Below are 113,438 nucleotides of genomic sequence, written 5' to 3'. Positions count from 1 at the left end.
GAATTTCCTGATTGTCCCGCAAAGTGGGAACTCGGCCCAAAGAAATTCTTTAATTTTGGAGGAGTACAGAATCTGCTGACAATCCTCAGGTTGCCTGGTTTCAGTGGAGGTGAAAATGGTAATAATTCACTGACAGCCAGTGGACGGCACAGTGGTCAGCACTGCTGCCTCACAGCTCCAGGGACCTGGGTTAGACCATAAGACTTTGGAGCAGAATTAGTCCACTCAGCCCATCGAGTCTACTCCACCATTCAATCATGGCTGATATTTTTCTCATCCTCATTCTCCTGCCTTTCCCCCATAACCCCGATCCCCTCATTAATCAAGAACCTATCTGTCTCGGTCTTAAAGACACTCAATGACCTGGCCTGTGTTCAATTCCAGCCTTGGGTGATCGCCTGTGTGGAGAATGCACTTTCTCCCCATGTCGAAGTGGGTTTCCTCCCACAGTCTGAAAGACAAGCTGGTTAGGTGCTAAGTTCTCCCTCAGTGTACCCGAACAGTAATCAGTGGCTGCCTACACAGAGTGGGGGCAGGAGAAAGATCTCAAGCATTCAGCCATCGCTGACAGGTCTACCAAGCAGTTTACAAAGGCAGACTTTAGGAGCAGGAAGAAATGTGCTGTCAATCGAATGTCAGGATCATGTCAAAGTTTTGACGCAGGAAGCGGACAGAGCAACAACTTCCTCGGCTGAAAACTTGTCTTCGTTCACATAGAACACTGAAGCCCTTGTTGTGAAAATACAGTTTCTTTTCAATGAGTTCCTGAGGGATGGATCTGTTGTACAAAGGCTCCCTCAGCGAGACAAGTGCCATGGGTTACCCAGCGAAGCACAAAGCAGAACGTCACCATCAGTCATAACTCCAGAACCAGAAGATCACTTTAAATATTGTCAACCTGTGATAGGTTAGGAAACACGAGTTCTAATAGTAAGGAATGGAGAGGCTATGGCCTGCTGGCATTATCACTAGACTATTAATCCAGAAAGTCAATTAATGTTCTGAATTCCACAGATTCACCACTCTCTGGCTGAAGAAAGTCCTCCTCGTCTCTGTTCTAAAGGATTGCCCCTTTAGCCTGAGCCCCCTGGTTCTAGTTTTTCCAACTAGTGGGAACGTCCTCTCCACATCCATTCTATCCAAGTTTGCAGTATCCTGTAAGTTTCAATAAGATTTCGGGCAGAATGGCCCCCTTCTTGCTGCATCATTCTATGATTCTAAATCTAGGATAGTAATATCTCAATGAACACAAGATCCTGCCTCCGTTTCCAACCCACTCTCTGAGCAATATTGAAAAATGAGTCAGGTTTAACAAGTGTTTACCATTCCTGTCCTCATCATTGTTGCTTAGGGGCTAAACGTCCTCTGGTAAGTTATTCAAATTGTAACATTTAAGCAAGCTATTCAAAGTGAAGACGCATTTCAACCATTAATTACTGATTAATAACTCATGAATTAAATGCAGGTGTATCGGCAATCTTAATCACAACTTTGGCTGATTTTGCATCATAGCCACTGAGCAGGTGATTAACCGTTCTCCCTGATCACCTATCATTGAAATGTATCTTCTGTAGCAAAGAGCATCTACAAAACTGCCTGGAGGTAACCTCCAATCAAACGTGACTGGCAGGATCGGGATTGAAAACCGCAGCAATGGGCGTTGGAAACTTTGCATCAAAGTCAAGGACACTGGGAAAACTCAACAGCTCTGGCAACCACTGTGGAGAGAGGAACTGTTGACCTTTCGGACCAAGGTTAACCCTTTCTCTCTCTACATCTGCTGTCGGAAGCAAAGACCAGTTTCCCCTTGTAGACCAAACTGTCACGTGATGACATGGCTACAAGAGAGGTCACATGTCAGGAGGATTGGTGGTATCCCCAGGGGAGGCGGGGAGGAGGAATTTTCCAGATTGGCCTAGTTTTTCTCTCTCTGTTCTTTTTTGCCTCTCCCAAGCTGCAGGTTTGGAGGAGAAGGGAGAAGACGGTGGGGTAATATAGAATCATAGAATCCTTACAGTGCAGAAGGGGGCCATTCAGCCCATCGAGTCTGCACCGACCACAATCTGGGTTCAATTACAGCCTCAGGTCACTGTCCGTGTGGAGTTGCATGTTCTCCCCGTGACTGCATGGGTTTCCTCCCGGTGCTCCGGTTTCCTCTCACAGTCCAAAGATGTGCAGGTTAGGTTAATTGGCCATGATAAATTGCCCCTTAGTGTCAGGGTAATTAGGAGGGTAAATATGTGGGGTTACAGGGATGGGACCTGGGTGGGATTGTTGTCAGTGCTGGTTTGATGGGCAAAATAGCCTCCTTCTTTACTGTAATTTCTATGATTCTATTTACAATCCCAGCCAGGCCCTATTCCTGTAATGCCACATATTTACCCTGCTGATCCCCCTGACACTAAGGGGCAATTTAGCATGGCCAGTCAACCTACCCCGCACATCCTTGGAGTGTGGGAGGAAACCGGAGCACCTGGAGGAAACCCATGCAAATACGGGGAGAATGTGCAAACTCCACACAAACAATGGCCTGAGGCTGGAACAGATCCTGGGTCCCTGTACAATTATTCAGAAGGCATGTGTGCAAAGGTGACTCCTGATCTAATGTATTCAGCAAGCCAATACCTCTCTCAGTGACTGTGGCAAGTCAGAGAGATAAAGTTGTATGGCTTTCTCTAACTCGCCGCAGTCACTGAGAGAGGTATTGACTTGCCGAATACATTAGCAAAGATCAAGAGTTACCTTTGCAGATGATGACTGGCTGGAACCACCAAGTTGCTCTGCTTTGCATTGCATTGCTTTTCAGTCACTTTAAGGCATCTTCTTCATTAAATCTTACAGCAGAGATGGAGGCCATTCAGCCCATTAGGCCTGTGCAGGCTCATTCCCAATTTAACCCTCCGTTATAGACCTGCAAATGTGTCTTCTTCAGAACATTGCCTACTGAAAGCTAGTTTTATGAAATAATCTCTCCACCAAAATAGCAGAGCAATTTAAGATGGACATTGGACATGGTCAAGTTTATTATTTATTTATTATTTCACGAAAGGCCTTTGTAACTAATGCTGCAATAATATCTGAAAACTGTAACTCAAAGTAGGATCAGAGGACAAAGGGAGGCCATTCAGTCCATCGTGTCTGTTGCAGGTCCTTGAAAAAGCTATTCAATTAATCTCGCTCAGAGCCTGGCATTATATCACATTAACTTGGAATCTACATGCCCAACCAGAATGGATTTTCAACCATCCAACAATTCTGAAAATGCCCCAAAGTGCTTTTCAGCCAATGAATGGAAGTGTAGTTACTACTGTTTTGAACATAAGTAGAGTGCAGAGCAAGATCCCATGGAAACCAGTAACAGAAAAGGAAGACATATTTATATAGCGGGTTATAAGATCTCAGGACATTCCAAAGCACTTTGCAGCCTGTGAAGTAGTTCCGAAGTGGATTCATTATTACCACATAATGTTAGCAATCAGTAAGTCTACTTTGAGGGTAAATGTTGGCCAAAACTTATGAGAAACCGCCTTTGCTTTTCTTCAAATAGATCCTTCCGACTTTTTACACCTGAGCACAACCTCAGGCTAAAGGGACAATCCTTTAAGACAGAGGTGTAGAGGAATTTCTTCAACCAGAGGCAGGTAAATCTGTGGAACTCTTTGCCGCAGAAGCTGTGGAGCCATGTCATCGAGTGTCATTAAGACAGAGATAGGTTCTTGATTAATTAGGTGATCGGGGTTATGGGGAAAATACAGGAGAATGGGGATGAGAAAAATATCAGCCATGATTGAATGGTGGAGCAGATGGGCCAAGTGGTTCAATTCTGCTCCTATATCTTAAGGTCTGAAGTGTGTTATGTTATTATAGCGATGTATTATGTTATTATGTTATTATAGCGATGCAGAATCATAGAGCCATAGAATCCCTACAGTGCAGAAGGAGGCCATTTGGTCCATTGAGTCAGCACCAACTCTCCAAAAGAGCATCCAACCCAGGCCCTACTCCTGTAACCCCACTAATCCTCCTAACCTACACACCTTAGGGACACGAAGGGGCAATTTATCACGGCCAATCCACCGAACCTACACATCTTTGGACTGCAGGAGGAAACCAGAGCACCCAAAGGAAACCCGCGCAGACACGGGGAGAATGTGCAAACTCCACACAGACAGTGACCCAAGGCTGAAATCGAAGCCAGGTTCCTGAAGCTGTGAGGCAGCAGCGCTAACCACCGTGCCACTGTGCCGATATTCCCTTGGGCTTATTTATTCTACAAGATGTAAGGCACCAAAAAACAGCAATGTCTAATTTTTTGATTTTTATTTGCTAATCGGAATTACAATCACTGTCAGTGGGAATCCCAGTAGCCGCATGTGGCTGGTAGTTAACGTGCTGGGCAACATTAGCCCCAATCGTGTGTTCAATTCCAGAACCAGCTCAAAATACAGTTCAGAGGTCAGGCTGCAGACATTTAAATTAACGAGACGATTTATTAACTCGGTAAATTAATAATTCAGTTAATTAAGAATGTGGCAAATTAATAATGCAATGTATTAATAACTCTGTATATATAATAAATGTGTATATTCATTCAGTAGATGAACGATGAAATTATTAATAGCAGTAATATTGTGTTGTCAGGTTGATGTCTCCATAACTGAATGGCTATGATCATAAAATCATAGAATCCCAATAGTATAGAAGGAGGCCATTCGGCCCATCGACTGACCACAATCCCACCCAGACCCTATTAACGTAACCCCCACATATTTACCCTGCTAATCCCCTAACACTAAGGGGCAATTTAGCATGGCCAGTCCATCTAACCCATACATCTTTGGACTGTGGAAGGAAACTGGAGCAACCGGAGGAAACCCACGCAGACACGGGGAGAACGTGCAAACTCCACACAAACAGTGACCCAAGGCTGGAATCGAACCCGGGTCCCTGGCACTATGAGGCCATGATGTGGAGATGCCAGCGTTGGACTGGGGTAAACACAGTAAGAAATCTCTCAACACCAGGTTAAAATCCAACAGGTTTATTTGGCAGCACTGACTTTCGGAGTCTCAAGCTCCTTCCTCAGGTGAGTCACCTCACTTGAGGTGACCTGAGGTGATTTTTCTCACCTGAGGAAGGGGCTTGAGACTCTGAAAGTTGATGCTGCCAAATAAACCTGTTGGACTTTAACCTGATGTTGTGAGACTTCTTTCTATGAGGCAGCAGTGTTGACCACAGTGCCACCGTGGTGCCGTAGGGATAGAAATCTATGATTAGATTCTATGATTTCTATCTGTATGATGTTAAACTAAGGGCCTTAGGGATAAAACTACGATGAATGGGGAGGTGAAAGAACTTGAAGGCTGAGACATTCTAAATTCACAAAGCCCCCATTATCTACTCCCACCCATTTCCTTCCCTCATGCACACCCCCCCCACCCACCATCCTTCCTCATTCCCCACTACCCCCACTCCACCTTGCTCCCCTCAACCTACCAAAACCTGCCCCTGCCTCTCTATCTCGCTCTCCCAACCCCTCACCCTGCTCCCCTTGTCCTAATGGTTACACCCACTCATCTCGCAATTTCCACTCCCCCCACCCCCCCAACAACAGTTCCTCCTCCAGCACCTTGCTCCCTACCCCACCCTGATCCCCGCCCGGCCTGTCCTGCCTCCCCTCTCTTTGGACAGCTATTTGACCGTGGGGGCATCTGCATTAGGGCAAACCCAGGAAGTGTGGGCTGCAGCAGGAGGGGAATGAATGGAAAGGGTTGAACAGACAGCCTGATTGTTGTATTTACGCTCACTGTAGGCAGACACAACAAATTGCCAGACAGCACTGACACAGTTGTACCCCAGCTGAAATCTTTCCAAGGCTACAGCAACAGTAAGAGAATTAATGCCACTTAACTGGGCTCCACAATGTCTAGAGGAGCCATTGCACATCTGGAAATGAATCAAGTATCAGGGGAATGGGGACAATTAACACACCATCGATATCAGCTTGACAAATACCACGCTTTGATATTATAAACAGGTAGACAGGGTATGTCCAGAAAATGCTTAAAGTTAAAGCACACAGGACAACGGATCTGCATAATGTGATACAAACAGAACTGTAACAAATTCAAAGTAACAATATAATGACCTAATATAAATGTAAAGCTTTGTAACGCAAAAAACGGTATAAGAATCTGTAGAAGAAATCATAGAACCCTACAGTGCAGAAAGAGATCCTTCAAGTCTGCACCGAATACAATCCCACCCAGGCCCTGCTCCATATCCCTACATATTATACCCATTAATCCCTCTAACCTACACATCCCTGGACACTAAGGAGCAATTTCTTAGCATGACCAATCAACCTAACCCGCATATCTTTGGACTGTGGGAGGAAACCGGAGTACCCGGAGGAAACCCACGCAGACATGAGGAGAATGTGCAAACTCCACACAGTGAGCCGAGCCAGGAATCGAACCCAGGACTCTGGAGCTGTGAAGCAGCAGTGCTAACCACTGTGCCACCGTGCCACCCAAGAAGAAGCAGAATAGTTCGGAAGCAAGCTGGAATTACAGCCATGAGCTCTACCCAGTGTCCTGTCTAATATTTATCCCACAACCTGCATCACTAGAAAAATACAGGTGATCCAGTCATTACCACATTGCTGTTGGTGGGATCTTGGTGTGCAATAATGGCTGGCCTATTTCCCAGGTTGTAACAGTGATTACACTTCCAAAAGCTGTGAAGCACTTTGCGGCATCTTGCAGTTGTGAAAAGCGATATGGGAACTTGAGTGCTTCTCAGAGCCCACCTCCTCTTCCCCCTGTAGAAGGTTCCAGAGAGACATAATCCGGGTTGCCTGTGATTTCATGGCTGAGAATTCTCACATATTATGGCTTTTTTATATTCTTCCATGGGATGTGGGTGTTGCTGGCTAGGTCATTATTTTCAATGCCTGTACGTCAGTGCCCTTGAGAACAAAGAACAAAGAACAACACAGCACGGGAAACAGGCCCTTCAGCCCAACAAGCCCACGCTGCCATTTTAACATTGTGAGTGCCCTCTTCTCCCTATGACCTTTGTCTACGCCTATTGGACTCCTCAATAAAGGAACCATAACCAGATTGAGGGACGGCTAATTTAGGGACAATTTGTTAACACCAATCAGCCTAAGAGCACATTTTTGGGGTGTGGGAGAAAACCGGAGCACCCAGAGAAAACCCACGCAAGCACGGGGAGAATGTGCAAACTCCCGCAGACACCGGCCCAAATCCATGTATCTGCACAGCCATCAGTGATAGTCACTGAGCTGTCGTGTTGCCCGTCAGCTGGTCCAGTTTAAGCGTACACTAATGACGTGAAGCACTGGGCAACTCTCGAAGCAACATCCAAGAGCAGCCCTCGCACGACCCACCGCGTGTATGTCCCTTGTTGGACAATCACCTGTGGATTAAAAGAAAAGGCATCAATAAACATGCACAACTTATACAGAAATTCACGGAACCTAGAGGGTGGTGATGAGTTGCCTCCTCCGTATGATAGACATGTGGCAGGTCTGTCATATGAGGAGAGATGAGGTTGGTAAGGATTGTAATCATTGGAGGTTAGAAGAGAGAGAAGGCATCTCTGAGAAACTTATAAAATTATAACTGGGTTAACAGGGTGGCACAGTGGTTAGCACTGCTGTCTCACAGCACCAGGGACCCGGGTTCGATGCTCGGGTCACAGTCTATGTGCAATCTGCACGTTCTCCCCATGTCTGCATGGGTTTCCTCCGGCTTCCTCCCACAGTCTGAAAGACATGCCAATTAGACGCATTGATCTGAACAGGCACTGTAGTGTGGCGACTAAGGGAACTTCACAGTAACTTCATTGCGGTATTAACGTAAGCCTTACTTATGACTAATAAATAAACTTCCAACTTTAACTGCAGGGTAGATGCAGGAAGAATGTTCCCGATGGTGAGGGAGCCCAGAGCTAGGGATTATAGTTTGCGGATGAGGAGTAAACCTTTTAAGACTGAGGTGAGGAGAAATTTCTTTCCCCAGGGAGTGGTGAATGTGTGGAATTCACTCCCACAGAAAGCACTTGAGGTCAAAACATCGTCTGATTTCAAGAAGAAGTTAGATATTTTTCTTGAAGAGATTTGGGGCTTAAGGGATCAATAGATATGGGGGTACGGGGGCAGGGTGACAGGGTTGGGGGAGGAGGCAGGATCAGGATATTGAATTTGATGATCAACCATGATCATAATGAATGGTGGAGCAGGCTCGAAGGGCCCAATGGTCTACTCCTGCTCCTATTTTCTGTGTTTCTATGAAGCACTGCAGTCGACATTATTCACATTCAGAATTGCCCAGGCTGGAGCACCGATGGTAATGAGAGGGACTTGTGAAGAATCCACTTCATGAACAATAGAGACTTGAATCTTTTATTGACACCAATTTATTTTAATATTTTCCACATCATCATTGAAGTGGCTCCCTGCTGCTATGAATGTGACAGCTATATCAGACTTCCTGAGCTTGTATCAATGTACAATTCACTGACACATCACAGCTGATCCACGCTACAGAAAACAAAATCTCATCTTGTCATGAAACGATTGTACATTTAAAATTCCGTGTTAATCTGTATCCGAAATGGCAAATCTTGATACATCTCTCACAAGTAATATGCTATCACTGACTAGAAGAAGGCAGCCACCAGGCTGCATCCCCATTCGATATATTATCACCGTCCGTGTGGAGTTTGCACATTCTCCTCGTGTCTGCGTGGGTTTCCTCCGGGTGCTCCGGTTTCTTCCCACGCTCCAAGGATGTGCGGTTTAGGTGGATAGACCATGCTAAATTATCCCTTACTGCGTGGGTGAGGTGGATTAGCTATAATGGATCTGCTGGGTTCAGGGGAGTGGGATGCACTTCGGAAGGTCGGTGCAGGCTTGATGGGCTGAATGGCCTCCTGCTGAACTACAGGGATTCAATGATCTCTCAACGTCATTCCAAATAATCTTGAAAATTCTATCCTCTGATGAAGGGTTATCCTGACCTGAAACTTTGGCTCTCCCCACAGATGCTGTCAGACCTGCTGAGATTTTCCAGCACTTTCTGTTTTTGTTTCAGATTCCCTTTATTAATTTGCCTTTATTACAAATTAAAGATGGGATTCATGTTTTTATTTGGCGCCTGTGGTTTAATTGTCCAGCTCCCCTATAATTGTCAAGTGAGGAACTTGCTGTGCACAACTTGGCCTCAGTGTTGGGACTATTTTTTTTTGAAATGTAACGTCGGGCTAGAGATTGAGAGGACGCTGGGGGAGTCGGAAGTCAGGTGGCTAAGTTCAAAAGTAGCAGGGCTCCCATTAGGAATGTGGATGAGCAACTTCTCCTCTCTAACAGCCCTTAATCTGTGGAATTCCCCTCCCCAGAGAGCCCAGGAGGCGACATCTATAAATATCCTTGGAGCTGAGTTAGACGGTTTCTTGGCCAGCCTGGGAATATAGGGGATAGGCAGGAAGATGCATTTACGGACATAGTCAGATTAGGCATGACCTCATTAGCTGGTAGGGGGAGGCTCAAGGGGCTGAATGGCCTGGCGCTTTGCTTTGACACGACAGATTCAACATTAACAAAAACAGAAAATGCTGGAAAATCTCAGCAGGTCTGACGGCACCTCTGGAGAGAGAATGGAACCAACGTTTCGAGTCTGGATGACCCTTCGTCAGAGCTGAAGACAAAGAAAATCAGACAGGATTTATATTATGAGGGTCGGTGCGGGGGGGGTGGTGGTGTTGTATTGGACAAAAGGAAAAGGTGATGATTGAGGCTGAGAGAGGTGTTGAATGCTTCCGTTAAGTGATCGGGTGCTTAAGGTGCTTTTAGCACATTTCTGAGCTTTTTCCATCACCGTTTACATTTCCTTTTTCCAACTTACAGCTCACACCCCACCTCCGCCCCCATCCCCACCCAACCCTATTCTCGTGGGCGGCACGGTGACAGTGGTTAGTACTGCTCTCTCACAGCACTAGACACCTGGGTTCGATCCCTGGGTTGAGTCATTTTCTGTCTGGAGTCTGCATGTTCTCCTCATGTCTGTGTGGGTTTCCTCCAGGTGCTCTGGTTTCCCCCACAGTCCAAGGATGTGCAGGTTACATTGCTAAATTCTTTCTCAGTGTACCCAAACAGGACCGTGGTGACTAGGAGAGTTTGCACATTCTCCCCGTGTCTGTATGGGTTTCCTTCAGGTGCACCAGTTTCCTCCACAGTCCAAAGATGTGCAGGTTACGTTGATTGGCTATGCTAAATTGACCCTGGTATCAGATGGATTAGCAGGGTAAATATGTGGGGTTATGGAATAGGATCTGGATGGGATTATGGTTGTTGCTGACTTGATGGGCCAAAAGGCCTCCTTCCGCACTGTAGGGATTCTATGATTCTATGTTTGTTTTAATCTGAACTAATGCAGTGCCCTGTTATTTTAGTGATTCCCTCAGATTGCAGAGTGGAGCTTGATTGGGATAATTGATAGGTCAGATCATATGACTGGACACAGCTAGGCTTTCACAGAGAATTCCAGCTTAGTTTTTCAGATGCTGCTTTGGCAGCTGCAGAGAGAGAGAGGTATTCTTTTCTGTCTCTGAAGTCTGAAGACTGAAGCTGCCTGAGGTTTACTTTTTTTATTTTTCTGTCTGAGGAATATATCCTTCCCTGAAAACTGCTGTTTGGATTTTTGTCCCTAGGTGTTACAAAGCTGGAAATCTAGTATCACGCAAACATACTTGTTTTAATGCTACTAAATCTGAAAATGGCTGTACGGCTTTTAAATTGGAACAGCAGAGATAGCTAGCTGTTAGGAGTTATGCTGTGTTATGTTTAAGTCTTGTAATGGGTAAAACATCATGCTAATTCTTTTTGTTATACTTCAACTGAGTTCTTAAATAAACTTTTTTTTGATAAAAGCTCCCTAGTGGGTCACTTGAATCATACGTAGAGTCAAACACCTTATGCCAAAATCACATGCAAAACTTAGGATCTAGACTAACTTCACAAAAACCCTTGGGGTTTCTGGCCAGGATCTTAACACAATTATAAAGACTTGAGGATAAATTGGCCCAGGGGGTGCAATGGGCAGTCTTTCAAGAACTACATAGCTTACAGCACCTTTACTTTCCTTTAGGATGCAAAACCCAAAAAAAAGGTCAACCGTGGCTGAATTTAAGGATTGTATCAAATTAGAAGAAGAAAATCCTTATAAAGTTGCCAAGAATAGTCGGATACCTGAGGATTAGGAAGCTTTTGGAATACAACAAACAAAGGTCAAGAAACTGATAAAGGGAGAATAGAATGTGAATGTAGTCTGGCCAGTGCAGACTTGATGGGCCGAAGGGCTTCTTTCTGTGCTGTAAAGCTTCCTGATTCTATGACTCTACATGACTCCATCATATTGAATGTGGAAGATTCGGCCACACCACTCTCATTGATTCCAGAGAGAAATTTCAATGTCAGTTACAAAGTAGATATAAAAATCAATTGGAGATATAAGAATAGGGTGCAGTCTTAAACACAGACCGCTACGATTGAGTCCTGTGAAATGAGAGCAAGGGCCTTCTGTTATATATTTAAAAGGGTTGCAGGTTAATTTGAGATCACATGATTTGATGGTGATGTCATTAGGGTGTTTGCACAGGCTGCTGTTTTTCTTTCAGTTTTGTACTCAGTGAGTCTCTTTTAATAAAACCACTTATGTGTAAGTTTGAATCTACACATACAAACCACAAGGCAGAATTCTCCCAAAGAATTTCGAAGTGTCATAACGACAGGACAACAGGAGCAATCTGTACCGATCTTTCATTGCACTGCAGCACCCCTCCTACACACTCATTTTTTGGAGAGTTGAAGCTTTGCGTTGTAGGGGGTTTGGGGGGGGGTGCCAGCTTCAGAACACTCAGGCACCAGTTTGCAAGAGCACCCCTATCTCACAGTGTACTGGAACACCCCCTCCTTCCTCATCCCATCCCCCTCCCCCCACAAACATCAGGTCTTCCCCCTCATTGACAGCATGTTACCCCACCCTTGCCCAAAATGGGTCACTGGCATTCACGGCCCACCCAATGGGCCCCACTATCTGAACCCCTATATGCCCCCCTATCATGACTCCGACATGCCCCCTGACATCACCATGATCTACCCCTACATGATGCCCCCTGTCAGCCTTCCCCCCACATAGCCCTCCCGTTGGACCCCACCTCCCAGATAGCCCCCCTATATGCCACGCCCAAGAAGCCCTCCTGTCAGACCCCAACCCTGCATCGTCCCCTACCCCATTGTCAGACCAACCCCACATAGCAGCCCCCCCCCGCCACCACAGAGATAGTCACGCCATGACTCAAAAGACCCCATCCCCCTGGCACTGCCCCAGCACACTGGCAGTCCCCAGCTGGCACCACCAGGCTGTACAGTACAATGCCTGGGGCACCTGGGAGCTTCAATGGTCTCCGAGCCCCCCAGGCCGGAGAATCACCTCCCCCACATCTTTTCCTTCCGTTGAGACCCACAATCCGTAACATAGTCAGGACATCACACTTTCCGAGTGGGGTGCAACTAAACAAAAGAGTCTGAAAAATATGTGAGAATAATCCTGAGTTGGGGGCAAGGCCCTTTGCTGGGAAGGAGTGGGGCCTTCATGACCGAGTGATCAGGTCCTCACAGCTTCTCCGTAACCTGCTGAGAGTTTTCCCGATTTCTGAATGAAACTGTTGATTCAGCATAGTGTAAATGAAAGGATTCACAGCAGCAGGAACGCAGGTTAACGCAACGCCAAGCATCTGAAACTCTAGAAGCAACGGTCTCTGTGAAGGAATGGAAAGGAGAAGGAGAACATAGTTAGGTTCAAGGCATCCCTTTCAATCACTCCTGAAATTTACCACTTCTTTGCTCGCAACCCTCCTCACTTCAAATAAATACAGAGGAACAAAGAGAACGTAGCCCAATCCATCATGCAAACCAGCCTCCCATCCACTGACTCTGTCTACACTTCCCGCTGCCTTGGCAAAGCAGCCAGCATAATTAAGGACACCACGCACCCCGGACATTCTCTTTTTTCCACCTTCTTCCATTGGGAAAAAGATACAAAAGTCTGAGGTTGCGTACCAACTGACTCAAGAACAGCTTCTTCCCTGCTGCTGTCAGAGTTTTGAGTGGACCTATCATATATTAACCTGATCTTTCTCTTCACCCTATCTGTAACTAACACTATATTCGATACCCTATCCTTTCCTTTTCCCCTATGTACTCTATGAATGGTATGCTTTGTATAGTGTGCAAGAAACAATACTTTTCACTATATCCAAACACGTGACAATAATAAATCAGTCAATCAGTGAGCTTAAACATGTTTAATATTGTGACTAACATTAACCAATATTTCTTAGTTACATCAGTAGTTTTGGAATTGGGATCAGATAAGGAGTTTGTTAATACCTCCCAGAGAATCCAGGAGAACAAAGAACAAAGAATAGTGCAGCACAGGAACAGGCCCTTCAGCCCTCCAAGTCTGCACCAATCACATTGTCCTATCTAGACCAACCATTTATATCCCTTTAGTCCCCGTTTGTTCGTACGTCTATCAAGATGAGTTTTAAATGTGGCTAATGTAACTGCCTCAACCACCTCACTTAGAACATAAAAACTAAGAGCAGGAATAGCTACCTGGCCCCTTGAGCCTGCTTTGCCATTCAATAAGATCATTGCTGATCTTTTTGTGGACTCAGTTCCGCTTACCCTCCCAGCTCACCATAGCCCTGAATTCCTTTACTGTTCAAAACTGTATCTATCCTTGCCTTAAAATCATTCAATGAGGTGGCCTCAACTGCTTCACTGGGCAGGGAATTCCACAGATTCACAACCCTTTGGGTGAAGAAGTTCCTCCTCAACTCAGTCCCAAATCTGCTTCCTCTCATTTTGAGGCTAAGACCCGTAGTTCTAGTTTCACTCGCCAGTGGAAACAACTTCCCTGCTTCTATCTTATCTATTCACTTCATAGTCTTATGTGTTTCTATAAGATCTCCCCTCATTCTTCTGAATTCCAATGAGTATAGCCCCAGTCTACTCAGTCTCTCCTCATAAGCCAACCCTCTCAACTCCAGAATCAACCCAGTGAATCTCCTCTGCACCCCCTCCAATGCCAGTATATCCTTTCTCTGCATTCCAGGCCCCCACCACCCTCTGCATAAAAAACTTGCCCCGCACATCTCCACTGAACCTGTCCCCCTTTTTCTTGAACTTGTGTCCCTTTGTAATTGTCATTTCTGCCCTGTGGAAAAGCTTCCAACTGTTCACCCTATCTATACCTCTTGTAATAAACTTCTAACAGATTGTCCCTCAGCCTCCGTCTTTCCAGGAAGAACAATCCCAGTTTATTCAATCTCTCCTCATAGCTAATGCCCTCCACACCAGGCAACATCCTGGTAAACCTTTTCTGCACTCTCTCCAAAGCCTCCACATACTTCTGGTAATGTGGTAGAAGATCAGAATGTATTTGCCGTCAGTCTATTGCCGTGTCCAATGTTCATGTACTGGGGCCAATTTTAAAACAGCACACCCATTAATAAACCGAGAGAATTGAGTGGTCCCTGAAGCGAGCCCTCACTAAACTTGCCGTGAACAGGGGAACAGTTAAACACCAGGGTTCTGAAGTCACATTGATAGTTTTCAGAATACACATAGTAAGGTTTCCCAAAATCAAAAGATAATATGCCAAAGCCCATTTCCCCAAAGCCAGAATGCAATGGTGCCTTAGTGGCAGATATTTACATTTCTGACACTGAAGGTAGAAGCTCTCACTGGGTTACCAAACTCCTGAATACTACAGAGCTACAACCATAACAATTTGCATTGATAGTGTCTTTAACATAGTCAAATGGCCCACAGCCTTAACAAGTGCATTGTCAAACAGAATTTGACGCTGAGAAGCATAAGGATGCAATGAAACCATACTTTATTATTGAAAATGACTTTATTTATTGGACTGAAGCCACCAGATAACTACACTCGACGTAATATCTTTGAATAGTGGACTCTGGCTGAGGAAGAAATTCCTCCAGCTACAATCTGATCAAGCCACGTACCTGAGATCAATTTTCCATGACCATATTTGTGTAACTGATCAGTTGCTGGGAGGAGATCACGTGAAGAACCAGCCAAATCTTTTTGTGTTGAGAAACTATTGTTTTTCTGCAGGTCATTACAGAGATGTGGCTACCAGGAGATCAAAGCTGGGAACTAAATGTTCAGGGGTAACTGATTTCTTATGAGTACAGGCAGAAAGGAAAGGATGGTGGGGTAGCTTTGTTAGTACAAGATAGAATATGCACGATAACAAGAAATGCTCTTGGATTGGAAGATCGAGGCAATAAATAGCATGGGGAAGAATACACTGGTGGAAGTGGCCTATAACACCCTCCCTCCACCCACAACAGGAGCTTGGTATGGGCTCCTGCTCTGCCCAAGACCACAAGGAACTACAAAAGGTCGTGAATGTAGCCCAAACCATCATGCAGACCTGCCTCCCATCCATTGACTCGGTCTATACTTCCTGCTGCCTTGGCAAAGCAGCTAGCATAATTAAGGACCCCACGCACCCCGGACATTCTCTCTTCCACCTTCTTCCATCGGGAAAAAGATACAAAAGTCTGAGGTCACGTACCAACCAACTCAAGTACAGTTTCTTCCCTGCTGCCATTAGACTTTTGTATGATCCTACCTCGCGTTAAGTTGATCTTTCTCTGCACCCTAGCTATCCCTGTAACACTACATTCTGCAGTCTCTCATTTCCTTTTCTATGAACAGCATGCTTTGTCTGTATAGTGTGCAAGGTTTTCTCCGGGTGCTCCAGTTTCCTCCCATATTCCAAGAGACAAACTGGTTAGGTGCATTGGCCGTGCTAAATTCTCCTTTAGTGTCCCAGCATGCATGGATTAGTGGGGTAAATACGTGGGGTTACAGGGATACGGCCTGAGTGGGATTGTTGTCGGTGCAGCCTCAATGGGCCGAATGGCCTCCTCCTGCACTGTAGGGATTCTCTGATTCTAAGATAAAGCAACAAGCTGTGGGATAAATTAAAAATGTAGTTCCTCAAAGGAATATCCAGTTTCAAAGAAAAGTTAAAGTGTAAAAACAAAATGTGATGAAAGAGATTGATAATGCACCCCAAGCCCCTGCAGTGCCCGCTGGGTACGGAATACCTCAGTGATGCAGTAACTTGTGTGTGTGTGTGTGAATTCTTGAATGAACGTGTCAGCAAGAGCTGAAATGTTTTTTGTATTACTTTTGCTTATATCGGTGTTAAATAAGGTAAGATTCTTTTTCCTTCGAAAACTTACAAGGAAACCATCTGTGTGCATCTTTTACAGTCACTGCACCTGAACAGTTAATGAGATTTTCCAGCATATTCTGTTTTAGTTCCAGCCCCCTGTTGTTTTAAGTAAAAGAATACAACGCTAAACACATTTTGTTAAGTAATACCTTACTGCTATTAGTAAACAGCTGCTGCTTTACTGTGGTGCTTTCTTTACTGAAATTATAACTTATTACTATCGCGCAGTAATAAGGAGTGAGACGGTGGCACAGTGGTCAACACTGCTGCCTCACAGCACCGGGGACCTGGGTTCGATTCCCTTGGGTCACTGTCTGTGTGGAGTTTGCACATTCTCCCCGTGTCTGCATGGGTTTCCTCCGGGTGCTCCGGTTTCCCCCCACAGACTGAAAAGTGTGCTGGTTAGGGTGCATTGACCTGAGCAGGCACCAGAATGTGGTGAGTAGGGCAATTTCACAGTAACTTGATTGCAGTGTTAATGTAAGCCTTGCTTGTGACTAATAAAAAAAACTTTATAGGCAACTTTTACAACTTTGAATCAAATATATAGAAAATGCATTCGAAGTGTCCAAATGCACTGAAGCAGCAGTTCAGTGGAAGCTGATTTGGCACTAGTGTGACAATATTGAAGAATACTGAGCTTCTCTGGTGCAAGTTAGGTTATTTGAATCTGGAACGCCAAACAGTGTCACATCATCAGTTCCATAGCCTGCGCTGCTCCCCCCACCTGACACTATAGTTAAGAAAGCTCACCAACACCTCTACTTTCTCAGAAGACTAAGGAAATTTGCATGTCAGCTATGATTTTCACTGACTTTTACAGATGCACCATAGAAAGCATTCTTTCTAGTTGTATCACAGCTTGGTATGGGCTCCTGCTCTGCCCAAGACCTCACAAAACTACAAAAGGTCTTGAATGCAGCCCAACCCATCATGCAAACCAGCCTCCCATCCACTGTCTACACTACGCACTGCCCTCGGCAAAACAGCCAGCATAATTAAGGACCCCACACACCCCGGACATTCTCTCTTCCACCTTCTTCCTTCGGGAAAAAGAAACAAAAGTCTGAGGTCACGTACCAACCGACTCAAGAACAACTTCTTCCCTGCTGCCGTCAGACTTTTGAATGGACTTACCTTGCATTAAGTTGATCTTTCTCTACACCCTAGCTATGACTGTAACACTACATTCTTCAGTCTCTCCTTTCCTTCTCTATGAATGGTATGCTTCGTCTGTGTAGCGCGCAAGAAACAATACTTTTCACTGTATGTTAATACATGTGACAATAATAAATCTAATGAAATCAAAAAAAATCCACCTACTTCCAAAATGCCATCTTGCAACAGCACGTTCAGCATTAGAACAATAACCAGCGGCACCCAGAACACCAGGAAGGTCACGATGATGTAACAAAAGCGTTTGGCTAGTTTACCCTCCATCCTTTTCTTGACACACTCTCTGGATTTACTGGTGAGAAGGCACACGGCTCCCACGATGTTGGGGGCCTCGGGTAGTCCATTCTCAGGGGGAAACGATGCACAGTCATTCATTGAAGAAACTTGGTGCTGAAGTGGACAGGCTCCACTCTTCAGGTGAGCATTGGACTCAATGTGCGAATGGCGGACCTGCCCCGCACTGGGCAGCTTGGCAGGTGAGTTTGGTTGAATACTGTGCCAGGCTGAGCCAGGTAGTTGTAGCTTGTGCTCTTCTGGCGTCTTGGGCATGATCCCATCGTCAAAGATCCTGTTGCTGTGCTGTCTGACCAACGCAAAGATTCTTACATAATGGACAACTATCAAAGACAGGCTGACAATCCAAACTGGCACTAGGATGTAGGAACCGAACGGGTCAAGGTAAGTCTGGGCATCCACAAGCCGGTGCCTGCACCTGACATACACAGGAGTGTCCTTAGCCAGGCTGACAGAGAAAACTGATAAAATAAAACCCAGGGACCAAATGAATGAGATCCAAAGCTTGACCCTGATCTTTCTTCTGGTGGTTTGGAATGGGTTGGCAATGGCCTGGTAACGTTCTGCACTGATGGCAGCCAGAGTCACCAGCTGGACGCAGCTACTCAGGGAGTAGGTGAAAGGTTGCAAGAGGCACAGGGTTTCCCCCAGGTCAGTGTGGCTATTGCCCCAAGTTCTGGTCAGCAGGAAGGAGGGGATGTCCAGGACGCATTTCAGGAGGTCAGTCACCGCCAGGTTGACCAGAAGTGTGTTGTTGGGGGTCTGAAGGTACTTGTTGGTGTAAACCACCCTACAGACAAGCCCATTCCCCAAGAGCCCAATGATCAAAGTGCAACCCAACACTAAGCTACTGACTGCCAGGGAAGCTTCATGGAGCGGGATATAAACTCCAGAGCTGCTTACATTAGATCCTGAAGCAAGGGGACCCCACATCCCCCCTCTGCAATCAACACCAGAAGCGTCAGAAGTCCACACTGAGTTGGCTTCAGTATCTGAATGTCTTCAACTCCTTGGTATTCCTGTGCTAAAACAAAACTGGAGCCAAGCGAATGCAGCATTGCCACTTCCCCTTGCTCTCCTGCTCAGTGCCAGGCGGACGCTCTTTCTCATCAGCTAATATTTGCCTCTTTGTGGATTGGAGATAACCCGATTCGTTTTTCTCCTGCTGCACGTAAGCTCTGCGGTACAACCCCCTTTCCACAAGCAGCCAACGCGTTAACTCATTCGGGTGAGTCCCAGACTCCGGCAGCAGGGGGGACGAGGAGAGAGACTGGGGCATCCCGCACTTTGCAAAACCTCAAACTCAACGCAATATATTGGCAGAATGGTTTTCTGTGTCCCAGCACCAATCCCCACTCAGCTACACTGTTAAATTATCTGCAAACTCTCACTTGCTTTACTGTTCTGTTCTGGAAGCAATGGAGGTTGAGGATAGTTTGGGGTCAAATCGAGTCGATCTCCGCCTTCACGCTTTATCATTGAGCCATACAGCACTGAAAGAGGACATTCGGCCAGTTGTGCTTGTACTGCCTCTTTGAAAGCATTCTCCCTGCCACTTCTATCTATGATGTGGAGATGCTGGCGTTGGACTGGGGTGGACACAGTAATAAGTCTCACAACAGCAGGTTAAAGCCCAACAGGTTTGAAAGCTCTGTGATTCCAAATAAACCTGTTGGACTTTAACCTGGTGTTGTGAGACTTCTTGCAGAGCCTACCCGCCCCCCTCCAATGCCAGCATCTCCATATCAGAATAAACGTTGACCTAGCCAGAGACACCCACATCTTGTGAAAGAATGTAAGAGTTTCCACTGGGTTGGACTGTTTTATCAGTACAACTTGTCCATTTGGGGCGGCGCAGTGGTTAGCACTGCTGCCTCACAGCGCCAGGGACCCAGGTTCGATTCCAGCCTTGGATGAGTGCCTGTTTGGAGTCTGCACATTTTCCCCATGTCTGTGTGGGTTTCCTCCGGATGCTCCGGTTTTCTCCCACACTCCAAAGATGTGCAGGTCAGGTGGATTGGCTATGTTAAACTGACCCTTAGTGTCTGGGAGATAGCGTCAGGGCAAATACGCAGGGTTACTGGGACAGAGCCTGGGTGGGATTGTCGTCGGTGCAGGTTCGACAGTCCAAACAGCTCTTTCTACACTGTAGGAATTCTGTGAAAAATCTCTCAAACTAACACAAAAGGGACTGCAAGATTTTATCTGCAAATTTGTGTTCAGCACAACTTCTGCACTTTCCGCATCACAACAGTGACTATACTTTGAACATAGAACAGCACAACATACCAACAGACCCCTTGGCCCAGAATGTTGTACCAAACATGACACCAAACTAAACTTAATCCTTCTGCCTGCCCATGGTCCATATCCATGTGCTATCTAAAAGCCCCTTAAATGTATCTATCGTATCTGCCTGCACCACCAACCCTGGCATGGTGTTCCAGACACCTACCACTTTGTAAAAAACTTGCCTCTACATCTCCTTTTAACTTTCCCCCTCTCACTTTAACTGCATGCCCCCTATTATCAGAAAAAAAAGATTCTGACTGGCAGCCCTATCTCTGCCTCTCATAATTTATAGACTTCCATCAGGTCACCCCCTCAGCCTCCATCGCTCCAGAGAAAACCCTAGTTTGTCCAGCCTCTCCTCATAACTCATACCCTCTAATCCAGGCAGCATCCTGGTAAACCTCTTCCGCACCCTCCACCTCCTTCTAAAGTAATTCATTGGCTACGAGGCACAAAAGGTGTTATAGAAAAGCAAGTTTGCTTTCTTATTCAAAAACAATTCAAGAATTCACTGTTTCAAACCCACCAACACAAAACCAGCACTCCCCAAAACAGAATTAATAATCATTAATTGCCATAAGTGGTTTTCATTATTTGCACTTGTTTGCATGCCTTCAGACATTCAAAAAACAAAACTTCCTCTTTTGGGCACAAGAACATTAATAGGTCTGCCTTTAAAGCTTCTGAATGTAATTTTCTGTGAGAAACATATTAGAACTGACTATTGTGGTGGAGGACATGCCCCTGTCTACATCAACAGGGACAAAGTGGAAATGGTCTTCAAGTTTCAAATTTTCAGGTGTTCAGATCATCAACAACATGTCCTGGTCCACCCCTCCCCCACCCCCACCGATGCCATATAGTTAAGAAAGCCCACCAACATCTATACTTTTTCAGGAGGCTAAGAAAATTCAGCTTGTTATTTTTAAAGTTGACTTATTAGTGGTCTTACATTAAAGTTTATGTATTAACCACAAGTAAGGTTCACATTAACACCACAATGCAGTTACTCTGAAATTCCCCTAATCGCCACACTCCAGCATCTGTTGGGCTCAATGCACCTAACCAGCATGTTTTCAGGATGTGGGAGGAAACCAGAGCACCCACACAGATGCAGGGAGAACGTACATTAACACTGCAATGAAGTTACTATGAAAATCTCCTGGTCGCCACATTCAGGTGCTGTTCAGATACACTGAGGGAGAATTTAGTAAGGCCAGTGTGTCTGATCAGCATGTCTTTCAGAATTGGGAGGAAATTGGAGTACCCTGAAGAAACCCATGCAGACACAGGGAGAACGTACATTAACACTGCAGTGAAGTTACTCTGAAAATCCCCTAGCCGCCACACTCTCGTGCCTGTTCAGGTACATTGAGGGAGAATTTAGCCTGGCTGCTGTATCTAATTAGCATGTCTTTCAGAATGTGGGAGGAAATCGGAGCACCCGGAGGAAACCCACACAGACATGAGGAGTGCAGATTCCGCACAGTGACCCAAGCCAGGAATCAAACCTGGTCCCTGGCACTGAGGCAGACATGAGGAGAATGTGCAGACTCCATACAGACAGTGATCCAAGCCGGGAGGCAGTAGTGTTAACCACTGTGCCATCCAAGTATCAACATTAAAATTACAGTATCAGTCTCATATCATTAAAAATCCAAACTACAAATTATATCACAAGGGTGAAATCTTTATTTATTAACTAGGTTGTATTACAAAAATGTACTACTGTAAATGACCATTAAAAGGCTAATCATTTATGGTTTGAGCAGTTCCTGTAGGTACACAGAGTTCATCTGGTAAGCCTTTAGCCAGTCAGAATGTCTCTTTGAGCTTCCATAGTAAGGATACCCAATGGTGGCATAGTAATGGCGCCAGGCGCGATAGTAAGCCTTCCAGTAATCAGCTGAACATTCAGAATCTGCAGGCACTGCCTGCCTGCTTTCAGGGTAAGGGTCTGATGCATCCATGCTGCCTCCCTCCTGGGCTTTGGCCCTTCCAGCTGATCCAACCTTGGGATCACACCTGGATCTTTTCCTGCTGCCCTGGGGCGAGCTTTTGAGAGCGGTGCCTTTAAGACCAACTCCATTGTCTTTTTCAAGTGGCCTTTTGGAAGGCGAATTGGAGAAAGAATCAGAAGCCGCACATCGGGCACGGGGTTGGGAAGTAGGAAGACTTCTCCCACGCTGGCTGGGGAAGTTCTCTGGCACAGGGCTCGTGCCTCCCCCTCTCAGGCCTGCCTCACGGACGGGTGCAATCACCGGCACTTCAGTCTCTGTGGATGATTCTCTGCTGCTAGTCCTGCTTCGTGCTGAAGAGCTTGCGCTGGAATCACTGGAATCTTGCCTATCCAACACAGGTGGTTTAGCCCATTTTGGAGAAGCGTGCAAACACTTCATATCCCTCTTACTTAAAAACAGGCTACTGTTCTGTTCTCGGGGCATCAGCTCTCGGCTCTCTGAATATTCGTCTTCATTCAGCGATTTCTCCTTCAAGATCCCAGCGAAACCGGTCCAGTGCCGGACTACTTCCACCGGCTTCTCGTTCCGTTCAACAAGGAATCTCTCGTAATCTTCCACAATTTCCACAAAATTCAACAATCTCGTCCCACGCTTTGATCTTTTCTTAAACAGCGTCAAGGCTGGGATTTTTGGAAGTGATTCTTGCAGAGCCTTCCTGCTTTGAGACGTGATGGCTGCTTGTTCACTCGATGACTGGGGCCCATCATAGGAGGTAGGGTCTTGGAGATTCAACTGAACTTTCAGTTTGATGTCACTGTCAGGTGCATAGCAGATACCGACTTCGGGCATCTTTCCAATGTCTGCTCTGAGGAGTTCCTGGGGCTCTTTTTCTGTCGGCGCCTTTCTCAGTTTCTGAACTTTCCTGGTCACGGACATCTTCCCACTGGGTCTGACGGGAGGTAGTGACGGCGGCTCCGAGCCTGTGTTCTCCTGCTTCACAGCGATTGAAGGTTCGGCTTCAGTGGGCGTTGAAGCTGTCACGAGCAATGAATCCTTAGCCTCTTGTACCTGGATGACATCTACATCCCAATCAACAGGCTCTTCCAGTAACCCTGGTGGAATTGGATCTATTTTAAGAGGAAAAAAAAGACTGAAACACTGGCAACAAAGACTTTATATTCTCCTCAGATTCACACACTCCTGACCTATCTATGGGTAGTAAGGCAAAGGAGCAGACTTATCAACTTCAGCCTGAAACATGAAAGGATGTGACTGCCCTAGAGGGGGTACAGAGGAGATTCACCAGGATGTTGCCTCGGATGGAGCATCTGAGCTGTAAGGAGAGACTGGGTAGGCTTGGATTGTTTTCTTTAGAACAGAGAAGGCTGAGGGAGGGGGGACATGATTGATGTGTGTAAGATTGAGGGATATGGACAGAGTGAATAGAGTGCAGCTGTTCCTCTTGGTTGAGGGTTCAATCAAAGGGTGCAGAGTTTTAAGATAAGGGGTAGGATAGGGAATTTGAGAAAAGGGATTACACTCAGAGGGTGATGGGAATCTGGAATGCACTGCCTGGGAAGGTAGTGGAGGGCAGAAACCTTATAACTTGTAAAAAATATATATATTTGGATGAGCACTTGAAATATCAAGACATTCAAGGATATGGGACAAGTGCAGGAAAATGGGATTAGTGCAACTTTAGTGATAATTGTCAGTACAGACTCAAAGGGCCAAAGGGACTTCTCTGCACTCTGACTCTATGACATGCAAACATTTTCTAACCAATAATCAAAGACCACCTGACCTGTCGCTACCTGATAATTAGGCTGAGAGATAGTAAAGAAGGACAAATAAAATAGTCAATAATTTATTCTAAAAATAGACTTTGTAACAGTTAAGTGCCTACTGAAAACATACGGCTAGTTAGAAATAATTCAGAAGATTGCACATTGAATTAAATTCACCATCACCACCTACCAGGTAAACTGAGGAGCTGAAGATTGCAACGTTGAGCAATTAGCTCCAACTCATTCTCCTCTTCTCCACGACAACAATACGTTACAGCCAAGCCTTGAGTGCCTGAATATCAAAGAAAAATTAAGGTGCATTTTTTTTTCCCTTCTCAAGTTTCCAAAGTACTAATTAATGCAATCTTAACAAAATTGCAAATGTTCCCATACTGGTTTTCTCATCTGCTTTCCTAAGTGCAGGCGGCACAGTGACACAGTGGCTAGCGCTGCTGCCTCACATCGCCAGGGAGCTGGATTCAATTCCAGCTTCAGGTCACCGTGTGTGGGGACTCTGTACATTCTCCCCATGTATGCATGGGTTTCCTCGGGGTCCTCCTGTTTCCTCCCAGTCTGAAGATGTCATACTAAATTGACCCTAGTATCAGGGGATTAGCAGGGTAATTATGGGGTTATGGAAATAGTGCCATGGGTGGGATTGTGGTCAGTGAAGACTTGACAGGCCAAATGGCCTCCTTCTACATTGCAGGGATTCTATGATTCTATGACTATTGTTAGCATACGATTCCAGTAACTACTCCGCTGTACAGTGAGACGTCCCACAACATAAGGCTAAGTCCAACAGGTTTATTTGGTAGCATGAGCTTTCAGAGCATTGCACCTTCATCAGGTCAATAATGAATCCTCCCTCGTATTATGAGGTTTTTTCTTTATTCATACAAGGTTATTTTACCGCAAAAGGATTCATAGTCAAGCTCAACAATGCCCACAGTGCATGATCCCTGAAGGCAGCTTCGCAGTTGAGCAGCAAGGCAGACAGAAAATGCTTTATAGCAGTTCTCCTACTTAATGGATCACTTCTGAAGTGCAGTCAGTTATGTAGATTAACATGGCAGCTAAGTTCCCATAAACAGTTGGGAGTTGGAATGATCAATTTATTTGGTTTTGGTGTTATCTGCAGGATAATTGCTAGCCAGGGCACCAGAGAACTCCTTTGTTGTCAGGAGATATGGTCCTTCCATTTGAACAGGGAAATGGGACCCTGGTTTAACATCTCATCTGAAAGACAAAACATGGAGATGCTGGCGTTGGACTGGGGTAGACACAGTAAGTAGTCTCACACCACCAGGTTAAAGTCCAACAGGTTTATTTGGTAGCACACACTTTTGGAGTGCTGCTCCTTCATCAGGTGAGTGACTTATCTGATGAAGGAATAACACTCTGAAAGTTTGTGCTACCAAATAAACCTGTTGAACTTTAACCTGGTGTTGTGAGACTACCTTACAGCATCTGAAAGACAATCGTACATTCCCTCAGTACTGCACTGGCCCTAGACTGTGTGCTCAAATCTTGAGAGTTAGGCTTGAACCCAAACCCCAGCAATGCTACAGCTGGGAAAGTCAATATCCGCAGACCAGAAGAGGTCAGGAAAGTTATTGCCTGCACATTGACCTGAAGTAACATACACAGTTACAGCAATAACTCAAGATCCATGTGTGGCCAACCCTACCCACCTGACGAAGGAACAGTGTTTCCAAAGGCTTGTGGGTTTACTATCAAATAAACTGGTTGGACTGGTATTGAGAGACTTTTTACTGTAACAACCCTACAAACCCAGATTTCGTATTGAGTTCAGCATCATTGATTCAATATCCTCAACTAGATTCCAGTTTTGATAAGAAAAGTACATTCAACCCATCTTCCATAATGCCCATTCTTACCAACTAGGTATCATCGCAACAAAAACAAAATGTCTACTCTCAAGATTCCTCCAAACTAGTCATTCGCAAACATAAATCAGATATACCAGCAGGACCTTAAAGAGAATGTTCTCTGTTAGTTCCCCGTATAGGTGATAGGAATTTTCAAAGTAAAAGGACCTGAAGCTACATTTCAGAGTTTAATCTTCATCAAAGAATAAGGCTAGAATTTTATCGTCTCGCCAGCCCCGGAATTCTCGGTTGGCCTCAGGAGGGATTTTATAAGCCTCACCAGAGCCAAGTCATAAAATCCCACCCATTGCAAAGACATCTATAGTACCATTCTCATAAATGCCCATCCCCATCAATGCAATGTCAGAACGCCACAGCACGTTTTCAGTATATGAGGGTGAAAGGAATAAAAAGATATGTGGATACAGAAACGAAGGAAGAAGGCTCATATGGAGCATAACCAGTTGTGCCAAGTGGCCCATTCAGGGCAATAGGTTCCATGTAATTCATACCAAAACGGCCAGCTCTTCCAATTCGATGCATGTATGTCTCCCAGTCCTGGGGCACATCAAGATTAACAACCAGATTCACTTTCTCTGCATCAATTCCTCTGGAAGTCTGAAAACAGACAATACACACTGCTGTGTGAAAAATGTGCACTTTTACACCATAATAAATCCATACACATCATACACTTCCACAGCCACAGTCCAGTAGAGCACTGCCCAAGCTTTTTCATTTATCTGGAATACGGCTTAGAATTGCAAGGGGAGGGAGGATGATGACGACAACACATGTTCAACACCGTTCCGACTACTTGCCCTCAACATCAACTTTCCAATACCAGTCATTGGACTGTGAATTTGCACAATAGTTCATTGTTCACTTTCCTAACAGGAGAAGATGGAAACCAGTTGCAGCATCTCTGCCCCCTGCCTCAGAGGATGTGACTTACAGTTAAAGTTAACTTAAAGTTTATTTAAAGTTGGTTTACATTAACACCGCAATGAAGTTACTGTGAAAATCCCCTGGTTGCCACATTCCGGCACCTGTTCGGGTACACAGAGAGAATTTAGCACTGACAATGCACCTAATCAGCATGTCTTTCGGACTGAGAAGGGAAACCGGAGCACCCGGAGGAAACCCATCCAGACACAGGGAGAACGTGCAGACTCCGCACAGGCAGTGACCCAAACTGAGAATAGAACATGGGTCCCTGGTGCTGTGAGGCAGCAGTGCTAACCAGCGTGCCGCTCCAATCCTGATAGAATTGGAAATCATCCAAGTGGTTTCTGCAGTTCAAAGAGCACAATGTTTTATTAAATATAAAACAGAAGATTGACTCATTACAATGAATTCTACAAAGGAATCTGAATTATGGATACACTTCTCCATTAAATTCAACATTATAGAATTAATCAAAGACTCAACATAATCTGGTGCGGCACAGTACACATCAGAAGACACTGGTCCAACAAGTTAGGGAATAGTGGGTGCATTCCGTCATTGCGAATTCTAGAGTTTAGCATTCCTGGTGCTTACTAACGCTAGAAGTTCTCTTTCTTTGTTTTTTTAAATAGGATGTGGGCATCATTGGAAAGGCCAGCATTTGTCACTCATCCCTAATTGCCCTTGAACTGAGTGACTTGCTAGGCCATTTCAGAGGACTGCCAAGAGTCAATCACATTGCTTTGGATCTGGAGTGTAGGCCCGACAAGGACTACATTGCCTTCCCTAAAGGGCATTAGTGAATTAGATGGATTTTTACAACAATTAATAAAGTTTCATGGTCACCATTACTGAGACAAGCTTTTTTTTTTAAATTCCAGATTTATTAATTGAGTTGAAATTCCAAAAGATGCCGTGGAGAGATTTAAACGCATGCCCCCACGGCATGGACCTTTGGTTTACTAGCCCAGTGATACTATGAAAAGTATGATACTATTAAAACTATGAAAAGGTTTCATAGGGTAGATGTAAAGCCACATTTCCAATTATGGGTTTGGACAGTGAGTTGAGAAGTAGGGGCTGTAAACTAGATTGTTACTAATAAATCCTGGAGGAAATTCAGGAGAAACATTTTTTATCCAGAGGTGTTAGAATGTGGAAATTGTTACCACAGGGAGTGGTTGAAGCCAATACTGCAGAAACATTTAAGGAGAAGCCAGTAAGTACATGATGGGAAAAAGGGACAGGGTGGGAGGAGTTCAAGGGTCGAACATAAACACCAACATGGATCAGTTGGGTTGAATAGCTGGTTTCTGTGCTGCCAAGCTAGCAAATGGCACTGAGGCTAATCATCTTCAGCTACAATTCCAGAGACAAAAAAATGGAAATGTGGAGAACATCAGTAGGTGGGACTGATCAATTAAAAGGGGACAGGTTTGTTTAGATCCAGCTGTTCTTAAAGAATCAATGAAATTTCCTCGCGATCTACAAAGGCATTATTGTTGCTGCCAAAGTTACAGCGAGAGATCAGGAGAAGCTCCACAAAACACTTCACCTCAGTGTCATAAATATTGCAATAACTAGGAGATAACACTAGATGAGCTCTGGGAGCACTATAAACACACTTATCCAGCAGGACAAGTCAGATGTGCAATACAATTTACAGTTTCTTTCCCCCACAGGAAATGGTTGACAGATTCAGACCCCAAATAAAAGATCATCCCTGGTCCTGAACAGTGGCAGTTTGCTAAATCCACAATAGCAGCAGGCTCCTTCTGGGTATAAATCGTTATCAAGTTATTCTTGGGTGCTCAACTTGTGAACAAAGGAACTCAACTACAGCTGCTTTTTCAGGTAACTCCTGACAGAAGATGAACAGTGATGTTGACCCCAATGTGCTGAGCCAATACTTAATCCTCAGCGTGATCTGGTCATTACCACATTGCTGCTTGTGGAACCTTGCTGTGCACAAATTGGCAGCAACATTTCCTACATCATGTCACAACTTTTGTTAAATAATTAAAATTCATTTAAGCTGTGTGGCACAGTAATAAAGCATAAACCTCAGATTAATAAGAAACATAAGGGAACAGGAGAAGGAATCTTTTTCATACCAAGATTACATTGCACATTACAACAGGTGGTTGAATAAAAAAAAATCAAATGAATTCAAGGTAAACACTTGAAGGATAAACGTCAGGGACTGCAATTAAATACGCAAGAAAATGGAATCCAAGTAGCTAGCTGATACAGAACACACAAGTACAGACAGGTGTGCTTAAACTAGCTCAATCTGTGCTTAAATTGTTATGGCCAATGAACAGGAGACTGCAATCAGTGACGAGTAAAGAAACCACACAGTAGTTCCCCTTTGTCTAATGTGACGCACACACTTTCCCCATAGGAGCACAATTCAGTTACTGAAGATCAGAGAATCAAGCCCCCACACTCTCTGCCTCAATAACCTCTCCCAAATGTGCACAAAGCTACTGAAGGACTGTAAATTGTGTCAAGCATTGCATCTACCCCTCACCAGCCCCCTTCGTGAATCTAGGTTGATCGGATGTCTTGGAAAACTCACCAGGTCAGTGGAAATGAGGACACGACATTTGAACTGTTTCAGTTTAGACATGGCTTCAAGTCGCTGGTTCTGGTTCATGCTGCCTAAAGAGGAAACACATAACTGAAAAGGAAAGTACAACATACGGCAGGCTAGAAACATCAATCTGGATTTATGAATCACACTTTATCAATATATTTCCTTTTGCAATGTCAAGGGAGGATAGGGTTGCTTATACAGTGTGTTCTTGTGCCAGTATGAGATCTGACTGTTATCAAACTTTTTAAAGTCTTAAATACTTAAATGCCAGGTTCTTAGCAAATTAAAAATAATTTCTTCCAAAAAGTATCTATTAGTGTCCTTATACCCAGAGAACCAACATCATTTTTGGCACTTGCTCAAAGACCTTCAAACAGTTAAAATAAGAGGAATTCTCAATGGTGATTAGTTCATGTTGGAGGGGTGGCCAGATAAATGGCTGGGGATGACTTCCAGTGCAATATTTTCAATCTAACGCAAAATATCATGGATTGATTTTTTTAAAGTTTATTTATTATTTCACAAATAGGTTTACATTAACAGCACAATTAAGTTACCGTGAAAATCCCATAGTCGCCACACTCTGGCACCTGTTCGGGTACACTGAGGGAGAATTTACCATGGCCAATGCACCTAACATGCACATCTTTGGATTGTGGGAGGAAACCAGAGCACCCAGAGGAAACCCAGACAGACACAAGGAGAACGTGCAGCCTCCAGACAGATAGTGGAACTCAAACCCAGGCCCCTGGTGCTGTGAGGCAGCAGTGCTAACCACTGTGCCACCATATCACCCCATCGGAATTCAGGTTCCAATATGCAAATGTTTGAAACAGTTATACAACAGAAGCACAGAACATCATTCACCTGAAATGCAGACTGCAGGAAGTCCTTTTGAAGTGAGAATGTCTGCTAGACGCTGGGCTCTGTTACAGAACAAAAGGCACAAAATTTACTGAGTGACATTTCAAAAGTTTCATCTAAACTTTTCTGAAATTAAACAGAAGGTTTATTGATAATTTAGTATCTTTCAGAATAAAGAGACTGACGGAAAAAGGCTACAATATTCATCTTCCTGTTTACACTGGATCTGATTTCCAATCAGACGCCAGAGATATTATCTCTTCTCCCCATACTGTTAATAAGCAAAGAAAATTACAGCACAGGAACAGGCCCTTCGGCCCTCCAAGCCTGCACCGACCATGCTGCCCGACTTAACTAAAACCCCCTACCCTTCCAAGGGCCATATCCCTCTATTCCCATCCTATTCATGTACTTGTCAAGACGCCCCTTAAAAGCCACTACCATACCTGCTTCCACTATCTCCCCTGACAGTGAGTTTTAGACACCCACCACCCTCTAAAAAATCTGCCTCATACATCTCTTTTAAACCTTGCCCCTCGCACATTAAATCTATGCCCCTAGTAACTGACTCTTCCACCCTGGGAAAAAGCTTCTGACTATCCACTCTGTCCATGCCTCTCAATCTTGTAGACTTCTATCAGGTCAACGCTCAACCTCCAGCATTCTAGTGAGAACAAATCAAGTTTCTCCAACCTCTCTTCATAACTAATGTACCAGGCAACATTCTAGTGAATCTTTTCTGTACTCTCTCCAAAGCCTCCGCATCCTTCTGGTAGTATGGCGACCAGAATTGAACACTATATTCCAAGTGCGCCCTAACTAAGATTCTATAAAGCTGCAAAATGACTTGCCAATTTTTAAAGTCAATGCCCTAGCCGATAAAGGCAAGCATGCTGCATGCCTTCTTGACTACCTTCTCCACGCACGTTGCTACTTTCAGTGACGTGTACTTATACGCCCAGATCCATCTACCTATCAATACTTGTAAGGATTCTGCCATTCACTTTTTATTTCCTATCCTTATTAGGCCTTCCAAAATGCTTTACCTCTCATTTGTCCGAATTAAACGCCATCTCTTCGCCCAAGTCTCCAACTGATCTATATCCTGCTGTATCCTCTGATGGTCCTCATCACTATCTGCAAATCCACCAACCTTTGTGTCATCCGCAAACTTACTAATTAAACCGATTACATTTTCCTCCAAATCAATTACAAACAGCAAAGGTCCCAGCACTGACCCTGAGGAACACCACTTTTCACAGTCCTCCATTAATACACTCAGATGTTTTGAGAGAAGAAAATAACAACTGAAAATCACGAGGAGATGACTCAGGCAAGAAGGCTCAAATCAAAACATAATTCGACACTGATAAATCGATATGCATCACTTTCATAGAATCCCTACAGTGCAGAAAAGGCCACTCGGCCCATTGAGTCTGCACAGACTCTCCAATAGAGTATCTTACGCAGACCCTCTCCCCCACTCTATCCCCATAACCCCCCCCCATTTCCCATGGCTAATCCATCAAACCTACACGCCTTGGGACGCTAACAGACAGTTTACCATGGCCAATCCACCTAACCTGCGCATCATTGGTCTATGGGGGGAAACTGGAACATCAGGTGAAACCCAAGCAGACACAGGGAGAAACTCCACACTGACAGTGACCTGAGTCCGGAATTGAACCCGGGTCCCTAGCACTATGAAGCAGCAGCACTAATCATTGTGCTACCCGAGCTTTCCATGAAAGCAAAACCAGAAACTCATCACATAAAAGAAACCATTGCCCCACCTCAGATACAAATCAGCAGCGTGTCACTGAAGTCTGTCACTGTGCTTTACCCCATTACTTACAAACATAACCACGCACATCAACCACTGCTGGCAGCTATGTTGGAGATCCATTCTGTATGTTTCTTGCATAATTACTATTTTGAGAAGGTCACCTGATGCAAAATTATTTCAGCAACTAAACACAATGCTTCCCTACATTCTGCTTTCCTGAGGTCAGGGATATTACGGATTAGGGATACCAAGCAGGCTGTATCAGCATGGAGGGAATAAAGAAGCTCAATTGTGCTCCTTAGAGAAGGTCAAGAGAGGACTTAAGAGGTGGGCACAAAATCATGAGGGGTTTGTAGGCTAAATAAGAAAGTATCCAGTTGCAGAGGGGTCAGTAACCAGGCACAATAGAGTGAATGCCTTCATCTTGTGTTGTCGTTCTATGAATCTACGATTCAACAACAATGCCACTCTCAAGAGGAATATCGAATTAGTCCACTGTACCTGCTGTGAAGATTAGAGAAGACTAGGGCTTGGTTGAAGGGGATCTTGCTGAACAACTCCAGTAAGTGTTGCATCTTCTCTTCAAAGATCTTGTGTGGAAGTGGGTAGGAATTTACAACCTTGTAGAACTGCTTCAGCCCTGTTAGATAGAAATAGTAGCCCCCATTTAAAGATAGTAGGCATCAGTACTTTATCACATATAGTCACAAAGTTCAATGTGTCAATAGACTTAGAGCAGACAAATTGTATTTCACATAGGGTCAGTCGATCCTGTCACAGAAGTGCAAAAATTTCTCACCAATGCTACCTGATAATTCTTTACATCTACTGCAATTTTCACCCTTCAAAACCATTAAATGGTGTAAGTTGAGGAAGACTCACCAATGAGTGCTGGATCAGTGGGATTTAGTCGCACAAAGCTGGGGTCTCTCATATACCTCGTTAAGTGATGGGCCAGTGACTCTGGGTATGTGGCAGACAAGGCCACCATCTGCTTATTTGATGGCAGCGAGGAATAAATCCAGCTGCAGAGAAACAGAAAAGCAAAATCGTTAGGCTCTTTCCTTGGTACATTCGAACAGATGTGGATGCCTCAGACAATTCAAGACTGGATGAGAAAGAGGAGAAAGGCTTTCAGCAAATCCAAGGGGAGCAATTCAGCTGTGGTTTCATTGGAATATGAGAAGTGCAAGAGGGAACTTAAGAAAGCAATTAGAGGAGCAAAAAGGGAGCAAGAAAAAGGACTCGTGATCAGGATTCGGAAGAATCCTCAGATATTTAATAAATATATTAAACGGAAAAAATTAACCCAGGGAGATTAGGGCCCATAAGGCACCAAGGGGACAATGTGTGTGCGACGCAACAGGATATTGGCAGGGTGTTAAATGAATACTTCTCTGTGGTCTTCACTCTGGAAAAGGAGAACATAGATATGAATTCAGGAAAAGGGATTGTGAGGAACTTGCACAGTTTGACAAAGTTTATGAGCTTGTGCACCATCCGTGAAAGAGACCTCATCCAACGTGAGATTCAGCCAGAGTGAGGGTGGGACTATCAGGAATTTGGAGCAGAGTGGGACTTCGGTTCTGAGGGGAAGGAGGTTCTTTGTGTTTTCACCTAACTTTCTAACTTTTAAATCCTAGGAGTGGACTTGCCCTGCTGCAGTAGCAGAGGACACAATGGTAAGTAATGGATTTGATTTGATATATCATTGCCACATGTATTAACATACAATGAAAAATATTGTTTCTTGGATAAGATCGGGTAAGTACTTAATACTTGTATCAATTTGGTTTGGAACACGGCTTCTGGTTGGTGAGTGCTGGTCAGGCGCTAGTTTTTATTAACCCGTTCAGTTAGTACAGGGTAATTGTGTCTTAGTCTTTCTAAAGGGTTAGTACAGTTAGCTAATCTTCTGATTAGTACAGGGTAGTGCAGGTAGTAAGTAAAGGGGCCTATTTGCTAGAAAGTAATAATTGTAATTTTTAGGTAGCTAATTAAACTTAACTTGTAATCTAACAGTCAATAGAGGGTTTGTCATGTCAGTTGGTGGGGTACTGTGTTCCACTGGCAAGATGTGCAATACTTCCAAAGTGGGACATAGTATAAACCAACAAGTAACGAGAGCTTGTGAGAAGAGCACAATGGTAATCATGGTGATTTCAGTAGGCATATTGACTGGACTAATCAACTTGGCAAGGGTAGCCTTGAGGGAGATTTCACAGAGTGTATGAGGGATTGTTTCTCAGAGCGATATGTTATGGAGCCAACCAGGGAGCAGGCTTGATTTAGTAGTATGTAATGAAAAGTTAATAGTCTTTCCGTTGAGGATCCTGTCGAAAAGAGTGATCACAGCATGCTAGAATTTCAGATTTAGATTGCACCAGAGAAGGCAAGAATGCTATACTGGAGTTTTAACGTTGGGAAGAGGTAATTATACAGGCCTGAGGAAAGAGTTGGCCAAAGTAGGCTGGGCAGAAATAATTGAGAGCAGCACAGTTAAGGAACAATGGCAGATGTTCAGGGAGATATTAAATATCTCTCAATTAAAGTACATTCCTGAGGGGAAGAGGAATTGGAAAAGGAAGAAAAACATTCCATGGGTAGACAAAAAAGTCAAAGGAGTTTCATAAAGGCAACAGCCAGGGATACCAAACTGCAAAAGCGAGTGACAAGCTGGAGGAGTGGGAGAACTTTAAGGTTCAGCAAAAGATTACTAAAAATCGAATCAAAACAGCTAATATGAACTACGAAACGAAACTAGCAGAAAACATAAACACAGATACCAAAAGCTTCTACAAGTTTATAAAGAGGAAGAGAATAGCAAGTAAATGTTGGCCCTTTCAAGGACAATACTGGTGCGGTATTAATGGGGAACACAGAGATGGCTGTCACACTGAACCAATATTTTGCCTGTCTTCACAGTAGAGAATAATGAACATTTTCCAAAAATTGTAATTAATGCAGAGGTTCTTGGTGCAATCTATTACCACCAGGAAGAAGGCATTGAATAAACTAATGGAATTGAAGGCAGATAAGTCTCTGGGACCTGATGCTCTCCATCATAGGGCACTAAAGGAGGTGGCAGCAAAGAAAGTGGATGCATTGGTTGTGATATTTCAAAATTCCTTGGATTCTGGAAAGATGCCGGTAGATTGGAAACACTTTAATGTGACGCCCCATTCAAAAAGGGAGGGGGGCAAAAAGTAGGAAACTGTATGCATTTTAGCTTGACTTCTATGGTGGGGAAATTACTGGAATCAATCATTGAGGAGGAGATGGCTGGACATTTGGAAAGACAAAGCACAATCAACCATTGGTTTCATGAAGGGAAAGTCATACTTGACAAATTTGCTTGAATTCTTTGTTGACATAACCAGCAAGGTGGATAATGAAGAACCTGTGGATGTGGTATATCTAGACTTCCAGAAGGTGTTTGACAAGGTGTTGGGTAAAAGATTGATCTAGAAGGTGAGATTACAGGCGATTGAGGGTAGAATATTAGGTTGGATTGAGGACTGATTGACTGACAGACAGCAGAGAGTTGAGATAAATGAGTCCTTCTCTGGCTGGCAAACCGTAACTACCAGAGTGCCACAGGGGTCAATACTCTGACGACAACTGTTTATAATCTATAAAAAGACAGATGTAACATAGCAAATTTTGTGGACAATACTAAAATAAGTGGGAAAGCAGACAATGAAGAGGAGATAAAGGTTTTATAGATGATCTATACAGCTATGAGAATGGGCCAAAATGTGGCAGGAGTTTAATGTGGAGAAGTGAGGTTATCTATTTTGCCGAAAAAATAGAAAGGCAAATTATTTGAATGGAAAGCAGATTTAAAATCGAGTCTGCGCAGAGGGATCTGGGTGTCTTTGTTCATGAATTGCAGAAAGTCAGTGCGCATGTAATAAAAAAGGCAAATGGAATGTTAACATTTATCATAAAGGGGCTGGAATATAAAAGCAGAGGTGTGTTGTTGCAATTGTATACAGTGTTGGTGAGACCACATCTGGAGGATCATGTCCAGTTCTGGTCTCCTTATTTGAGGAAGGATGTGGTAGCATTGGAGGCAGTTCAGAGGAGGTTCACCAGATTGATTCCAGGGATGAAAGGGTTGACGTATGAGGAGAGAATAAACAGCTTGGGCTTGTACTCAATAGTTTAGAAGGACGAGAAAGGATATAAGAACATAAGAAATAGGAGCAGGAGTAGGCCATCTAGCCCTTCGAGCCTGCCCCGCCATTCAATAAGATCATGGCTGATCTGTCGTGGCTCAGTTCCACTTTCCCGCCCTCTCCCCATAACCCTTAATCCCCTCTCTTATCAAGAACCCATCAACCCGCTTCTTAAAAATATTTAGCGAGGCAGCCTCCACCACTTCAACGGGCAGAGAATTCCAGAGATTCACCACCCTTTGAGTGAAGAAGTTCCTCCTCAACTCCGTTCTAAACCGCCCCCCCTTTATCTTGAGGCTGTGCCCCCTAGTCCTACTGTCTTTTTTGAGCGGGAAGAGTCTCTCCACCTTTATCCTATCCATCCCATTCATCATCTTATACGTCTCAATGAGATCTCCCCTCATTCTTCTAAACTCTAACGAGTACAAGCCTAGTTTATTCAGCCTCTCCTCATAGCTCAACCCCCTCAACTCCGGTATCAGCCTAGTAAACCTCCTCTACACTCCCTCCAAGGCCAAAATATCCTTGCGCAGGTGCGGCGCCCAAAACTGCACACAGTACTCCAGCTGCGGCCTCACCAATGCCCTATACAGCTGCAGCAAGACCTCCCTACTTTTATATTCAATCCCCCTCGCTATGAAGGCCAGCATCCCATTCGCCTTCCTGACCACCTGCTGCACCTGCAGGCTGGGTTTTTGTGACTCATGCACAAGGACCCCGAGGTCCCTCTGCACCGTCGCCTGCTGCAGTTTTTCGCCACGTAAGTAATAGTCCTTCCTACCATTCTTCCTACCAAAGTGGACCACCTCACACTTGCCAACATTAAATTCCATTTGCCATTTCCTGGCCCATTCGCCCAGCCTATCTAGATCCTTCTGCAGACTCTCCACACCCTCCGCACAATTTGCCTTTCCCCCAATCTTGGGCAAATTTCGACACCCTACACTCGGTTCCCTCCTCCAGATCATCTATATAAATGGTAAATAGCTGAGGCCCCAGCACCGACCCCTGGGGCACCCCACTAGTCACCAACCGCCAATCCGAATAGCACCCATTGACCCCCACTCTCTGCCTCCTATTTGACAACCAATCCTCTATCCACGCTAACACCCTACCCCCAACTCCATGTCCTCTGCAAGGTATATAAATACTAAAAGGGATTGATAAAGTAAAAGGAGAAAACTTTGGTCTGAGTTACTTTCTCCCCTTCTCACAGTGGTCACAAATGTGTTTGGAAATTCCCTTTAATTATTTTACACTTGATAAACACAACAGTTCTAAAACAAAGAAACACTCAGAACTTGGAAGTGTTAAACTATCCTGTTTCATTTTGGTGATGTGTCCCAGTAGCACAATACTTGTTTTGGGTTACGGGGTGAAGGCGGGAGAATGAGGATGAGAATCATATCAGCCACGGTTGAATGGTGAAGTAGACTGGATGGGCTAAATGGCCTAATTCTGCTCCTATATCTTATGGTCTTATGGGTGTAGTAACAAAGGTGATGACATTGGTGACCATGCAGTAATTCCATTTATAATGGCCAGATTCCCACAGTTTAAAATCTGTCACTTGTGTCAAATAAATTGCTTTAGGCCCTCAACAGCAAAAACTGCTGTAAGAGGAATATTTCAAACACCGCGAATTGGAAATATTCACTCACTTGATCTGCTCCTGGAAGCTGCCCTCCTCCAGCAACTTATCCGCCTCATCGAGTACAAATAGTCGTATACTGGCCGTTGGGAGAAAGCCAATCTCAATCAGCTGCTTAATGCGACCTGGATAGAGGGAAGCCATTCACTCCAATAAGAAAGTGGTCGCTCTTAATTGCAACATGCACAATGAAGCAATACATTTTTATATAAATAGTTCCACATTATGCAGATGGTCGCTCACTGAATCACATTAAGCACTATTGATAGATTCTTGCCAGCCGACGGGACATGGGGCTGAGAGGCTAGCAAATGGAGCTGGACCACAGATCAGTCACAACCTCAGTGAGTAGCACAACAGGTTTGAGAGGCTAAATGGCCGATCTTTATTCCAATCCCGACGAGCACTATAACATGCAATTTGTGCAGACAGAGCACCTACAAAATAACTCTCAGCTACTGTAGAAGTAGTCAGAAGCTTTAGTCAAGTCCCACTTGAGGATATAATGCAGATTGATATTCCAATGCAGTACCAAGGGAATGCAACACTGTAGAGGTGCTGTCTTTCACATGAGAAGTTAAACTGAAGGTCCATATGCTCTCTGAGGCATATAGAAAACATCCGACAGAACCAGAAGAACCACAGAAAAGTTCCGGTGCAACAAGAGGCCATTCAGCCCATCATATCTGTGTCGGCCAAAAATTAAACTAGCCGCCTATTTTAATCCCATTTTCCAGCACCTCATCCCTAGCTTTGCAGGTTACAGTGCTTCAAATGAAGATTCAGGTACCTTTTGAATGAGCTGTATTTCAACCTCAATCACCAACCTAGACAGTGAATTCCAAACCCCCACCAGCCTCTGGGTGGTACAGTCTTTCCTCATGCATCCTCTAAGGAACAACTGAGAGCTCTGGGTCTGTACTTGGAGTTTAGAGAGGGGAGATCTTATTGAAACATACAGGATACTGCGAGGCTGGATAGCGTGGACATGGAGAGAATATTTCCACTAGTAGGAAAAACTAGAACCAGAGGGCACATCCTCAGGCTAAAGAGACAATCCTTTAAAACAGAGAAGAAAAGGAATTTCTTCAGCCAGGCAGTGATGAATCTGTGGAACTCTATGCCGCAGAAGGCTGTGGAGGCCAGGTCGTTGAGTGTCTTTAAGACAGAAACAGTTAGGTTCTTTATTAATAAAGGGATCAGAGGTCTTGGGGAAAAGGCAGGAGAAAGGGAATGAGAAAAAAAATCAGCCATAATTGAATGATGGGCCAGACTCGATGAGCCAAGTGGCCTAATTCTGCTCCTATATCTTATGGTCTTCTACCCAATCACCTTAAATTTATGCCCCCTGCATTTGAGGAGTCGTGTGATATGCCTTTATTAAAGGAATAACAATTTTTTTTGCTTTGGGTAATACTTCTGGATTTTTAAGAGTTGAAATCTGTAAGCGATTTGTTGTCGAGAAGGCAATTTACTTGCGTGTTTTGACTAAGTGGGATTTTGGGTGGGAGGGGAAGGGGTCTAAAAGCTCTGAGCTAAAGGTTCTGCAAGACTTTTTAACCATGTAACTTTAATCTCGTGTACTTAAGGTTTTATTTCCCTCAATGAAAGTTTTAATTTTTAAAATGTAAAGGTGTTGTTGGAAGTGTATGCTTTTGGGGTCAGTAGCTCTTCATCCTCATTTCCAAAATACAATAGAAAGATATATGATCAGTAAGACTGGTTTCCCACTGGGATCTGGCTTGGTCAAAAAATAACGTCTGTGGCAGTTGTAACACATTGGTGTTTTTACGTCACTATATGGCCTCACCGCTCCCTATCTCCAATCTCCTCCATGATATCTCTTGTCTAATTCTGGCCTCTTCAGCATCCGCTATTGCTCCACTATTGGCAGTCATGCTTTCAGCTGCCAAGAACCTAAGCTCTGCAATTCCTTCACTCATCCTCTCCATTTCTTCCCTGCGCCTTAAAAACCACCACCTTGACCAGGCTTTGGGTCACCAGCGTGATTCAGTGTCAATATCATTCGCTAATGTTCTGTGACGTGCCTTGGGAAGCTTTTCTACTTTAAAAACACTGCAAGCAAAAGTTGCTGTTTTGTGCTAGGATCCATTTACCTGGAGACCCAACTGCAATGTGGCATTTTTTCAGGCGCACTTTGTCCAGGCTCAGTGGGGTCCCTCCGATGAAGGCGTGACATTCCAGGGCCTCCATTTTAATGCCAATTGCTGTAATGACAGAGTGGATCTGCACAGCGATTTCCCTGGTTGGTGCCAGAACAAGAACCTGCAAGCAACAGAAAATCAGGGGCGTCAACATAAAGATGCAGTGTTAAGTATACCATGAATAGAAAAATGTCATAGTGGTAAAGCAATCAATTGATGTCTGGAGTTGCAAGGTCAAGAAAAATAGGTAGAAAGATGGGGAGTAAAGTTCCAACCTAGGCTAAACACAGTTTATGATTTGTTTGAAAATAAAGAGCAAGCATGTAACCTGAGAGGTGCTGTTCAGCTGAGACATTAAGCTAAGGCTGCCTATGCCTTCTCAGATGGACATATAAAGAACTTAAGGCACTACTGTGAAAACCAGGGGCATTCCTCCCAACCATCCTAGCCGACTTCCTCAACCAGCTGGCACTAGGGCAGAATGTGTTCATTGCCGCGTTGCTACATGTGGGATCATGCAATGCACAGACTACCAAACTTTTCTGTATCTCAACAATGGCTAGAGTCGAAAAGTATTTCATTGGCTGTAAAGCACTTTGGGACATCCTGGAGCCATTAAAGGCACTATGGGGGCAGCACGGCGACACAGTGGTTAGCACTGCTGCCTTACAGCGCCAGGGACCTGTGTTCGATTTTTGCCTTGGGTCGCTGTCTATGTGGAGTTTGTCCCTGTGTCTGCATGGGCTTCCTCTGGGTGCTCCAGTTTCCTCCCACAGTCTGAAAGACGTGCTGATTAGGTGCATTGACCCAAACAGGCACCACAGTGTGGCCACTCGGGGAATTTCACAGTAACTTCACTGTAGTGTTACTGTTAGCCTTACTTGTGACTAATAAATAAACTTTACCGTAAATACAGGTTCTCACTTTCTTATAAATACTTGTGTTGTGACCAAACATTGCCCTGGGTCTGTGTCCAATTATGTCCCATTTATTGAAACTTTTAAAACTAGGGAAAAGGAGGTGAAATTTGTACTGAAATATATACTGCCCTGTTTGGAAGCCCAAATTCCCCAATAATGCACAAATTGCTTGGCACAATACCACATTTGTCTTAATGTTTCTCCATGATTACACACCTTGAAGTTAACAGTAGTTCAGAATATTATGTGCAATTTTCAAGTGAATGCTAACCTGCGTTGCTGGATTCTCCAGGATGAGGGAGTCCAATGCAATTGTGGCGAATACACATGTTTTTCCCGTTCCGGATTTGGCTTGCACAATCAGATCTGAAAGGGAGATAGCGCTCTGTAAATAAAAACCGTTCACGCTGCATTCATCCAATTTTAGAGCTTAAGATGTTATGGTCTGTGCTGTCACAAAGGACATTCAGAATACTGGTACCTACCAAGTATTGTAATCAAACTCATTAGCTCTATGTAGCACAATACCCTTGATTATTTTAAATCGCTCTCACCACTGCCACCAATGACAGCCCAGTAATCACCAGCACTTCACTCTTAATTGCCCCTTTCAAAATAATGCACATTTGAAAAGAGAAAATTAATTATCTTGCTGCAAATCTTTCAGGGAGCAACTAGAAATTATACAATCACGTCTCACTCAAGTCCAGTGGTAGACATGAGGAAACTCCAGCGACATTAACAGGATCACTGCTCTGTGTGGGCAAACTGAGCAAAGTTTCTCACGCAGATATTTTGGTTATCAATTACCCATTGGAATTATTTTCACTGCTTATCAATATCTCAGCACTGGAATGCACCGATGTCTATTTTGATCCAAGTTCCCGCCTCCAGTTGTATTGCAGTAACTCATCATCACATCACCAGCTCCCAAATTCTACATTTTTCAAAAGAACAAAGGCAGCAGGAACTTGAAAACATCACCTTGTCGCAATAATCATACTCAAACACATGTCCGATTTTGATCGGCAACAGAGCAACTTCCCATCGCAACAGCGGAAAGGAACTCACTCGCCAAGCAGACTGCAGCAGTTCAAGAACAGCCAACATCATCCTCACAAGATGGGCAATTCCCAAACCACTCTCCTTCCTTCCTCCCTTACAGTCTGCCTTACTTTTTTGTTTAATCTGTTCATAGGATGTGGGCATGGCAGGCTGGGCCAGCACTTATGTAAGAGTCAACCACATTGCTGTGGGCCTGGAGTCACAAATTTATTTATTAGTCATAAGTAACACGTACATTAACATTGCAATGAAGTTACTGTGAAATTCTCCCAATCACCACACTCTGGCAGCTGTTTGGGTCAATGCACCTAACCAGCACGTCTTTCAGACTGTCGGACGAAACCAGAGCACCAGGAGGAAATCCACTCAGACCCGGGGAGAACGTGCAAATTCCACACAGGAAATGATCCAAGCCCGGAATCAAACCCAGGCCTCTGGTGCTGTGAGGCAGTAACGCTAACAACTATACACCGTGCCACCTATGCCACATGTAGGCCAGACCAGTTATGACAGCAGATTGCCTTTCCTACTGGACGTTAGTAAACCAGTTGGGTTTTTCTGACAATTGACAACAATTTCATCATTAGACTTTTAATTCCAGTTTTTTTTAAACTGGGTTCAAATTTCACCATCTGCCTTGCCCAGATTTGAACCCAGGTCCTCAGAGCGTGACCCTGGGTCTCTGGATTACTACCCCTTGCTCCACTCTGTTTGCATCCATCCCTTTCCCCAATCTCATGCACTTTTCCACGAGCCTCAATCCCTGAATATCAGCATCCCCACCCTGTATATCCCAATCCTCACCCTACCCACCCCTCCCCAACCACATACCCTCCAAACCCCTATACTACCCCCTCCAAATATTCCCTCCACCCCATTCTCCTTCCCCTCCCCCATCCTTCCCTCCTCCTCTGCCCCTTCCCCCTCCCCACGCCACCTCCCTCCCTCTCCTCCCATCCCCCACCCCCACCATCCCTTCTCCTCCCCCTCCCCCACCATCCCCCTCCCCCACCATCCCCCTCCCCTCACCGAGCCCGCACCGCCCTAGCGGGATGGCCTTCAGTTGGATGGGGGAGGGTCTCTCGAATCCGGCCTCCCTCAGCCCCTGCAGCACCGGCTGCGTCAGGAGCAAGGCGCCGAAGTCGAGCTGCTCGGGCCCGGCCTGCAGCACATCCTCGGTGCGGGGCCGCCGCTCGATGCAGTGACCGGGACGCCGGCCGCTCAGCGCCATCTTGTCCCAGCCTGTGGCAGAGCGCCCGGCTCCGCCCACTCGGATAGCTCCACCCACACTGGGGACTGGCACCGCCCACTCGGTGGTAGTCCCGCCCACACTGATAGCTCCGCCTACTCTGGGGATAGCACCATCCTCTCTGAGGTAGCTCCGCCCACTCCTATGGAACTGCCCACTCTGGGGATAACTCCGCCCACTCTGGTAGCCCTGCCCACTTTAATAGCTCCGCCCATTCGGAAATAGCCCCACCCAGTCAGAGATAGATCCCGCCCTCTCTGAGATAGAACCGTCCACTCTGAGGTAGCTCCGCCCACTCTTGATAGCACCGCCCACTCTGGAGATAGCTCCGCCCACTCCAAGATAGCACCGTCCACCCAGAGATAGCTCCGCCCACTCATAGATAGCTCCGCCCACTCTGAAATCCCTGCCCACTGCGGGGTAGCAGAGCCCTGGATAACATACAGTGAAAAGTATTGTTTCTTGCGTGCTAAACGGACAAAGCATGCTGTTCATAGAGTACATAGGGGAGAAGTCAAAGTTTACTAATGTCACAAGTAGGTTCATATTAACACTGCAATGAAGTTACTGTGAAAATCCCCAAGTCGCCACACTCTGGCGTCTGTTTGGGTACACTGAAGGAGAATTTTGCACCTAACCAGCACGTCTATCAGACTGTGAGAGAAACCCGGAGCACCCAGAGGAAACAATCCCTACAATGCAGTAGGAGGCCATTCGGCCCATCAAATCTGCACCAACCACAATCCCACCCAGACTCTTATCCCCAAAACCCCATGCATTTACCCCATGCAATCCCCCTGACACTAAAGGGCAATTTAGCATGGCCAATCCACCTAGCCCACACATATTTGGAAACCCACGCAGGTACAGGGAGAACATGCAGACTCCGCACACACAGTGATCCAAGGCCAGAATTGAACCTGGGTCCCTGGCACTGTGAGGCTCACTGTTCTAGGATACAGTGAAAAGTGTTGTTTGTTGCGCACTATACAGATAAAGTATACTGTTCATAGATTTCATAGGGGAGAAGTAAAGAAGAGAGTGCAGAATGCAGTGATATAGTCATAGCTAGGGTTAGAGAAAGATCAACTTAATGCAAGGTAATTCCTTACTCATGAAAAGGTGCAAAGCCGTCACATTTGGCGCTTTAAAGTTCCCAGTGTGCTTCAGATTAGCCTAAGGTATCTCAAAAATGTGGGCGACACACTGCCCCTACGTAGAAGCAACACAAGTGGCATTCGCCAGAAACTGGATGCTGCTTTCAAGCCAAAAAGACGTTCAGCTAATCACAAAAATTAGCAATATGGGATGGGAATGTCAGTGCCAGTGTGACGCCGTATGTAGGCTGCATGCCCCAAATACTGGCAGATTGTATCAAGCAGCACATCCCTCAGAGCGGCACAGTGCCACAGTAGTTAGCACTCCTTCCTCACACCACCAGGGAGTTGGGTTCAATTCCGGCTTCGGGTGACTGTGTGGAGTTGCACCTTCTCCCCATGCTTGTGAGAGTTTCCTCCAAATGTTCCAGTTTTTCACACCATCCAAAGATGTGCAGGTTAGGTGGATCTGTATTGCTGAACTGGCTAGTAGTGTCCAAAGATGTGGATTAGCCATGGTAAATACTTATTTTACTTATAAGTGTCACAAGTAGGCTTACTTTAATATTACAATGAGGTTACTATGAAAATCCCCGGGGAAAGTTACAGGGATAGTGCAGGGGGAGTGTGCGTGTGATGGGTAAGATGCTCTTCTGGAGAGTTAATGGGCAGAATGGCCTCCTTCAGCACTGTGGGGATTCTGTGGTTCCACTATTCACAATGGGCAACATACAGACCATATCCAACCAGTTGATAGTTGCAAAACTCAAAACAGTGTGTCCAACATTCAACGTCACTGCGTGATTGAGCAACTTCAGCTAAATAATTCTCAGTTTGCTGAGAATGATATAGACAACCTATTTAAAATTGGGCTTGCAGTGTGGCACATTGTGAGTATGGAAGCTACATATATTAATACACAGGGCCCAGTTCTTTGCAGACACAAAGAACAGGTACACACATTGCACCTGTGCCAGTTAAACAAAGTAAGTGGCCATTATTCACAGGTTCATTCCTCAAGGCAATGCCTTGACCAATCAGTCAAGCTACCTGCTTTAAATTTTAAAACAATGCTTGGCAGTTAACTGTCAGTCATCATCAACTGGTGCATTAGCCATGCCTCTACCAATCAGCGCCCACTTACCAATGGGATTAATGGTCCGGTAACATAGACATGACACAGGCAAGGTGGGCTGTATATTTCTGTGATTCGATGAATTAGAAAATTAAGGAACCGTTAGCTAACCCTGCCAGTCAGAAGGGATGTTGTCAGCATGCATGGAGAGAGTACAAGAGGACCAAAAATACCTCCTCGGGATAACGGAAAAGAAAAATACCACCTGAAATATAAACCATCATCCCATTGCTGTCTGTGGGAGCATGCTGAGTGCAAATCTGCTGCTGTGTTTCCCACACTGTAACACAGAATACCTTGAATCACAGAATCCCTACAGTGCAGAAAGAGCTCATTCGGCCCATCGATTCTGAACCAACTCTTCCACAGAGCATCTTACCCAAGCCCATCCCTGTAACCCCATATATTTTATCTGCCAAATCCTCCAACCTACAAATCTTTGGACACTAAGGGCAAGTTGGACACCCCAACCTTTTTTGCATTCAATTCATGAGACATGGGTGTTGTTGGCTGGGCCAGCCTTTATTGCCCATCCCGAGTTGCCTTTGGAAGGCAGTTGAGATTCACCACATTGCTGTGGCTCTGGAGTCACATGTAAGGCCAGACCAGGTAAGGATGGCAAATTTCCTTCCCTAAAGGACATTAGTGAACTAGATGAGTTTTTCCAACAAGCGACAATGGTTTCATGGTCATCCGTTGATTCATATATTCAGATCTCCTATTGAATTCAGATTCCACCGTTGCCGTGGCGGCATTCGAACCTGGGTCCCCAGATCATAAACTGAGTTTCTGGATTAATAGCTTAGCGATAATACCATTGAGCCATCGTTTCCACACCTCCCCACCACCCCCCATCTTTGGACTGTGGGAGGAAACTGGAGCAGCCAGAGGAAACCCACACAGACACAATGAGAACAAGCAACCTCGACACAGACAGCTACCGAAGGTTGGAATTGAACCCGGGGCTTGACCATGGAAAGCAGCAGTGCTAACCACTGTGCCACCGTGCCACCCAATACAGGGAAGTGGTATCATCCCTGGGCTAGTAGTCCAGAAACCAGGATAATGCCGGGTTCAAATTCAACCAGGGCAGAATGTGGAATTTCAATTCAAATTCTGGAATTAAGTGATTGTGGGAAAAAACCATCTGGTTCACTAATGTGCTTCAGGGAAGGAAATCTGCCATCCTTACCTGGTCTGGCCTACATGTGATTGCGGATCCGTAGCACAGTGGTCGACTCTTAAAAAATACCCTTTGAAATGACTGACCATCAGCTCAGGGGCAAGTAGGGATGGGAAATAAGCGTTGGCCCAGCCAGCAACACGCACATCCAAATAAAAAAAGTAATTTTGAGCATCTGAGTTTGTAATAGGCGCAATACACATCTATCTGAGTTCTCACTTTCTAAATAAGATGTTCGTGTTTGAAACATGGATGTTCTTCTTGATGATATAAAGACGCAGGGAGTTCTAACAACAAATATTGCACTCAGCACTTCTGTTTACAAATGACTAGGATTCCAGGGCAGTTCCTCCTGTTCTACAGTCTTGTGTGCATTAACTTAACATCAATTACAATGGAGGTTACAGGTCAATGAGAGGTGTTGAGTGTAATAATGGGGCGTCTCTGAGATGCCACAATATTCATTAGATCATGAATGGTGTGATTTATTGTACAATTTTCTGGTTCACACAACTTCATCTTTGAACAAAGGATTCATCAATAAAGTGGAAAGTTGACTGCTATTATGCAAACACTGCAATCAATAACCATCTGATCTGACAAGCAATTCATTACTAAACAGCTTTTGTATGGCACAATATGCATTGCTCCAATTTATTAATGGTGAGATATGGGCAGTTTCATCATTTACATTCAATCTCAGGAATGTATTCTGTAAATGCCATGCTGTGTTTGTATGAGCAAGCATCCTTGCTACCAAGTTGAACCAATTCAGTCTCACATCTTCAGCTTTCTCATATGATCTCTGAACTAAGACCTGTAAAAGTTTACACGATCACATCCCACCCTCCAAAGTTTACAAACTTGATGAAAACTCCAGTCCTTGCGACAAAAGCAGAGGGATGAGATTATTATAAAAGGTCATGAGTGTGGCCCAATCCATCACGCAAACCAGCCTCCGATCCATTGGCTCTGTCGACACTTCCCGCTGCCTCAGCAAAGCAGCCAGCATAATTAAGGACCCCATATACCCTGGACATTCTCTCTTCCACCTTAGATACAAAAGTCTGAGGTCACATACCAACCAACTCAAGAACATCTTTTCTGCTGCTGTCAGACTTTTGAATGGACTTACCTTGTATTGATCTGATCCTTCTCCAGCTATGACAGTAACACTACATTCTGCACTCTCTCATTTCTTTCTCTGTGAACGATATGTTTTGGCTGTATAGTGTGCAAGAAACAATACTTTTCAGTGTATGTTAATACATGTGACAATAACAAATCAAATCAAATCAAATCAAAAATCAAGCATCTGTGGAGAGAGAATAGAGCCAACATTTCAAATCTGTTGCCCCTTTGGAAGATTTACTGACAATGTTTTGAAGTGTGAGGACAGTGTCCCCAAAATGTCCTGGAAAAATGTTTATACCTCATTCACGATCCTTTTTGTGGGTGTGTGATGCATACAAAATAATTGCCTTGTTTCCTACATTGCAACACTGAATGTTTAAACTGGCAGCAAAGTGCTTTGGAATGTTGTGGATGGGATTTTCTGGCCCCACTCACCCCAAAACTGGAAAATCCCATCCAAGGTCAACAGATTTTGCAAGGTCCGTCTCCCGCTCGCTCCAATTTCTGTGGTGGGCAGGAAGGTAAAATCCCCCCCCCCGTGTGTTTGTACAATAATCCATGTCTTTCTTTGTACTCATAGAATCGTACAGTGTAGAAGGAGGCCATTCAGCCCATCAAGTCTGCACCAGACACAATCCCACCCAGGCCCTATCCACATAGCCCATACATTTACCCTAGATAGTCCACCTGACACTCAGGAGGCAATTTAGCACGGCCAATCCACCTAAGCCGCACATCTTTGGACTGTGGGAGGAAACCAGAGCACCCGGAGGAATCCCACACAGACACAAAGAGAACGTAAAAACTCCATGCAGACACCCAAGGCTGGAATTGAACCTGGGTCTCTGCTACTGTGAGGCAGCAGTGCTAACCGCTGTGCCACTGTGCCATATTCCTTGACATACTTATTCTGTTCAACTTTGATGATATTTAGTTTTATGGATTTTGAACCTTTACTGTGGAAACTCATTGCCTGAAAAATTATTGGAGAGAAGGACAGGAGAGTGGGATTAATTGGCTAACTCTTTCAAAGAGGGTGAAATAGTTACTTTCTGTGCTGTACATTTATCTATTCTATCACTGTTAAATCTCCTAAACAAAAAAGTTCAAGAAAGGAAAATTGAACAAAACAAAAAAACGCTGCTATATTTTATTCATGGGTTGCTTGCAGCAGTTTAATGTTTTAATTAACCTTTAAATGTCAGAGGCTGGGAATTCTGCAGCGAGTAAATTCCCCAAAGCCTGGCCACCATCTCCAAGGCACAAGTCAGGAGTGCGATGGAAAACTCCACACTTGCCTGGATGGGTGCAGCTCCAAAATCACTCAGGAAGCTCAACACCATTCAGGGTAAAGCAGCCCACTTGATTGGCATCACTCAATAGCAGCAGTGTATACTATCTACAAGATGCACTGCAGTAACTCACCAAGACTCCTTTGACCGCACCTTCCAAACCCACAACCTCTACTATTATGTATGTATATGACCCACACTCTTAAAGGGGCAGTATGCACAGCAAAACCCCTAATTTACATATGTCACACACCTTTTTCTTTAGTCCAAAACTCCCACAACCGAAGGAATGACCTCCTCCTGCACTGTAGGGATTCTATGTTTTATACTTACAATGGAGAATATTTATTCAGAGCGTTACAAAGTACTACAGTTCTCAACATAAAGTCCATTCAATCAGTTCACATGGAATATATAGGCTGAATTTTTCCCCTATTGCCAGCCACGGGAATCGTAGCAGGTGAGAGGCAGACCATGCAAATGTCCGTCAACCTTGGGTAGGATTTTCCAGACCTGGGGAGCCGCTGGAAAATCCCACCCAGTGAGTTTATCAAGGGGATAGTGGTTTCGTATTGGCTGCTTCCTCATTTCAGGAACCTTTTCCTGAGTCACCTCCAGGGATTTTGGGAGTTGCTGATGCTCAGTACGGGGGTCTCTCTCAGACGGGTTTTGGGGGTGGCTGGTGCCACTGATGTTGCTTCCTCCCTTGGGGTACACGACCCTGACTCTGGAACCCTGGACTCAGGCCACCCCAGCAATGCCACCCTGGATGGTCCTGTCATTTATGGAGTTTCCCATATTTGACCAAAGTAAATTACTGTGGATGCTGGAATCTGAAACCGAAAGAGAAAATGCTGGAAAATCTCAGCAGGTCTGGCAGCATCCGTAAGGAGAGAAAAGAGCTGACATTTCAAGTCCAGATGACCCTTGGTCAAAACTCTGACAAAGGGTCATCTGGACTCGAAACGTCAGCTCTTTTCTCTCCTTACAGACCTGCTGAGATTTTCCAGCATTTTCTCTTTTGGTTTCCCACATTTAATGCAATGCTGTGACCAACTGGTCAGCAAGTGTCCTCCAAACCAGCTCATCCCCATTCTGTTCCGTGTAGCACAAAGGTCCCATTTATGCAGTAATGGTGACCGGTATCCACTTCTCCCCAGAAGTATAATTCCTGGCCAGAACCAACTACCGTTTTTGGGAAGTCCTCAACTCCGCACTCCCTGCTGTTCTGGCCCTCTCGGTTCCGTTCAACCACGTCTTGGGTCTTCACTGGCTACAGCAGGTCAAATATGGTTCTCCATTTTCGGTTAAACGTCACTGAAGCCGGAGAGCACTGGGTGTGCTGTGTTGCGGTGATTACTCAGAAATTTATTTATCCATTGCCGAGTGACCCCTCCTTTCAGAGTCTGGACAAATGGTTCTGCCAAACCATTCATTGCTGGGTGATATGGTGCCAACCTCACATGTCTGATTCCAGGGTGCTCCGTGCACTCAGCGAGATCTTGTGTCACAAAATGGGATCCATTGTTACTGACACCTTGTTTTGGATGCCAGACTGGGTAAATATTTCATCGCATTTGTCTAGCATTGGCTGCACTTGTCCAGCTTTGGCTTCGCTGACATGGATTTCATGATGGGCGGCACGGTGGCACACTGCTGAGCAGTGCTGCCTCACAACGCCAGGGACCCAGGTTCGATTCTGGCCTTGGTCACTGCCTGTGTGGAGTTTGCACGTTCTCCTCGTGTTTGCATGAGTTTCCTCCAGGTGCTCTGGTTTCCTCCTACACTCCAAAAGACATGCAAGGAATAGGGGCCGGGGTGGGATTGTGATCGGTATGGACTCAATGGGCCGAATAGCCTCCTTCTGTACTCTAGGGATTCTATGATTCTATATAACCACAACCTCCAGCCGCTTGGAGTGGGCATTTACTCCCACTAAGAGCATCTGCTCTTCCACTGCCCTGGCAAAGTCAATATGGATTTGCTATCCTGTAACCCCATGTATATACCACCCTAATCCTCTGATGCTATGGGGCAATTTAGCATGGCCAGTCAACCTGTCATGCACATCTTTGGATTGTGGGAAGAATTAGTATTCCTTCCCAGTCGACGACTACAGCCCGAGTCCCCTTGGCAACCACTTCCCACAACATTTCTGTCCAGCTCCCAGCTAAGTACTACCTTCTCCCCTCGCACAAGGCAGCGGCAATCGGAACACTCCTACCCAAGGCGTTGCAACACTTCAAGTCCTTTCCAGCACCAATCCACAGCGATGCTCAATCTCCTACTGCTTCACTAGACTAGAACGTCAGCAGAATGCATCAGCCGTAAAGCTGCCTCGTCGCCAGTTGTCATGTCTGTACATATCGAAGCCTGGTGCAAGAAGAACCTCGCAGTAAGCCTCCTAACTTAAACACTGGGGAGCTCTTTATTACAGGTGTGCACCATCCCACACTCAGAACCTAGATTGCTTAACCAGGTTCCACCCTGGGAGAAGTTAACCCCACCTCAGGGGTCAGATGTTCTATACTCTTAAAGGGCCAGTATGCACCCCAAACCCTCAACCAACATAAACTACACCTACAGCCTAGGACATGGGCAGAGAGGCACGGGAACACCACCACCCAAACACCACCGTACAATCCACTCACCATCCTGATTTGGAACTATATCAGTCTCTCCTTTACTGAGTGAAATCCTAGAGTTTGCTCCCTAACTGTGGGTGTATTTATACCACAACAGTTCAAGAAGGCAGCTCACCACCAGCTTCTCAAGGATAACTAGGGATGGGCGATGAATGCTAGCTTAGTCATCAATGTCGACATCCTGTGAAGGAATGAAATGGAAATCATAGAACCCTACAGTGCAGAAAGAGGCCCTTCGGCCCATCGAGTCTGCACCGAACACAACCCCACCCAGGCCGTACCCCCATATCCCTACATATTACACTCACTAACCCCACTAACCAACGCATCTCTGGATACTAAGGGATACAATTTCTTAGCACGGCCAATCAACATAACCCGCACATCTTTGGACTGTGGGAGGAAACCGGAGCACCCGGAGGAAACCCACGCAGACACGGGGAGAATGTGCAAACTCCACACAGGCAGTGACCCGAGCCGGGAATTGAACCCAGGACCTTGGAGCTGTGCAGCAGCAGCGTTAACATAAGAACATAAGAAATAGGAGCAGGAGTAGGCCATCTAGCCCTTCGAGCCTGCCCCGCCATTCAATAAGATCATGGCTGATCTGTCGTGGCTCAGTTCCACTTTCCCGCCCTCTCCCCATAACCCTTAATCCCCTCTCTTATCAAGAACCCATCAACCCGCTTCTTAAAAATATTTAGCGAGGCAGCCTCCACCACTTCAACGGGCAGAGAATTCCAGAGATTCACCACCCTTTGAGTGAAGAAGTTCCTCCTCAACTCCGTTCTAAACCGCCTCCCCTTTATCTTGAGGCTGTGCCCCCTAGTCCTACTGTCTTTTTTGAGCGGGAAGAGTCTCTCCACCTCTATCCTATCCATCCCATTCATCATCTTATACGTCTCAATGAGATCTCCCCTCATTCTTCTAAACTCTAACGAGTACAAGCCTAGTTTATTCAGCCTCTCCTCATAGCTCAATCCCCTCAACTCCGGTATCAGCCTAGTAAACCTCCTCTGCACTCCCTCCAGGGCCAAAATATCCTTGCGCAGGTGCGGCGCCCAAAACTGCACACAGTACTCCAGCTGCGGCCTCACCAATGCCCTATACAGCTGCAGCAAGACCTCCCTACTTTTATATTCAATCCCCCTCGCGATGAAGGCCAGCATCCCATTCGCCTTCCTGACCACCTGCTGCACCTGCAAGCTGGGTTTTTGTGACTCATGCACAAGGACCCCGAGGTCCCTCTGCACCGTCGCCTGCTGCAGTTTTTCGCCACGTAAGTAATAGTCCTTCCTACCATTCTTCCTACCAAAGTGGACCACCTCACACTTGCCAACATTAAATTCCATTTGCCATTTCCTGGCCCATTCGCCCAGCCTATCTAGATCCTTCTGCAGACTCTCCACACCCTCCGCACAATTTGCCGTTCCACCAATCTTGGTGTCATCAGCAAATTTCGACACCCTGCACTCGGTTCCCTCCTCCAGATCATCTATATAAATGGTAAATAGCTGAGGCCCCAGCACCGACCCCTGGGGCACCCCACTAGTCACCAACCGCCAATCCGAATAGCACCCATTGACCCCCACTCTCTGCCTCCTATTTGACAACCAATCCTCTATCCACGCTAACACCCTACCCCCAACTCCATGTCCCCTGACCTTCTGCAATAACCTCTTGTGAGGCACCTTGTCAAACGCCTTCTGAAAATCCAGAAAGACCACATCCACCGGCTCTCCTCTATCCACTGCCCTAGACACATCCTCATAGAACTCCAGTAAATTTGTCAGACACGGCTTCCCTTTAATGAAACCGTGTTGTGTCTGCCCTATCAAGCAATTCCCTTCAAGATGCCTCGCAATTTCCTCCTTAATGACGGATTCTAACATTTTACCTACCACAGACGTTAAACTAACCGGCCTATAATTCCCGGCCAATAATTAACCGCTGTGCTACCGTGCCCCCCCAGGAATTCCTGGAGTTTGCAGGGGCAGTGTTGGAAATGTTAAGATGTACTTGATGCACATTCTCCATGACGGATTACTGGACTCTAACCACTTCAGTTCCACTTTCAGTGAGCTGAAAGCAATGCCATGCAAAAGAACACCATAATAAATGTCAGAAAAGCAGATGTAAAGGATAACTAAACTACTGATTGTCTCACTGGGATTCTTAAATTGCTTCCAACTCATGCACATATTGCTGTAGGCTTATTAGCTGGGGTTTCGGGAAGGCATAAAGGCTGTGATGTAAACAGGAATGTAGGTTAATGCAATCCCTTCCACCAGGACTGATTTCTCTAACATATTGCACAAGTTAAAAGTTTAACCCTCAGAGAACTGGAATGATAAGAATAATTGACCTGAACTCAGGATATTCCAAAGAGTTTCGAAGCCAAATAACTTTTGAAATGTAGGCTGGAATTTTACCACCCTGCCCACAGGAATCAGAGTGGGTAAGGGGCAGGCAGTGGGAAGCTCCATTGATCTCGGGTGAGATTTTATGGTTTCGAGTTGACCCAGGCCATAAAACCCCGCCCATAGTCACTGTTGCAACTGCAGTCACTTTCAATTCACAAACTGCATGATAATCATAACCGTGTTTTCCCCCATGAGATTAACTGAGGGGTGAATGTTGGCCAGGACACTGAAGAGAACTTCTCCTGCTGTTCCTCAAAATATTACCATGGGCGCTGAAAGGGCATTTGTGGCCTTGGTTTAAAGGTGGCATAATGGTTAATACTGCTGCCTCACGGCGCCAGGGACCTGTGTTCAATTCCAGCCTTGGGTAACTGTGCGGAGTCTGTATGTTCTCCCCGTATCTGTGTGGGTTTCCCCCTGAGTGCTTCAGTTTCCTCACACAATCCAAATGACGTGCTGGTTAGGTGTATTGGCTGTGCCAAATTGCCCCTTAGTGTCAGGGAGATTGGCAGGGTAAATACGTAGGGCTGGAGGTTGGGCCTGGGTGGGATTGTGGTTGGTGCAGACTCGATGGGCCGAGTGGCCTCCTTCTGCACTGTAGGGATTGTATGAAATTAGCTGTTTTCAATGGATGGAGACTGGTGAGTTACAACTGGCAGCGGTTCGCTAGTCTAGAGATATGGGCACCGCTGGCAAGGCTGGCATTCATGGTCCATCCCTAACTTATTTGACTGAGTGTCTTCCTTTTAGAGAGCAGTTAAGAGTCAACCACAATGATGTGGATTGGAGTCACATATCACCCTGACTGGGTTTGAAAGACAAATTTCCTCCCTAGAGGAGAATTAATGATCTTTTCACTTGCATTTTTATAATAATCATAGAATCTTTCAGCACAGAAAGAGGCCATTCAGTCCATCTTATCTGCACCAGGTTTTGAAAGAGCTACCCAGCTAGTCCCATTCTCCAGTCCTATCTCTGTAACCCTCTAAATTTATCACTTTCAAATATGTATCCAGTTCTCTTTTGAAACCTTCCCATTGTCCACCCTTCGCCCACGCCAATTCCCACGGCGAGTGGAGTGATAAAATTCCGGCCACTAATTCTGTTTCTCTCTCCACGGATGATGCCTGACCTGCTGAATATTTCCAGAGTTTTAGGTTTGATTTCTAACTGGATTATTAATCCAGACCCTTGGATTGACTCATTAGTAACGTTAGCCCCATGCAGCAGGACTCTACAAATGCTCACTAACCCAGGTATGTGCATAAGGAAGGGTTGGAGTCATAGAGAGTCATAAAGGTTTACAGCATGGAAACAGACCCTTCGGCCCAACTTGTCCATGCCGCCCAGTTTTTACCACCAAGTTAGTCCGAGTTGCCCACATTTGTCCCTTATCCCTTTATACCCAAACGGTCATAGGGTCAAAGAGGTTTGCAGCAAGAAAACAGGTCCTTCAGCCCAACTTGTCCATGCTGCCTCATTTTTAACTCCTAGTCCCAATTGCTTGCATTTGGCTCATATCCCTCTATACCCATCTTACCCATGTAACAGTCTAAATGCTTTTTAAATGACAAAATTGTACCCGCCTCTACTACTGCCTCTGACAGCTTGTTCCAGACACTCAACACCCTTTGCGTGAAAAAATTGCCCCTCTGGACCTTTTTGTATCTCTCCTCTTTCATCTTAAACCTATGCTCTCAAGTTTTTAGACTCCCCTACCTTTGGGAAAATGTTGACTATCTACCTTATCTATGCCCTTCATTACGTTATAGACCTCTATTAAAACACCCCTAAGCCTCCTACACTCCAGAGAAAAAAGTCCTGGTTTCTCCAGCATCTCCTTATAACCTAAACCATCAAGGCCCGGTAGCACCCTAGTAAATCTTTTCTGCACTCTTTCTAGTTTAATAAAAGCCTTTCGATAATAGGACGAGCAGAGGGCCGTTGATAGTGGTGCAGTTATACCTCGTTGTGGGGAAGGGGAATTTAGTCATTGGTACATGTGTAGATGAGATGTGTGCATCAGGGCTGTCGGAGATACTGAGAGATACATATCCCTGCAAAACATCGATCGCCCAGGAGGTGGCATCTGTCTTATGGAATACACAAACAGGGGCCTATAGAGTAACAATTCTATATTTTAATAAATTCACTCTGTCGATTTTGATTATAGTCATTGCTTGAATGGACTTTACTGCACCATAATTTAAAAAGGAACCTTGTTTCATGAGGGATCATAAATGTAAGCTAGTGGGGACTTAGTGGAGAAACATCTTTACCCAGAGATTACTGAGAATGTGAAACTCATTACGAGGAACAGTTTGGATGATTAGCATAGATTAATTTCATATCAATGGATAATAGAATATTTCCCATGTTTTTCACTTGGGGAAAGAAGGGGGAATGGGGTGAAATGTGTCCTCCACGATCTCTTTCAAAATCAAACAAAAGATCAGAATAGATGATGTGGGATTTTGAGTCCACACCCCTCCCTTCAGCCATGTCCATCACGGACTAATTCTATCCCAGTCCACCCACCATTCATTGCCAGCTCTGTAGGAATTGCCAGAAATCCCCAGGGAATAAAATCTCCAGAGTGCTAACGTAAGATACGTTGTTAAGACCCAGGCCAAAGACTCCAAAGTCTTTTATTAAGTTAGCCTTGACCCTAAGTTTTGTATTTGATTTTGGCTTAGGGTGAGCATAAGGTGTTTCACATCAGGTATGATTCAAGTGACCCACTAGGGAGCTTTACTCAAACATGACACAGTATAACAGCTAGCTATCTCTGCTGTTCCAAGTTAAACAACATCCCACAGATATATACACCCTTCTTTAATGTAAAACATGTATATTCACGTGATGCTGGATTTTCAGCTTTATAACACCAAATGGACAGAACTCCAAATAGCAGTTTTCAGAGAAGGATATATGCTCAAAACAGCCAAACTTCAGAGAGGTAAATCCAGTCTTTAGCAATTTTCAACACAGCAGCACTTAAAAACAAAACTCTGACACCAGAGAGAGGGAAAGATTAATGTTCCATTTCTCAGAAAACTAAGGAAATTTGGCATGTCAACTATGACTTTCATCAACTTTGACAGTTGTACCATGGAAAGCATTCTCTCTGGTTGTATCACAGCTTGCTATGGCTCGTGCTCTGCCCAAGACCACAAGAAACTATAAAAGGTTGTGAATGAAGCCCAATCCATCATGCAAACCAGCCTCCCATCCATTGGCTCTGTCTACACTTCCCTCTGCCTTGACAAAGCAAAGCATAATTCAGGACGCACCCACCCCGGACATTCTCTCTTCCACCTTCTTCCTTTGGGAAAAAGATGCAAAAGTCTGAGGTCACATACCAACCGACTCAAGAACAGCTTCTTCCCTACTGCTGTCAGACTTTTGAATGGATTTACCTTGCATTAAGTTCACCTTTCTCTACACCCTAGGTATGACTGTAACACTACAGCCTGCACTCTCTTGTTTCCTTCTCTATGAACAGTATGCTTTGTCTGTATAGCCTGCAAGTAACAATAGTTTTCACTGTATATTAATACATGTGACAATAGGAAATCAAATCACTTCAAGCTGCTTCTGAAAACAAAATTAAAACCTGGAATCCTCTGTGAAAAATAGCTGTCCCCAGGCAAAGTACCTGATCTGTCAATTATCCCCAAATCAAGCTCCACTCTGCTCAAGGGAAACATTAAAACAATAGAACACTGCATTAGTTCAAATTAAATTCAAGATGATATCAATTATACTGCTTCAATAATAAGAAAGGACACCGGCTACAGATAACACAGTGCCAACAAAACATCCTTCAGAGAAACATGATTAAAATACATTTCTTAAAGGCACAGTATTATCACAACATCCAGGAGAAAAATCACTGGGTTACTAAAAATAAACTCTCTCCAAATATATTTGTTTCTCTGTTATAATTGGTCATGGGGAAAAGGGTAATTTCCTCAGCTGAGAGAGCTGGGAAAAATGCTCAAGAACACAAAGCTAATTTAGGGAATGGTATCTGGACAATTCCTCTCCAATAAGAACATAACATAAAGGCATAAGGATTAGAAGCAGCTGTAGGTCTTTAAGCTCCTTCAGCCTGGTCCATCATTCAATAAGGTCACAGTTAATCTACTCCAATACACCTGAACCCCACTTTCCAGCCCCATCTCCAACACTTCCAGTTGATCAAACTAGTCCCAAAGACTACATTGATCATGTGTTGAGCAGATAATCTCGGCTGAACTATCAGTGTGGTGCCAAGGCAGTGCTGCAGTGTTGAAGGTGTGATGATACTGTGCACTTAAGATATGTATTTTAATCATTCTGGGTAAAGAAATTTCTCCTCACTTCAGTTCTAAAAGATTTGCGCCTTATCCTCAAACTATGACTACTAGTCCTAGACTCCTCTACCAATGGGAACATTCTTTCTGAATCAACCCTGTCTAACCCTGTTAGAATTTTATAAGTTTCTATGACATCCCCTCTCACTCTTCTAAACTCCAGTGAACATAATCCTAACCGAGTTAATCTCTCCTCATGTAACTGATCTGCCATTCCAAAAATCAGCCTGGTAAATCTTTGCTGTACTCCTCAATAGCAATGACATCCTTCCTCAGATAAGGACACCAAAACTGCACACAATACTCCACAATACTCCATCCTGAGATAGTTAAAATTGTAAGTCTTTCTTTGTTCAAAGAATCCTTAGACACAAAGATCTTGTGGGGCTTCTTTTAAGTCCCAACACAACTGCCTCTAATCCATTCTCATACAAGAGTGTCGCTAAATGTTAATTCAGTTATATCCTGAAGGATGATGGAAAACAGGAGCTCCTGATTATTCCATTCACTTGATCAAGAAGTGATTTCCTTGCACCCAATTTCATAATATGCCTGTCACAAGGTCAACTTTTACTGACAATCCCTATTTGCCCTTGAGAAGATGGGGGTGAGCCATTCCCTGGACTGCTGTGGTGTATATGGTGAAAGGGGTCCCACAGCACTGTTGGAAGGTCCAAGATCTTGACTCCAAGATGATGAAGTAATCATTGCTTTATTTCCAAGCTGGGATGTGTCTGATCTTTAGAGGAACTTGGAGGTGATATTGTTCCCATACACCTGCTGCCCCTTGTCCTTCTAGGTGGTAGAGATTGTGGCCACAACTCTACCACTTCGCCCACCATGGAATCGGAGAGGGCAAGGGTTGACCTCAGGCGGGAATTTCAAGTCTCGTCGAGCGAGGCTGTAAAATCCCACCCTGTAAGTCTGGAAGGTGCTGCTGAAGAAACCTTGGGGAGTTGTTGCAATGTGCATTGTAAGATGTTGCTCACTGCAGCCACTGTGCACAAATGGTGGAGGGAGTGGATGTGTAAGTGGGTGGATTATTGGAGGACTGTTAATCACCCTTTGTCCAGGATGGTATTGAGATTCTCGAGTGTCGTGGGAGCTCAAATCATAGAATCATAGAATTCTTACAGTGCAGAAGAAGGCCATTCAGCCCATCGAGTCTACACTGACCACAATCCCACTCGGGCCTATCCCATAACCACATGCATTCACCCTAGCTAGTCCCCCTGACACTAAGGGTCAGTTTAGCATGGCCAATCCACTTAACCCGCACATCTTTGGACTGTGGTAGGAAACCAGAGCACCCAGAGGAAACCCACGCTGACACGGGGAGAAGGTGCAAACTCCACACAGACAGCTACCCAAGGCTGGAATCAAATCTGGATCTGGAGTGTTGTGAGGCAGCAGTGCGGACCTCTGTGCAACTGTACCACCCTCGTGCAGGCAAGTGGAAATATTCCTTGGCACTCCCAACCTGTGGTTTATTAGCAGGGGAGAGGTTCAATTGAAGGGGATTAGATTCTATTCCAAAAAGGAAAAATACATCAGGTAACGGGAAGAATAACACCAGGTGAATTGCTCATTCAGAGAGCTAGTGCAGGCACAATGGGACGTATGGCCTCCTTCAGTACTGAAACAACTCAGCAATTCTGTGTTTTGGGAGGGTTTTGAGACACTTGCCACAGAATACCCGCTTTAACCTGCTCAAATAGCCATGGCATTGATGTGGCTGGTCCAGTTGAGTACGTAGGCAGCACGGTGACACAGTGATCAGCACTGTTGCCTCACAGCGCCACGGACTGGGGTTCAATCCCAGCCTCGGGTCACTGTCTGTGTGGAGTTGATACATTCTCCCCGCAGCTGCGTGGGTTTCCCCCGGATGCTCCGGTTTCCACCCACAGTCCAAAGATGTGCGGGTTAGGTCGATTAGCCATGCTAAATTGTCCCTCAGTGTCAGGGGGATTAGGATGGTACATAAGTGGGGTTACAGGGATTGGGGCTGGGTGGGATTGTGGTCAGTGCAAACTCGATGGGCCAAATGGCCTCCTTGTGCACTGTGGGGATATGATATCCTCACTGGCATGCCAGGGCGGGTATTTCAGCGAGGATAATGGCACTGAATGCCAAGAGGAGGAGGTCAGACTCTCCCTTCTTATCGATGGCCATCACCACCTTTGAAGACAAGCTTTAATGATAGTGCGTCAATACTGAAACCAGAGACTGCAGGTATTACACAACAGAACAGCCACACTAATGGAGTACAGCTGTTGACGAAGCTGTGATTTCAGTCTTACACGTACGATGAGCCGATTTTGAAGAGATCATAATAAGAAGTCATGCTGCTAACAAGACTCATTCATTATTAAAATACATTCAGTTACACTGACAGCAGTTGTCAAAAATTAATGTTCCATTCATTGTGAAATGAAATGTGCACTGTTCATTCCCCTTGCAAATTTCAAGGATGGTTTGAAGAAAAATAATGATGATAAGAGTCCTTCACTCCTGATAATACTGTTTCTGTCTACAGTTTGGAACATTGAGTATATTTCTCCTTTTATTCCTCTTAATATTGCCCCTGTATACAATGCAACAGCGGGACAGGAGTAAGACATTCAGCCCCTTTGCCTGTTCCACAGATCAGTTAGACCTTTGTCTGAACTCTATCTAATGCCACAACCATTAACACCCCTGCCTAACAAAAATGTAGCAATTCAGACAATCCTTTTCTCCTAATATCACTGTCTCTGTGCATTGGTACATCATAAATATCCTGCTACACTGAGCAATGATTCTACAAGGTTATTAGATGAAATTTCTTCACCCAGAGGCTGGTGAATTTGTGGAATTCACTACCACACAATGTAGTTGAGGCCAAAACATTGTGTGATTTCAAGAAGAAATTAGATATAGCTCTTGGGGCTAAAGGGATTAAGGATATGGGAGGAAGAGGGGATCAGGATACTGAATTCAATAATCAACCATGATCATAATGAATGTCAGAATAGGCTCGAAGGGCTGAATGGCCTGCTCCTGCTCCCAGTTTCTGTGTTTCTATGACTGGCTGTGGAGTGCATTGTGTTCACACTGAGTAGATTCATGGCATGGGAAGATTTGAGAGAGTCTTATGGTAGTTCATCAATATGGTGGCCTCATCTCCAACGTTGCTAATGGAATCACTCTCTAGGCTCAAGGGGAAAACAGAATAGTTCAGTGCAGTTACCAGACCCACTACCTATCCTTGCCCCTCAACATCGAGGCTATATTTAAGAAAGTCCACCAATGCCTCTACTTTCTCAAGAGGCTAACGAAATTCGGCATGTCCACTATATAACGCTCACTAATATTTAGAGATGCACTAACGAGAGCATCCTTTCCAAATGTATCACAGTTTGGTGTCACTCCTGCTCCAACCTGTAGACTGCAAGAAACTACAAAGGGTTGTGAACTTGCCCCAGTCCATCACGCAAACCAGCCTCCTTTAAAACAGAGATGAGGAGGAATTTCTTCAGCCAGAGGGTGGTGAATCTGTGGAACTCATTGCCAAAGAGCACTGTGGAGGCCTCTGTCTGGAGGCGTCACTGTTTAAAAATAAGAGGGCGCCCATTTAAGACAGAGATTAGGAGATTTTATTTTTCCCCCAGTGAGTTCTTGGAACTCTCTTCCTCAGAAGGTAGAGAGAGCAGGGTCTTTGAATGTTTTTAAGGCAGAGCTAGACAGGTTCTTAATAGGGTGGGTGAAAGGTTATTGGGGGGGAGACGAAATGTCAGGTTGAGTTTACAATTAGATCAGTCCTGATCTTATTGAATGGTGAGGAAGGCTCAAGGGACTGAGTGGCCTGCTGCTGTTCCTAATTTGTGTGCTTGTACGCTCTCTGGTAATTATGAGAACATAAGAACATAAGAAATAGGAGCAGGAGTAGGCCATCTAGCCCTTCGAGCCTGCCCCGCCATTCAATAAGATCATGGCTGATCTGTCGTGGCTCAGTTCTACTTTCCCGCCCTCCACCCATAACCCTTAATCCCCTCGCTTATCAAAAACCCATCAACCCGCGTCTTAAAAATATTTAGCGAGGCAGCCTCTACCACTTCAACTGGCAGAGAATTCCAGAGATTCACCACCCTTTGAGTGAAGAAGTTCCTCCTCAACTCCGTTCTAAACCGTACCCCCTTTTATCTTGAGGCTGTGCCCCCTAGTCCTACTGTCCTTTCTGAGCGGGAAGAGTCTCTCCACCTCTATCCTATCCATCCCATTCATCATCTTATACGTCTCAATGAGATCTCCCCTCATTCTTCTAAACTCTAACGAGTACAAGCCTAGTTTATTCAGCCTCTCCTCATAGCTCAACCCCCTCAACTCCGCTTAGCTCCTCTCAGCTTAGCTGTTGTTCAATTGGTGGCTCTCTCACCTCTGGTTTAGTTTTGCAGTCACGCTCCCTTCCCAGATACTTGAGCATAAAATCTAGATTGATGCCACTGAGGCAGTCCTTCAATATCGGAGGTTCCACCTTTTCGCTGAGGCATTAAACCTGCAATACAACATTGTCGACAGTTTGAAAGAACTTCATTGACTGTCAAACACTTTGGGACATGGCATGGCCGTGGGAGGATACTTTGTAAATGCGAGTCTTTCTTTCTATTGGCACTCCAGTGGCATGCTGGCACGTGAGCCAATGCTAGATACAGGAGTGTTTGAGACAGACACAACAGAGCGATAATACTGGGGTTTGGCTGTCGCACTGTGTTACTGGGTGAGGAATGAGCCTTCTGCCGGATGTGCTGTGTATCTCTCAGCGTGTGCCTGAAGATGTGTCACTGATCAGGAGCCAAGAAATGCGAGGACTTCGCTCATGGCATTTGCCTATCTGGCGCTGACCTCTGAAGTACTGGCACTGCACATTGGGAAGCCATAAGTATGATTAAATGGTGCGTCTGGGCATTCCAGGCTGGGCCACTTCATGCCTCTTTTTCTCCTTTCAGCGATGTAACAGGAATGTGAGTTCTGCTTGCCTCTCACACCCTGGACACCAAATGCTTATAAAACCACCACGACATCTACTAATTTCCAGGCCCCTCTATCCAGGCTCCATTTGGCCCACATTATTAAAAAGCAACTTTGGACAATATTCCTACCTTCAATCATAGGAACAATCGGAGGCCATTCAGCTCCTCAGACCCATGTTAGCCTTCACTGGCTCACAGTGGCAGCAGCTCGTGTCGTTGATCAACAATAATAGAATCATAGAAACCCTACAGTGCAGAAGGAGGCCAATTGGCCCATCACAAGAACAACAATCTCACCCAGGCTCTATCCCTGTAACCCCACATATTGGCCCTGCTAATCCATGGCCAATCAACCCAACCTGCACATCTTTGGACTGTGGGAGGAAACCGGAGCACCCGGAAAAACCCACGCAGACACGGAGAGAATGTGCAAACTCCACATAGACAGTCACCCAAGCCGGGAACCAAACCCAATTCCCTGGAGCTGTGAGGCAGCAGTGCTAATGTTGGCAAGTGTGAACTTGTCCACTTTGGTAGGAATAATGGTAGGAAGGACTATTACTTACATGGCGAAAAACTGCAGCATGCAATGGTGCAGAGGGACCTCAGGGTCCTTGTGCACGAGTCACAAAAACCCAGCCTGCAGGTGCAGCAGGTGGTCAGGAAGGCAAATGGGATGCTGGCCTTCATAGCGAGGGGGATTGAATATAAAAGTAGGGAGGTCTTGCTGCAACTGTACAGGGCACTGGTGAGGCCGCAGCTGGAGTACTGTGTGCAGTTTTGGTCGCTGCACTTACGCAAGGATATTTTGGCCTTGGAGGGAGTGCAGAGGAGGTTTACTAGGCGGATACCAGAGTTGAGGGGGTTGAACTATGAGGAGAGGCTGAATAAACTAGGCTTGTACTCGTTAGAGTTTAGAAGAATGAGGGGAGATCTCATTGAGACGTATAGATGATGAATGGGATGGATAGGATAGAAGTGAAGAGGCTCTTCCCGCTCAGGAAGGATAGTAGGACTAGAGGGCACAGCCTCAAGATAAAGGGGGGGCGGTTTAGAACGGAGTTGAGGAGGAACTTCTTCACTCAAAGGGTGGTGAATCTCTGGAATTCTCTGCCCGTTGAAGTGGTGGAGGCTACCTCGCTAAATATTTTTAAGACGCGGGTTGATGAGTTTTTGATAAGAGAGGGGATTAAGGGTTATGGGGAGACGGCGGGAACGTGGAACTGAGCCACGACAGATCAGCCATGATCTTATTGAATGGCGGGGCAGGCTCGAAGGGCTAGATGGCCTACTCCTGCTCCTATTTCTAATGTTCTTATGTTCTAACTGTGTCACTGTGCCGCTGTGCCACTGTGCGGTTCCAAGATGCAATACAGGAACTCGCTGAGACTCCATTGATCTCACCTTCCAAACCTGCATCCTTTATCACACAGGACAAGGGGACAACAGACATATGGGAATACCACCACCAGCTGGAAGCCCCTCTCCAAGTCACACTCTGCCCTGATTTGATTTGATTTATTATTGTCACTTGTATTGGGATACAGCGATAAGTGGGTGACTGTCTGTGTGGAGTTTGCACATTCTCCTCATGTCTGCGTGGGTTTCCTCCAGGTGCTCCAGTTTTCTTCCACAGTCTGAAAGATGTGCTGGTTAGATGCATTGGTCATGCTAAATTCTTCCTCAGCGTAGCTGAACAGGTGCTGGAATATGGCGACTGGGGGATTTTCACAGTAACTTAATTGCAGCGTTAATGTAAGCCTACTTGTGACTCTAATAAATGAACTTAAACTTGCGCAGTATACAGACAAAGCATGCAGTTCATTGAGTACATAGGGGAGAGGAAAAGGAGATGAAGCAGAGTACAGTGTTACAGTCATAGCTAGGGTGTAGCGAAAGATCAACTTAACGCAAGGTAGGTCCATCCCAAAATCTGATGGCAGCAGGGAAGAAGCTGTTCTTGAGTCGGTGGGTATGTGACCTCAGACTTTTGTATCCTTTTCCCAACAGAAGAATATAATGGTTGTTCCTTCACTGTTGCTGGGTCAAACTCCCTTCCCAACAGCAATGTGGGTGTACCTGCATCACATGGACTGCAGCATTTCAAGAAGGCAGCTCACCACCACCTTCTCAAGGACAATTAGGGACGGGCAATAAATATGAACCTAATAGGCAATGCTCACACCCAGTGAAAAAATAAAACTTAATAACGGCTGACCTCTATCTTAACTATATCCACCTGGGCAACACGGTGGCGCAGTGATTAACACTGCTGCCTCTCAGCACCAGGGACCCAGCTTCAATTCCTGCCTTGGATCACCACCTGCGTGGAGTTTGCACTTTCTCCATGTATCTGCGTGGGTTTCCTTCGGGTGCTCTGGTTTCCTCCCACCACAGTCCAAAGATGTGCAGGCTAGGTGGATTGGCTGTGTTAAACCGTCAATTAGTTTCAGGGAGACTAGCTAGAGTAAATATATGGGGTTGCGAGGATAGGGCCTGGGTGGGATTGTGCAGTCACAATGGGCTGAATGGCCTCCTTCTGCCCTGTAGGGATCCTGTGACGATTCTACCTGCACCATGTGGACTGCAGGAGTTCAAGAAGACAGCTCACCACTACCATGTCAAGGGGCAATTAGGGATGGGCAACAAGGCGAGGCCTCTAATCCCACCAAAGAATTAAAGTAAGTATTGGCTGATCTCTGTATTAACCACGTCCACCTGCCTGGCTTTTGTACACAATAAGACCCTTCCACAACAGCAATCTATCAGTTTGTGAATGTTTCTGCTGTCCCCCCCCCCCTCTCCATCCCCAGATCCATCAGCTTTCTGGGGGAGAGTTAGCTCCAGATTTCCCCTCTCCCTTGCATGAGAAAGTGGAATCGAAGTGCCAGAGAGGAATATAAACAGGAATGTAACTCCACCGTGCTGCTGGGGGAGGGGGGGGGGGGGGGGGTGGAGAGAGAGACACTGGCTCTGAAATATATATTACAACAATCAGTAGATAGAAATGACTGTCGAGTCAGGGGAAGGATGGAAATAATAGCGGAAGGGTATGGGCCAGAAGCTGAGCAAATGATCAATAGGTCAGTGCTGAAGGGGAAGGGTAATATGATGCCAAATTCAGCAAACACTTGCACTGTAACTGACTCGACCGAACATAAGTGGGGCTATGAAAAGCCAGCCTCCCAGAGCAGCCCTCCCTCGCTGATTATTACAGACTGGCTGCCAGACAGGATACTGTACACAAGAGGGGAGCAGTCTCTCCCCTCATGGACACGTGGATCCTCTCGACTACCTTACCGGCTGTAGATTTTTTGACGGTCTAACTTTTTGTTTTGCTTCTTTTGTCGAGATAAAGGGGGATCATGGATAACAGCCTGAGACGTCTGAAGCAGGAATTGGTAAGGTGCATTCGGTTTTGTTTTGGGAGTTGTGTGTGTGTGTGTGTCTTAGAGAGTGTGGGCGATTGATGGAAGTTCTGTACACTGTGTGTGTGTGTGTGCTGAATGAGCTGCTGTTTATATGTCAAATATTCGGGTTGCTAACTCCCTCTGAATCCAGTGTTTCGGAAATGTAATAGATTATGTGGAAGGTGTTGGAATATCCACATTTCAGCCCTTCCATCTGCCTATCAGGAGTGAAATTGCCTGTGATGTCTACAACAGCCCTGTAAATATAATTCGTTCTGCAGACTGGTTCAGATGGAAATCAGTGCACTCAGCTCATTATCACGTCCTTTTTGGGGGGAGGGAGAGGCGTGAGTTTAGTTCCCTGTGTATAAATTAACACCTTCTAGGATTCCTTGCCACTTTTTGGTGTGTGTTGTGTTTTATTAGTGTGGTTCCAAATCAGGACCCACCCTCCCCGCGAAGGTCAAAGAAAGTTGTCCCCCTCTGAAAGGCTACTCTAACTGTACAGGGACACACAAGCCCTGTCCTACTGGGGGGGGGGTACCGGGGAAGGAAGGGTCGCTTCAATTTCAAAGCAAATCTCTTCCACCAGCACTTTGGAGACCAGGGTTGCAAACAGTATAAATCTGATTTTATTTTAGTATTACGCGGAATTCTGGAATTATTGCCAGCGATTTCTCCCTTTGAACTACAATCAGAAATTGTGTCCATTTCTGTTTCAGCAAATTTAAGCTGTCCTTTTGAATATGCAGGATTTTCACACGTTTTCTGCCGAAAAAAAACACTCGGATTGAAAGCATTGGTGTGGAAATATTTTAATCTCCCTCCGTCTCGCCCGTTTCATTCACCGCTGCCGGCTGCGAACAGCACTCGGTTCACATGGGATAAGCAAAAACACACATTCACAGAGACACACAGACATAAAAACACACATACACATTCACGGAGACACACAGACATACAAACACACACATTCACAGAGACACACACACATAAAAACACACACATTCACAGAGACACACATACAAACACACACACATTCACAGAGACACACACAGACATTAAAACCACACATATTTACAGAGACACACACAGACAGACATACAAACACACACATATTCAAACACAGAGACACAGACATACAAATAGACACACAGATACACACACACAGAAAAACACACATTCACACAGAGAGGCACGCACACAGAGACATAGACACACATACACATAGACACAAAAAAATTTCACACAGAGAGACAGAGACACAAAAGAAGTTCACACAGAGAGACACACAGAGACAAGTATAAAAGCACACAGATACACAAACACACACACAAAAACAACATTCACACAGGGAGACACACACAGACACACACAACAAACACACATATTCTCACAGAGACACACAGTGACACAGACATACAAACACAGACACATTCACACAGACACACACAGTCACAAACACACACATGCAAACATGCACACAGATATATAAACACACACAAAAACACACATTCAAACAGAGAGACACACGCAGACACACAAAAACACACATTCACACAGGGAGAGACACATATATTGAGAAGGTACACATACATAGGCATACAAACACATAGATTCACAGAACACACACACAAAGCCATACAAACAGATACACAAACACAGTGAAAGACACACACTTACAGACATATAAACACAAACAGATGCACAAAACAAAAAAACACACACACAAAGTGACACAGACATACAAACACAGGCACAAACACGATGAGAGACACACATGAAAATACAAACACACACACTGATATATATAACACAAACACACACACACACATTCACGCAGCAGAGAGGCACACACAGACAGGGACACACAAAACACACAAAAATACAAAAACACAGATACACAGACATGCTGACAAATGAAAAACATGGCCACGTGAAAAACACAGCCACACAATAGCCTGTGTCTGAATTAAAACAAAAAAGTTCTTATCTAACTCTGATTACATGTTCTTATGTTTAATTCAACTGTTAAAGTAGCCAGACAAAATATACCAGGACTGTTCCTTCAGATTTATCAACTCGTAGTCAAAGCTTTTAGGCAGATTTTAATAAACATTTTATTTGATTGATATTGAACCCGACTGACCTCTGTGAAATATTAATGCTTATTAAAGCCTTGTCACTTGCCATGATATTTTGGGTCTAGAAAAAAATATATGAAGCACACCTTGGGGTGATGATTAAGGGGATCAACAAGCGACACCCATCCAACATATGGCCACTGTCTGATGGGCTTGTATTTGTCTCCAGATTCCATGTCAATCAACATTAATAAAACACAGCTCCTTTGAAAGGGGCTTTATTTGCCCCACTACAGTGACGGGACTGTGTCTGTGCAGGGAGAAAATGATGTCCTAGACCAGGTATGCTATTGTCAATTAAACAAAAGGTTAAGATTAGAAAGTGACAGTGGATTATAAAACAGCTCTGTTGTTCGAAAGCAAAGCGAATCTGTGGCTACAACAGTCAAACTCCCATTGGTGTCGAATGTTATGAGAGAGTGTGAGATGAACAGCAAGTATTGGAAGATGTTTGGATTTTATTTACATACATATGGCAACACATACTAGAGAGGGGAGCATTTAAAATATTTTCCACAGGGTTCCGTAACAAATAATTAACTTAATCTGATGTTGTGCTTTCATTTCTAATGTCGATGGAATTGTTTCATTAAAAACTGATTTGTTGACATGTCTGGGGATACGTTTTGTCCTGGGACTTGCATCAAATTTTGGGCAATTCTAGAGGGAAAATTAGTTGGCAAAGCTCACTGACGTAGATATCCCTTGACAGCTGAATCGCAATTAAACCACTCAAGTGAGATCTGCAGCAGTGGTCAACAGATACAGACCCCCTTCCCAGAAAAAGTCTCCAAAAGTTTAATTTTTCATCCCCACATTATACCTCTCCCTCAATATCTTATCAGAATGTACAGTCCAAATTCTTTGGAAAGTCAGATATGGTTGGAAATTCTTTTGGTAATTATATTTGTATTAATTGTTAGAGTTCTGGGGCGGCACTGTGGCAAAACGGTTAGCTCTGCTGTCTCGCAGCTCCAAAGACCTGGGTTCGATTCCCAGCTTGGGTGACTGTCTGTGTGAAGTTTGCACACTCTCCCCATGTCTGTGTGGGTTCCCTCCGGGTGCTCCGGGTTCCTCCCACACTCCAAAGATGTGCAACTCAGGTGCATTGGCCACGCTAAATTGCCCCTTAGCGTCCTGGGATGTGTAGGTTAGAAGATTAGTGGGTAAAGATGTGGGGCCTGGGTTGGATTTTTGTCAGTGCAGACTCAATGGGCCGAATGGCCTCCTTCTGCACTGTAGGGTTTCTATGATTCTTTCAGATGCTTTGACTCTGTGCTGGGGATCATTTAGAGTCATTTATTCAGCTCTGTTAGTCCTGTAGGCAGCTGGATAAATAGAAAATGATTGTTTGTCTCTTGTAGAACTGCTTTGAGAAGAGGAGGGGAAGGTCAGTGTTGGAAAGGGGCAAATAAAGCATGTGGATGTCTTGTGCGAATGATGTGTGTTTTCATTAGTAGATGGGAATAACACAGAGATGCTTTCAATGTATTCTGCTGCCGTAATGCTGCGGTGCTAATTGCGTACAATGTGCATTGACAGCAATCTATGAAGGAGGCTGGAGATGGGCTGCAGGACCAGATGAATTGTATGATGGGTGCCCTCCAGGAGCTGAAACTTCTCCAAGTGCAGACAGCTTTGGAACAGTTGGAGATCTCAGGGCTCCAGAGCCAAGCTTCATCCATCACTAACAACCAGCAACGGCCGAGGGCCGCAAAGGACGAACCCAAGAGCAGCGAGGCCTGGCCAGGCGCCAGGAAAATCTACAAATCCAGCAGCGGCAAACTCCAAGCATCGAGTCCCAGCAGTTTCCCAGGGCAAGCTGAGAAACCCAGGGCCTTATGGTCAGGAGAGTACGTAAAGGAGAGTCCTTGTGAAGAGATGCAGTCATCTGCGCCGTTATCCATGTCTCTCGGTCACCTCAAGGAAGCCCCATTCTCAGCCCCACCCAGGCTGGAGCTGAACAAACAGACCCAGGCAGTTACCCCACCGGAGGTGCACAAACTCCCTACAGCAAGCAAGTCAGCCAGTAAGACGAGACAAGATTGCCACGCCTCGGATGACTGGACCTCCTCCCTCCTGTCACAAAGTCGAAACAGACAGCCCCTCATTTTGGGAGACAACATCTTTGCTGATTTGGTGGGCAATTGGTTGGACTTGCCGGAGATGGAGAAGAAGCCCCATCCTGCCTCCTTGGACGGAAGAGGTCGCCATGACCACGTCCCCATGCTCAGCAGGTCTCAGGAATTCCAGAAAAAACTGAACCTCACCGCCAACATCTTTAAGAAGCTGCTGAGAAGCGTGCGGCCCGACAGAAGCAAGCTGGCGAAGGAGAAGTGTGGCCAGGTGCCGACGGGTAACCCAGGAGATGCCATCACCAAGAGATCCACCAAGGGATCCAAGCAGAAGGTGACTTTTTACTTTGCACTGCGGGGGAGCAACAGCCAGAATAGCAAGGTTCCCGACGGGTGTGGGAGCCATTGCACCGCACGATTGGATGAAAAGAATCTGAGATCCAACAACTGCACAAATAAACTGGTCCAAGCAGTGACTGAGACACCGTTTGACTATAACACTGTGGTTTGGGTCTGATTTCAAATGCGGATATCTTGAAAGTAAATGAATTGCACTTAATTTCCTTTACATCCTTCAGAGGCCCCAGTGGGATCAATATTGTTTACAGTCCTTTTCATTTCAAACTCTTCCTTTTCCAGTTTTTGGACGTCACGACTATTTAAAGGGACATTGCCAGGTGAAACACATTCAAACTGTTTTTCCCTCTGTTTCCTTCATTTTACGTTAAGACAACCTGAGTTGACGTGCTTCACCCTGCAATCACCATCGCCCATAGATTTACTTCACCTACTCTCCCTTTTGGGAAAGTGAGGACTCCCGTTGTCTCCTTGCTCCCCTCTGGAAGGAGCTGACGGTTTCTGGGTTGCTGTTCCTGGAAGCTCTCCAGTTTCTGATCCATTTATTCTTAACTCACCAGGGTTCCGCTGAGGGTCAGCTGGACGCCTGGCCCTGAAATCTGGTTGTTTGCCATGTCCTGATCATGCTCTCAGCCTGAAGCACTTGGGTAATGATCAGGTAACTGATTGTTACCCTCCTTAGATATATTGAAGGCAACAGGAAAGCATGCCACCTAATGCCCCAGCTGAGATCAGACTAGATTAGGACATTAGACCTTCCTGGAATGTGTTACTCATTATCACAAGGAGTAGTAAATGGGTCATCAGTGGGATCTAGGGCCCCTCATAGTATCCTTACAGTGCAGAAGGAGGCCATTCAGCCCGATGACAACAATCCCACCCAGGCCCTCTGCGTGTAATCCCATGTATTTACCCTACTGATCTCCCTGACACAATTTAGCATGGCCAATCCACCTAACCTGCACATCTTTGGAGGGTGGGAGGAAACCAGAGCACCCAGAGTAAACCCATGCAAACATGGGGAGAATGTGCAAACTCCACTTAGGCAGCCACCCAAGGCCGGAATTGAACCCGGCACCCTGACACTGTGAGGCAGCAGTGCTAGCCCTCTTGTCGCTGTTTGCCTGTGTTTAAGAAAATTAATTTCGTTCTTAGCCTGTAAGCTCTAATTGACACCTCAAACCTATATTTGTAATAACAAGACGAGTGGACATTTTCCTAACACTGTAAAGATGGTAGGACGGCTTCATCAGATGAATGTGAATATGATGTGTTCTGTGAATGAGTGAGATGAAGCCTCAGGATTTTGTCTGTATTTAGAAACTGATTTGATTGTTAATACCTAGATGTGGTAGAATAAGGAGATGTTACAGATATTACTCACGGCTCTTCCAAGAATTAGAGTGTTCTATATAGAGAAGAACACACAGCTAGGAGATTAATAAATGTTGACAGGTCTACATTGAAACATGACTGGCTGATTTTTAAGACTTTCTGTTCTTGAGGATAATGTGAATCTTTATTACTTCATGACAATTTTAGAAATATTTTCTTTCCTGTGTTTAATGGTCTATATTGGCTTTCAGCTCAATAGCAACTGATTATCTTTTAAATTCTCACCTTCATGTTCAATTCCCTCAATAGCCCCTTACTTTTCTCGCCCTACATCTCCCCAAGATCTCTGCTATCATCTAATTCTCTTTTCTTTCTCAGCTTCAATTTTCATTTCATAAAATCCAGAAGGAGACCATTCGGCCCGTCAAGTCTTCACCTTGTTCCCGTAACCCCCATGTATCTACCTTAGCTAATCCCCCCGACATGAAGGGACAATTCAGCATGGCCAACCCGCTTAACCCGTACATCTTTGGACTGTGGGAGGAAACTGGAGCACCCGGAGGAAACCCACACAGACACGAGTAGGACGTGCAAACTCCACACGGACTGTGACCCGAGGTCGGAATCGAAGCCGGGTCCCCGGCGCTGTGAGGCAGCAATGCTAACCACTGTGCAGCCCCGAGATGTTTTACTTTCAGACATCTTCAGCTGCCGTTTCCAGTAGTAGGAAGAACCAGAACCAGAGAGCGTATCCTCAGGCTGAAGGGACAATCTCTTAAAACAGAGATGAGGAGGAATTTCTTCAGCCAGAGAGTGGGGAATCTGTGGAACTCTTTGCTGCAGGAGGCTGTGGAGGCCGGGTCACTGAGTGTCTTGAAGACAGAGATAGATAGGTTCTTGCTTAAGAACATAAGAACATAAGAAATAGGAGCAGGAGTAGGCCATCTAGCCCTTGGAGCCTGCCCCGCCATTCAATAAGATCATGGCTGATCTGTCGCGGCTCAGTTCCACTTTCCGGCCCTCTCCCCATAACCCTTAATCCCCTCTCTTATCAAAAACCCATCAACCCGCGTCTTAAAAATATTTAGCGAGGCAGCCTCCACCACTTCAACGGGCAGAGAATTCCAGAGATTCACCACCCTTTGAGTGAAGAAGTTCCTCCTCAACTCCGTTCTAAACCACCCCCCCCTTTATCTTGAGGCTGTGCCCCCTAGTCCTACTGTCTTTTTTGAGCGGGAAGAGTCTCTCCACCTCTATCCTATCCATCCCATTCATCATCTTATACGTCTCAATGATAAGGAGGTCAAGGATTACGGGGAGAAGGCAGGAGAATGAGGATGAGAAAAAATATCAGCCACGATTGAATGGCGGAGCAGACTCAATGGGCTGAGTGGCCTAATTCTGCTCCTATGTCTGATGGTTTTATTCCTTGCCATCTTTCCCCTTTGAAGATATTCATTTAAATTGACCTCTCTAGTCTCCTGTCCTACCATCTCCTCCTATGATCCAATGTCAGTTTTTTTTTCCCCTCCGATTATGTTCTTGGGACATTTCGCTGTGTAAAATGCAAATTGTTGAAATTCAGATGCAAATCTCACTGATCCCTCTGCCCTGATATCTGTGACATTGCAAGCTGCTCTGTGTCCGAAACAGCAGGTAACAAAAATCCACACTAAGATCACTCTGAGGGCTATAAATAAGCTGTAACGCTCGCAGTCCAGGAAGTGGAGCTGACTCTGAAATCCTTTCCACAACTAAAATATTACTGATTGCAAAGGAGCCGGGAGAGACATCAGAGGAGATTGAGAGGAGAGAAAGCAGTAAAATGAGACAAATCCAAACACATGAGAGAGAAGCTGGGATTTATTTTCCTTGGAGTAGAGAAGTTTAGGAGGAGATTAAGTGATGTTATTGAAAAGTATGAAAGGTTTTGGTAACGTAGATCAGGAGAAACTGTTTCTACAATTAGGAAGGTCAATAACCCAAGGTTAGTAATTGTTTTCAGAGGGAATTAGATATATATTTGAATTGAAATGTGCAGAATGAAAAAACAAGGTTAGTAAGACTAATTAGATAGTTTTTTTCAAAGAGGCGGCACAGGTACAATGGGGTGAATAGCCTACTGAAAGTTTAAAGTTTATTTTAAAGTAGGCTTACATTAATACCGCAATGAAGTTACTGTGAAAATCCCCTAGTCGCCACACTCTGGCGCCTATTCAGGTAACACTGAGGGAGAATTTAGCATGGCCAATGCACTCTAACCAGCACGTCTTTCAGGCAGTGGGAGGAAACCGGAGCACCTGGAGGAAACCCACACAGACACGGGGAGAATGTGCAGACTCCTCACAGGCAGAGACCCAAGCTGGAATCGAACCTGGGCCCCTGGTGCTGTGAGGCAGCAGTGCCACTGTGTCACTCACTTGTGAGATTAATAAAAGAAAGTAAAATTTTCCATTTCTTTGATTTATTTTTCCATCCCTGTTTTCGCTCACTTTTCATCTTTTTCCCCTTAACCACGGTCTCCCCCTCCCTCCACTCCACCAGGGCCATCTAGTTCCTGTCCCAGGTTGTCCTTTGACGCACTGTGTACCTTCTGAACTCTCAATGTATCGCTATCAGTGCCTTTCTTAACCACATTCACCACCCTTTATCTTCCCTTTGGAAACATAGAAACCCCACAGTGCTGAAGGCCATTCAACCCATCGAGTCTGCACTGACAACAATCCCACCCAGGCCTCGTCCCCATAATCTCACATATTTACCCCTCTAACTTACGCATCCCAGGACACTAAAGGGCAATTTAGCATTGCCAATGCACCTAACCAGCACATCTTTGGAGGAGAGTGAGTCAGAGAGGTTTCAGAGAGGCAATTCCAGAAATTAGTTAATTGAAGACATAGCCAAGGATGTGCATTAAGTCAGAATTAGAGAAGCGCAGAAATCTGAGGGTGTAAGATTGGAAGAGGTTAAAGAAAGACACGGAGGAATTAAGAACCATAGAATTGCTACCTCTTTGTCCATGAAATCTTTGCCAACCTCTGCCTCCACTTATCTCTAGGCCTCTCTCCAGTCCCTACTTCTCCACCTCCCCAACAGCATAAATCTCAGCCAATTTCCCTTTCCCTTTAGCTCTGATGAAGGGTCATCAAGCCTCGCAGTGTTGGGCAGGATTCCCCCTTTTCCCACCCTGTGGTGTGTTCTGCGGTGGTGGGAGGTGCCAGCGGGATCTTAACGGTTCCGCCATTGTCAACAGGGGGGTTTCTTGTTGAACCTTCCCCGTGTCACCTGGAAACTCATAAGAACATAAGAAATAGGAGCAGGAGTAGGCCATCTGGCCCTTCGAGCCTGCCCCGCCATTCAATAAGATCATGGCTGATCTGTCGTGGCTCAGTTCCACTTTCCGGCCCTCTCCCCATAACCCTTAATCCCCTCTCTTATCAAGAACCCATCAACCCGCTTCTTAAAAATATTTAGCGAGGCAGCCTCCACCACTTCAACGGGCAGAGAATTCCAGAGATTCACCACCCGTTGAGTGAAGAAGTTCCTCCTCCACTCCGTTCTAAACCACCCCCCCTTTATCTTGAGGCTGTGCCCCCTAGTCCTACTGTCTTTTTTCGCGGTTTGGGTGCGCTGTCAGCTGTCCCGAAAGATCCCGCTGGCGTAAACGCCAGCAATATTTAATGATTAGCTCTGTTCCCTCCCCACAGATGCTGTCAGACCTGCTGAGATTTTCCAACATAGTCCGTTTCTCTCTCGGCAATATTTTTAACTCTGCCTTCTCAAGGGAAATTAGGGATGGGCAGTAAATGCTGACCTTGCCAACAATGTTGACATCATGTGAACAAATATTTTGTTCAAGTACAACGAAAATGGGAAAAATAACATTTCTATTTAACGCTGCTATGCTTCTTCTCCCAGAGTTGCTCATCTCAGTGTCTGAACATCAACCTCAATTCCAGGAGACTGCGGGGTCTTCCTGGAGGAATGGAAACTCTATCTGAGCGTCACCATAAGGCTCCATTATTGTAAAAGCTTTGGGTTCTTAGTGGCATAACCCTCCGCAACACTTGCGGAAATGTGAAGAATAAACAGCCCGTCGCCTGAAGCAACGCTGCATTTGCAAAGGGCACGCTGAAATCCAAATTCCAGCAACCTGTCTCTCTCGATTTACATCAGTCACCAGAGTGCACAGCTGCTGGGATAATTCAAGTTCTTGGTGCGCTGAGTCCCTCACACGCTCTCCAGCTGGCCCCTCGACTTCACAGCGGTGTTCAAACCACTGACTCTAAAACCATTGGGTGCAGAGTGAGAATGAGCTCAAATTGACTCTGGGAGGACGTGTCCCTGACCCCCTGCCTCTGACTGTCTCACCTGGTCATAGAGTGTCTCCTCCCGCCCCCTCCTCCCCACCACCCCCTCCCCATTTCCATGAGTTCCTGTATCTAAGGCACAAACATTTTCAACGGACGTGCCCTCATTTTAACACCTCCTGCCCATTCATTTCTTCTTATTCACAGTCCCACCTCCGCATCCCCCCCACAACCCCATCCCAGAGATCGATTTCATTCCTGGGACCTCCAGAGCAATTCTGGAGCATTGGCAACCCTAGCTGTGGGCAGACAAATTGTGGTGAGTGAGGAGGGGATTGGGGGGGTGGTGGGGGAAGGGTGGATGTTGCTGGATTGCAGTGGGTGAGTGGGGGTGGGGTATTGTCTGGGCTGAAGTGAGGGGGTGGGGGGGGGGGTGATGTTGTCTGAGCTGCAATGAGGAGGGGAGGATGTTGCTTAGACTGCTGTAGTTGAGGTGAGGGGGTGTGTCTGGTCTGGGCCACAGTGGGTGGGGGAAGAAGTGGGGCAGGTGTTGTCCGGGATGCAGTGAGGGGGGAGGGCTGGGTCGCTGTTGCTTGGACTGCAGTGAGTGCAGGGGGTGGTGGGTGCTGGTCTGGGTTCAAGTGAGGAGGTAGGGGTGGAGTGGGTGTTGTGTGGACTGCAGTGAGGGGGTGGGGGGGGGGGGGCGTGGTTGGGGGAAGGGGGTAATGGGGCGTGTGTTGCTTTTTGTGGTCCTGGATTTGACCGCGACCTGCTCAGAGGGATTCCAGCCGCCCATTGAGATGAACCCAAGAGCCAGATTAAGGGTTCTCAGAGCCCTGGACAACAAGAAGTTTCAGAATTCTGAGGAGGGGGTGGGAGGAGGAGGGGTGGGGCGGGGGGTGCGGGTGACCCTCATTGACCCTCCGGCTCCCAGCCCCTCTCCCCAACAACGTTCAAATATAGCTGGGTAGTGAACTGCATGAAGAATTAAGTTAGACACCACATTGATAAGGAAGCAGATTATTGCAGAATGCAATTGTAGGTGTTAATCGCGGGTCACAGACGCCTAGGGTCGAAAAGTCATGGGGTCAAAGTGCTTCCCAATCACTGAGGTAGTTCTTGAAGCGTGGTGGCTGTTATAATTTAACACAGAGAGTAATTTACACACCGCAATGTCTCACAAATGTGAGAATGAGCAGCCTATCTGTTTTTCACTGATGCTGGTTGAATGTTGGCCAGGACATGAACTCCCCTATACTCTTCTGAATCGTGGCCTCGGAGCCTCGGTTCGAACCTGCATTGAAAGACGACACTTCTGACAATGCAGCACTCCCGCTGCGAGTGTCAGTCTGCAACATGAGCTCAGGCCTCTGGAGTGGGACTTAAACCCGTGCCCTTTGGATGCAGTGGTGAGCGAGCTGCCCAGTGGCATTCAAAATGCTACCTGTTGGCAGGCAGATTTAGACAGTCCTGTACAATCAGGACTATATAAAACTTTAGTGGGTGAGTTGTGTGGACTGAGACAGCCCTTTCGCTGATAGACTGTGTGTTTGAGTCAGTAAGTTGATCTGGCCGCTGCCTGTGGGCCTCACAAGCCTCTCCGATTCCACAGGCCCAGCTGTCCGACCGGCTCACATTCCTCTCTTGAAGAAGTTCGGGCGGGGAAACCAACCAGGATCTTCCCGTGGGAACCCAATCTCTGGGATCAGGAACACCGACAGCTGGCTGACGCTGTAGCTACAACTCTCATTCCCCGGAATATCTGCTGATTCCCCGTTCTCCCAACCCCCCCGATCCAATATCGAGAAAGATCAGATCGCCCGAAAATTACCACTGTTTGCGGCAACTTGCTGTGTGCCAATTGGCTGTCGCATTTCCTACATCATAGCTCCAAGAAGAAGTTCATTGGCTGTAAAACACTTTGCAACATCCTGCGGTGAGGACAGGCGTTATATCAATGAAGTATGTCTTTCTTTCCTGCCGCAATAAAAATTGTTGTCTTGTAAAATGTAATAACTCCATGGAAGCGAAAATCCCATCACCAAGTTACTTTATTTACACCATACATTTGTACACAGCCAGCTCTCCAGTTGCTCCCTGCTGAATGCAGGCTGGGAGTCTGACACACCTGCTTTAAACAGGGAGCATGAGTCTCCCTGACTTACCCATCAATTAAGACTCATCAGGGAGTTCTTTTCATACTAAAGTTTATTTATCAGTCACAAGTAAGGCTTACATTAACACTGCAATGAAGTTACTGTGAAATTCCCCTAGTCGCCACACTCCGGTGCCTGTTTGGGTCAATGCAGCCAACCAGCGCGTCTTTCAGAATGTAGGAGGAAACCGGAGCACCCGGAGGAAACCCACGCAGACACAGGGAGAATGTGCAGATTCCACACAGACAGTCACCCAAGCTGGAAACCAAACCCGGCTCCCTGGCGCTGTGAAGCTGCAGTGCTAACCACCGTGCCACCCTGAATGCAGGAGGAGTGATGGGTGGGTGGGGAGGGGTGAGTGGAGAGTCTGTTGCTGCTGGAAGACACATTAATGGAGGTTTTTTTCCCCAAGGGGGTGGAACAAAGGCGCAATCTATCGTGGGTTACGTTTTTTTCCATGCGTTACTGCAACGTCAGGGGGTGCTGTCTTTCAGATGAGGCTTGGGGAAGAGCTCTCCTCAGTATCCCCGTAAATATCTACCTGGTTAATTGTCTGGTTGCTGTGTGGGGAGCTTGCTGAGTGTAAATTGGCTGCTGCTACATTTCGTTGCAGAAGTGAGTCCACTTTGAAAGCACGTCATTGGCTGTGAAGCACTTTGGGAAATTAGTTCCCTCCTTGTCAATGGAAATGAAAGTCCAAGGTAATGTTTCCAGGGTAAGCATGTGTGTGTCTTTCTCTAGGCATTAGATGAAGGAAGATGAGGTTAGTTGGCCTTACCACAGCTTTCTATCACAGAATGACAACACTACAGCATGAGTTTGCACGTTCTCCCCATGCTTGCGTGGGTTTTCTCCGGATGCTCCGGTTTACTCCCACACCCCAAAAACGTGCTCTTAGGCTGATTGGCGTTAACAAATTGTCCCTAAATTAGTCGTCCCTCAATATGGCTATGGTTCCGTTATTGTGGAGTCCAATAGGCGTAGACAAAGGTCGTAGGTAGAAGAGGGCACTCACAATGTTAAAATGGCAGCGCGGGCTTGTTGGGCCGAAGGGCCTGTTTCCTGTGCTGTGTTGTTCTTTATTCTTTGTTTTTTGACAGAATGGTCTTTGCGATTCTGGCGAAGGCCGTGGCATTTAACACAAGAGGGCCTAAAAAGTTGTTCTAGAAAAATCTTCACACCTTCTGCAAACCTTTGCCGCCCTATTTCCTGATTTTCACTGTTATAATTCAGGTCAGAAACTCCAAAGTAGGCGGCCCAGTGGTTAGCACTGCTGCCTCACAGGGCCAGGGATCCGGGTTCAATCCCGGCCTTGGGTAACTGTCTGTGTGGAGTTTGCACCTTCTCCCCGTGTCTGCATGGGTTTTTTCCGGGTGCTCCGGTTTCCTCCCATATTCCAAAGGTGTGCGGGTTAGGCTGGATTGGTCATGCTAAATTGTCTCTTAGTGTCAGGGAAATTAGTGGGTGTAAATATGTGGGGTTACAGGGATAGGGCCTGGGTGGACCTGTTATCGGTGCAGGCTTGATGGGCCGAATGGTCTCCCCTTCATTGTAGGGATTCTATGATTCTGCCTGGATCATAGGTTTTACATCTTGAATTTGACTGGGGTGATCATGAGTTGCTTAACTTCAGGTTATGATTCGATTAACTCACTAGGGAGCTTTCATCAAACAAAGTTAATTTAAGAATACAGTTAACATGTACAGAAAGAAAATTGACTTTTACCAATTACTAACAAAAAAAATCATTAAATTGTGCAACCCTTAACAGCAAAACACCATTCCAACCAAACAGATCCCACGAATCAAACCCTTGCCACAGGTTTAACACAGCAAATACGAATGCTCATGTGATACTGAGCTTAATCCTTTGGGTGGAGAATTGAAACTCTGACTTTCCGGTCTTGTAACTTCTAGCAACCCTCTTGATAGACACTCAAAACAGCTTGAAATCAGAACAGCTTTCCAAAACGTCAGGGAGAGAGAGAGAAAGGGAGAGGTTTTGGTTACTCATGAGCAACCCACCAACAGCAGAATTTTCACTCCAGGAGACCTAACTAACCAGCAGAATCTATAGTACCTGAGAGAGAAGGAGAAACATTGCTTTCAGTCTGATGTCCACCCCCTTCTAAACTAAAACTGAAAATGAATGCTCAGATTTCTCTAGGGAGGAACCACTTGAATTTGACTTGTCAATCCATCTTTCCCCTCACAATGCAGGGTCATAAAAGACTCTAGAAAGTACTTGAGGCCCAGAGTAAAAATAAACAAAACTCCATTGAAACCATTGAAGCAGCAAGAAAAGGACTTCTAGCAGACAGCCCGGCAACAATGAAGAAAAGACTGAAGCTGCAGAGAAACTGCAGGGAATATGATTTAAAAAATACATTTCTTAAAAGGTGCACTAATGTCACAGCACCAAGGCCCATGTTGACAGACAGGTAGTATTGAGGAAGCAGGGGGGCTGCAGAAGGACGTGGACAGGTTAGGAGAGTGGGCAAAGAAGTGGCAGATGGAATACAATGTGGAAAAGTGTGAGGTTATTCACTTTGAAAAAGGAATGGAGACATAGACTATTTTCTAAATGGGGAAATGTTTAGGAAATCAGATACACAAAAAACTTGGGAGTCATTGTTCAAGATTCTCTTAAAGTTAATGTGCAGGTTCAGATGGCAGTTAGGAAGGGAAATGCAATGTTAGCATTCATGTCGAGAGGGATAGAATACAAGAGCAGGGATGTCCTTCTGAGGCTGTATAAGGCTCTGGTCAGACCCCATTTGGAGTATTGTGAGCAGTTTTGGGCTCCATATCTAAGGAAGGATGAGCTGATCGTGGAAAGGGTCCAGAGCAGGTTTACAAGAATGATCCCTGGAATGAAGAGCTTGTCGTATGAAGGATGGTTGAGGACTCTGGGACTGTACTTGTTGGAGTTTAGAAGGATAAGGGGGGACCTTATTGAAACTTACAGGATACTGCGAAGCCTGGATAGAGTGGATGCGGAGTGGATGTTTCCACTGGTAGGAAAAACTAGAACCAGAGGGCGCAACCTCAGGCTAAAGGGACGATCATTTAAAACAGAGATGAGGAGGAATTTCTTCAGCCAGAGAGTGGCGAATCTGTGGAACTCTTTGCCGCAGGAGGCTGCGGAGTCCAGGTCATTGAATGTCTTTAAGACAGAGATAGATAAGTTCTTGATTAATAAAAGGATCAGGGGTTATGGGGAAAAGGCAGGAGAATGGAGATGAAAAAAAACAGCCATGATCAAATGGCAGAGCAGACGCAATGGGCCGAGTGGCCTAATTCTGTTCCTATGTCTTATGGTCTTATTCACCCATGAGCCTCTACATCCATCAACCTTCACTAGCTCAATCTGGCATTTTAAATTCTCATCCAGATTTCTCCATGGCCTCACTGCTCTCTGTCCTTATTACATCCCCCAGCCCTACAAACCTCTGAGATCCATGCTCTGCTCCTATACTGTTCTCCTGACCATCCCTAATCTCCACCCTTCCATCGTTGGCCTCCCTGTTGGCTGCCTCTGCCACTAGCTCTGGAATTCTCTCCCTAAACCCCTCATGTCTCTACCTCTGCCTCCTTTAAGATGCTCCTTACAACCTGCGTCGTTACCAGGTTTTTGATTATCTGTCCTCATATCACTCTGCGTGGTTTAGGGTCAGTTTTAGTCTGGGAATTTTATTGTGAAGTATCATGGAATGCTTTACTATGTTATAGTCACTATATGAATACAAGTAATGGCTAACGCCTGGTGTCTTATAAATCAAGAACATTCAATAGGGGAGGCAATGGCCTAGTGGTATTGTCGCTAGGCTAGTAATCCACAAACTCAGCTAATGCTCTGGGGACCCGGGTTTGAATCCCGGCACAGCAGATGGTGGAATTTGAAAGAAAAATCTGGAATTAAGAATCTACTGATCACCATGAAAACATTGTCGAAGGAAATCTGCTGTCCTTCCCTAGCCTGGCCTACATGTGGCTCCTGAACTACAGCAATGTGGTTGACTCTTAACTGCCCTCTGAAATGTTCTAGTAAGCCACTGAGTTCAATGGCAATTAGAGATGGGCAATAAATGCATCAACAACAACCATTAAAGAATTAAAAAAACAGTTCTAGCTCCCTCTCAGGAAAGCCAGTTGGCCTCAGTGCCCTGGGGAGGAATCACGTGAGTGGGTATTGGATGACACAAGGATTGACCCATGAGCTGCAAAGGGCCTTCATTGATCAATAAATTGCCAAACCTCATCGTCGCTAAGGTCATCAGGTTGTGGACAATGTGCCGTCTTTTTGAATGTACAGAATTGACAAACAGAAAAGGATCAGCTTGTTCGTTTAGACAGCTCCCACAAACCACGATGGCAGCCGCATCATGGTAAACCTCCCCCCACCTCTAACCTCTCAGCTCTGTAAGCCCCCAGTACTTGTGAAAAAGGTCTGAGGACCAGAACAAGGGAAAAAAATTCAATCAGAGAAGGTTAGTGAGTAAAATCATAGAATCCCTACAGTTCTGAAGGAGGCCATTTGGCCCGTCAAGTCTGCACTGACTCTCCAAAAAAGCGTCTTACCCAGGCCCTATCCCCATGTATTTACCCTGCTAATCCTTTTACACAACTTTGGACATTGACAATTTAGCATGGCCAATCCACTTAACCTGCACATCTTTGGACTGTGGGAGGAAACCAGAGCAAACCCGCACAGACACGGGGAGAATGTGCAAACTCCACACAGACAGTCACCCAAGGCCAGAATTAAACCTGAGTCCCTAGTGCTGTGAGGTAGCAGCGTTAGCCACTGTGCCACCGTGCTGAGCAACTGAAGGGAAAGTGGATTTAAATAGAATTCACACCTTTACAATGAATATCATAGCAAGGTGTGTAACAGGAGTCTGAGTCAGCGCCAAAACCTGGTCTCTAATCAAGGGTCACTCCATCCAAAAGATCTGATATTGCAACACTTCTAAAGCACAGAGTTTGCTCAGTGACCTCAGACCTGCGTTCAGAAATAGAAGACAGGGTTTTAAAAACACTACACAGCTGTATAAATCCAGCGTGAGCTGAAGTTGTTTTCATCGGATGGCTGTTTTGATCTCGATATAGAGCAATGCATATTTATCAGAAAAAAGGTAACATGAATCTTTCCTGTGAATTCCGAGCATTTCTGCCTCAGTGACGGCAGGAAGCTAAAATAATCAGCAGTGCGTTTGCTACAAAGGAGAGATGGAATTCCTTATATCCCCTGCCTGATAATTCAGAGCTGTCAGGGCCCAGTCATTAACCACCCAATTAATATTACAGTGACACCATGGTAATTATTTGTTTTTAATGGAATGAGTGGCAGAATCACAAGGGGGTTTCCCAAGAGGGCAGTAACCCGGGCAATGTCACTCCAGCTAAAGGCACAGCCAGGCTGCTGATTATAGGAACCTCACGCCAAGCCTTGTTAAAGCGCCGAGCTTTCAACTCCTGTTTCTCACAATTATTGAAACAAAAGCAGCAGTATTTTTTTTCTCCCCCTACCCCAGGCTTATGGACACATTGACACGCACCCACACAGACAGACACACACACACATATACATAGAGACATACACACACACAGATACACACACACATATAAACAGAGACATACTCACAGACACACCCACACCCACACACACACACACACACACCCACACTCAGGCACACAGATAAACAGAAACATACACACATGCACATATACACACAGATATACATCCAAACAGACACATGCATGCATGCCCACACTCATACAAACAGACACACACACACACACACACCCACAGGCACACATGCCCACACCCACGCGCACATATAAACAGACACATACTCACAGACAGACACACCCATACACACACAATCACAACTGTGGATTTTTGCCAGTGTTTTAGGGATTCCGTGTAATCATTTTTTAACAATCTGTGACACTGGTATTTATTACACTGAGAGTGTTGTGTAACTGGCAATCCAGAGGCCTGGATTTCTAATTGTTCAAATCCCTCTGAGGCAGCTGGGAAATTTACATTCAGTTCATTAAACACATCTGGGGGAAGATGTTAGTATCAGCATTGATGTCCATCAACCAATGGATTCTTATAAAACATCTGCGTGCCCTTTAGGGAAGGAAATTTGCCCTTACCCCGTGAATGATCATAGAATCCCTTCAGTGTAGAAGGAGGCCATTTGGCCCATTGAGCATGCACTGACTCTTCGACGAAGCATCTGACCCAGGCGCCATCCCCATTAGCCCACTCATTTACATACAAATCCCTCTAAATTACACACCTTTGGACACCAAGGGGCAATTGAGGGAAAATGCTGGAAAATCTCACGACTCTCACCAACTTTTACAGATGCACCATAGAAAGCATTCTTCCTGGTTGTATCACAGCTTGGTATGGGCTCCTGCTCTGCCCAGGGCTGCAAGAAACTACAAAGGGTTATGAACAATGCCCAGTCAATCACTCAAACCTGCCTCCCATCCATTGACTTCATCTGCACTTCCAACTGCCTCAGCAAAGCAAACAGCATAATTAATGACCCCACGCACCCCGGGCATTCTCTCTTCTACCTTTTTCTGTCGGGAAAAAGATACAAAAGTCTGAGGTCACGTACCAACTGACTCAAAGGGCCTGATTTTATCATTTTAATTCTAAGTGCTGAATCTGGACACAATTCAGACTTGGAAATCTGCTTTCAGGCACCCTCGTGTGCACTTAACCTGAAAAAAAAATCACGGATCTCAATCGCGCTGTGGGCGGGGATTAGTGCGCCCGAAACGATCGGCGCTCTGAACTGCACACGCACAGAGAGGAAAAAGATTTGAAAAACGTGCCACTGTCACATTGCCTGGGCTGCAAAAAGCAGACAAAGCAGCCCAAGAGCGATGGCCCCAACAGACATCACCCCCGCCCCTCAATCGTAACTTTCCCCCTTATCCATCCATCCCCCCCACAGCTACTGATTGCAACCCTTTGGCACCCCCCCCCATCCCCTCCACCGATCACCCACAGAGTGACAGCAGATCCCCCTGCCCCTAACCCCACCACCACCACCACCACCAAAGATCCCATCTGGCCTCCCTCCCAGTATATTTCACATACTCGCTGTTTCATTAATTAAGTGCGCGTGCACTATTCTAGCTGTGGAATCCCTTCTCTCTGCTGCCCGTACTCGCTAAGTCCACCCAGGTCCCTATCCAGGTCTGTATTGAAGTTGTGTAATGAAATGTATCGGTGGGTGTGTGTACAAATAACCGTGACTTGATTCAACAAGGTTTGCAATTGTGTTCAGCAACAGCCAACTTGCAGTAAATGCTCAGAGCTGTGTTTCCAAGTTTAGAAGATAATTTGGGAAATGGTAATAAGATAATTCCTACTCCTTCTGAACTTGCTGGTGTAGGGAAAAAAAAAACACAACATTCATGGCAAGTGAAATATAATCTAGCGTTTATAACAGGAGTGATCAGAATTAGAAATGTGATGGGACAGAATTAACTCCACCCCGCCCCCACTAGACAATGATCTGGTCTCCCTCCTCCCTCCTCCCTCCACCACCCCCCCCGAGAATGATTGGGCCTCCCTCCCCCACCAGACAACAATCTAGCCACCCTCCTCCTCCCCCCCCTCCCCCACCAGACAACTATCTGGCCTCCCTCCCTCCACCCCGCCCCCACCACCAGAGAATGATCTGACCTGCCTCCCCCCTCCCCGCCCCTACCCCTGATCTAAGTCGGAGAGCCGCTGGAGGCTCTGAACTCACCTCTTCAGAGGCTGGAATGCCCGAAACAGATCTTTGCCGAGCAGGTCTGTTTTGTGCTGAGTCTGGATGCGCAGGCGCGATGGTAAAGGGGGGAAATGCTGGTAAAGTTGGACGGGCAGCTCTTTCATTTAACTTAAATCCATGCAAATGCCCTGGTAAAGTGGGCATCTGCACGGACGCGGGCGCGGATCATGTTCATGGCCTCACGCCCGACTTCACCAAGTTTTCGTGCCCTCGGGCCCAAGGACAGCTTCCTCCCTGCTGCCGTCAGACTTTTGAATGGACCTACCTCGCATTTAGCTGATCTTTCCCTCCGCACCAGCTATGACTGTCACACTACATCCTGCACTCTCTCCTTTCCTTCTCTATGAACAGTATGCTTTGTATGTATAGTACGCAAGAAACAATACTATTCACTGTGTACAAATACATGCGACAATAATAAATCAAATGAAGAAAAAGGGTGGGTTCAGCTTCAAGCCGGGTTTGTGGACCCCGGGTGGATCTCGGGCCGGTGTAATTGGCCTCAGTATCACTGAGCTCATGAGGGGCAGGGGAAGGGATCAGAGTAGGGGGTCCTCATTGCAATCCAGTTGGGAATTCTCCAGACAGAGTCATTCAATAACAAATAACAAAGAACAGTACAGCGCAAGAACAGGCCATTCGGCCCTCCAAGCCTGTACTGACCATGATGCCTGCCTAAACTAAAACTGGATACACTTACGGAGTCCGTATCCGTCCATTCCCGTCCTATTCATGCATTCGTCTAGATGCCCCTAAATGACATGGTTGGGGTGCCTCCAAATTCGAACAGCCGGGAACACTCTCTGTCTCGGAGTGGCCTTGGTTGTGATTCTTCTGCAGTTCAATAGCCATTTGCCCCTCCCTCTGATTCATGGGGAACGGGCATTTGACTGAGGCACCTCCTGGCACCACAGACCCGACAACGGAGGGAGAGGGGAAGGGAGACGGAAGTTGTAGTGGGAGTGAGGTGCAAATTACACGGGATCGACATTCTGTGTCTACAAAGGGAGAGAGGACGATGAAGGCAGTGTCCGAAGTGAAGCAGGCTGCTGACAGCGGGCGAGGAGTTTAATATGTTGACAGGAGATGGGTGCTGCAGCTGCTCACATTTGGCTCCGCTGATCCCGAAAGCTTCTCCATCCTTTCTAAAGAGCAGCTGCGAGATAATTGACTCTTTGATATTACCCAAGGCTCGGAGCCAAGCTTTCCCCCGATGCTCTGGGGCCTCAGCTATTGCTGGGAAAACAAGAACAGAAAATGACTCATATCCCCCGCAATCAAAATTTATTTCAACGTTATTTCCCCAGCTAACCCGCCCTCCCTCCCCACAACACCCCAAAATAAAACACCTTCTGTCAACTCGTTGTTGTGTTAAGTCATTCAATTCCTGACTTGTGGCTTTTACGCAGAATTATACAGAATTTACAGTACAGAAACAGGCCATTCGCCTAAAGACCATAAGACATAGGAGCAGAATTAGGCCACTCGGCCCATCGGGTCTGCTTCACCATTCAATCATGGCTGATACTTTTCTTCTGCCCCATTGTCCCACCTTTTCCCCATAAACAGAGTTGGACACTTTAGGAACTTTCAAGCGGTTGTTGGATAGGCACATAGAGCGCACCAGAATTATAGGGAGTGGGATAGCTTGATCTTGGGTTTAGACATAGTTCGGCACAACATTAAGGGCTGAAGGGCCTGTACTGTGCTGTACTGTTCTATGTTCTATGTTCTATAACCCCTGATCCCCTTATTAATCAAGAACTTATCTATCCCTGTCGTAAAGACACTCAATGACCCGGCCTCCACAGCCTTCTGCGGCAAAGAGTTCCACAGATCCACCATTCTCTGGGTGAAGAAATTCCTCCTCATCCCTGTTTTAAAGGATCATCCCTTTAGCCTGAGGTTGTGCCCTCTGATTCTAGTTTTTCCTACTGGTGGAAACATCCTCTCCACGTCCAGCCTCGCTGTATCCTGTAAGTTTCAATAAGATCCCCCCTCACCTCTCTAAACTCCAACGAGTACAGAGTGCCCAACCGTTCCTCATAGGACAAGCTCGTCATTCCAGGGATCATTCTTGTAGAATCTTTCACAACCATTAAATGTCGCAAAGATCTTTGTATCCAATGAAGTGTTTACAAGTGTAGTCACTGTTAGAATGTTAGAGGACTGGTACCCAATCTGCATACAGCAAGCTCTCACAAACAAAATCTGGGGAGGTCGGGTGGGGAGGGGGGATTTTCCATCCCCATTTTTGGTGGGCGGCAAAGCTGGAGGGGGTGGAGAATCCAACGGGAGACCAAAAATGGTACGTACGCCAACAGCCCTTCCACTGAGATACCCGCATCCCCACCTCTCACCAGCATGAGGGCGTAATGCCAGGGGAAAGCTGCCATTGGAGGGGCTCGAGGTGGGAAATCACAAGGGGGAAGTGGGTGGAGTTCCCGAGGAGGAGGGGGGCTGTTGCCATGTCCACAAGGGAGAGGTCCCATGTCCATAGGGAAAGGATTTTATTACTTCTACCTATTCTAGATCAAGTTGCCCTCAGTCAGGTACAGGGTTATTCAGGGTCAGAACCCACCCTGCCGGTATGACGCCCCATCCAGGAAGTACTTTTGAATATGCCGGTAACACCAAGTATGGCAGCAAGAAGTGTGGCCGGTGTGCCACACATCACTTTCCCTCCTTTGAGTTGGCACAAAGAAAGAAAAGATTCCACCCTTGATGACGATCTTTTGATTTTACTGATGTTGATTGAGGGATGAATAGTGGCCAGGACAGAAGGGATAACTATCAAATCCTCCTTTGAATAGTGTAATGGGCCTCTATTCTATCCACCTGAGGCCTCACATTGTCATAGGCCTCATCTGAAATACAGTTGGCAAAATCTTGCTGCTGTTTACACCGGTGGGTTCTTGTGGTCCTGTCAATGGTGTACCCTCACCGCGGGTTTCCCAGGGGGGTTGTGTTCAACAGGAAACCCCATGGACAACAGCGGGACTATACAATCCCGTTACCAGTGAGCGGCATTCCACCTCCTGTCTCCACAAAACACACCATGAAGAGGGAAAAAAATCCCACCCAGGATCTCCAATCATAGAGGCGTACAATATGGAGACAGGCCCTTCTGCTCAACCTGTCCATGTCATCCAGTTTTTACCACTAAGCTAGTCTCACTTGCTTGCATTTGGCCCATATCCCTCTATAACCATCTTACCCATGAGGTGTTTCCTCAGGGCTGTGCTGGCATGTCAGCCTTGATTTTTGTGTTCGGGTCCCAGGACGGGACTTTCCCAGTCTCGCTGTGGTGGGACATTCCATGGGGAATGTAATGGGCCAGCCCAAAGTCCATTGACTTTCAGTGGGACTGGATAATCCCAGTGGCAGGCAGGGTGGAAAAGCCCATCCCTGGAGTGGCATTTGTACCTAGAACCTTGTGACCCAAAGGCTACCAGCTGACCCACTTTCTGAATGAAGATCTGTTCCAGAATTTGTCAGTAGCACCTTCCAAACCTGCAATCTCTACCACCTAGAAGAATAAGAACATCCAATGCATTGGAACACCACCACCTGCAAGTTCCCCTCCAACCCACTCAGCATCCTGGGCGCAATCTAACCTGCCATTCATGCCACGCTGCCACAGCAGTGAGGTTGAAGAATTTGATCCCAGCCAAATCCCCGTTCACCGCGGTGGAATGGGAAAATCCCACCAGCTTGAACAGTAGCAACATTCCGAATCCTGACTTGGAAGTGTATTGGCCGGTCCTTCACCGTCACTGGGTCAAAATCCTAAAACTCCTTTCCTAACAGCTCTGTGGGTGTACCTACACCAGATGGATTGCAGCAATTCAAGAAGGCAGCTCACCAGCAACTTCACAAGGGGCAATTAAGGATGGGCAGCAAATGCTGGCCTAGCCAGAGATGCCCACATCCACGGAACAGATTATATAATCCTTATGGGGTGTTTTAGTGACCATCTTGTATTCGTAGTCCATTAGTTATGGATGCCCCTTGAAGGGAAATTTTGCCTTTGCATCGATCTACCAAAACTTTTCATAACTTTGGTCTCCCTCAAGATTTCTCATTTCTAAAGAGTCCCCATTTAATATTTGAACTGGAAACAGACAATGCTGGAAAAATTCACTCAAGTCCCCAGAAGATTAGTCAAGTTTCTAGATGAACAGTCTGGTGACAATACCACTAGACCATTGCACAGGTGTAGAATCCAAAGATGAGCAGGTTAGGTGGATTGGCCATGCTAAATTGTCCCTTAGTGTCCAAAGATGTGCCGATTAGGTGAATTGGCCATACAAAATTGTCCCTTAGTATCCAAAGATGTGCAGGTTAGATGGATTGACTGTGAAAAATTGCCCCTTAGTGTCCAAAGATGTGCCGATTAGGTGGATTGGACAATCTAAATTGCCTCTCAGTGTCCAAAGATGTGCAGGTTAAATGAACTGGTCATGCAAAATTGCCCTTTAGTGTCCAAAGATGTATAGGTTAGGTGGATTGGCCATGGGAAATGTGGGGGTTATAAGGATGAGATGGGGGAGAGGGCCTGAGTAAGATACTCTGCCAGAGAGTCAGTGCAGACTCGATGGGCCGAATGGCCTCTTCAGCACCGTAAGGATTCTATGATGTCAATGCAGCAAGATATATGTTTTTAAAGCAATGCAGGTTAACAAAGCCCGAGGCTATTTCCAGACAGCCAGAAGATCCTTGGAGCGGTCAGTGCAAGATGAGACAGGAGACTGTTGACCAACATTGTAGCTGCGAGGAATCTCTAACCTCTCCCAGCCTCTTTGGACGCAGGAAGCTGCCACCCTTTGTGTCCCTGACTGGAGGCTTGCAGTCAGGTTCTTGAGAGGACAGCAATCTACTCGTCAAGGAAAGATGCCAGGAGCAGGGAAGAGGAGGGGAGGAGAGCGGGCTCACAGCAGGAGGTGGGGAGGAAGCATTAGAGTCTGTGAAAGGTAGGAGGGGAAGAGAGTAATTGTCTCAGCAGTGAATCAGTGAAGCTAGTGATTTGGAAAGACATTTGCTGTAAGGTCTTCTGACAGTTTGAAAAACACAATTAAAACCCACGGAAAATAAACCAGAGGAAATTTATCCAGATCACAGAATGCTTATATCAGGGAACGAGATAAAACACAAACTTTCACATTCCCAGCTCTTTCCCGAGTTATGTTATGGCTGAAGGAACATCTGATCAGATACCCACTGAGAGCAAAATCAAAGCAAATTATTGCGGATTGGAATCTAAAACAAAAATGCTGGAAAATCTGGAGGAATAGGCGCGTTACAGCTTTCCGAACTGTACATCGAGTTCAACAGCTTCAGAGCATGAACTCTCTCATCCACCTCCACTTAATCTCTTTCATTTCCTTTTTTTCATGGAATCCCTACAGTGCAGAAGGAGGCCATTCAGCCCATCGAGGCTGCACCAACAACAATCCAATCCTATCCCCGTAACCTCGTATATTTACCATGCTCATCCCCCAGAAACTAGGGTCAATTCAGCATGGCCAATCAACCTAACCAGCACATCTTTAGACTGTGGGAGGAAACTGGAGCACCCGGAGGAAACCCATGCAGACACGGGGAGAATGTGTAAACTCCACACAGACAGTGACCCAAGCCAGGAATCAAATAAGGTGCTGTGAGGCATCTTATCCATCCATTTTTATTACATTATATTCATATATTTCCACTTCTAAAACCTTGCTTTCCATCGTGTCTCGCAGCGCCCCCCCCGCAACATTCCCCCATCCCTCCTTCCTCCCCCCCCACCCCCTCACTCTCACCCCACCCCTCCCCCAACCAGGGCTAACTGCTGCATTCCTACACTACACCTTTCACACATTCCGATCTCCTCATGGATGCTATTAGCACCATTCTCAGCCTTTAACATCACCATTTACATTCACTTTGTTTTGTTGTCCATGCCATTGGGTTGGCATAGTGGTATTGCCGCTGGACTAGTAATCCAGAGATCCAGGTTAATGTTCTGGGGATCCGAGTTCAAATCCCACCATGGCAGATGGTGACATTTGAATTCAACAAAAATCTGGAATTAAAAGTCTGCTGATGACCATGAGGCCATTGTTGGAAAAACCCATCTGGTTCATTAACGTCCTTTCGGGAAGGAAATCCGCTGTAGAACAAAGAAGAACACAGCACGGGAAACAGGCCCTTCGGTCCCACAAGCCCGCGCCGCCCATTTTAACACTCAGCGAGTGCCTCATTCCCATCCTTCTTCTACCTACGACTTTTGTCTACGCCTCCTGGACTCCACAATAAAGGGGTGCAAATTTAGAGAATTATATGTGCGCCAGATTAAGGGAGGTCTCACCTGATCTGGCCGAAAAGTGATTCCAGAGCCACAGCACTGCAGGTTGACTTTTAAACGTCGTCAGAGGGATGGACAATAAATGCTGGCCCAGCCTGCAATATTCACACCCTATGAACAAACAAATAAGTTGCTATCAATTACAGTCCATCCCCTCATCTTGGCAAACTTTTCTTGTCTTCTGTTCTGACAAAGCGTCATCCAGACTCGAAACGTTGGCTCTATTCTCTCTCCACAGATGCTGTCAGACCGGCTGAGACTTTCCAGCATTTTCTGCTCCCCGTTCTAGACCTCGGTTCTGGACACCAGCTCACAGTAAAGGATACATTGGCCTTGGAGGGAGTGGTGTTTCTGATAACACTGGGGTTAAAATGGTCACATAATCAGGACAGGCCGCTCGAGTTAGCCTTAACTTCCCTTTCCAGCAGATTAAGGTGCGATATCATTTTTAAGTTTTTAAAAATATCTTGTGAGAGGAGGAGGAGGCAGAGAGGTTTAAGGAGGGAATTCCGATGCTCAAAGCCAAAGCAGCTGAAGACAAGGCCAGCAATGCTGGATTAGAGGGATTATAATTCCTTTTCTTTAAAAAAAAATGCTACTGTTTTATGACTGACTGAAAGAAAAATCTACGCAAATACTTAAAACATTTTCAGGAAACTTAAAAGGTCTCAATGTATGAAAACTGAATGCCTTCTTCTGATATTTGTCTTGAGTCATTGAGATATACAGCATGGAAACTGGCCTTTCGGCCCGACTCCTGCATGCTGACCAGGCTTCCTACACTCAACGAGCCCTAGTTGCCTGTTTTTCACAGAAATCATAGAAACCCTACAGTACAGAAAGAGGCCATTCAGCCCATCGAGTCTGCACTGACCACAATCCCACCCAGGCCCCACCGCCATATCCCTACATATTTTACCCGCTAATCCCTCTAACCTACGCATCTTAGGACGCTAAGGGGCAATTTTTAGCACGGCCAATCAACCTTAACCCGCACATCTTTGGAGTGTGGGAGGAAACCGGAGCGCCTGGAGGAAACCCACGCAGACACGAGGAGAATGTGCAAACTCCACACAGACGGTGACCGGAGCCGGGAATCGAACCCAGGTCCCTGGAGCTGTGCTAACCACTGTGCTACTGTGCCAGCCACACCCCTCTCAACCTTTCCCATCCATGCACTTGTCCAAATGTCTTTTAAACGTTGTAATTGTACCCGCCTCTACCACCTCCTCCGGCAGCTCATTCCATACAGGCACCAACCACCCCCACTCCCCCCACCCCCACACCAACCCCGGGTGAAAAAGTTGCCCCTCGGGTTCCCTTTTAAATCTTTCCCTTCTCACCTCAAACCTCCACCCCCCGTAGTTTTGGACCAAAAAGATTAGTTTCAAATTTGCTCCGTAAGGATTAATCTTTGATTCCTGGCACCTCCAGCAGGGCTGGCAGCCCGCGGTCAACAGCATGAGGAAGGTTGTAGCCACGGGTGGATAACAGTCTTGGGGTGTTGGGGGGTGTTGGGGGTGGGGGGGGGGAGCGGAGTAGGGGAGTGGGGGTGGGAAGGTGGGGGAGGTGGAATGGTGCACAGTTTGTCACAGGGAGTGTGGATATTGAAATTCACACCTGTCTGGTTGAGTTGGTTATCCGGGTATTATTTAGTAACATTACGTGGCGCCTGCTTGATGGAGCTTAATTAAAGAGCATACGCACATTCATTAGCAGATGCTGAGCCTGGCAGTGGGAATCTGAATCGCTCCTTGCTTCTGCAGCCTCTGGGAGCTGCCTCCTGTCTGTCACTAGACCCTGCCAGATGGCTGGTGCATTCTGCCAGTTCAGGGGGTCTGCATTTTACCATTTCTTTCTGCACGCGTTGCTCCAATTTGTCAGACTGCCTCCTCGTTATTTTAATTTCATTTTCAGGAGGAATTTGTTTGAATACAGCTGTATTTTTTGTCACCTTTGACCTCCGCTGTTGACTAAAGTATCGGCCCGTTTACCTGGTTTCTATTTCCCCAAATTGCCCTCCATCCCGTGAAGGTTCAGACCATCGAGAACCAAGAGGCACCTTCAGGACACTCACTCACACTCACACATGCGCACAGTCACACTCACTCACACACTGTCACATACACAGTCACACGCACTCACTCACACACATTTACACACACTCAACTCACACTTTCACACACTCACACACACACATGCTCACAGTCACACACACTCACACATACACACACACTGTCACATACAGTCACACACTCACACACACACAACTCACACTTTCACACACTCACACACACACATGCTCACAGTCACACACACTCACACATACACACACACTGTCACATACACAGTCACACACTCACACACACACAACTCACACTTTCACACACTCACACACACACATGCTCACAGTCACACACACTCACACATACACACACACTGTCACATACACAGTCACACACTCACACACACACAACTCACACTTTCACACACTCACACACACACACATGCTCACAGTCACACACACTTACTCACACACAACTCACACTTTCACACAACTCACACTCTCACACACAGGCACACACATTCACATGCCACACACTCTCACAGTCACAAACACACATATACACACACGCATACACTCACATTCACTCACACAGACACACACAGAGTCACACACACTCCCACACACTGACACACACTCAAACTCACAAACTCGCACATACACACACAATACACACAGTCAAACACACATACACTCACATTCACTCACACCCTCACACACACACAAACACACATCCTAGGCTCCATCTACACATGTCCAAGAGTGATTTGAGAAGAATATGAGGTGACATTGAGGTATGGTACTGAGGGAGTGCAGCAAATAGAGAAGCCACTGAACCCATACGGTGGAATTTTCCCTGAACAAAACCGTTGTAACCCAAGAATGCCACAGCATTCTGTGCTGGTCTGTCAGGTACGCTCCACACCACAATCATCCCGCACTCACTCACTCTTTGGGAGAATGGTGATTTGTGCGCTGGTGGGAGGGGCTAAACATGCTGATGGGCTGAGCTGCAAAGCACCCTGGAAGACCCTGTCCCCTCAGACATCGGGGCCCCCTCCTTGGTGTCATGTTTTCCCAATCCACCCCCTTCATGGATCACTGGCATCGGGACATTCCCAATGGGTCCCCCTGCATGAATCACCATCATACCCCAGTTCATTCTCCACTCGTGAATGACACACCCTGCTTGAGAAAAGCACCCCCTCCATAGCCCCTCTATCATGGACCCCTCCCTGGCCCCACTCCCTTGATACTGCCCCAGGCACTCTGCCAATGCCCACCTAGTAGTGGCCAACTGGCACTGCCAGGGTGCCTGGTGGGCACTGCCAGATAGTCATCACTCAATAGGCACTGCCTAGCCCCAATCACCTGAGGGTTTCAATGGCTCTGAGCACCTCTGGGGTGGCCACCATATCTAGTTTCTGCTAGTGGACACCAGTAGTATTCTCGTGTCCCACCCAGAGGTCAGACGGCCTGGGAGCTGGGAGGATCTAGCATCGAATCAGCTTTGCATGTTTAAATGCTGCTTTAAATACATTCATTGTCCTCGCATCCTTCCGGGGTGAGATTCGGTTTGTGCAATTAGAAAGTGACCGTGACAATTACAAACCGTTCAGCACCGCAAGCAAAGCTGATCTTTAGGTCAGCACGCTACTTTCCAGATTGGTGCAATCTGTGCCCGGTGTTGATCCAGAAGGAACTTTTCCAGGTCAGACAATGAAAATATAACAAAACCTACTCCAACTTATAACTCAAAGGAAAAGGTTCAATAAAGAAACTTCATAACTCCAACGTTTGAGGCCTCACCCTGGGCCACTCCAAGAAATTTAACAATTCCCAACAGGTTCTTATTTACACTGAGTCAGCTGATCATCACACCACTCTGCCATTGGTTACATGGTTTACTGGGTCAGCTGACCCTTGCTGATTGTTACCATTGGTCACATTACAACAGATCCAATGTTATCACCGGTTACATTCTAACACCAGGCACAGCGAGGTCAGAAAGTTCCACCAGTTGTGTCCATGTTGGCACAATCCAAAATGAATTCCCTCACACTCTATCTCCCTTTGCATCAGATATTTGTCTGATTTTTTTTTAATGTTCACCATTCTCCACCTTAAAGTCATTTAATTGGCATTTTTATTCATTCACGGGATGTGGGCATCGCTGGGTCAGAGCGTACGGCTGATTGCCTTCAAGAAGCTGGTGGGTGGGTGGGAAGGGGGGCCTTCCTGAAATGCTGCAGCCCCTTCTATTCAATCCTGGTGCTGTTTGTGGGATCTTGCTGCGCATACGCAATGGCTGCGTTTGCAGGCCGGAGACCACTTTCCAAACCTAATGTGCGGAAGTGAGATGTCGGCAGGAATCTCTTTGCCCTTGGCTGGACAGTGTAACAGGAGTTGAGAACCTAAATAAAGGAGCTGCTATCGTTCCTTGGTGAGCTAAACGATTGATTTTTTTTCTCTCTCTTCCCGGCAATGCTTTCTCCCGCAGTCCGATGTAATTCCTGGAATCAGGAATCACTCCCCAGCAGGAGTGCAGCTGGAGATGGCAGTGATGTGCTGCTGGGGAGGGTGGGGTGGGGGGAGTGAGGGGAGGAGGCGGCTGAATTTGATGCCCATAAATCTTTCAGCAACTTTCCTGCGTATCAGGTGTCCAATGATGCTATACTGGTGTGAGGGTGAGGAAAGGTTTGTGTGGAGAAAGAGCAAGTATTGAAATAAATGAGAGCCTTGACAGGTGAAGACTGGTCAGCAATACCCCAGCGAAAGGATGGAAAGCTTTGGGAAGACTCTGAAAGATGAATGGAGAAATCATAGAAATCCTACAGTGCAGAAAGAGGCCATTTGGCCCATCGAGTCTGCGCCAACCACAGTCCCACCCAGGCCCTACCCCCATATCCCTATATATTTTACCCACTAATCCCTCTAACCTAAGTATCGCACGACATTGAGGGGCAATTTTAGCGCGGCCAATCAACCCAACCCTTTGGACTGTGGGAGGAAACCAGAGCACCCGGAGGAAACCCACGCAGACACGAGGAGAATGTGCAAACTCTACACAGACAGTGACCCAAGCCGGGAATCGAATCCAGGTCCCTGGAGCTGTGAAGAGCCGTGCTAACCACTGTGCTACCGTGCCACTCCATGTGCTACTGTTCCACCCCTGTGTTACTGTGCCGCCCCAGAGGGGAGCGCAGGTTAAGCAGGCAGATAAAAGTAATTTCTCAGAAGACTAAGGAAATTTGGCAACTCAGGTACGACTCTCAACCAACTTTGACAGATGAAAAATAGAAAGCATCCTTTCTGGGTGTATCACAGCTTGGTCTGGGCTCCTGCTCTGCCCAAGACCGCAAGGAACCACAAAATGTCATGAATGGAGGCCAGTCCATTTACACAAACCATCCTCCCATCCATTGACTCTGCCTACACTTCCCACTGCCTCGGAAAAGTAGCCAGCGTAATTAAGGACCCGTCGCACCCTGGACATTCTCTCTTCCACCTTCTTCCATCGGGAAAAGGATACAAAAGTCTGAGGTCACGTACCAACCAACTCAAGAACAGTTTCTTCCCTGCTGCTGTCAGACTTTTGAATGGACCTGCCTTGCACTAAGTTGATTTTTCTCTACACCCTCGCTGTAACACTATATTCTGCACTCTCTCCTTTTCTTCTCTATGAATGGTATGCTTTGTATAGCGCGCAAGAAATAATACTTTTCACTGTATACTAATACATGTTACAAAAATAAATCAAAACTAATCAAAAAGAGGAATTGAGGTAAGATAAAAGTTGTGTCCCTTGTGCCAGAAACAATACCCTAAAAACAGGGTGGCACAGTGGTGAGCACCGCAGCCTCACAGCACCTGGGACCCGAGTTCGATTTCCAACTTGGGTCACTATCTGTGTGGAGGCTGCACATTTTCCCCATGTCTGTGTGGGTTTCCTCCGGGTGCTCCAGTCTCCTCCCACAGTCCAGAAGTTGGCAGGTTAGGTGGATTGGCCAGGTTAAGTTTCCTCTTCATAATAAGTCTTCGAAGCAGAAGTCTCTTCACCACAATCCCTTTATTTATAATTCTGACAGCAGTACACAGGGTTCTATCAGTGAGCAGTCTACCTTGGGGAGTGCCAGAGGAACTGACACTCCCAGTTAAAAACAAGGAGAAGACTCCCTGATTAACCCACCAATTAACTCCTTAATTAGGGAGTTAATATTCCAATAAGCTGACATCAATGGCCTGATTGAAGTCATTATTCTTTTACTGTCCAAAATGTGCAGGTACGGTGGGCTGGCCATGGTCAATGTGTGGGGTTGCGGGGATAGAGCGGGAGAACAGGCTTGGGTGAGATATTCTATCAGAGTTGGTGCAAATGACCTCCTTCTGCAATGTGGGGATTCTATGACTCTGTGAACAAGGAATAAACCATAAATAAAAGATTGTTTCTTGTTCATGTGGGGAGTCATTTCCTAGTTCAACATTTCGTGACATTTGGTAAAGTGTGGCATTGACAGCTTACTGACCAGATCATTGCTACAAGTCACTGTTTCACTACAACCCCAGTTCAGATTTAACCACAGCCTGCCTGTTGGTTAAATCTCAACCAGTCTGACCCTCCCGTTCCAGTCCTGATGAAGAGTCATACTGGATTTGAACCAATAACTCTGTTTCTCTCCCCATTGATGCTACCAGACCTGCTGAGTTTTTCCAGCACTTTCTGTCTCTATTAAGGAAAAGGCCTTGTATTTACATAGCACCTTTTTTGTAACTTGGAGAGAATTTTGCAGACAGAGATACTTTTGAAGTGTTGTCGCTGATATGGTGTAGGGAATGTGGCAAACTATTTGTGTACAGCAAGATCCCACAAACAGGGAGGTTGGGCGAGGTTGGCATGCATTCCTGTCCATAGCTGCCCAGACTTGATGCAATTATGTGCTGTGTTATTTCAGAGGGCAGTTAAGAGTTCACTAGCTTGATTCCAGCAATGAGGGATTTATCCTACGAAGAGAGATTGAACAGTTTAGGCCCATACTCTCTGGAATTTAGAAGAATGACGGGAGATCAAATTGAGGTATACAAGGTGATCAAAGGTACGGATAAGGTAGACGTGGAGCGGGTGCTGCCTCTTGTGGGACATTCGAGGACGAGAGGTCATAGTTTTAGGATAAGGGGTGGCAAATTTAAAACAGAGTTGAGGAGAAACGACTTCTCCCAAAGCATCGTGAATCTGTGGAATTCGCTGCCCCAAAGTGCGGGGCATGCTGTGACTGTGAGTAAATTTAAGGAGGAGTTAGACAGAGCTTTAATTGGTTATGGGTTGAAGGGAGAAGGCAGAAAAATGGGGATGAGGAGCATATCAGAATGATGGAGCGGACTTGATGGGCCGAATGGCCTAATTCTGCTCTTATACCTCATTAACTTTAGATTCAGCCCCATGACTGGAGTCTGGAGTCACATGTGGGTCCTGGTCAGGTAAGGAAGGCAGATTTCCTTCCCTAAAGAACCATTTGACATTCTACAACAATCTGACAGGTTCGAGGTCGCTTTTACTGATCCCAGATTTTAATTCCCAGCTGTTTCATTTGTCAGTTTAAATTCTCAGGGTGGGATTTGAATTCCATCCCCTGGAGTCTTGCTCCAAGCTTCTGGATTCCTGGTTCAGCAACGTAACCACGACTGTTGGTATGAACATAAGAACATAAGAAATAGGAGCAGGAGTAGGCCATCCAGCCCTTCGAGCCTGCCCCGCCATTCAATAAGATCATGGCTGATCTGTCGTGGCTCAGTTCCACTTTCCCGCCCTCTCCCCATAACCCTTAATCCCCTCTCTTATCAAAAACCCATCAATCCTTGCGCAGGTGCGGCGCCCAAAACTGCACACAGTACTCCAGCTGCGGTCTCACCAATGCCCTATACAGCTGCAGCAAGACCTCCCTACTTTTATATTCAATCCCCCTCGCTATGAAGGCCAGCATCCCATTCGCCTTCCTGACCACCTGCTGCACCTGCAAGCTGGGTTTTTGCGACTCATGCACAAGGACCCCGAGGTCCCTCTGCACCGTCGCCTGCTGCAGTTTTTCGCCACATAAGTAATAATCCTTCCTACCATTCTTCCTACCAAAGTGGACCACCTCACACTTGCCAACATTAAATTCCATTTGCCATTTCCTGGCCCATTCGCCCAGCCTATCTAGATCCTTCTGCAGACTCTCCACACCCTCCGCACAATTTGCTGTTCCCCCAATCTTGGTGTCATCAGCAAATTTCGACACCCTGCACTCGGTTCCCTCCTCCAGATCATCTATATAAATGGTAAAAAGCTGAGGCCCCAGCACCGACCCCTGGGGCACTCCACTAGTCACCATCCGCCAATCCGAATAGCACCCGTTGACCCCCACTCTCTGCCTCCTATTTGACAGCCAATCCTCTATCCATGCTAACACCCTGCCCCCAACTCCATGTCCCTCGACCTTCTGCAATAACCTCTTGTGAGGTACTTTGTCAAACGCCTTCTGAAAATCCAGAAAGACCACATCCACCGGCTCTCCTCTATCCACCGCCCTAGACACATCCTCATAGAACTCCAGTAAATTTGTCTCTGAATTATTTCTTGTACGTTATGTACAAAAAGTGCAACTTTTCATCCCTGAACAGAAGAACAAAGAACAGTACAGCACAGAAACAGGTCCTTCGGACCTCCAAGCCTGTGCCGATCATGATGCCCTAACTAAACTTTAAAAAAAAACTTCTGCCCTTACTGGGTTCATATCCCTCTGTTCTCCTCCTAGTCATGTACCCATCCAAATACTTCCTAAATGTTGATAATTAAAATGTTGCTAATAGGGCAGCACTGTAGCACAGCGGTTAGCACTGCTGCCTCACAGCGCCAGGGACCCGGGTTCGATTCCCGGCTTGGGTCACTGTCTGTGTGGAGTTTGCACGTTCTCTCTGTCTCTGCGCAGGTTTCCTCCGGGTGCTCCAGTTTCCTCCCCCCTTTGCTCTGAGAGATGTGCTGGTGAGGTGCGCTGGCCGTGTTAAGTTCTCCCTCAGTGTACTCAAACAGGTGCCAGAGTGTGGCGACCAGGAGCTTTTCACAGTAACTTCATTGCAGTGTTAACGTAAGCCTACTCGTGGTTAATGTGCCTGCTTCCACCACCTCCTCTGGCAGCGCGTCCCAGGCACCCACCACTCTCTGCGTGGAAAACTTTCCCCTCTCAGCTTGAACCCATTCCCCCTTGTAGTTGACACTTCCACCCCAGGGAAGGATCTTTCTGAAACTGCTGTGTGTCTGAGACACTGAGCAGAACATCAGGGACTGCAAGCAGCTCCAGAGTAAACTAACTGCGAGAACAATAGAGAGAACATTCCAGAAATGACACTTCCCATTTGCTTTCTCGCCCCAGCAAACACTGCCAGCTGCGGTTCAGCGGTCACACAATTGCCTCTGGGCAGGCGGCTGTGGTTTCGAGTCCCATTCTACAAATCTGAGCAGAAAATCTTGGTGATGCTCCAGTGCAGTTCGGGGGGAGTGCTGAACTGTTGGAGACATCACCTTTTGGATGATCTGCCCCATCAGATGGAGATGAAAGATTCCACAACACTATTCTGAAAAGCAGGGAATTCTCTCCAGAGTACCAGCCAATATTTATCACCAAAATCGTTTAAAAAATTTTTTTTAAAAAGTTCATTTATTCCATAGAATTTCTACAGTGCAGAAGGAGGCCATTTGGCCCATCAAGTCTGTACCAACTCTCTTACCTAGCTCTACCAGCTGCTTCCCCCAGCCCCAACCCTATGCCCGTAACACCGCACATTTATCATGTCTAATCCCCCATAACCTATGCATGAAGGGACATGAAGGGGCAATTTAGCATGGCTAATCCCTCTAACCCGCACACCTGGGCTGTGGGAGGAAACCTGAGCACCTGGAGGAAACCCATGCAGACACGGGGAGAATGTGCAAACTCCATACAGACACTGACCCAAACCGGGAATCAAAACACCTGGAGGAAACCCTTGCAGACATGGGGAGAATGTGCAAACTCCACACAGACGGTGGCCCAAGCCAAGAAGCTTACCATACCTCCTTTACCTGGTCTCGTCTACAGACAGTGACCCAAACCAGGAATCGAACCCAGGTCCCCCGTGCTGTGAGGCAGCAGTGCTAACCACTATGCCACCATGCCACCCACGGTGATCATTAACTCATTGCTGTTTCAATTCAATCATTGGGAAGTGGGCATCACTAGTTAGACCAGCCTTTATTACCCATTCCTAACGGAGCCATTTCAGAGGACATTGCTGTAGGTTTAGAGCCCCATGTAGACCAGACCAGCTAAGGGTGGCGTGTTAAGATTCTCAGTTTGGGTCACCGTCTGTCTGGAGTTTGCACATTCTCCCCATGTCTGCATGCGTTTCCTCTGGATGCCCCGGTTTCCTCCTACAGCCCAAAAATGTGCTGGTTAGGTTGATTGGCCATGCTAAATTGCTCCTTGTGTTAAGGAGATGTCAGGAGGATTAGTAGGGTAAATATGTGTGGTTACGGGGATAGGGTCTGGGTGGATTGTTGTTGGTGCAGGCTCAATGGGCTGAATGGCCTCCTTCTGCGCTGTAGATGTTCTATTCTATGATTTCCATCCTTAAAGGACATTAATGAACAAGTTGGGCTTTTACAACAATCAACAATGATTTTGCAAACATTATTAGATTTTTAATTGGATTCAAAATTCACCATCTGCCATGGTGGGATTCGAACCCGGGTCCCCAGACCCATGACCCTGGGTCTCTAGATTATTGGTCTAGTGACAATACCGCCCCACCATTATTGCTGTGTGCCAATTGACTGCCACATTTCTTACAACGGTGAATAAGCTGAAAAGTATATTATTTTGGATGTCCTAACATTGTGAAAGGTGCAATGGAAACATGTAAATTCTTTCCTTCCCAAATGTGCTTTGTGCCTGACCCTTCACCATGGCTGATTACGCAGCAGCCAACTCTAAATGTCAATCAATCTCTGTCTGCTCCTCCAGCATCTATTTCTCGGAACTTGAGTCATTAGGACAACAGATCTTTCACATCTCGGCCTAATGTACACAGAGAGAATAGTGCAATTTATTATTTATGGACGGCAGGTTTGTGGCAGTTTCTGCAGAGCTTGTGTTCTGATGCTGACGCGCATAAGGTTCTCGGTTATCCTACTTAAAGCCGTATGATTCGGCAAGCTGAGCTCCAGCATCTCCTGACACCAGAAAGCATTCCTCATAAAACGCAACCACTTGCCGTACTGAGGGAGTGCTGCCCTGTCAGAGATGCAGTCCTTTGGATAAGATGGGGCAGCACAGTAGCACAATGATTAGCGTTGCTGCCTCACAGCGTCAGGGACCTGAGTTTGATTCCTAGCTTGGGTTATTGTCTGTGTGGAGTTTGCATATTCTCCCCATGTCTGCGTGGGTTTCCTCCGGGTGCTCCGGTTTCCTCTCGCAATCTGAAAGACGTGCTGGTTAGGTGCATTGACCCAAAAAGGCACTGGGGTGTGGCGACTAGGGGAATTTCACAGTAACTTTATTGCAGTGTTAATGTAAGCCTTACTTATGACTAAGAAATAAACTTCATAGGGGAGACAATGGCCTAGTGGTTTTATCACTAGACTATTAATCCAGAAACTCAGCTAATGTTCTGGGGGACCCGGGTTCGAATCTCACCACGGCAGATGGTGGAATTTGAACTCAATAAAAAATATCTGGAATTGAGAATCTACTGGTGACCCTGAAACCATTGTCGGAAAAACCCATCTGGGTCACCAATGTCCTTTAGGGAAGGAAATCTGCCTCCCTGACCTGGTCTGGCCTACATGTGTCTCCAGGCCCACAGCAATGTGGTTGACTCCTAACTGTTCTGTGAAATGGGGCCTGGCAAGCTACTCAGTTCAAAAGCAATTGGGGATGGGCAATAAATGCTGACCTTAACAATGATGCACACATTCCGTGAGCGAATGAAAAAAAAATTTGGGACCCCATCTGCCCTCCAAAAGGACACGAGAATATTTTGAAGAAGGGAAGTTCCAATGGACTGGGTTTATTCTTTAAACAAAGATGTTAAAATAAATGACCAGGTCATTAATCTCCTTGCCACTTTGGCACCTTGGTGTGCATTAAATTTGTCCATCCGAGAGAAAGATACTCCAGCAGCAAGCAATGAAAGCACTAACTTCACAAAGTAAATCAAAGTAAAGGTTAACGTAGAAATAGAGAAACTAGAAGCAGGATTAGGCCATTCAGCCCTTCGAGCCTGTTCCGCCAGTCATCTTGATCATGGCTGATCATTGAATTCAATATCCTAATATCCCCCCACTCTTCCCCCCCATATCCCTTGATCCTTTTAGACCCAAGAGCGATATCTAATTTCTTCTTGAAATCACACAACGTTTTGGCCTCAAATACTTTCTGTGGTAGTGAATTCCACACATTCACCACCCTCTGGGTGAAGAAATTGCCCCTCACCTCAGTTCTAAAGGGTTTACCCCTTATCCCCAAAGTGTGACTATGGTTTAACAAGGAAACTTCACTACATCACCACCACTTGGGCCACACCCTGGGCCACAAATGCTTCCCACAATCCCCATCTGCTTTCTATTCATACCGGGTCAGCTGACCCTTACAGCATGTTGCCATTGGTTACATTGTAACAACACTGGTCGCCATATCATGCTGCGTAGGACATTGGCTAAACTTCAAAAGCCACAGTGAAACATGTTGGGGCATTCTGTGGATATGAAAGATGTTGTATGGATTCAAGAGCATTGCTGGCAAGGCCAGAATATATTGGCTATCCCTAATTGCCCTTCAGAAGGTGGTGAGCCACCTTCGTCAATGCAACTGAACGGATGGCAAGGGCATTTCAAAGGGAAGTTAAGAGACAACTCCACTGCAGGTTACGAGAGCGGGCAAAGAAGTGGCAGATGGAACACAATGTGGAAAAGTGTGAGGTTACGCACTTTAGAAGGAGGAATGGAGGCATAGACTATTTTCTAAATGGGGAAGTGCTTCGGAAATCAGAAGCACAAAGTAACTTGGGAGTCATTGTTCAAGATTCTCTTAAGGTTCAGTCGGCAGTTAGGAAGGCAAATGCAATGTTAGCATTCATGTCGAGAGGGCTAGAATCCAAGAGCGCTTGTATTTCTGAGGCTGTATACGGCTCTGGTCAGACCCCATTTGGAGTATTGTGAGCAGTTTTGGGCCCCATATCGAAGGGAGGATGTGCCGGCCTTGGAAAGGGTCCAGAGGAGGTTCACAAGATCCCTGGAATGAAGAGATTGTCGTATGAGGAATGGCTGAGGATTCTGAGTCTGTACTTGTTTGAATTTAAAAGGATGAGGGGGGAATCTTATTGAAACTTACAGGGTATTGTGAAGCCTGGATAGAGTGGACATGGAGAGGATGTTTCCACCAGTAGGAAAATCTAGAACCAGAGGGCACAACCTCAGGCTGAAGGGACAATCTTTTATAAAACAGATAAAACAGAACAAGAGGAAGTTCTTCAGCCAGAGAGTGGTGAATCTGTGGAACTCTTTGCCACAGAAGGCTGTGGAGGCCAGGTCATTGAGTGTCTTTAAGGCAGGGATAAATTGGTTCTTGATTACAAAAAGGATCAGGGGTTATGCGGAAAAGGCAGGAAGATGGGGATGAGAAAAATATCAGCCATGATTGAAAGGCAGAGCAAACTCGATGGGCTGAGTGGCCTAATTCTGCTCCTATGTCTTATGGTCTTAAGCTGTGGATCTGGAGTCACATATAGGACAGACCAGGTAAGGTGGCAGATTTTCTTCTCTAAAGAGCATTTGTTAACCGTTTAAATTTTTATGTGAAACCAATAATGGTCAACATTACCGAGACTAACTTTTTATTTCAGGTTTAACTAATTTTTTTATTTTAAATTCTCAGCTGTGATAGTGGGATTTGAACTCAGACACTAGGCCATCAGTCTAGGCCTCTAGATAACTAGTCCAAAATACTGACCACCAGACTCCCACCCTCAAATACACATCACCTCCATTTAGGGTAATACTCTACACATCAAGCAAATGGCCTCCCAACACTCGCTCACTGTCTGGGCCTTGTGGCTAAATCATAGAATCATCACAAAATCCCTACAGTGTACAAGGAGGCCATTTGGCCCATCAGCCTGCACCAATTGGTCGCCAGGACATTCCACCCAAGCTCTATCCCCATAAACCTATCTATTTATTCTGCTAATCCCTCTAACCCACACATCCTGGGACTCTAGGGAGCAATTTAACATGGTTAATCCACCTAACCTACACGTCTTTGGACTGTGGGGGCAGCCAGAGGAAACCCGGACAGGCACAATTCCATGCCACCCTATTTTGGTTGAGGGGTGAACCTGCCATTGGGGATATGGTGAGGAACTGAGCTGGAAGCTGTACAGGTTTGATGGATCGACACCTTCAGAAGAGGAGTGGAGAAACTAACAGCAAAGGTAAATTTGACTGGGACCTCCGTCTTTGTGCTGTGGGGGAGGGGCAGGGTCAGAGGTGAATATAGCCTGATAGTCATGCTGGGGTTACCAGTGTGAGTCCCTTGGGAGAATGTTCTCATCCTCGGTGAATCCCTCTTGTCTAGCCAGCTGACGGTTGCAACTCTTTCCGTCTACACTGAAGCCATCAGGCTCTCTACTTTCTCCTTCCATTTGCACGTCTCACAGCTGCGGGAGAAAGGAATGAAAAACTCACAAGTTATCAAGTTTCACTCTGCTTTAAGATCAGCAGTAAATAGACAAACAGTCATGTTCAATTTTCTCTCCACTACCTCCCTCCCTTCAGCCTATTGAGGGTAGCTGTACAAACCCAATCATCATTCTCCCTGGAGCAGGGATCAGCGCTCAGTGGGAGAACTGTTTATAATAAGTCAATTCCTTTTGCAGGAGAGTACAGTTGGGTGTGAATTTCATTAGGAGGTGTGATATTTCACATTCTCACATTAGCCTGAGCGATTTTGACAAGAGACTGCCCCATTTGATGTGATTAAAATGTTAATCTGCTAGCACTTTCACTCTGACGCATGTGCTTGTTGGGTTCGATCCCACCTAAAAAACGTCATCAAATCCAGGAACGTTCCCTTGGTCACATAGTCATGTCCCATCACAACCTGGGAGCTACATTTGAGGTTTGAAGCCAAGTGAATCCTCACTAATTTACAAACATTAACAGGTCTTGAAGTTCAGAATTAAGAGTTAACATCCTATCAGACAACAGGATTAAAAATAGTCCTGAGTGGGGAACATTCACCTCTTAGTCAGAAGGTGGTGGATTTACATCCCATTGCAAACATTTGAGTACAAACTCCAAGCTGACCCTCCCACTGCAATACTGAGGGAGTGCTGCACTGTCAGAGGTGCCATCTTTTATACTGAGGCTGCCTTATTCTAGAGTTGTGGAGGACCCCCTGGTAATATTCAGTGAGGAATGGAAGAATCCTCCCCACACGGTGTTTACCTCTCAACCAAAATAGGCAAAATCGATTCTCTGATCAATATCTCTCAGCTGTTTATGAGATCTTGCTGTGGGCAAATTGGTTTCTGTTCTCCACATTACAATAGTGACCACACTTGGTTTGGGTTGCAGTGAGAGATGTTATAGGCACACACATTCCTCTTTTCTTGCCAGAACTCAAATGCAAATGGGACACATTCGCAAATAAAAAATCCAAACACAAATGGGGATTATTACCAGCAGTATGATGGCACAGTGGTTAGCACTGCCGCCACACAGCGTCAAGGACCCGGGTTCGATTCTAGCTTGGGGTCACTGCAGATGCTCCATAGAAAGCATGCTTTCTGGTTGTATCACAGCTTGGTATGGCTCCTGCCCTGCCCAAGACCACAAGGAACTACAGAAGATCATAAATGTAGCCCAATCCATCACGCAAACCAGCCTCCCATCCACTGACACTTCCCACTGCCTTGGCAAAGCAGCCAGCATAATTAAGGACCTCACAGACATTCTCTCTTCCACCTTCTTCTGTCGGGAAAAAAATACAAAAGTCTGAGGTCATGTATCAACTGACTCAAGAACAGCTTCTTCCCTGCTGCTGTCAGACTTTTAAATGGACCTATCTTGCACTAAGTTGATCTTACTCTACACCCTGTACTCTCTTATTACCTTCTCTATGAACAGTATGCTTTGTCTGTATAGTGCGTAAGAAACAATACTTTCCACTGTATGTTATACATGTGACAATAATAAATCAAATCAAAATGTGAAGAGTTTGTACATTCTCCCCGTGTCTGCATGGGTTTCCTTCAAGTGCTCTGGTTTCTTCCCACAATCCAGAGATGTGCTGATAAGGTGGATTGGCTATGGCAAATTGCCCCTTGGTGTCCCAGGATGTGTAAGTTAGGGGGGTTAGCAGGGTAAATACTTGGGATTTACTGGGACAGGGCCTGGATGGAATGGCCTGTCAGAGGCTTGGTTCAGACACGATGGGCCTATGGCCTCCTTCTGCGCTGTAGAGATTCTATGATTCTGTGATAGTGTGTTAGTCAAGGCTCAGGAACCAGATGTGGCACTGGAGACGCAGGCTGGACACCCTGATGTGGGTGAGTGTTTCACTGCAGCATTGGGTAAACACTGCATTGTCGGAGATGTGATTGTTGGGATAAGTAACTGAATCAAGACCCCAGCTCCTGCCTGCTCAGATAGATATTAAAGGGTTAATTTAAGAAGAGCATCTTCTCACATTTCTCAGAGGTATCCCAAATTTTCACGGAGAATAAATTAATTGTTCAGTTGGTCATTTTTGTGCACAGTAAGATTCCACTGAGGACTATCAGATTTATGACAGGTTTATGGGCTGAATGTGATTCTCACTGTTGACGGAGCAACATTAGCAGGACACCGCTTACTGTGCACAAAAACGACCAACTGAACAATTAATTTATTCCCCGTGAGAATGACGGACAGGTTTGACAACAAGGGTGAAAATTTTAACCTCACAGCAGTCCATGTTCCTCCGGCAGTAAGGACACTTTTGTCACAAGCAATAAAAGAACTAACTTCACAAAGTAAATCAAAGGAAAGGATCTGATAAATAAACTTAGTTACACCACACAAGTTCCCCACAATCCTCATCTGCTTTCTATTTACACTGAGTCAGCTGATCACCACATCATTTTGCCATTGGTTACATTGTCAACAGAGTCTGCTGGTCAGCTGACCCTCAGAACGCGTTACCATTGGTTATGTTATAACAGATTCCAGTATTATTATTGGTTACTTCGTAACATTCCATCCCTGTGGCCCTACGATGGTCCAGGAACCTATGATGAGGGATGGAATATTTGGACCTTTATTCATAATTCCCCCAAGTTTATTCAGTTCTCATTTCCATCACAGTTCAAGTCTCCACTGGGCAGCTTGAGCCAATTCTTCATTCTCAGATGCACAAGTCATAACAGTTAGTGCATCAAATGAGAGAGGAAGCCATCTCGTTATTAACAACATTACAATGATGTCATTGAGAAATCTCCACTGACTCTTGCGCTGACTGTTTAAAAGAAAGCAGCTCGGTAGAAAAACATTCAAAAGCCCATTGAGTAAGGACAAAAGACTGCAATTACTGAACAAGCAGAGTGTGGGGTGACATGACAACTTCCGACTCCAAAACACAACAAGGAATTAGTGTTGAGCAGTTCAATGATGGTTGTACTTGCAATGCCCGGCCATGGTTCGATGGCCACACTCTCATCTCTGCGTGAAGAGATTGAGGGTTTTATTCCCGAATCATATCAGGAAATGTGAGGATAGGTGACCACAAACTTGCACACAAAAATCTAGGCTGGCACAGAGGAAGAATGGCACTGGCACAGATGCTACCTTTTGGAACAAATATTAAATTGAGACCTCGCCGCAGAGTTCTGGGACATTCCAAGTTCGTGAAAGTTTGTAAATGAATGCAAGTTCTTTCTTGTTTGAAAAGCAAATCTTTGGCAGGTTGATAGCTCACACTGCCTTTTTAATTCATTAAGAGGTCTCACAACATCAGGCTAAAGTTCAACAGGTTTATTTGGTAGCAAAAGCCACTAGCTTTTGGAGCGCTGCTCCTTCATCAGGTGAGTAGGAGTTCTGTTCACAAACAGGGCATATAAAGACACAAACTCAATTTATAAAATAATGGTTGGAATGCAAGTCTATACAGGTAATCAAGTCTCAAAGGTACAGACAATGTGAGTGGAGAGAGCGTTAAGCACAAGTTAAAGGGATGTGTATTGTCTCCAGACAGGGCAGTTTGTGAGATTTTGCAAGCCCAGGCAAGTTGTGGGGGTTATAGATAGTGTGACATGAACCCAAGACCCCGGTTGAGGCCGTCCTCATGTGTGCGGAACTTGGCTATTAGTCTCTGCTCAGCGACTCTGCGCTGTCGTGTGTTGTGAAGAACACACATGGAGGCCGCTTGGAGAACGTTTACCCGAAGATCAAAGGCTGAATGCTTGTGATCACTGAAGTGTTCGCCAACAGGAGGAGAACACTCTTGCCTGGTGATTGTCGAGCGGTGTTCATTCATCCATTGACACTACGACAATTGGTACAGAGATAGACAAAGAAAGATTTGAATTTCTATAGCACCTTTCTCTACCACCACACATCACAAAGTGCACTATAGCCAATGAAGCATGTTTGAAATTTGTGATGTAGGAAACAGAGCGGCATGGTGGCACAGTGGTTAACACTGCTGCTTCACAGTGCCAGGAACCCAGGTTCAATTCCAGTCTCGGGTGAATGTGTGGAGCCTGCACATTCTCCTCATGTCTGTGTGGGTTTCCTCCGGGTGCTCTGGTTGCTTTCCACACTTCAAAGATCTGTGCCCCATCGTATCACGATGGCGCAGTGGTTAGCACTGCTGCCTCACAGTGCCAGGGACCCGTGTTCGATTCCCGGCTTGGGTCACCATCTGTGTGGAATTTGCACATTCTTCCAGTGTCTGCGTGGGTTTCCTCCAGCTGCTCCGGTTTTTTCCCACATTCCAAAGATGTGTGGGTTAGGTGGGTTGGCCATGATAAATTGCCCCTTCGTGTCAGGGGGATTAGCAGGGTAAATGCACGATGTTGCAGAGATGGGGCCTGGGTGGGATTGATGTCACTGCAGGCTCTTTGGGCTGTAGCGATTCTATGATTCTACAGGAGAGCTTCTAACTTGCGCACAGCAAGATCCCAGAAATAGCAAGGAGATGTTGGTCTTTTTAAGGTTGAGTGAGTTATTGACCCCGAACAGAATGAGGTGTTGTCAGTGTTTCAGTCACTCGCTATTCCTCAGATCAGACAGTGAATATGAAGAATCGCAGTCTAGAGGGAGTGGGGAAAGTGAAGTGAGGTGGGGGTGGTGGTGGGGAGAGTCTAATGGGTGGTGATAATGGGGGTGGGTAGAGTGGTGGGTTTGGGGCAATATGGATTAGCCATGACTCTGATGGCTAACAGCTGACGCCCACAGGAGTGGATCAAAAACCAATGTGGCAAAAACTGACTGGGGAAAGAACAAACCCCGACAAAGACTCAGGTTTTCCGAGCAGCTTTGTCCTAATTCGCCTCCTTTCCTTCTCCGAATTTGGAAGATGCCCCGAATCCATCACCTGGAGTGATTCTAATGAGACAATCAATCTCACTGGGCTGTGAGGATTCTGATCAAGTGGGCCAGTTCACTCAATGACATCGCTTATTCACGCACCATTTCACCACCGCACACTGACAGTAGTGGCCAGAGGGAAGAACAAGATGTGACTGTTTATTGACGATAGGAGTTTCTTCATCTGTCGCGGGTTTCCTGCCAGTTTCTCTGACAATTGCCCCAGACGCTGGCTCTGCCCGCCTGTCTCTGTGTTGGATCCTAAACAATGCCAGTCCTCACAGTCTCTCTGCCATCCACCAGCAGAGT

The 113,438-nt window shown here is 45.9% G+C and overlaps 3 protein-coding genes across 5 annotated transcripts; 1 reads left to right on the top strand and 2 right to left on the bottom strand.

Moving 5' to 3' along the window:
* Positions 1 to 12,678: 12,678 nt before the first annotated feature.
* On the bottom strand, positions 12,679 to 18,898 carry LOC145357141 (5-hydroxytryptamine receptor 1D-like). Its single transcript, XM_080210298.1, has 3 exons — positions 18,744 to 18,898; positions 17,694 to 18,630; positions 12,679 to 12,846 (listed from the first exon to the last, which is right to left on the bottom strand). The coding sequence occupies exons 1-3, from the start codon at positions 18,896 to 18,898 to the stop codon at positions 12,679 to 12,681; spliced, it is 1,260 nt and encodes a 419-aa protein (XP_080066424.1).
* Positions 18,899 to 21,801: 2,903 nt separating this feature from the next.
* ddx20 (DEAD (Asp-Glu-Ala-Asp) box polypeptide 20) lies at positions 21,802 to 76,839 on the bottom strand. Of its 3 annotated transcripts, none has more exons than XM_080209886.1 (11): positions 76,746 to 76,839; positions 41,158 to 41,252; positions 39,919 to 40,087; positions 37,812 to 37,926; positions 32,852 to 32,994; positions 32,471 to 32,609; positions 30,187 to 30,245; positions 29,302 to 29,384; positions 26,285 to 26,390; positions 24,071 to 24,172; positions 21,802 to 23,220 (listed from the first exon to the last, which is right to left on the bottom strand). In XM_080209886.1, the coding sequence occupies exons 3-11, from the start codon at positions 40,013 to 40,015 to the stop codon at positions 21,890 to 21,892; spliced, it is 2,175 nt and encodes a 724-aa protein (XP_080066012.1). In that variant the 5' UTR covers positions 40,016 to 40,087; positions 41,158 to 41,252; positions 76,746 to 76,839; the 3' UTR covers positions 21,802 to 21,889. The 3 variants fall into 3 exon arrangements, with proteins under 3 accessions (XP_080066012.1, XP_080066011.1, XP_080066014.1); XM_080209885.1 differs by lacking the exon at positions 76,746 to 76,839 and adding an exon at positions 42,981 to 43,193; XM_080209888.1 differs by lacking the exon at positions 76,746 to 76,839 and adding an exon at positions 42,992 to 43,106.
* inka2 (inka box actin regulator 2) lies at positions 66,683 to 72,912 on the top strand. The gene is made up of 2 exons (XM_080209822.1): positions 66,683 to 66,877; positions 70,573 to 72,912. The coding sequence occupies exons 1-2, from the start codon at positions 66,842 to 66,844 to the stop codon at positions 71,620 to 71,622; spliced, it is 1,086 nt and encodes a 361-aa protein (XP_080065948.1). The 5' UTR covers positions 66,683 to 66,841; the 3' UTR covers positions 71,623 to 72,912.
* Positions 76,840 to 113,438: the final 36,599 nt, after the last annotated feature.

This window comes from Carcharhinus amblyrhynchos, chromosome 22 (genome assembly GCF_965287045.1).
Source record: "Carcharhinus amblyrhynchos chromosome 22, sCarAmb.v2.hapA, whole genome shotgun sequence".
In the NCBI taxonomy this organism is placed as follows: Eukaryota; Metazoa; Chordata; class Chondrichthyes; order Carcharhiniformes; family Carcharhinidae; genus Carcharhinus; species Carcharhinus amblyrhynchos.
The sequence above is the reverse complement of the archived record's forward strand: the minus strand, read 5'-3'. Positions and strand labels throughout refer to the sequence as shown.

Excerpts from the sequence above, each read along its gene's own strand:
- LOC145357141 (XM_080210298.1), bottom strand. The coding sequence starts at position 18,898 with ATGCTGCATTCGCTTGGCTCCAGTTTTGTTTTAGCACAGGAATACCAA. Across the intron at positions 18,631-18,743 it reads CCCTTGCTTCAGGATCTAAT|GGTGGTTTACACCAACAAGT; the intron begins GTAAGCAGCTCT and ends GCTTGTCTGTAG. Across the intron at positions 12,847-17,693 it reads TGCAAGATGGCATTTTGGAA|AGACCGTTGCTTCTAGAGTT; the intron begins GTAGGTGGATTT and ends ATTCCTTCACAG.
- ddx20 (XM_080209885.1), bottom strand. The coding sequence starts at position 43,182 with ATGGCGCTGAGCGGCCGGCGTCCCGGTCACTGCATCGAGCGGCGGCCC. Across the intron at positions 37,927-39,918 it reads CATTGCAGTTGGGTCTCCAG|GTCGCATTAAGCAGCTGATT; the intron begins GTAAATGGATCC and ends CCCTCTATCCAG. Across the intron at positions 26,391-29,301 it reads TCCTCATTTCCACTGACCTG|ACTTCCAGAGGAATTGATGC; the intron begins GTGAGTTTTCCA and ends GTCTGTTTTCAG.
- inka2 (XM_080209822.1), top strand. The coding sequence starts at position 66,842 with ATGGATAACAGCCTGAGACGTCTGAAGCAGGAATTG. Across the intron at positions 66,878-70,572 it reads GACGTCTGAAGCAGGAATTG|CAATCTATGAAGGAGGCTGG; the intron begins GTAAGGTGCATT and ends GTGCATTGACAG.